Here is a 144,179-nt window from a genome sequence, read left to right as displayed (position 1 = left end):
GCCTGGATGGAGGCTCTCTTTCATCCGATTGGCTTGGCCGGGCCAATCACATTTCTGAGCCACAGAGATGTGCTGCTTCAACTGTCCTTGGCTCCAACCTGAGTGAAAAGCTGGATTTCCCATTCTCCTGATTGGACTAGATAAATGCAGCCCAAACTTGCTGGTGGAGCCACTGTGAGGTCACATGGAGGGCAAGCAGTAACTGAGTCACTGTCACTATCATCCTGTTGTTCATTGATTTGCTTCAGTGGGCACCAGTAACGTCTCTCATTGTGAGACTTGTTACTGGTTTTCACATATCGAATACACGACGGGTAGCTTGCCAGGCTCTGCCATGAGGGCGAGCTACCCTCTCGGTAGCTTGCTGGGCTCTCCAAGAGGGATGGAGGAATTGAACCTGGGTCGGCTACGTGCAAGGCCCCACCCACTGTGCTATCACTCCAGCCACAATTTAAATGAAAGACAAAATTTAATTTGGGGGTCACACCCAACAGTGCTCAAAGATCACTCCTGGCAGGGCACCATACTGGGGTGGGGACCAAACTCAAGTCAGCCACAGGCCAGCCAAGCACCTTACTCTTTTACTACCTCTCTAGCTCTAAATCAAAATATATACAAGTGGTGAAATGCCGAGAGTAGACTGATGAGGGATATATTGGGAGATCCTTTCATACCATCAGAGCCTTCAGCCCAACTGCACAAGAATCACCTGTGGAGCGTGGGTAAAGTGCAAGTTTCTGGGGCCTCTTCTGACTCTACTGAGGGAGGAATGAGCCGCATTCAGTGGTGTCCAGGGCTTATTCCTGTCTCTGTGTTGGCGGGGAACCAGGGCCCATATGCCATGTCAGGGCTCAAATCGGGGTTAACCGCATGCCAGGCAAGCACCTTCATGCCTGTCGTCTCTCCAGCCCCCTAGTCAGCATTTTAATCAGACGTCCTCGTGGCTTGGAACTACACGGTTTATACAGGGCACCCGGGACGGTTATCAGCAGTCTCCCTCTACTCTCAAAGGAACCTGGATCGGAGTCTCTCCTTCCTTGCAGATTGACGCTGCAGACCAGACGGGAGAAGGGGTGGGCCGAGACTCCCTGTGGACCCCCCATGCCTGTACCTCCCTTGGCCGCACAGTCGGGGCTAGTGGGGGGTTCACGGCACCCGCACAGTGTCTGGGGGATTTGGATCCTGTTCTGCTCTGAGGCTCGCTCAGGGGCCCCTGGTACACGTCAGTCCTGCCCCCTTCTTGTTCCCAGGCTCTGTGGGCTGAACCCCAACGTCCTGTCACTGGGGCCCCGTTGGCGAAGGCGGCACCAGTCAGGCCGTGGGAGCTTCACAGCTTCTGTCAGAGTGGCATAATAAAGCGCCCAAGGTCTGCTCTTTGCAAACAGGGTGGCAGATCGATTGTGGCATAAACAAAATAGCAGGCTGGGTGCGAACCTGTGGACCCATCACGCCTCTGCGAGGGCGGCTGGAGGAGCGGGTTCTTGGGTGACAGTTTGCCTTTCTCCAGCTGAAGCTTCAAGGCCCCACGCCAGGGCCAGCTCAACTCCCCCCAGCTTGGCAGTGCCTGTGGCAATTGGTCCATCATTCTTCTCTTTCCCTCTCTCTCTCTTTTTTTTTTTCTAGTAAAACAGATTTTATTTGGAGGTTTTTGAAGGGGAGGAGGAACAGAAAGTGGGAGAGTGGAGAGTAACTTGCTCAAGAGAGAGCCGGGCTTCTCCAAGGGCGGAGAGAGCCCTGCACACCCCAGCATCAGGAAAGCATGAAAGTCCACGTCTCAAGAGGGGAGATGCAGCAGCCCATGTGCTCGGCCACGAGGACACAGGCAGCACATGGGCTCGGGTAACTGGCCCGTCATTCTTGGGAGCAAGGGATGAGGCAACAGGCTGCATACACCCCCCCGACATGCCTCACCCTGGGGCCCGTGGGGAGGACTATCCCCTTGCCATCTCTCCTGGGCTGGTCCTGAAGCGGACGGCTCCATTGTCCACTTCGTGCTGTCAGACCCTCCTGACCTGACAGGCCCCATCATCCTGGCCAGGGAACGCGGCAGCATTCTGAGTCAGGGCCAGACAGATGGTCCAGTGGGGAGGGTGATGGCCTTGCTCACCCAGGTTGGGTCCCCAGCACCCTAGATGGTCACCTGAGCACAGCCAAGAGTAATCCCTGAGCACTGCTGAGGGCCTGCCCCACCCCCATGTCACCAAACATTGTGTCTTATTTTGGACCCGAAGTCCCCATTCTGATGGGCCCTGATGGGTCTCCCAGGGGAGGCAGTGCCTGAGCCCCCGGAAATGGAGTGTGGAGAGGCGGCAGAGGGAACAGCACTGCTGGACATGGGGGCCATGGCCAGACTGGCCATGCCGGGGGTCGTGCTCTGGCCACCAGGCCTGCGGGCTGCAGGGAGGTTTGGGGCAGGGAACCCAGGTTGGGCTGCTCTGAGATGTCTGGGGTGGAGAGAACAGTCTCCTGACACCCACAGATCGGGGCCCTGTCTCAGCTTTCCCGGCTCTGAGCTGTGGGCTTCAGGCACCACTTAACCTCTCGGCCTGCAGCTTCCTCTTCCACAGTCCCCCTTGAGCGGGGCTTTGGGGGGAGGTGTGAGTCTTCCTCACAGGCTGCTGGGGAGATGAAGAGAGACTCGACATGCCAGGCTGGCACTATTGATGGGGACAAATCTACATGAACCTGTGGCTACAGGCGCCCACACAGCAAACAGCTCCATCTTCCTCACAGTGCTTTGTGGGGGGGAGTCTTGATGACAACACTGAGTCTTACAGGGTGTGGCACCCAAACCCGCCCACCAAACAAATAAACCCTCCCCTTGGGGTTAGGGAAACAACCCGGCATGGTGGGACTCGCGCCTCACTTTTTTGAGGCCCCAAGCAGAACCCCCGCTAGGGATAATTGCCCCGGCCTGCTCCAGCACTGCTGGGTTCTGGGGCGGTGAGCACTACTGGGCTTTGTATTGCTGGGGGGGCCGCAGACCTCCAAGCACCCCTGGGGAGACTCCCTTCTCCCCAAAACCGTACTTTTGAGTTCTTTACTATCTCGAATAGCTGTTGGAGTTTTCCAACAACAACTTTCCTTTTCAATCAATATCAGCACCTGTAGGGGCTGGAGAGCTTGCCTCGCACACGGCTGACTTAAATGGGATCCCCAGCACCCTAGGTGGTGCCCCAGACCTCGAAGTAGTGAGCCCTGAGCACAGAGCCAGGAGTAATCCCTGAGCACCTCCAGGAATGGCCCCCCCAAAATCAAAAAGTCAAAGCCAAAACAACTGCCGTAGGGGTCGGGGAGAGTCTTGCTGGGAATACCTGACTACGGCTGGGGATGGCCCCAAACCAAAAAACAGAAAAATAAGAGAAATCAGTGCCACGAGATGGTGTATTGGGAAGAGTTTGCCTTGTACTTAGCCAGCCTGGGCGTGATCCTGGCTCCCTGTATGACTCTCCGAGCACCACCAGGAGTGATCCCTGAGTGAGGAGCCAGGAGTCATCCCTGAGTACTTCCAGGTGTGGCTCAAAAACAAACAAAATTGGGCTGGAGCTGTTGTGCAGCAGGTAGGGCACATGCCTTGCACCTGTCTGGGTTTGATCCTCAGCACGCCAACGGGTCCCATGAGCCACACAAGAGTAAGCCCTGGGCACTGCCAGGTGTGGCCCCAAGAAACAGAAATAAATAAGATCCACTGTCTATGAGTTTCTTAAAGGTCCATCATGAGTACAAAGGCAAGCTGTCACAAAGCACATTACTTGAGAGATGATACAGTGAATAGTCACGGGGTCAGTGCAACATTTCTAGCATCACTGAGCCCCCCGGGTTCCAACCACAGCTTCCTGCCACTCCCAGAGGAAACTCCATTTCTGGTGTGTGTGTGTGTGTGTGTGTGTGTGTGTGTGTGTGTGTGTGTGTGTGTGTGATGTGGCTGATCAAACCTGGAGCTGCCCACATACACGGCATAGGTTTTATAAGCCACATCACTGGCCCCTATTTTTTAAAAAATTGAGATACACAGTTACAACGTTGCTCAGGATTGGGTTTTAGTCATGCAGTATTCCAGTATTCATCCCTTCACCAGTCTACATTTCCCAGCACCAGTGTCCCCCCAGTTCCCTCCCTCCTGACACTCTCCCCACCTGCCTACACCCAGCCTGCCCCTATGGCAGGCAGGACCCGCCGCCCCTCTGACTCTCTCTCTCTCTCTCTCTCTCTCTGTTTCTTTCTGGCCATTATACATTATAGTTTGCAATATAGGTACTGAACTGAGAGGTTATCATATATATCTCTTTCTTTTTCTTTTTTGAAGTAAAACAGATTTTATTTGGAGGTATTTTTTTTGGGGGGGGGTCACACCCGGCAACGCTCAGGAGTTACTCCTGGCTCTGCACTCATGAATCACTCCTGGCAGTGCTTGGGGACCATATGAGATACTGAGGATCGAACCCAGGTCAGCTGCATGCAACACAAGCTCCCTTCCTGCTATACTCTCCCTTTCTTCTAACATCCTTTTGAGAGAGTCATCCTTGATTTTGCAAGTAGGGGTGATTTAGGCTATTTTAATTTCGTATAGCATTCTCTTGTATAAATAGGCTATGAATTAGGATGCAGCCACTGGATTCTCAATCTAGGACATTTTACCAATTACCCCAACCCCCACACGCTTTTGCTGATAGCCATGTAGATTTAAAGGTCATTTCCTTATAAATTTAAGATCTTGAGCCTGCCTTTCCAATGTAGCAAAATTTATGACAGGGAGATAACTCATCAGGCTAGAATACATGCAGAAAATGCAGTTAGATCCTGAGGTGCATAGGGAACAACTCCTGAGCACTGAGCCAAGAGAAAGGCCCAAACACTGCCAGCTGTGCTGTTCCCCAAGCAATAAAGTCGACCAAAACTTTCCCACTGAGTGCCCGAGCATACTGCCAGTTCAGATTTCTCTCCCATTGAGCCAAATTCTGAATCTTTTCCCACACCCACTAAGGTCATGAGAGTTTCTCCTAACCTGAGTCATTTAATGTAAGATGAAGATGATATCAGAAGCTCCTTCAGGGGATCTGACAACCATTAGCCTGTAAGTTTAAAGACTGACCCGTGAGGGGGAAATACTCTCTGGCCGTTTGTGAAATTGCAAGCCAAGGGAAACAAAACTTTTCTCCCCAAGCCCCTTTCCCAGCGCTGGCCCTTCTGATGCTCGGACACAGGCAGCCCCCTGACCTTGTAAGCGAGGTGCCTGGAGCGCTCTGCAGACGCCTCTGCTCAGACTTGATGGTCCATTTCAGCTCAGACTCTCCCGAAAGGCTCAGCCGCTCAGAACCAGATGCAGGCAGCCATGGGACCCACAAAAAATGGCCAGAGTCGGTGGCAGGTAGAGAGCAGGTTCAGAGGCAGCACCACTACATAGGCTCAGACGCACACACAGAGCATGCTACTAAGAAGCCATGCCTGCTGCACAGATGAAGAATCTCCCTTGAGGTCCAGAAAGATAGCTCAAGGGGTAGCGCTATCTCTAGCATGGGTGAGGTCCCAAGTTTGATCTCCAATAGTGTGTGTCCCCTCCCCCACAAGTCCTGGTGGTCCAACAATTCCAGATCAGAGTGCTAAACTGAACACAAACAAACAAACAAACACCAGGACAGTAGCGATAGGACAGTGGGTAGGGCGTTTGCCTTGCATGTGGCCAACCCAGATTCAATCCCCAGCACCCCATATGGTCTTCCAAGCACTTCCAGGAGTAATTCCTGAGTGCAGAGACAGGAGCATCACTAGGTGTGACCCTGAGCATCACTGGGTGTGACCCGAAAAGCCAAAAAAAAAAAAAAAAAAAACCCAAAACCAAAAAAAAGCCCTCCCCTCAAAGATCATTCTTTGAACAAATGGTAAGTTAAGAATGTTTTGAGAGACCAGAGAGGTAATGCAGTGAGTAGGGCACTTGCCTTGTACACAGCTGGCCCAGTTTGATGGTTTGATCTCCAGCATCCCATGTAGTCCCCTGAGCTCTACAACGAGCAACTCCTGAGTGCAGAGCGAGTAGTAACCCCTGAGCATCACCTGGTGTGACACAGAAACCAAAAAGAAAAAAAATGGACTGTTCAAATTCAGAACAATAATGGGCCCGACAGGGCCAAAACCTTCTGTCACAAGTGTGAGCATCGATCCTTGGGCGACAAGGAGCTGACTCCAAGATGAGCTCACCCACTCTAGGCTGTGGGCACATCCCCATCTCCTCAGTTCATTCACTCATTTCTCCCCCTCCCCCCTCCCTGGATGCTGCTGGGTTGGGTTCACTCACTCTTGCCCATGGTGCTCCCACACTGGGCTGCAGTGCTCCTGGGCTGCTCCTTTTTTCGTGCCCTCAGGTGCTCCTGGGGGTCACACTCCTTCCCTCAAGGTGCTCAAACAGGTTGCACCCTGGGGCCTGGTACCAGCAGGGCAGCATTGTGGAACCAGCAATTCTTTTCTTTTCTTTTTTCTTGGTGGGAGAGTTTGAGGGGGACAAGTAGGGCCATGCTCAAGGCTTACTCGAGGGTCTGAGCTCGGAGGTCACTCCTGGCGGGGCTCAAGGACCATGTGGAGTGCCGGGGTAGGACCCAGGTCAGTCCGACACGCTGTCAGCACCTGCGGACATTTTTTTCTTCTTTTGTTTTTTTCTTTCTGGTTTTTGGAGCACATGTGACGGTTCTCGAGGGTCCCTGAAAGTCAGGGATCACTCCTGGCTCAGGAGGCCTGCGGGGTGCCAGGAATCGAACCCAGGTTGGCTGTATGCAAGGCAAATGCCTCCAGGCTGTCCTCTCTCTCCAGCCCCAAAATAATCCTTTCCAGCGACAGTTAGAAAACATGGACTGGAAAGCCGGCAGGGTCCCTGCTGTGCCAGCCCTGGCCCAACCCTGGCAGGCTGGCTGCCCACCTGTGCCCTGGGTGCTGAGGAAGCCTATTTACCGGGTAGGAGAACTGGTGCCTCATGGTGGCACCTAGGCATCGGTTTCTGCGCCTGGGTCCCTCCCGAACCACCCCACACCCACCCCGTCTCATTCATGCGACCAAGCTGAGGCGCGCATCCGGACAGGGAGGTTAGCACTAGGGATGCCAAGACCAGGAGCCAGGGAGGCCGATGCGGGGGAGGACGGGGGTGGCGGAGCCGTCCAGCCCGCGCCGCGCTGACCCTGCCCTGTCCCCACAGGCTTCGGCATGACCACCCCAGCCACGGTGGGCGGCAAGGCCTTCCTCATCGCCTACGGGCTGTTCGGCTGCGCGGGGACCATCCTGTTCTTCAACCTCTTTCTGGAGCGCATCATCTCGCTGCTGGCTTTCATCATGCGCGCGTGCCGCGAGCGCCAGCTGCGCCGCAGCGGCCTCCTGCCCTCCACGCTGCGCCGCGGCTCGGCGCTGTCCGAGGCGGACGGGCTGGCCGGCTGGAAGCCCTCGGTCTACCACGTGCTGCTCATCCTGGGCCTCTTCGCCGTGCTGCTGTCCTGCGGCGCCTCGGCCATGTACACCAGCGTGGAGGGCTGGGACTACGTGGACTCGCTCTACTTCTGCTTCGTCACCTTCAGCACCATCGGCTTCGGGGACCTGGTGAGCAGCCAGCAGGCCGCCTACCGGAACCAGGGGCTCTACCGCCTGGGCAACTTCCTCTTCATCCTGCTGGGCGTCTGCTGCATCTACTCGCTCTTCAATGTCGTCTCCATCCTCATCAAGCAGGTGCTCAACTGGATGCTGCGCAAGCTGAGCTGCCGCTGCTGCGCGCGCTGCTGCCCGGCGCCCGGCGCGCCCCTGGCCCGGCGCAACGCGCTGCCCCGCGGAGCCCGGCTGCGCCGCCGCCTGGCCGCGCTGGGCCCCGCGCTGGGCCCCGTGCCCGCCGACACCGACGGCCGCCGCCTGTCCGGCGAGCTCATCTCCATGCGCGACCTCACGGCCTCCAGCAAGGTGTCCCTGGCGCTGCTGCAGAAGCAGCTGTCCGAGACGGCCAACGGCCACCCGCGCGGCGCCTGCGTGGACGCGCGCCAGAACGGCTTCTCGGGCGGCGTGGGCGCGCTGGGCATCATGAACAACCGCCTGGCCGAGACCAGTGCGTCGCGGTAGACGCCGGGCCCCCGCCCGCGGGGCGCGCCGGGCTTTGCCTTCCCTCTCTCTGACCCGCGCTTTCTTTCTCGATCTTCACGTGGTGAAGAAAGCTGGCGCTTTACCCAATAAAATGTAACCAAAAAGAGAGTGAAGAAAAAACCAAAACCAGTTTTAAAAAAAAAATACTGTTTGGCCAGGCCTGGTGTTATCCAAGGTAGCTTGCAGGGAGGCGGGAGTAGCCTGTTTTCCCGTTTGTGTCCTCTGTTTGGAAAACTCTGGTCCCCAGAGCATTTTTCCCGGAGAGACAGAGTGGCACTCAGGAGCGCCACCCGGCATGAGGATTTGGCAGACTGGCGCTCAGCCCTGTCCTCCAGCCTGTAGGCAGCTGGCAACCCCAGAGCATATGGGGCCCCTTCGCCATGTCGAGAATTACCTCTGCAGCATTTCGAGTCCTGGCCCAGCCTCCCCTGCCTTCTGGTGTCAGAGTGCTGTAGTCACAGTTTTGACAGGTGGGGGTGGGGACGGCCATATGTCGCCTCCCAGATATTTATAGAACAGCCCTACACACGAGCGGGTGATTATGCAACAGCCAGCCCCTAGGGTGCCATTTCCCCCGAGATCTGGAGTGGCGAGGGGCCCCAGCGGCCCTTCTCAGCCTGCAGCCCATGCCATGAACCACAAGCAAGCAGCCGTTGGAACGAGAGAGAGTCGGGGTGGCCTCTGGGCAGGAGACCCCTGTCTCTGCTCCGGGCTGATGGCTGGTACCCCTAACACGCCTGCCCTGCACAAGCATCGTCCCCGGGAAGACTGCCCTAGGTGGGGAGGCCTGTCGCACGGTCGCAGTGTTTGCTGTTGTTCGGTTCGCTTCTGCTCCTTTCAGAGACTGCCGCCGCCTCCTGGCAGACTTGCCTCTTCTCCAAACCAGGCTCCACCCTCAGGACCCCCACGCCACCATCCCGCGCATGGCAGAGAATTTGGCTCCAGCCCCCACTGTGTTCAGGACCCGGCTCATTCTAAGCCTGCCTGGGCCTGCTGAGTTTCAGGCCCTTCTCCCCTCAGTCCGTGGGGAGGCAGAGGCGGCCACGGGGCGGGAGCTGGTAGGCAGCTGGAGCAAAGGTGTCCGGGGGCCAGAGTTTGGCCTTGGATGGCCATCAAGCAACGCGACAGGTTCTCCACAGCCCTCCCTGTCACCAGAGCCATGGACCTGGTAGGGAAGCCAGAAACTGCCTCACTGGGGCTTGGACTCTTGGGGCTCATTTCTCTCATCTAAAAAGATGACAATCCCAAGGACGAATGCCTGAGTTTAGTCAGACACAGTGTGACCCACCAACTGACTCTGACAAAAGGTCTCAGAAAAGCACCCAACACCTGTGCCTGGGACACACACACACACACACACACACACACACACACACACACACATTCACAAGCTCACACTTATAGTAACACGCTCACACATATTCACACATACATAGTCACATGCTCACACATTCACACACTCATACATTCACATGCTCATACATACTCACTCAAACACTCATGCTCATACGCACATACACTCACATACTCATACATATTCACATGCTCATACATTCACATGCTCATACACATACACATGCTCACACACACATAAACATACTTCTGTACACTCATGCATATTCACATGCTCATATAGACACATTCACATACTCAGACACAGTCATATACTCACACACAGTCTCACATGGTCACTTATGCAGACACACAGACACATTTACATACATGCAATCTCACACATTCACACGCTCACATAGACACACAGTCGTAAACAGACATGTTCTAAGACACCCCTGCAGGTGTGTGTCACCTCCCCTTTCACTGTCCAGTTTGCAGCAGGAAGGCGGAAGCCCTTCTGAGTGCCCCCCGACCCCGTTCCTGTTGGGGGTTCTGATGGGCCGGGGCTGTGTTTGAGCCCAGGCCCAGAGTGGCCCAGGAAGCTGCAAGGCCGAGAAACCCCACAGGACACACTTGCAGAGGGCCAGCTAGGAGGGTTTTTTTTTTTTTCTTTTTGGGCCACACCCAGAGATGCTCAGGGATTACTCCTGGCTCTGCACTCAGGAATTACTCCTGGTGGTGCTCGGGGGACCATATGGGATGGTGGGGATCGAACTAGGGTCGGCCACGTGCAAGGCAAACACCCCACCCAATGTGCTGTCGCTCCGGCCCATGGGAGGTTTTCTGTGCCCGACCACCGAGCCGGCCTGTGGGCTGAGGAGTGGACAGGCTCGTGGGTGTGCCCTTGGCCCAGCTCCAGAGACAGAGCCTGTACCCATGAAGGAAACTCATCTCCAAGACGCCGCGGTCACAGCGGCCCCAGTCATAGCTGGCTGCTGCCCTGGCCTGGCCTGGCTTTGGCCAATCGCCAGAGGTCAGGGAGGACCTGGGACCGGGACCGTGGTCTGGAGGTGGGGGAGGGAGCCTCTTCCCTACCCCGGAGGCAGCTCTGACTCAGGCCAGAGCTGCCAGGCCTGATAGAGAAGTCAAAAGTACTTATGGAAATGCAGATGGTAACTGAGCATTCGAGCATCACACCACAGCACCACATACACACACACACACACACACACACACACACACACACACACACACACACACACACACACACTCATACAGGGCCAGGCCTCCAAGGAGCCCGTGAGCCCTGCCCCTGCCCACCCATGGGTCTCAGTCCACCTTTCCTTGCCTTTGGGCCGGAGGGCCCACACCTCAGCAGCCGCACCTGCTGGACCGCGAAAGCTGGGCTCCTGTGCCCACACCCCACAGGGCTCGGCTGGCAGCTGCTGCAAGGAGTGCGCTGGCCCTTTGCTCTGTGGACTACGGGCCCTTCTGAGCCCCGGATTGTTTGCCCCCTCCCAGCCCTCCTGGGGGTCTCCAGTCTGAGGAGCAGTTGGTAGCTGAGGCAGACCCCAGCGTCGGGTCCGTAGGAAATGCCTCCGAGCCTCAGGCCCCCCTCAGGAGCCACAACGGGAAGGTCTCGGCAGGCGTCTGGAGTGCACAGGAAGGATATCCCCTTCTTGCTCCTGCTGGCCCAGGCCAGGGGTCCACTCCTGGGCCCCTGACTCAGGCCAGAGCTGCCAGGCCTGATGGAGAAGTCAAAAGTACTTATGGAAATGCAGACGGTAACTGAGCATTCGAGCATCACACCACAGCACCACATACACACACACACACACACTCATACACACACATCCATACACATATCTATACATGCACACATGCACACACATGTACACACACATACACAGACTCCCATACACATACACACATGCACACACATGTGCACATATGCATGCACACATGCACATACACATACACACACACATGCACACACATGAGCACACACGCACATACACACATGAGCACATGCATGCACATGCATACACACATGCACACCCACACATGCATACACGTATATCCACACACAAACACACATGTACACATGAGCATATCCACACATGCACACACATGTGCATACACACATGCACATATACATACACACACACGGAACCTTTCAAAGACTTACCAACCCCTTTCTTTGAGGAGAACTGAGTCTGAGCACACGGGAAAGAGCGATTTCATTGGTACCATAGCTCAGGGGTGGAGCTCAGGTTTTGCGTGTATGAGGCCCTGGGTTACATGCAACACATGCACCAAACTTCCTTTTGTTCTTTTTTGTAGGGGTGTCTTCCCAGCAGTGCTGAGGGACAGCTGGCCCTCCCAGTGGCGTTTGTTCCGGCAATCATAGGCTCAGGGCTGGGTGCTCAGGCCCGCCCTCTGTGCCAGGGGGCAGGAGGATCACGTTGAGGCCTTGAGCATGTCGCTATGTCCCCACCCCAGTTTTCCTGGTTTCTTTCTAGGTATATTTTCCACTGTGGCTTCCTGGCTGGCTATCTAGAAGGGCCTGGAGAGTTCTCTCGGTCCTGGGGCGTCTGCGCACACCCTGAATGTCTGTGTGTTTGACACTGAAGCCAGAGACGGCGGCAAAGCCAAACCCCAGGAAACAGCTGCTAAAGCCCCTGAACACCGTCTTTCCTCAGTCTGTCCCTGAGCACGGGCTCAGGGAGCAGGAGAAGCGTCCGAGGGAAGCGGAGCGGGCGGATGGTGGCCACACGCTTCTGTTTTCCTGCGCCTTTCACATCTCAACCAACCAAAAGCACAATTCCACACGACCTTCTCTGGGACCAAGGCCTCGGCAGCTGCGTCGGGGACACCAGGAGTTGTTTCCAGCCATAGGGCGTGCTCTGAGGAGCAGCCGAAGGCTCCACATCTGGTAGGTGGGGGAAGGAGAGACAGAGCCGCTGAGGCCAACGGTGACCCCCACGACGGGCCCGTCCACGTGGACATGGGGCTGGACTCTTCTCTGAGCAGCCCCGGAAACTTCAGGGCCCTGCCACGCCCCCCACCAGGCGGGGTCCCCCAGGGGTCTTGCCCAGAGAACAGCGGAGGGCTCTGCCCTGACTGGCCCTCCCTGGGGAGGCGCCTCTGGCCCGACCAACCGTCTTCTACCCGCTGTGTTCTCTCAGGAGGCGCGGGAGCACGTGGACAAGCCTGCAGGGTTTCTTAAACAATACATTTATTTTTCTGAGCAACGGACATGAAGAGTGTTTAAATCAACCATGAATAAAACGCAGCCTGCCACCATCTGAGCCGTTTGCTTTCTGCCCGCCAGAGCTGCCGCGTGCCCCGCTCCTCGCTCACCCTCCTCCCAAGAGGCCTCGGGAGAGTTCTGCTTCAGGGTTGGGGCCGGGCGGCAGCTGCAGGGGCAGAGTGCGGAGCAGTGCTCCCATCCACGCCCGCCCCCGCAGCTCTGTGCACCGGGGTCTGTGGGGATGGGTCGTGTCTGACAACCAGGGCCATGGGAGGAGGGCAAGGAAGGTGGGGAAAGGGGAGATGGGACTGAGGGCCTGGGAGGGGGTCCCAGCCTGGCTGTGCCCAGGTTCTCCAAAGGGAGAAGTCAGCCTTGGATTTGTCTTGGTGTGGTTTGGTGTAGGGGCCATATCCTCAGTGCTCAGGATCAATCCTGGCTCAGGGGCACTCTTGGCGGTGCTAGGGCTCCATATGCAGTGCTGAGGAAGGAACTAGGGTCAGCTGCGTGCAAGGTAAGGAACTTAACCCCTGTCCTATCTCTCTGCTCCCCAAAAGGAGCATTTTAAATGCTGCTGAGGGGGCGGGGTGAGGTTCAGGTGACAGCATCTGCTTTGTACGTGAGAGGTTCTGCATTTTGTCCAGAGTACTGCAGCCTCGCAAGTACTTCTGGGGCTGAGTCAAGGCCCAGTCATTGCTCAGTGTAGAAGAGGGAGAGGAGAGAGGGAGACAATAAAAGAGATAGGGGAAGAGAGAAGGAAAGGAGGTAGATAGGAAGAGAGAAGAGAGGGAAGGAAAGGGGATAGGGAGGGAGGAAGGAAGAGAAAGAGGGAGGAAAGGGGAGGGAGGGAAAGGGAGGGGGAGGGAGAAAAAGAAGGGAAGAAGAAAGGGAGAGAGGGATGGAGGGACGATAAAGAAGAAAAGGAAGGAGGAGATACATGCAATTACAGGAATTTTTATCAACAAAATACCTCAGCGAGCATCAGCAAAGCAGCCAGCCCAGTTTGATCAATCAGTCCAGATCTTCTTCCTCTGTAGACATGACTGGGTGGAGCTGCCCCTGGGGGGCTCTCCCTGCACTCCCCACACTCACCTAGGGCTGTGAGAACAGGCCTGGCTCCAGGCCTTTGTTTGGCTGCTTCCGCTTCCCCTTTGACAAAGCACCACTCTGTTCTGCTCTGGGTTTGGGTTGGTTGGCTGGCTGGGGGCTACCCCGGTGGTGCGGGACCTACTCCCAGCTCCTGCTCAGGAGGCCCCAGCAGGCAAGCCTGTGCCCAGCCCACTGTGCCCCGAGTGGGCCAGTGCAGCGGAGCCCAGAGCTGGTCACGGGGAGCTCAGCTCTGGAGACGCACTAACCACATCCCAAGTGCCTGGAATTATTTTTCTAAACAAAGTGTGCGGATGCTATTTATTTGGTCCATAGTATAGCTATATGGGAACCTTAGAAACACAGTGGCATCAGAAGGGTTCAGCCCGGGTCGTCAGGAGGGGCCGGGGTGGGTGAGCAAGAGGCAGCCCTTCCCCAAAGCCCTAGCCCCGACACGGTCTCTCCCAACTCCCCGTGCCTCTTCTCTCTCCATTCCATGTGCCCGTTCCTCCCTCAGGCCCAGGGCAGAGCACATGGCACCCTGTTGGACTTCCCTGGGGTCTGGACATAAGTATGGGTCAAGTTCACGTCTCTGTAATGAGGACGCACCCCCTCAGGGCCAGAGAGATATCACAGCACGTGGGGTTTTTGTCTTGCATGTGGCCGACCCAGTTCAACCCCCAGCACCACATATGGTCCCCAAGTACCACCAGGAATGACTGCTGAGCACAGAGCCAGGAGTAAGCCCTGAGCACCACTGGCTATGGTTCCCACTCCCTACTCATACGTATAAATACATAAAATGGGGGCCCCCTCTTAGCCCAAGATCACATATCTCAGGGTTCTGGGGAGGTTTATGTGGGAAGGGTCCAAACAGGTGTGTGTGTGACCCAGGAGATACACACCAAACTGTACTTCCAAAGCTGTACTCATTCCCAGAACTGCTCGATGCTACTAAGCAAAGTTTCTGACAACTGCTCCCTTCAATGCAAGACATTAGTTGTAGAATGTTCTAGAAGAGGGTGAACTAGAAAAGGAGCATTTGACTCAGCAGCTGATGGCAAAGAGACTCAACAAGGGGAAGGTGACCCAGCATGTCACAAGTCAAAGCACAGCCCAGCCCCTCGCTCAGGGCTGCCCATGTGGGTGTTCATTCACCCCACACACACACGGTGACCTCCTGCTGTGGCATGTTCTGTGCTGAGCCCTCAAGAGGGGACAGTCAGCTGATCCCTGCCCTGTGGAGCCATCCACCGTCCACGAAAGCATACATTCATTCATCCTTCCATCCCTAGACCCACCACACATGATCCCATGCATCATCCATCACCCACACACGTATACATTCATCCCTCTATCCATCAACCCATTGATACATGTGTCCATGCAGGCATGCGTCCATCCGTAAATACACACACACACACACACACACACACACGTTCATCCTTTCATCCATCCACCCATCTAACTCTCTTCCCCTCACCTATTCACCCATTCCAGGATCTGCATTGCGTGGCTTATTGAGCACTTTCTATGCACAATCCACTGGAAGCTCTTCACAGAAGCAGATATAGGAACACACACACCAGAAACAAAAATGAAATATCAAGACCAGGATATAAATAACTTGGCAGAAAGTGAAAAGTGCCATAAGGGAGGCACGGAGAAAGTGGTGGGAGATTCAACACTGCAGGGTCTCTGGCAGCGAGTGAGGGCGACTGCCAGGATTACACTCTATTTGGTACAACATCTCTCTTCTCATGGAGAAAGCAGGACATTTCCTTCCCTTTTCACACAAGGAAGAAGCAAGCCTCCAACACGAATGTTCTAACCTTGGCAATGATGTAGCTTCGCCTTTCATTCACGGTGTTCATCTCTTAGCTGTGCTGGGCCCAAATCCCTTCCAAGACTTTCACTGGACCTTCCATGAGAGAATTTGAAACCAATAAAATGAGCCAAATGAGGAGCACCAAAGCCTGCTGGCCCGGCAGACTGTCAAACGGGTGTGTGGGGCAGGTGTGTGCCCGGTAACAGCCACGGGGAAGAGTGGGGGGCGTCAGGAGGAGGATCTCTCCCCAGGGAAAGGCCCAAGCATTTCTCACAGAGGGAGGATGAGCTGACACATTCGGTCTCCCCTGAGAAACAAGGAGCCTCCCCATGGTGAACCAACAGGCCCGCACCAGCCCCTGGGCGGCGTTTGCTGCCAGACGCCGGCCAGCACGTCACAGAGAAGACTTGCCGCTGGCGCTGCTGCTTGAGGCAGAGACCAAGGGCAGCCCGGCCTTGCCCGGTGCCTCGTCTGGGTCCGGGTGAGACCTGGTGTTTCCGAGCGGCAGGAGAGCCCGCCCTGCCCACTGCCTGGGGAGAGCAGGAGACGCCTTCACATTAGTCTGGACGGACCGGACGGCGGGTGTGAGTGACACGTGAGGCAAGTAGGTGCTGGGTGGGTGTTTGCCGCCCACCCTCAGCTGAGCTCCACCCAGGCCTAGCGCAGAGACTCCGGCCAACACAGCATCAAGTGCTGGGCCAGCAGCTGGAGGCTCAGTCAGCTTGGGCGGCTACAAATAATTTCCCAGCTCTTCCCTGAGCACCTCACCACCAGCCTCAAACCCCACCCGACTGGGCTCACCGCCCAGACCTCCCCAGGGGCATCTCTGCACGTTCCTCCAGGGCACCAGGCTTCACGCAGGGGTGGGGGGGTGGGGGGACATGCATCTCCCCCTGAGCCACGTTCCCGCTCTTCTAGACTTCAATTGTTTCCCTGCTCACATCTCTGCTCCTTCTCTCTCCGTTTCCCCCTCCTCCCCTTGCCCCCAACTCCCCTCTGAGCAGCAGCTGGCCCTCCTGGGGGTCTCCCGAGGGCCCACATAGCATGTTTGACTCCCCCGAAACCCTTTCTCTTCTCCTCTGTCCCCCAAGAGCCCAGCTTCTTAAACTGTGAGTCACAATCCCACGGGCCATGTGACTTCTGGGGAGTGGTTGTTCCGCACCAGGGATGTTTGGGGGTCACTTGTGGCTTAGAGCTTGGAGGTCATTCGGTGTTTCTGGGCGTGGGTCCCCCAAGCCATATATACCTGGAGAGACCCCCCAAGTGCAGAGTCAGGACTGAACCAATTTTAGGATGCGTTTATCACCCCCAAAGAAACTTTCCGTTAGCAGTTTCTCCCCTTCTCCCTGCTCCCAGCCCCTGGCATGCTTTCCGCCAAGAAACAGTCGATTCTTTCCTTCAGGGCCAGCCTGCCTTCCTTCCCTTTATGCTCCACCCACTTTATTTTTCCAGTTACTTCTGTCTCTACACTCAGGGATCACTCCTGGTGGGGTCCAATAAATCCTGGTTAAACCAGAGTTGGCCGTGTGCAAGGCAAATGCCTTTCCCAGTATCCTACCGTCCCAGCCTCAGTTCTCTTTCAAGGAAATGAGATTTGAAGATGTTTTGGGATAGTACAGAGCGTCAGATGTTGCTGATGGACTCATTTTTTCCTGTCAACTGGTATCGTCCACAGATAATTTAGTTGGGGGTGCAAGTTTGACATTACACTGTGGGCTGTTTGTTTAGCTGTCAACATGCTAAGTGAGTAACAGCACGATTTTCTGTTCCTAACTCATTTTGCAGCTAATACTGATTTTTATCAAAGTGATCTATATTATTTTCCAAAGTCAAATTGAGCAGCCCGCGGCCTATAATGGATACAGATTCCCAGACCATCAATTTAGGGCTCGGAATCTCCCAGTACTGATTCCATCCACATCTTCATAGAACATGTTTATGCTGTTCGGTTACTCTCCAGACCGGACATTATCTCACAAAAACATGGCAGCTTCACTGTTCTACACCCTTCCCTATCCGCAGGTCGCTCTTTCCTACCATTTCTCTCAAACACTTATTTATTTAATTGACTCACTGTGAGATAGACCCTTATAAATCATGATTGGATTTCAGTCACACAGTGTTCCAACACCCGTCCCTCTACCAGTGCACATTTCTCAGCACCAGTGTCCCCGGGTTCCCTCCCATCTCTCCCACCCCCTGCTGTCTCTGTCTGTCTCAGGCTGTCTGTCTGTCTCTCTCAACCTCTCTTTTTGGGCATTGTAGTTTGCAATATTGGTACTGAAAGGTTAACAAGAATATCCCTTTACCTATTTTTAACCTTCAGGTCTTGTCCAGCGTGATCATTCCCAGATATTATTGTCATACTGGTCTCTTCTCCACCTTACCTACCCTCAGCCCCCCACACACTTGTGGTCAGTTTCAACCACTGACAAGTCCTCCTAACCCCCGTTTTCCCTGGCCATGGATATTATTTTTCTACTATATATGTATATGTATATATATATTCATATACCACAAACTAATGCAGTCATTCTGTATCTGTCCCTCTCCTTCTGACTCATTTCACTCAGCACGACACTTTCCATGTCCATCCATTTATAGACAAATTTCATGACTTCATTTTTCCTGACAGCTTCATGGTATCCCATTGTGTAGATGTGCCATAGTTTCTTTATCCATTCATCTATTCTTGGGCACTTAGGTTGTTTCCAGATTCTGGCCATCGTGAATAGTGCTGCAATGAACATATAAGTGCAGATGGTGTTTCTGCTATGTGTTTTGGGGCCCACAGGGCATATCCCCAGAAGTGGTATTGCTGGGTCAAATGAGAGCTCAATTTCTAATTTTTTGAGAAGCATCCACACTCTTTTCCAAAAGGCTGAATCAGTCGGCATTCCCACCAGCAGTGAAGGAGAGTCCCTTTCTCCCCACATCCACACCAACACCGGTTTCTTTTGTTCTTTTGGATGTGTGCCAGTCTCTGTGGTGTGAGATAATAGCTCATTGTTGTTTTGATCTGCATCTCCCTGATGACTAGTGATGAAGAGCATTTTTTCATGTGCCTTTTGGCCACTCAAATTTCTTCTTTGAGAAAGTTCCTGGTGGTATTGGATATTTTCTTCTTGTAGAATTCAACCAGTCAAGCACTAATTAATGTCTTAATTATTATAATGGGGCTTGGGAGACAGTACAGGGGTCTGTGCACTTGCCTTGCATGCTGCCGACCCGGGTCCAATCCCAGGCATCATATCAGGTCCCCTGAGTACCGTCAGGAGTGATTCCTGAGTACAGAGTCAGCAGTAAGTCCTAAGCACAGCCAGAAGTGGCCCAACCCTTCTCTTCCCAAACCCCAAGTTATGATATGGTCAGTAAAATTATAACAAAATCATTGAGTGAGATGGGCAATATATCATCATGATACTTTATTTTGTTGTGTTTGGGGGCTTTACTTTGTGGTGCTCAGGCCATACTCCTGGCTCTGCGCTCCAGGATCACTCCTGGCAGGACTCAGAGGACCACATGGGGTGCCGGGGATCGAGCCCAGATCAGTGTTTGCTGAAGCAAGCAGCTCAGCCACCAGGCTGCCTCTCCGGCTCTCCGGTCCTAGATACTCACTTTTTAAATATAGCGTTATGCTGTGCCTAGAGCCCATCTCACCCTTTCTTCCCAGTTGCTCTTTATCTTTTTTTTTTTGACAGAAGGCGGGGGGCACACCCAGCAGTGCTCAGCGGCCATGCCAGCGCTGTGCTCAGGGTCACTTTTGGCTGTGCCCTGGGAACCCTGGCCCCATTTTTAAACATCTGGTTGCATTTAGCTTTACTTATTTTTGAGTGGGAGGGATCCATACCCAGCCATGCCCAGTCAGGGCTAACTCCTAGCTCTGTGCTCAGTCACCCCTTGTGGTAGGGCTCAGCACACCCTCTGGGGTGCCAAGGGACTGACACGTAGGCCATGTGCAAAGCAAACCCCCTCCTGCCGTCGTACCGCTCCAGCCCATAGTCATTTTTAGTCTTTAACTTGCCCCCTGCATTCTCTGCACCCAGCACCTTCTGCCCCTGCAGGTGGGACATGCAAAGACCCTCCGCCCCCGCCCCCTGAAAGGACAGAGGAGAAACATCCAACCAAACTGGGTAGCCAGGCACAGGGAGGCGAGGGCTGACAATGCCCATGGCTGGCCCTCGCCCATCCCTGCCCAGCCTGCTGCCGCCGGGCCTGGCTAGGAGCCTGACCCACCGACTGCCACGGCAGCAGAGTCCGACCTGCAGTGACGCCTCTGTCTGGACTCGATGCCCCCAACTCCAGCACCATACAGACGCCCCACACGACAGCGAGGGCTCGAGAGGCCGTGGCAGCACCTTGCGCAAACACGTGCTTTTCCTTCTAGTTTCTTCATTTTTTGACTCTTGGATTTCGGGTGGGGAGACATCCCAGGGGGCACGCAAGGGCTTGGTGCTCGGGGCTGACTCCTGGGATGCGAGGTCAGGGATCAAGCCCAGGACTCCTGTATGCAACACAGTGCTCCAGCCCTTTGAGTTATCTCCCCTGCCCTACTTTATTATTATTATTGTTGTTGTTGTTATCAGTATTATTTGGTGTGGGGGGCTTACCTGCTAATGCTTGGGGTTGACTCCTGACTCTGCACTGAGGAATCATTCCTGGTGCTCAGGGGACCATATGGGATGGCAGGGACTGACCTCCCTGCTGTACTGTCACTCCAGCCCCTTGTCATTTCATTTCCTTCCCCTTGTGCTTCCCTTGGTGCTTGCTTCTGTGACAGGGCCCCACTCTGAGTTGTTATTCTCCCGAGGGGTGCAGGAATCAGCTACGGGGCGCACGCACTTGGTTGCAGAGTGCCCAAGACCACACACCTCCTCGAGGCACCAAGTCTCCCACACAGAGGAACCATAGTCAGACATGGGTGGTGCCAGGGAGCAACTGGCCAGCTTCACACTTGCAAGGCAGGTGCTTGACCACTGGGCCATCCACCGGCCGACGTTTAATTCAGATCCCCATTCCATTCTTTAAAGCACCATTATTTCCATAAAATGAGACCAACACCCAAGGACAGTAGAGACAAGGGCCAGGAGAATCACTCTGCAGTTGGCAGCCTGCCTCATGAGCCGGGGGAGAAGGCTGCTAGGGTAGAGAAGGGGTTACTAAGTCAGGATGGGAGATGTGTGCTGAAAGTAGATAAAGGACCAGCTGTGATGGTCTCTCAGTATCTACTGCAAACCGTAATGCCCAAAAGTAGAGAGAGAGTATGAGGGAATTTGTCTGCCATAGAGGTAGGGGGTGGGCTGGGTTGGGGGTGGCAGGAGGGATACTGGGAACACTGGTAGTGGGAAATGTGCACTGGTGGAGGGATGGATGTTTCATCACTGTATGACTGAAACTCAATCATGAAACCTTTGTAACTATCTCACGGTGATTCAATAAAAATAAATAAAGCACCGTTATTTTAATACTAAGTATCTGCACATATTTAAACGTGACCCAAGAAGGGCTGTCAGAATTTGGCAACTGATGAATGTCAGCAACTAGGCAGAGTCGGAAAGCAAACGGGAAAGCTGCCTTGGACACCGGGGGTCCGCTGAGCCCTGGGACCACTAGTTGCGTCCATCTGTCCATCCTTGGCAGCCCAGGAGAAGCTTCCTCCCGAGTGTCCGCCTCCACCGCAGAATTAGAAACACTTAACATCTGTAGCATACTTCCCTCTTTATTTTGCTCGACTCCTGTTACATTGCTCATTTGATATGCCAAATAATATTTAGAAAGATTAAATTTATCATGCGTGTACATCTGAGAATCCTAACTATATTTTAAACCTCAAAATGGAAAGGAAAAAGCGGTCTATTCTGGAGATGTAGCACTGGGCTTCAGACCCGAGCATAGCAACCTACTGGCCATGTGACCTGGGCAGGGGCTGGCCGGTGAGCCTGTGGCCTCCTCTCCTGCAGGCAGACAAGGCCTTGCTCTGATTTATTTAGAAAGCAGAGTCCGTTAATGACGCAGGGGAGGTGCATGACAGGCTGTGAGGTGCCAGGGACCAAACCCAGGGCCTTGGGCGTGCCACAGAAGCATCTCTGCCCTTCCAGCTCTCTCCCCGACCCAAGAAAACAGTATTTTAAGGCACCTAGGACAGTCCCGTGGCCTTCGCAGATTCAAAGTAATGCTGCAGAATCACAGCCCACCTCTGCCATGAGGCGGCAGCGGGGATGGGGCTGACCAGAGTACCACCAGCATGGCGCCTGCCTTGCACGTGGCCACCCCGTGCCCCAGCACCCCATATGGTCCTTGTCAGGAGAAATCCTGAGTGCTGAGCCGGGAGAAAGCCTGAGCACTGCCAAGTGTGGCCCCAAAACAGAACAAAACAAAGGGTTGATGTAGACGCCCAGATGGCACTGTGGCAGAGCACAGCACGCTGGCAAGAGCCCGTGAGTTCCATCCTGGCACCACCTGATGTGCTCTGACCTGGCAGTGCTGCTACTGGGAATGCTGATGCCACAGTGTAATGTGCATACCTCCAGGCACTGACACAGGCTGTGTGAGTGAAGTGTGCCATTCCCAGCCAGCACCCCAAGAACCGCACGCGCACACACAGACACACAGACACAGACACACAGACACACAGACACACAGACACAAACACACACACACACACACACACACACACACACACACACACACACACACACACACACCTGCCATGGCCCAGGCCACAAAGGGAAGCAGAGGATCCAATGTGGGAAGTCCTTTTTATGGCTGATGCTGAGCCCGGCAACGGTGAGCACTGAGGCATCGTTGGAAATCATTAGCGTGATGTCCCCATCACGATGTGAGGAGAGATCCAGCATTTCACTGGAGGAGCATGTCTGTGACTTCTGAGTCGTTGGCTGAACTGAACACGTTTGCATCGACTGCATTATATTTAACCAGACTTGATGAGGTTTTAAACTATTTCAAGATTATTCAACTCTTGGGGCTGGAGCGGTAGCACAGCGGGTAGGGCATTTGCCTTGCATGCAGCCAACCCTGGTTTGAATCCCAGCATCCCATATGGTCCCCTGAGCACTGTCAGGAGTGATTCCTGAGTGCAGAGCCAGGAGTAACTCCTGTGCCTCGCCAGGTGTGACCCAAAAAGCAAAAAAAAAAAAAAAAAAAAAAAGATTATTCAACTCCCTTAGTCATAACTGGTGTCAACAAAATTCCAGAGAATCAATGTGTTGGAGTTTGAGGCAGAATTTCCTTGCTGTTTCTGGCTGACTCAGAACACCAAAAGAATCACTGTCATTGCCCAAATGAATCACGGCCATTGCTCCTCCGTTAAGCCAAGGAATGAACTCACTACTTCTTCCAAACTTGGCTATTTCAAGGAATTTTTGACTTGTTGAGGTGAACCAAAGTCAAGAGCAAGATGGTCTTTTTCGGGGGAAGAAGCAGAGGGCTAACCCAGCAATGCTCAGGGCTCACAAGTCCTGACTCTGCACTCAGAAACTACACCTTGTGGTGCTCGAAAGACCAGGTGGGGTGCTGGAGATGGAACCTGGGTGGACTGAGCACACGGCAAACGCCCTCCCGCTGTGCTATTGGTCAGGCCCGGCAAGATGCTCTTCACTCCTCTGAGTCAGAAATAAGACCTCGTGGCAGTGAGCAACCCTCGGATCTGCCACGTCGCATGCCACTGCGGAACTCCCCGCAGCTGGATGGCAGCACTGCGTGGGCACCTGCTTGGACAGAGCTCGAGCCAAGGCAAGAGTCTGAGAATGCTGAATTTGGAGCCTGTGCATAACGTTGTCTGACGCCGAGCAACAGCGCTCCCAGGGAAGTGGCTGCCTCGGAGACCAACCAGGGGCCTCGCCTGTGCCTTCTGAGGAGACGGGCCAAAGACATCTTCCCAGGGCCACGAGCACTGTCCGCTGAGCACTGCCACCTTGCTCAGAGACACGGGAAAAACAACCACTTGGGTAAAGGCAGTAGAGTAGGAGAAAGCAAAGCCGGCGTTACCTGGTTGGATACAGCAGAGGATGTGGGGGGCGGAGACCTCCAGGCAGAGGCTCTGACAGCGGCTCCGGCACACTAACCTGGCACAGTTCTGGGGGGTCTTTACTCATAAACTGATAAACATGGTCTCATTTGTTTCAGACCATGGACTGTCTTTCCTTTGGACTTTTCTAAAAACCACTTTCATCAACAGAATCAAACTAGCAAATTGGAAGAGCCACCCAGTACTGAATCAGCAGCTCCTACCATATGCTGTGGGTAAAAACATACTTCCCCGAAAAAGCTAAATGGAGAAAGACCAAGGATAGAAGATGCATTTCATACTCAAGAAGACGCCTAACAGGATGTGCCTAGTGTGTGGAACACTGAGATTTCTGAGGGGGGAAAGATATTGTGTGTGTGTGTGTGTGTGTATATATATATATATATATATATACATATACATATATACATATGTATGTATATATATATACACACATATATATATACACGTATCTTAAAGCATCTTCAATTTTGTTTCAAACTTAACTCTTAGTATGGGAATGGAGAAAAATCAAATTACAAAGACGACTGCATCTTAGATGTATCTTGGATGGGGACTTGAAAATAGGTTATCTTCTCAGAAATGTGGTTATGCGGCCAACAAAGTTTACAATACAGGGGTGGAGGATAGGACAGCGGGGAGGGCATTTGCACATGGCTGAAAGACCCGGGTTCGATCCCCAGCATCCCATATGGCCCCCTGAGCACCACCAGGAGTAATTCTTGAGTGCAGAGCCAGGAGTAAGCCCTGAGCATCACTCAAAATCAAACTCCAAAATGTCTACAATACAATGACCATGTTCTAAACCTCAGGTGATGCTAATATAATTTCTCAAGCATTATCCAAGTTCACATCTGAGTGAAAAGGAAAAAGAAACATCACTACAAGAAAAATTTTAAATGTACCTTTTTCCCAGATCAGAAGTGAGTTTACAGCTTGCACTGCACCTACCATTCCAGAAGGAAGGAGCCACTGGGGGTCGGAGCGAGAGTGCAGCAGGGAGGGGACTTGCTTCATCAGTGGCCAACCCAGGTTTGATCCCTGGCATCCCTTATGGTCCCCCGAGTATCTCCAGGTCTAATTCCTGAATATCTGTGCGTGTGGCCCAAAAACCAATAAAAATAAAGGAGACTAGTGAAGGTGTGCCTTCCTCACTGACATACTCACAAGGAGCACAGCTTCCATCTCTCTGAAACACCGTCAACAGATTGTGATTTTTCATTTTATTTTTTGTGTTATTTTGGGGTCATACCCAGCAATGCTCAGGGCTTATTCCTGGCTCTGCACACAGGTCGGCCACATGCAAGGCAAACACCTAACCGGCTGTGCTAACATTCCAGCCCTAATTTTTTATTTTGCAAAACATCTTAGAAGTAAACACTGGGGGGGGCTGGAGGGATAGCACAGCAGGTAGGGCATTTGCCTTGCACGCAGCCGACCCGGATTCGACTCCCAGCATCCCATACGGTACCCTGAGCACCGCTAGGGGCAATTCCTGAGTGCAGAGCCAGGAGTAACCCCTGTGTATTGCTGGGTGTGACCCAAGAAGAAGAAGAAGAAAAAAGAAGTGAACACTGCGTATCTCAGAGAACTGAAAGCTGTTCATGTAACGGAGCCACTTAAATACACGTTACCTTGGAATCAACCGCTCCTGCACAATCACAACAGAAACTGATTTCCATTTTAATATGTGCTTTTGGGGAGATCACGAATCACGAAATCCCATTGATCGTCGATTTCTTGAGCAGGCTCAGTAACCTCTCCATTCGTCCTATCCCTGAGACTTTAGAAGCCTCTCTCTACTCGGCCTTCCCAATGATGCCACATTGGAGGCTCTTTCAGGGTCAGGGGAATGAGATCCAGCTTGTTACTGGCTTTAGCATATGGATACACCATGGGAAGCTTTCGAGGCTGTCCCATATGGGCAGGAAACTCTCAGTAGCTTGCTAGTTTCTCCCAGAGGGAGAAGTAGGTTATAAAATATCTTCTGGGAGCTTGCTTTTAAGTCTCTGGATGTTGGCTGTTGATGGGATTACACACACCTGGGTTCCTTTGCCAGTACCTTCATGCGTGAAGCTTGTCCGAACATGTGGAGAGGGGCCTTGAGCATGGCTGTGGCTAGGTTCTGGTGGTCTTCGGCCGCCGGGAGCTCTGCTCGGGGTGGGGAGGGAAGTGGAGCCCATCCCCTCCGAGGGGCCCCGGGGAAGACAGCCAGGTGTGCAGGCAAGACTCTGCAACGCTCTCTTCTGGGGAGATAGAAATACAAAATTCAGGGAGGTATTTTATTATAATTTAAAAAATTGCTTTTTGGGAACTGGAGTGATAGTACAGCAGGTAGGGCATTTGCCTTGCACGCAGCTGACCTGGGTTCGATCCCCAGTATTCCCTATGGTGCCCTGAACACTGGCCAGGAGTAATTCCTGAGTGCAGAGCCAGGAGTGTGCCCTAAACAACCCCCCCCAAAAAAAAAAAATTGCTTTTGAATGCTAAGTCTTTCCCTTAGAATTAAATGAGTCTGTGAACAACAAAATTCCACATTTATTTTCCTCTGTAAGTTTCCTATCTTTTGACACTTTCATTTGTTCTCACTCTGTGGTGTAAGAACATACATGTAATTGCAGTTCCGGGAACACTGGGAAGGAAGCGCCCGAATAGCCACCAGCCAGTTGATGCCTACAGACTGTAGGCTCCGGAAGCGTCTGTCAGACCTCCTGGGCGACCCCACACCCCAGACAGGCCCTCCATTTTTTTTTTTTTTTTGCTTTTTGGGTCACACCTGGCGATACACAGGGGTTACTCATGGCTCTGCACTCAGGAATTACCCCTGACGGTGCTCAGGGGACCATATGGGATGCTGGGATTTGAACTCGGATCGGCCGCGTGCAAGGCAAACGCCCTACCCACTGTGCTATCGCTTCAGCCCCCAGACAGGCCCTCCTTGAGCCCCTGTTCCTGCTCTCCTGTGTAGTCTCATCACAAATACGCCCCTGAGCGACTTTCTTCCTTCTTCCAGAGAAAACACAACTCTCCGTTGGTTATAATTTCATAATTATAATTGGTTATTGGTTATAATTTTACTTGGATGTTTTTTTAAAGTTTTGTTAATTTTATTATTATTATTTAGGCTTTTGGGCTGGAGCGATAGGACAGTGGCAGGGCGTTTGCCTTGCACGCGGCCGACCCAGGTTCGATTCCTCTGGCCTCTCAGAGAGCCTGGCAAGCTATGTGTGGCATATTCCATATGCCAAAAACAGTAACAAGAAGTCTCACAATAGAGATATTACTGGTGCCTGCTCGAGCAAATAAATGAGCAACAGGATGACAGTGATACAGTGACAGTGATTTAGGCTTTTAAATAATAATAATGATGGGTCAATGATAAATAGTAACAATGATAAATATTAACAATGCTGGGTCTCATTCCCCTGACCCTGAAAGAGCCTGCAATGCGGCACGGTTGGGAAGGACGAGTAAAGAGAGGCTGCTAAAATCTCAGGGCTAGGACGAATGGAGACGTTACTGAGACTGCTCGAGAAATTCAACGATCAATGGGATGATGATGATGATGATTTAGGCTTTTGGACCATACTGGCAGTGCTCAGAGCTTACTCCTGGCTCTGTGCTCAGAACTTACTCCCAGGCAGGGCTCAGAGTGCCAGGGACTGAATCTGGGTCTGTTCACTGCAAGGGAAGCACCTTCCCTGCTGTACTAGTCCCCCAAGCCCCTGTTTATTTAATTTTTTTTTTTTTTTTTGCTTTTTTGGGTCACACCCGGCGATGCACAGGGGTTACTCCTGGCTCATACACTCAGGAATCACTCCTGGTGATTCCCAGCCACTGTACTATCTCTCTGGCCCCTTTCCTCCCCTTTAAGGCCCAATATGCCACTGCAGACATACCAGTGTTTGCATAGCCACTCACCCTTCTTTGATGGACACCTCAGTCTTTCCAAGCTTCCAGCTGTTAGGAATAATTCTGTGAAGTTGGCTCAAGAGTACACCCTTGCTGGAAGAACTTGCATGCCTTGCCACGCACGCAGCCAACACAGGTTCCATCCCCGGCGCCCCTCAGTCCCCGGGGCCCCTCTACACCCTTGCCAATACTTGCTTACCTGACTCTTGATCTGGGGTCAGAGTGCCTCTGGTCTGGGGCAGCAGGGGGTCAGAGGCTAGGGTGTAGAAATAGAAACCCATCTTCTTGATAGTCCCCAGCGGGTGACTAGGTCACTGGGGTGACTGCGTACTCTGCACGCCTGCCTCCAGGCGCCATCTCAAGGCATCAACGGCTCGACCCAGACTCCCAAATGAATCTCAAGATGGATCAGCTCCCTAAGAAATGTCTCTGGACCCCAACCATTTACAATTTTACAATCCACAAGTGCGTGACCCCTCATGATATTCATAATAAGCAATAGTAAATAAATTATGAAGCTGGCATGCTTGAATTGAGAGAAAATTCATACTAATGGTGGTGGGAAGGTTTAATGGTGGGATTGGTGTTGAAATATTCGATGTAATCAACTAATGTGAACAACCTTATGAAAAAAATTGTCCTTTTTATTTTATTTTTGCTTTTTTGGGTCACACCTGGCGATGCACAGGGGTTACTCCTGGCTCTGCACTCAGGAATTACTCCTGGTGGTGCTCAGGGAACCATATGGGATGCTGGGAATCAAACCCGGTTCAGCCGCATGCAAGGCAAACACCCTACCCACTGTTCTATTATTGCTCAAACCCCCAAAATTATCCTTTATAATTGTGTTATCTTTGTGGAAGTTAATTTTAATAAGACTCCTAATTGGTTTTTCTAAGACTTTTATGGCAGTTCTTTATATATTCTGGATATATATCCCTTAATATGGTACCAATATATTTTCCAAGAATGGATCTATTGCTTTTACCCTCTAATTTAAAATATTTTAAACTTCAGTATCACCTGACCATATCAAACCTTATGAAGAGTATTTGTGACTTAAGAAATCATGCAGGGGGACTGGAGCGATAGCACAGTGGGGGTAGGGCGTTTGCTTTGCATGAGGCCACACCGGGTTCGAGCCCCAGCATCCCATATGGTCCTCCGAGCACTGCCTGGAATAATTCCTGAGTGCAGAGCCAGAAGTAACCCTGAGCATCCATGGGTGTGACCCAAAAAAACCAAAACAAAAAAAGAAAGAAATCATGCCAGAGGGCTCTGGAGTAACAGTCTGGGGGGGAAGGGCGCTGCCGAGTTTGTCTCCTGGCACCCTAGATGACCCCAAGTCCCGCTAAGAGTGACCCCTGAGCACAGAGTCACGAGCTGAGCACGAGGTGTGGCCCCAAACCAAAAAACATAAATAAATCATTCCTGGGGCCAGAGATAGTACAGGTGCCTGAAGCCAAGGTGGTCAGTCCCTAGCACCTGTGAGAATGAGCAGAGCTGGTGCGTTCCCGAAACCTCAGGGCGCAGGCGGTGGAGCCGCCCAGCCTGCACGGCCCTAAGCCAGAGGCGGAAAACAAAGCATGCCAAGAAACCTCTCCCGGCCTTAGAGCACTGTATGATCAGACCCTCAGCACGCCAGGGGTGACTCAGCACCAAGTACGACCCCAAGAGCAACAACCAAAAACCTTCCTTAACGCTAATGTCACAAAATTATTTTCCTACATTATCTTCCACAGAATTCTAGAACGAGGCCCTAAAAAGCTCTCATTTAGCCTTAGACAGTTAAGCTTGAGACTCACTCGAGCTGAGCCGAGGAGACAGTCAAGTGGGGAGCGCGGCCAGGCCAGGGTCGAGGGCTGGTAACCTCGACGGTCCCCTCAGCAGGGCCAGGAGTAAACACACTGCCGCTGTTTCTATACCTGGCATGAGGTGGGATTCCATCCCCAGTCAATCCCACTTACTGGCCCCTCTACTCTTAAGCCCTGACCCTTAGCCCCCAGCTCACAGACTCTCTCTCTCTGGACTAAAATAAGTATTTAAAGCTCCAAGCTCAGCACGAGTGCTGGGAAGTCAAGCTGACAGGGCAGCTACACAGGGCCCTGTGTTTTGTATGCTTTGTTTGTAAGCCACACCCGACGATGCTCAGGGGATACTCCTGGCTTTGCACTCAGGAATCACTCCTGGTAGTGCTCATCAGGGACAATATGGGATGCCAGGGATCAAACCAAGGTCAGCCGCGTGCAAGGCAAATGGCCCACCCCCTACCCACCTGGGACCCCAGATTCTGGATTTACAGGCTGATACACCCCGAGCCGGGCCGAGTCACAGCGCCGTTGGACACAGAGCCATGGCAGCAGTGTGCACAGTGGCTCACCCACTTTGGGGTGCTCTCAGCCAATCACAGAGTGACCTGGGACTCGGTGCACAGATGTTCGACCTGGCACAGACCCTCCGAGATATGCTCCTGCTCTGCCAGCTGCTCAATAACCTCCGGGTGCACCATCAACCTCAAGGAGATCAACCTGAGGCCACAGATGTCCCAGGTGCTGCCCAGAGACGCAAGCAGGTGCGTGTTTGTCAGTGTGCAGATCGTTACAACATGCCAGTGGACCAAAAACTTAGATTCGGTAGACTGGAAACACCTGTAAAGGTGATTAGAAGCCTCCCCAAAAGCCTCTGTCCCTCTCGGAGAGCCCAGCAAGCTACTGAGAGTATCCCGCCTGCACAGCAGAGCCTGTGCAAGCTACCCGTGACCTACTTGATATGCCAAAAACAGTAATAACGATGGCCCTAATTCCCCTCATCCTGAAAGAGCCCCCAGTATGCCATCGGGCTACACTAGCATGAAACAGGAACGAATGGAGACGTTACTGGCGCCTGCTCGAGCAAACTGATGAACAACGGGATGACAGTGAAACAGTGATACACCCCCACCCTGCCTGTGGCCCCAGACTCTGGATTTACATCTGATACACAGAAACCAACCTCACTCCTGCCGGCAGATGGACACCCGAGAAAAATCACTGGGAGCAGTTTCCAGGGCTAATTTTAGCTTTAAGATCCTTTAAGAGACTGCCTGCTTCCTCCTTACCATGTGGGAATAAACACATAGGGGTTCCATTACAAAGTAATACAACACCAATTACAAACCCCACAAACTACACGATTCTATTTCTGAAGCTCAACATATTGTCTGCATCTATTTGAGTATTTCTCAGTTACAACCATCACATTTCAAAATGAAGATCTTTAAAGACATAATATTCGGGTTGAGCAAAGTACTCTGAAATATTTTATTAAAACGATACCCCCAAGCACCAATTGACAGAACTATGGGAAAGGGTAAATATAAAAGAATACAAAAGCAGCAGAGACCACCAGCTCATCCACTTTCTCTTCTTTCTTCTCATGAAGTGACCTTTATCCGCTTGATGAGTTCATTCACAAAACTATTATTCTGTGCTACCACCTCAGCCTTCAGCTGTTTGAGCCTCTTCATGATGTTTTCTTCTGACATCTCAGTAAACGGCACTTGCTTCACCTTGTATAGAAACTCTTGGATAATTTTTTCACCTTGCTGGAAAACATACGAACATCTCCATTAGTCTCTACAATGCTTCCCTAAAGGTCACATTATGCGGCAATGAGTGTTTCACGACATTTTAATCCAAACACACCCCCTAATATTAAAGATCATCCTTATGAGTATACAAACATGCGCTGTATAGAATACAAAGTAGTCTCTTTAGTTGGCCATATTTCTCTTTATTCACTGCATTTCACTTGGAAAGGTGTTTACAGGGCCGAAGAGATAATGCAGTGGGTAGGATGCTGGCCTTGCACATGGTCAACCCGGGTTCGATTTCTTGCACCCCGTGTCTCCTAACCACTGGGAGGAACCCCTGAGCATCACCAGGTGTGGGCGTCCAACCAAACAGAGAAATACAAGTATTTACAGGCCCTGGGGGGTGGCTCCAGCAGCCTGAGGCCATGAGTTTGAGCCCTGGCACCTTCCCGTGTGCCAGCTCAGCTCCCGGCAGCTCCGCCGTTGGGACACCCCTCCCACCCACCTAGGGCCACAGCAGGTGAGTGACCTCAGAGCCCAGCCACACTGTGCAAACACTGCACTGAAACAACAGCCACCAGAAAAGGGGAAGGGCAGGGCTGGAGAGACAGCACAGCCGAGAGGGCGCTTGCCTTGCCCTAGGCTGACCCAGGTTCCACCCCCCACATCCCGCCAAGAGCAATTCGTGAGCGCCAAGAACCTGGAGTAAGCCCTGGGCCTGGGTGGGACTCCAAAACAAATGAATTTTCAAATACACTTTGAGCAGTTGATGACAAAAGGGCTAATTACTCTGGAAGTCCCCAAATCTGTGAACACTCATCACTGATCCACAAATGTAGGAATTTGCCCCCAAGGATGAGATACGTATGCCCCAGGTAAAGCAGTCTGGGTCTTAGAACATGGAGGCCGTCAGCCAAGCAGGCATAGCGTGACACTCCTGCAGGGTCTTTCTGATGTAGGGTGACGGGAGAGCAGCAGGGAACAGCCTTACACTCGTAAGGGTGCCCGCCGAGGAGCCTCTGGAGAGCAGCCTCTCGTCCTCCTGTACCTACTGCATGTTAATGTCACTGGTGGGCAACCCCAAGGCTTGGTCAGTACTGCACTGTCTCATTCCCAGCCTCCAACCCCCAATGGATGGAGGTCCAAAATGCACTGGACACACAACTTCATCTTTTAGAGAGAAGAGAAATTGAGGTTTTTTAATACTGTAAGGCACAGAAGCACTCAAAACTCAACACTGAGGGTGAGGAAATTGGTCTGGGTCACACCCGGCGATGCTCAGGGCTTACTCCTGGCTCTGCACTCAGGAATTACCCCTGGCGGTGCTAAGGGGACCATATGGGATGCTGGGAATTGAACCCAGGTCAGCTGTGTCCGAGGCAAACGCCCTACCTGCGTGCTATCGCTCCAGCACCTAGACAGGATTTTAAAAGAGAAATTTTTCTCTGTGAAATAACAAGGGCACTTTTTTTCAAGTAAAGAAAAAAAATCTAGATGGAATTATAAAGATTTAGTTCTCTCCTTAAGTACTAGAAAAATCTTTCAGCAAAGTCATCTGCAATTATTATTATCGAAAATAACCCAAATTCTGTTCTGACAGGGGCTGAGATCACACCCAGGAACCCAGAGCACAGAGCAGAGACGCAGGAGGGAGCATCTCCCCCCTCCCCCCCACCCCCGCGCTGACCACAAGCCACTCAGGCCCCACAGGTGACACCCACCTGTTCAAGGGCAAAGCCATATCCAGCACTGCTCGGGGGTCACTCCTGGCTGTGCACCAGGAATCACCCCTGGAGGAACCTTATGGGGTGCTGGGGACTGACACCGGGTCGGCCACTTGCAGGGCCAACACCCTCCCACTGCCCTGTCTGTCCAGCCCAGCTGTCACCTATTTGACCCGTCAGCTTTCCCCCACCCGCAGCAAAGCTCTCGAGGGAGAACAGGCCAGGAAGAAGCAGTGCTGACACCCACGGAGCCCAGAGGGGAGGGAGACGCCCTCAGTGCCAGGAAGCAGGGCCGTGCTCACCACCACCCAGGATGCCCGCCTGAACTGCTGCTGCTCCCCCGGCTACGAGACTCCTCCACGTGTTGGGTGCTGGGTGCTCCATGACTGTCACTGTTCTTGTCTTTTGGGGGAAACTGGGGTATGAGGGGGATGGATTGGGGGCCATACCAAGTGGTGCTCAGGGGCTTACTAGCAACTCCAGACAGGCTCTGTTTGAGGGACCAAGTGTGCCAGGGATCCACTGGGAGACATTTCAGAGCAGGAATCCACCCAGGGAATCTCACAGCAGGAATCCACTCAGGGACATCTCACGCCAGGGATCCACTCAGGGATGTCTCACAGAAGATCCACTCAGGGACATCTCAAAAAGGATCTGCACAGGGACATCTCACAGCAGGGATCCACTCAGGAATATCTCAGAGAGGACCCACCCAGGGACATCTCAGGCAGGGATCCAGCCAGGGACACCTCAAGCCAGGGATCCACCCAAGGACATCTCGAGCAAGGTCATCAAGCACTTTAACTCCCATTCTTCTTAGCTGAGTCCAAACAACAAGGCAAGGGGAGGCGCTAGAGCCATTTACCCTTTTGGGAGCAGCTAAACTGAGCACTGAGGAAACAGGCAAGACCACTGGATTCGTTCCGGAAGGAAGCAAAGATGTACGTGGACATCACAGCTTCCCGAATCACTGATCTCAACCGAGACCAGCTCGCCTTCCCCACACCAAGAGCTGGCACTGAAGGTGTCCTCTCTTTCCAAACGACACGGTATGCTCCACTACCCAAAGACATGTCAGGTCAAAGCCTATAGCAAACACAGGACCTCAGGCAGACCCTAGCACCTCGGAGACACTGAGCAGGGACCCTTCAGAGGCAGCTGCCACACCTCTCTCTCCAGGTAGCATCTCTTCGCTGCGGGTTCCAGGTCGTCGTACTGTGGTTCTCCGATATTCTGAAACTCCTCAAGTTCAAGGGCCTTCTGCTTGGCGCACTCTATCACATGCCTCGGGAAATTAGCGAGCTCGGCCACGTGAATCCCAAAACTCTGATCACAGACACCTAGAAAAAATTGGAGGGGAGGGCAAGGTAGGAAGAAAGCAGTTTATGTAAATGAAACATCCTCTCAGAGTTGCCAGGAAACTTAATTTTGTGTTCTTTCAAATACATTAGCCAAATAATTCAAAGTAACTCAGATAAAGGAATTTTAATTAAGCCTCCAATGTAAAGTGATCATGCCTTGGCACACAGTGCCATATTTTATCCTTGACAAATGTAGGGAAAATAAAAATAGAGGAAAAACTTAATAACTAACTTCTCAAAGGCCTAAAGATCTGAACTGGAAAAAAATTATTCAACTCAGTATCTTTGAGGTTTTCTCATTGCATAACAGAAGTAGTAAATAAATTCCTAGGGAGTGAGGGTAGAAAAATGTACTGTTAGTTGGGAGAAGTTTTTAATATCATATTATATAGCCATTTTCCAGAAATGCTGAATCCAGAAAACTGTGAGATAAATTCTGAGAAAAGTTATCTGCTTCTACATAATCTCATTCTGATTCTAGGCTACCACAAATAAATTTGAAAGAAAATTTTTTTTTATTCTATTACTAACAAATTTAGAGATCAGGTAGCTTAATTTCATAAATCATTTATAGAAAATAAACTGGTTAAAGACATTCATCCATACACTCAATATACAGATTTTCAAAAATACATATATCTGAAAAATATTTGTTTTGACATTCTAGGGCTAGATATTTCACGTCTAAGAAGAAAAAGAACTATAGAAAAGAAGCAATGGACGATACACATCCACAACGAAGAATGAACTCATTTTTATGTTCTTTGTTCTTCAGCTGCACTTTTTTTATATTTTAAACCCATTTCTATATCACACAAAACACGGCAATCTAAAAGCAAAACCTGAATTTCACGCTAAAAGTTGGCATGAACATTCATCTAAAAGTACATATAGTCTGTGTCAATAAATACAGTAGCTCAAAATGATTTCCACTGAAACGTAACAAGCTAAAAGGACCAAAAATAGCTCCTTTTATGTACAATCAATTGATGCATGAAAACAGTCATGGAAAAATCAAAAAGCCAAAAATCAGAATAATCTGAAAAAGGTATTCTGATGGCTATTAAAAATTAACAAAATGCTACATTCTTCAATCCAATCATCTTTAATGCCAACAAACAAACACTTCCATATGTGATTACAACTAACCAGAAACCCTTTAAGGATATAACAATCCTTAAAAATCCAATCAAGCGGGCTGGGCAATAGCACAGCGGGTAGGGAGTTTGCCTTGCACGCAGCTGGCCCAAGTTTGATTCCCAGCATCTCATATGGTTCCCTGAGAACCACAGGAGTAATTCCTCAGTGCAGAGCCAAGAGTAACCCCTGAGCATCACCGGGTGTGACCCAAAAAGGGAAAAAATATATATATAATTAAGGGCCGGGAACCCTAGCTTTAAGTGATCCTCTTCATATAACAATCCTTAAAAATCCAATCAAGGAAAAAAAAATCCAATCAAGGGGGAGCCGATAGCACAGCGGGTAGGGCGTTCGCCTTGCACGCAGCCGACCTTGCAACGCAGCCGACCTGGGTTCGATCCCCGGCATCCCATATGATCCCCTGAGCATCCCATTGGGTCCCCCAAGCACGCCAGGAGTAATTCCTGAGTGCAAAGCCAGGAATAACCACTGAGCATCGCTGGGTGTGACCCCCCCCCAAAAAAAATCAAGTGCTATTTGCCCAGTGGGTAGGGCTTTTTTGCCTTGCACACAACCAACCCGGGTTCCATCCATGGCATCCCATATGGTCCCCAAATACCACCAGGTGTGATTCCTGAGTGCAGAGCCAGGAGTAAGGAGTAACCCCTGAGCATCACTGGGTGTGACCCAAAAAGCAAAAAAAAAAAAAAAATCTCCAATCAAAATAGTTAGATAGTACAGCAGGTAGGGCGTTTGCCCTGCACTCGTCCGACCTAGATTCAATGCCCAGAACTCCTTATAGTCCCCCATCCCTGCCCGGAGAGATCCCTAACAAATCCTGGGCACAGCTGGGAGGAGTCCCCAAACCAGTAACACTAACAATAATACAATCAAATAAGTCTTGAAAATCTGTATTACCTAGTAACTCCTCTGACAAAGACACAGGACCTTGAAAGGCAGCACACAGCCTCCCTGGAGGAGGCTCCAAGTGCAGACCCTCCCTCCCGGGGCTGTGACAGCATGCGGATTCCATCACTGGCCACAGAAATACAAATAACGCACTATACGCCTGGCTCCATGCTGGCCTGGTAAAATACCCTGTAAACCCCAGTGACCCGCGGGCACGGGAGCAAGCGCATGGGTGGGGCGGCGGGGCGGGGCAGGCCCGAGGTCACACCCACCTTTCTTCACCTGGTACAGCATGATCAGCGTCTCCTCGGAGGTGAGTGCCGTGACGTGGAGGTTGCTCACCGTGGGCACCTGGCTGGCCAAGGCCGTGAGCTCATGGAAGTGGGTCGCGAACATGCAGAATGCGCCGATCTTGGTCGCGATGTACTCGGAGATGGCCCAGGCAAGCCCGAATCCATCGTAGGTCGAGGTTCCCCTTCCCAACTCGTCTATGATTATCAGAGAGTCTTTGGTTGCAGACCTGAAAAAAGACGGCATGAGCAATTCTCCCACAACACGGCAGGCAGCGAGGCTAAAGCCATAGCCAAGGGATCAAATACCCCAGAGTGAAGAGATCAGAGAAGAGGTGCCACAGCACAGACAGGTCATCTTCATATACAAGACTCAACCAGGTAAAAACAAAATACAAAAAACAAACAAACAAACAAAAAAAAAACAGTGAAAAAAGACACATGAATATCAACAATCGACGAAAGAGGAAAACACTGAACTATTATTTCTGAAAGTACCCATCTCAGGCCAGGGAGATGGCTCAGAGGCACAAGCTTCTCATGTGGGAACCCAGGGTTCAAACCCTGGCCACACACAGTCCTCTGAAAACTAACTTACTAACCTCACCAGTAGTCATGAAAGAATTTCCAAGTAAAGCAGCTAATAGTCATTTCTAGCCAAGTGAATTGAGGAGAAAACCTTGGGGTTTGGGAGGCGGATGTTTTAGGGCCACATTCAGCGATGCTCAGGGTTTACTCCTGGCTCTGTGCTCGGGGACCACTCTTGGCAGGCTCCAGGGACCAGATACGGTACCAAGATCGGGTTGGCAGCATGCAAGGGCCCTGCCCACTGTCCTACTGCTCTGCCCTGAATCAGTCAAAAATTTAAAAAAATATCTCCCAAGTGAGGCTAGGACAAGGTGTAAGGAAAGGACACTTGTGCCGCTGCTGGACAGGCCCGGGGCGCATCCTCCTCTCAGCTTTAGCCACATATGAAAAGGGGGCTTTCAATTCTTTGTTTAAGCAAACCTGCTTTAGGGTGGACGGAGTAGAGGTTAGCAACAAGCAAAGCAAGTCTTTATCTTACTGCTCGTCTATTTCTTTTCCTGTCAATTCCCACGAACAACTTTTATTTCTTTGCTCTTTTACTCTTTTAAGCTAGGAATATTAACTTGACTATTATACAGAATTTTTTTTTTTTGCTTTTTGGGTCACACCCAGCAATGCACACGGGTCACTCCTGGCTCATGCACTCAGGAATCACCCCTGGCAGTGCTCAGGGGACCATATGGGATGCTGGGATTTGAACCCGGGTCAGCCGCGTGCAAGGCAAACACCCTACCCGCTGTGCTATCACTCCAGCCCCCCAGAAAATTATTTTTATGACTCCCCGTACACCCCAGTTACATAATGTACACCAAGGATCCGCTGTATTTAAAAGTAGTTTTAAAGTCAAAAGATTTTGGTAACAGTAAAAAACAAGGGGCTGGAGACGTAGCACGGGGAATAAGGTATTCGCCTCGCCTCGCACGCTCTTAGGAAAACTATGAAACATTAGTCCAAGGGGTGTGTCCAAGGACGGACATTCGTGTCCATTCTCAAGAGATGGACTCTCAAGCCTCACCTGAGAATGGAAGCAGTCTCCAGCATTTCAGCCATGAAGGTGGACACTCCTTTGAGCTGACTGTCACCAGCCCCCACCCGGGCCAGGATGCAGTCCACGATGGACACCTCTGCGAAGGCACAAGGCACAAAACATCCAATCTGGGCCATGAGCACGATCAGCCCGGTCTGCCGAATATATGTGGACTTGCCTCCCATGTTGGGGCCTGCAAAAAGAGACGGCGCCAAAGGGCAAATTAGTCTTATCTCCTAGCCTCCACTCTGCAGTGAAGACCGGGGTCACCAGGCATGGCAGATGCAGCACAGCTACCTCTCACGCTGCCCCTGGGCAAAGCCCCTTTTCTACTCTGACAATCTACGGTGGGTCCTGCAGGAGGGCACCTTCCCTCCCACTTAACCTTGACCCAAGCTCAGAGCCGCTGCACTGACTTCACGCCCCCCCAAAAGCAGCAAAGACCATGCCCAGGAGCCCCGAGGGAGCGCCCCTACTCTGGGGTCAGCGGCAGCCACTGTCAGGGCTCGTGTCTGCCAAGGACTCGGAAACCCGGCCGGGCAACAGAGCAGAAACATCCTTTGTTCCCTAAATACACTGCTCAGAGACTCCTCCCCGCCCCCAACTTGTCTTTTCTTTTTTTTTTTTACTTCATCAACTCATAATTTAATATTCATAAATAAGAAACATAAAGAACAGCTTAACAAGTCCCCTAAACTAGTATTTAACTACACACATCATAAAACTTTACGTCCTTCAAGTCTCTTTCCTTTTTCACACATTGTTATAACTTTAATGTTTACTAATAAAGTGTCACCACAAATGCATTAAATTTTATTTAAATGAAAGCACAAAATATTTTATGTAAATTTCTCTAATATCCTTATACTCATCTGTCTTGACTACAGTGGTTTCATATACTTTGGCACAGTATTACACTTCATGGATGTAGAAACAGTTTATTTTTGCAACTGATATATATTTATTTAAGCTATAGTGTTGTCATTTCAAAATAGATACACGACAATTTACTGTATACCTTATGTAGTGTTATAATACCTCAAACATTAGGCGGAAAACTGAAAATGCTTAGATCACCACCAATTTTTGTTTTCTTGAACTTGCTTAAGATCTCTCAAAAAGTAAAAAATAAATAAATAAATAGATAAATAAATAAATATCTCTCAAAACACTTTAGATGCATCCACACCCTCTGCTCTACTTTAATGCCACTCGGCCCCCAGCCGGGCCTCAGGGAGCCCCAAGCGGCCAGCCCGAAGCTGTTCCAGCCGGAAGTCAGAGCCCCGTGGCCCGAAGGTCTGCCTCCAGGTGAGTTATGCGGGTTAAGAAGTATTTTATTTTTAAGTGCACTGAACTGAAACAGACATTCACATGAGTACTGGAGCTTCTCCCAAGGTTCTCTCCGTTCTAAATTGCCCTCTAAGTTGGGCCAGAGGGACTGTATAGCAGATGGACGCTGGCCTTGAACCAAGCCAGGTTCCATCCCCAGCATTCCCCATGGTCCTCCAAGTGATCACTGAGTGCAGAGCCAGGGGTAAGCCCTGGGTACTGCGGGTATGGCCAAAAAAGCCAAAGAAATAAACAAACACAACAATACCCCTCTGACCGGAGGAATGTGAGCACACAGTACAAACTCAGAATGAGTAACATATTCTCTTTCCAACAGCAAAGCTGAGGACTCTCTGCGTTAATCCTAGACCTCCTCTTTGATACACATTTTTTTTATTTATACATATAAAATATGACTGCAAATCCCTGGGAGCCAGGGTTTGCTTTTTCACCTGTGATGATGTGGAACGTCTGTTTCTCTTTGTCAAACTCAACGTCATTAGGAATGAAGGCGACGTCATCTTGCACTTCAACACAAGCGTGTCTGGACGCTTTCAGTGTCACCCTGCCCTGTCCCTTCTCCAAAATCATGGGCCGGACGTAGGGGACGGGCGCTCCATTAGACACGTGGGCGAAGCTGACAACTGCATCGAGCTGTGCCAGCACGTCATTGAAGATCTGCATTGGTTCCACATAGCCTGACCGAGACAAAGGGAATCACGCCAACAGTGAAGCCTGGCTCCAGACGGGTTTGCTTTTAGAAAATCAGCAGAACTTTGCTCTGAACACCTGGAACTCCTGAGGTTAGCGGCCCCTGAACAAGATTTCTTCAAAACTACAAAGCACAGGGTGTTGGGGGGTGGGGGCAGTACAGGAGTAAGGAGTGTGCTGGGCAAACAGCCAACCCGGGCTTGCCCCCAGCACTGCCAACAGTGCTCCCTGAGCACAGAGCCCGGTGTGAGCCCTGAGCACTGTCGGCTGCAGCCCCCCCACTCCCTAGTAAAGGGTGGTGCATGTACACAGCTTTAAACCTGACAGAGGGCAAACTGTCTCATACTACATGTTTCCTAATTGTCCTAATAGTGTCCACAGTTATTACCATCTCCAGCCCCTCTTAATCCGACTGTCCTCTTTAAGTTCCTCTTTGAATCTAGAAGATTCTGCTTATCCCATTTTTTGCTACCACAATCCAACATTTTTTAAAGAATTCAGGGCTTGGGGCTGGAGGGAGAGTGCAGTAGGAGGGCGTCTGCCTTACACATGCCAACCCGGGTTCGATCCCCGGCATCCCATATAGTCCCCCAGCACCGCCAGGAGTGATTCCTGAGTGCAGAGCCAGGGGTAACCCCCGAGCGTGGCCATGGTGTTGCTCAGAGGAACCACATGGTGATAGTATAAAACCTGGGTCACCCTTCTGCAAAGCATGCTCCAGCCTCAACTTAGAGAGTTTCGTCAGACACCACACAGGTGGGAACCAGAGAGGAAGGGGTGAAAGCACTCGCCATGCCCCAGCTGACCCCAGCTCGGTCCCTGGCACCACAGATGGTTCCCAAGCACCTGAGAGTGGCCCAACCCTTCCCCTGGGGGGGCGGGGAACAACACAAAAACACTAAAATGCAAACAGACACTGCCCAGGTAACAGTGGGTCACACCCTAGAAATTAATCTGATCCGTCCTATTGTCAAGGGGGCGAGCTTGAACCAGATGGTGACTTTCCAAAGGTACAATGACAGTGACAGAGTCACCTTCCTGCTCCCCAGAATCACACACCCTGTGACGTCACCTGACAAAAGGGCATAGGGACCTCCTGCTTCTCCCCTGCTGTCAGCGCCAGGACCCCGAGTCATGGTCAATGGCTGTGGCTCTTCGTGCCCTTTGTTTGCTAGTGTCATAAGCCTGGTGTGTGAGGGTGTGTCCTGCCCTCAGCCTGGCCTCAGTTATCTCTGTGAGACTCTTCCTACCACGAAACAGCTTCTGCTCAATTCCAGGGAGCCTGGAGGAAACAGTCTCGTGTGTCACGAGGAAAAACCGCTCCAAACATTCTCATACTTTTTTTTGCTAACGAAATTCCAAACACTTAATGCTAATTTTACCTGAAGAAATATTGACAATTTCTTTAACGATTGCATCCTGGGCGTCCTCATACTCGGTTTTATTTTTTGTATACTCTTCATTGAGAGAGGTCAATTTACTGAAAAATCAAGAAAAAGCTATTATGAAAAATACTGGCACTGGAGATAATGTGTACCACATGAAACACAGCCAGAGTATCAAATAAAGTATCCAAACAATTACAATGGAAATAGCAGTGCTCGCTTCAGCAGCACATATACAATGGAAGTATCAGTGGAAAATGGTTCACTAATCAGGAGCAGATGTCTAGAAAATTCAGTGTAGTAATGTTTATTCTGGCATAATTCTTGCTGCAACTATTACAGCCTTGAGTAAAATTCTGATCCACAACCTAAACAACATTCGTAACATCTCAAGTTTCCCTCATTACTGTAGGGTAACTGCATGGGACTGAAGGGTGTGATGGGTGGGGCTTGGGGGCCACCACTAGCAGTGCTCAGCACTTACTCCTGGCTCTGCACTCAGGGATCATACCTGGCCTCTGATCATAAGGGATTATCAGGCCAGAGAGAGAGAGAGAGGACAGTGGGTCGTCCACATGACCCCTGGCACCCCACATGGTCCCCTCAGCACTGCCAGGTGTGACCCAACTCTATCCCTCCCCACCCATCGCCCTGAACAGTGGGGGGGAGGGGAGATAATGAAAATCAGGCTTGAGGGGACAGAGCAACCACAGCACAGCAGGAAGGTGTTTGCCTGCATGTGACCAACCTGGCTTTCATCCCCAGCATCCCATATGATCACCCGAGCACCACCAGGAGTGATTCCTGAGCCTGGAGCCAGGAGTAACCCCTGTGGATCACCAGGTGCGGCCCAAAATCTAACAAACAAGCAAAAGAAACTCGGGTGTGCCAGGGACAGTGGTAGAAAGTGATGCCACTTGGCGGGTGGGTGCAGAGACTTTTTACACCCAGCCTATAAACTAACACCATTGCAACCATTGCAGAAACCACATATGAAACATTTGCTTGAAGGAAAGAAAGCTCGGGAACCAGGGCCCAAGTCGGGGTTGGGCACGTCCCCCCATGAGGAAAGCCCTGCTCCACCCCCAGCCCCAGGAAAAACCGTTTTTGGTTACCTCTATTCCACTGTCACAAACCTGTTAGTAAATTTAACACCATTCTTCTGGATATCTACAGTACTGAAGTTTTTATTGTTACGAAGAACTTTTTCTTCCTTACAGGTTACACGAAAATAATATCCTAACTGGGCACTGGAATCCAGTTTAATCTGTTTGCCAGGATCCAGGCCTTCATGGCCAGGGAGGAGGCGGGGAGGAAAGAAAAGAAAGTATGTCAGAGACGCAGATGGGCATTTTTCAACGTCAACGTTTAAAACAACAGAATCTATACAGGAAATCTCACAATGGTCTGAGTCGAGATTCCAAGCCAGCTTACTCCCCTCAAAATCAACAAGCACCACAACCCCCAGACTTTTTCATTCACGTCAACTTCTAAAGTGGACACACTACAGGGCTTCAAGCAGGAGGGGAGCTCCGGAAACGGTGGGCAGACACAACGTAACTACAGCCAGCACACAGACCTGGCAAACAAAATCCTGAGATTGACCACGAGGAATCTCTAGGAAAACTAGGATGTATATTTTCTGTATGTGCAGGAAACAGCTCAAAGCAAGCAATGGCCATCAGACAGATGGACACACCCAAGATCTGGTGGGCGTTTCTCTCTCATCATCTCACACAGCAAAGAGACCTCTAGCCCACAGACCAGGACAAAGAACATGTACAAGCTTATTTGCTAAAGCATAACTCCCGAATGTGTAGGTCTCACTTGACCAGGAGAGAGAATGGGTAGACAGACCCAAGCAGAAATAAAACCAGCACGCAGCTGACCTGGGATTGATCCTAAACATCTCTGGAGCCTACTAGGAGTAATTCCTGAGCACAGAGCCAGGAGTAACCCCTGAGCATCACCAAGTGTGGCCCAAAAACCAAACAAAATAAAATAAAATCAGAGTGTAAATAAAGGCATCCCTCAACACCTTCAGAGGAAAAGGGCATTTCAAGGCCAGGAAACGGTGACCAATGATCCAAATCGCAAAGCACAGCACCACTGTCATGAGCAGCTAACACGGTGTCTGCATGTTTCAGTAGAGCATCAAGAGCTTCATCCTTATCCACAAAAGACAACGGTATTCGGAGGACAAATATTAGATTTACTTTGAGTTCACACACTTATGACTGTATAATGAGGTTCAACACGTCACAAAATATTTGACATATGCAGGCTTAAGGGCCAATGCACCAAATCCAACCTATAAATTTTACAAACAGGGGCTAAAGCGCTTGCCTTCCACACAGCCAACCCAGGTTCAGGTTCAATCCTTACAGCCCCCAGTAGCAGAGCTGGTAGTAAACCACTGGGTGTAACCCAAAACAGAAAGGGGAAAAAAAAAAAGAAAAGGATGCAGTCACCCACATTGAGAACATACCGAAGGGCATGGCTCAGTCTAGCCTTTGACGGGCTCGGCACTCACAAATCAACAAAGCGCCGGGCAGAAGTACCCACCCCAGACCTGTTCTATGTATAACAGCACTATAATTTTCTACACTGTGGAGAACCTATCGTTTTTAGCCTCATGATAATCGAGATCCTCAACAATGCAGCAACCCTCAGTTGGACAGCAGGGAATATCGCCAGCCCAGGGAAAGACCCCGGGCACCATCTGAGTCTGGTTTCTGCAGGACGCAGACTGCCCTCGCACTCTCAGAGTCCAGAACAGCTGAGGTGAGGGACCACGTGTATCTACCATCTGAAGAACCCATCTTACCTAGCTCTCGAGCTGCACTTACTAATGTGGACTGCATCTTCCTTTCCAAGTCATCCATTATTTCTCTTAACTCGCTCAGATTAGGATCAAATGAAGGTTTCACAAGGAATTCATGGTTTTCCACCTAGAGGCAGAACAAATAGGCAAAGTTTATAAATTATGGGTAAAATGAAAATTATACAGCAGGGCAAAAACAAGAGTACAGCCACCAGGGCGTCTGCCTTGCATGCAGCTGACCCAAGTTTTGGTACAATCCCTGGCAATCCATATGGACCCCCAAGCACTGCCACGAGTAATTCCTGAGTGCAGAGTCAAGAATAACCTCTGAGTGGGAGACTAACACCCAAGAACTGTAGAAATAAGTACCAGGAGGTTGACTCCATGGCTTCGAGGCTGGCCTCACGTTCCGGGGAAAGGTCAACTCAGAGAAGCGATCACCAACTACATTGTAGTCGAAGGCCATGTGGGGGAAGGGAGTTGCGGGCTGAATGAGGGCTAGAGACTGAGCACAGCGGCCACTCAACACCTTTATTGCAAACCACAACAGCTAATTAGAGAGAAAACAGAAGGGAATGCCTTGCCACAGTGGCAGGGTGGGGTGGGGGGGAGATGGGATTGGGGAGGGTGGGAGGGACACTGGGTTTACGGGTGGTGGAGAATGGGCACTGGTGAAGGGATGGGTTCCCAAACTTTGTATGAGGGAAGTATAAGCACAATAGTGTATAAATCTGTAACTGTACCCTCACGGTGATTCTCTAATTAAAAATAAATAAATTTAAAAAAAAAATAAAAAAAAAATTAAAAAAAAAAAAAAAGAATAACCTCTGAGCATCACCAGGTGTGACAGAAAAAGCAAAAAAACAAAAACAAAAACAAAAAACAAAAAAACAAAGTCATAAAGCAAGTACTTAACGGAATTCGCCTAATTTGAATTAAATCATTTGCTTTCTTCAGCACAGTCAAGGGGCTGGAGAGAACACGGGGGTTAAGGTGCTCGTCTGGCACCCTGACCACCCCTGTTCAAATTACCAATAGAGGTCACTCAAACAGAACTGGGAAGAGGCCCTGGGCACAGCAGGGTGTGGCCCCTCAAAACCAAACCAAAGCCAAAACTAAAAATTCCATCTTGGGCCAGACAGATAGCGCACGTGCTAAGGTGTCTGTCTTACTCTGCCAGGAGTGGGGTCCCTGCCCCCATGCCACAAATCATAAAAATTCTGTGAAAAAAAAAAAGTTTAACACAATGGAATACTATGCAGCTGTTAGGAAAGATGAAGTCATGAAATCTGCTTATAAATGAATAGACTTGGAGAGTACTATGCTGAGTTAAATGAGTCAGAAAGAGAAGGACAGACATAGAGGGACTGCACTCATTTGTGGAGTATAAAACAACATGAGACTGGGGCTGGAGTGATAGCACAGAGGGTAGGGCGTTTGCCTTGGATGCAGCCGACCCGGGTTCGGTTCCCAGCATCCCATATGGTCCCCTGAGCAACGCCAGGGGTGATTCCTGAGTGCAAAGCCAGGAGTAACCTCGTGCATCGCCGGGTGTGACCCAAAAAAGCAAAAAAAAACAAAAAAACATGAGACTGACACCCAAGGGCAGTAGAGACAAGGGCCAGGAAGATTGCTCCATGGTTGGAAACCGCCTCATGAGCTGGGGGCGAAGCTGGGATAGAGAAGGGATCACTAAGTCAATGATGGTCGGAGGGATTATTTGGGATGGGAGATGTGTGCTGAAAGTAGATAAAGGACCAAACACGATAGCCTCTCAGTATCTGTACTGCAAACCATAATGCCCCAAAGTAGAGAGAGTATGGGGGAATTGTCTGCCATGGAGGCAGGGGGAGGGTGGGATGGGAGTCGGGAGGGATACTGGGGACACTGGTGGAAAGCATACACTAGTAGAGGGATGGGTGCTTGATCATTGCATGACTGAAACTCAAGCATGAAAGCTTTGTAATGGTATCTCATGATGATTCAGTAAAAAAAACTAATTAAAAAAATAAGTCTCATGCTTCCGGCAGACGACGGACACACTGAGAGTATGACAGCAAGTCTTCCTGAATGACAGGCAGGCTCCAGGGCCCCAATGTCAAGGAAAGCAACATTTAAATGTAGCGAAAGCACGCCTTCCATGAAGCTGGATGAGTCTTTTCCTCATCGATGTTATGATAAATCAACAGTAAATGAAGATGTCACGAGGAACTGCTATATTTCCCTTTAACTATTTCACTAAACAATATTTGAAACATTTTTCTTAAACAGAACTAAAAGTGTTCTACACTCAGTATCTTTAACAAACGTACACACTTGCTCAAACAAAAGATTTTATTTCAAAATAGTATTAGTTCTAATGAAAAAGACAATTTTCAGGGGGCCAGAGCGAGTATGACCATAGTATGGGGTGTGACTGCCTTCCACGTGGCTGACCCGGCTCCAACCCCCGGCATCCCGTATCATCCCCTAAATACCGCCAGGCGTAATTTGGAGTGTAGAATCAGGAGTAAGACCCGATGCATTGCTGGATGTGGCCCCCAAACCAAATTAAGTAAGCATATAATACACAATATTCTTGTTTTCTTTCCACCGCCTCCCCTGGGGCCAAGCCCAGCAGGGGGCTCAGAAATGCAAGACCAGGCGAGAAGTGTGCTCAGGTTTGGCACTTTTAAGCCCGGAGTAGAGTGTAAAGGCAGGAGTAAGCCCTAAGTACCATCAGGTGTGCCCCCACAACCCAAAAAAATGTAGCTAAACAAGGTACTTGGAGTATGCCTTTAAATTATGAACTTTAGGGACCCTCTGCTCCTAAAGACTATGATCCGAGAGGTCTTCTAACCCATTTTGGCACCCAAAGTGGCTTCATACAGAAATGCATCTAGACTGTTAACTGAGCTAAAATATCAGAAATCCAAAACCACGCGGCTGTGAGCACATAGTCTTCATTCTCAGCAATGAAAAGAAATTATTAAATGATGCCTTTGCAGCAGACCTGATTGTTGGGGGAAAATTCCAAACAATAATACTGAGTTCTCTATTGAAATATTGAATGTATTCAAAGTATAGAGAGAATAAAGTGAAGATCATTAGCTACCTAGGCGGGGGGTGGGAGGGGGGTACATTGGGGTACTTGGTGGTGGTACATGTGCACTGGTGAAGGGATAGGGGTTTAATTATTATATGACTGAGACTTAAACCTGAAAGCTTTGTATTTTTTTCCACGGTGATTCAATAAAATAAAAATAAAAAATGATTTCCCATAAAAAAATTATGAACTTTACTTTCTGGCTTTTGCAGTTGTTTTTGTTTTGGGGTCTCATTCAGCAGTGCTCAGGGGTTACTCCTGGCTCTGCACTCAGAAATTACCTGTGGCGGTGCTCCGGGGACCATATGGGATGCCAGGGATTGAACTCGAGCTGGCAGCGTGCAGGCAAATGCCTGACCCACTGTGCCATCACTCCAACCCCATTTAGCTAAATTCTTACCAATAATGAGCAGAAATCATAATATAAATTCATCTCATTTACAATGCCAAAAACGTACACAAAAATATGCACAATCCAAGTCTTGGTTCCAAAGGATTTCCCATGCAAGGGTCCTCTCTCTGCCTCACACTCCACAGAGGCAACTGCAACAGCCTTCCCGGAGCACACAGCCAGCGGCACCCCAAAACAAAACAAAGTGATGATGAGAGATTAACTACTTACTGGAAGATGTCAAAAAACTGCAAAGAAGCAGCTGAAAGAAGCTGCACTTGAAGACAATGCCTTCCGGGAGCCTGTGACAGGGGTGAGTCACCTGGAGCCAGAACTAAGCCCGCAGACTATGTAAGTCACTATTGTTTGTCTTTTTTCTAATCTTCCTTCTGTGGCTGTAAAATCTTTGCCCTCGGTTGGAATCTGGAAGGCTCCAGGCAGATGACATTTTGGCTCAGGGTAGGGTGTGTGCCCTGAACGGACAAGGGCCCAGCCCTCTGTCTAGGGGACAACACTCATTTAAGGAGGAAAGCACAGATAAGGACAAGGTCCTGAGAGCTCGGTGACAGTGAGGCCACTGCAAGGAAACAACAGTTCCTTGGCCCAAGAAGCACCATGCAAGTGCACTCACGTCCCTCAAGAATTCCATGTTTCTCTCATGGATCAAAAATCACTAAGCACACTGGGGCTGGAGCTGTAGCACGGTGGGTAATTGCATGCAGCCAACCCAGGTTCGATTCCCAGCATCTCATATGGTCCCCTGAGCACCCACAGGGATAATTCCTGAGTGCAGAGCCAGGAGTGACCCCTGTGCATCGACAGGTGTGACCCAAAAAGCAAAAAAAAAAAAAAAAAAAATCACTAAGCACTGTAGGATGACATTACTTTGTCCTCTCCCCTTTACCATAAGTAGCTTGTCCAGGTTTTTCCTGGAGTTTAGGCTTACCCCAGTCACACCCATCAAGGTGTTCCCAAATCTATCCCATCCCTTTGTTTAGCTATAATCACTTCTCCATGCTCTCTTCCCCAAAAGTTAATCCGCGGCTTTCCCTTAATCTGACTCTGCTAATTTGTAAGGTCAGACCTTCCTAGGATACTGAATTTATATTACCTAAGTTAATATTGCCTTTCTCCTCTTCTTGTGCCTTTTGAATAATTTACTTTAAAGCAATGTCCTTTTTGTATGGACACGAGAAGACAATATTATGCTTTTGTAACTTGGGATTTAATTGGCCTCGAATATTATTCCCTCCCTGGCATCTGCTTTCTCCACTTAAGCCTCAGTTGCCCTCAGTTCCTAGCACCCTAAAAGCAGGGTCCCGACTAGGGACAGGATGGATCCAGGGCAAGCGGTGAGTTATGTGCTACCCTGGCATCAAGATGGGCCTGGCCAAAGTACCTAATTCTTAACTATAAGTTAAGAGCTTGATCATAGACAAATGCTGTCATGATCCAAAAGTAATGATGAGACTAAAAACCTGCTAGGGATAGGAAAGACTGATCTGGCCTGAGCACTGTAGTCTGAGATTGAGATGGCCCCAGGAGAGCAATTCTATAAGCTTTAATGCATCTCTTATTGCATCCATACAAAATGATTAATATTATGAATTCTTATATGTTTGCTGGCTGAGGAGAAGAGAAACACACTCATGGGACTCCGCCCTTGGGTGGATCCTCCTGCTGTAAGAGAATTAAGTCCTAGGAGAAGCATCCCCTAAGGGAAAGGACCTTACCCTATTGATGGTGACCACACCTAGGTGTAGACCCCAACCCCCTCATGCTGGGGAGATTTAACTAGGCTGTAAGAGTGGGTTGGGGGGCCAGATCCACGGGGGCTAGATCCAGAGATCCAGAGCCGGGAGAGAAGCAGAGAGAGAGAATGAAATAAACTGATTGAGCAACCAGTCTGGCCTTCTTCCTTCCGTCGCCTGCCCTTGACCGACAGCACACACAGTGGTTCCGGGGCACCGAACTCGGGCAGTGAGACAGAGCCGCCCGGAGAGCCCTCGAGTGTGCGCGCCCCTCAGCGAGCTTTAGTTTTTTACAAAGCACAGACAACATGGACGCAACAATATAAGCTTTATGGGATGCACACGTGGAGAACTTTGCAACTAGAAATGGGGGGGTCGCACACACAACCTCAAGTACATGAAGGACTCTCACAAAACACACAGCAACTGAGAATCAGTAAGACACATGCCTCACACAGGGCCGACCCGAGTTTGATCCCCGACACCCCTGTGGTCCCCTGCATCCAGCCAGGAATGGTTCCTGAGCCAGGAGCCAACCTTGAGAACAGCTGGGACTGGCCCAACAACCAACAATTAAAAACGTAGACAAGTGACAAGCCTAAGAACAAATCATAACGGGAGTCAAATGCTTCCAACTGAGTAAGAAATGACGCCTCCTACCACCCAGGGCGGGGACTGGGCAAGTGCAGCAAGAAGGCACTTGCCTGCACATGGCCGCTGCCAACCAGGGTTCGGTGCCCGGCTGGGCATGATCCCCCAAACACTGCCAAGACAAATTCCTGAGTGCAGAGCCAGGAGGAACCCCTGGCATCACTCCGTGTGGCCCTCCAAAAACCAAAAAGAACAAACAAAAAACCCACAAAAAAAATCTTATGGAGATATGCAACTGAGCAGCACAGGAGGAAAAGCGTGTTTCTCAATGCCTGGACCAGAGAGACAGGACAGGAAGGTACTTGCCGCAAGCATGGTGACCCTAGTTCTATTCCCAACACATTCATCGTCCCCCCAGCACCACCACGGGTGACTCCTGAGTGCAGGAGGAAGCCCTGAGCAATGGCCAGGTGTGGCTCCAAAACAAACAAAAATAAAAATAATTTTAAAAATTAAATATTTTTTTGTGACTGAATCGTTCTTGGGGCTGGGGTGGGCTACCTCCCCCCACCTCCCTGCACTTCCGGAAGTCTCACCAGTCACATCCACACCCAAAGCAGCCACCCAACTGAAAAGCTACTCCAACCTCACCATCCCGATAATACCAAATGCCCTGAACAAACACCATGACCTCTTCTGTATTGCCAACCATAATGCACAAAAGGAAAAGGACAGAGAGAGAGCAAGAAGGAGTGTCTCCCATAGAGGGAGGCTGGGGGTGAGGCGGGAGTGGGGTTGGGGTAGGGGGATGGTGGAAGGGAAACGAGGGGCATTGGTGGTGGGAAATATACACTGGTGGAGAGATGGGTGCTGGATCATTGTATGACTGAAACCCAATCATGAACAGCTTTGCAATGGTCTATCTCACGGATATCCACTGTCACTGTCATCCCGTTGTTCACTGATTTGCTCGAGTGGGCACCAGTAACGTCTCCATCATGAGACTTGTTGTTACTGTTTTTGGCATATTGAATACGTCACAGGTAGCTTGCCAGGCTCTGCCATGCGGGCGAGATACTCTCGATAACTTGCTGGGCTCTCAGAGAGGGGTGGAGAAATCGAACCCGGGTCGGCCGCGTGCAAGGTGAACGCCCTACCCGCTGTGCTATTGCACAAGCCCATGGATATCCAATTAAAAAAAATGTTTTAAAGAGTAATGTGAAGTTCATGCCCAATTCAATCAGCTTAATCAATGGCTGAATAAACAGCAGTACAGGAAGGAAGGAAGGAAGGGAGGGAGGAAGGAAGAAGGAAGGAGAAAATGACCAATGAAGAACTAAAGAAGGGCCTGGGATGAAGTTTGTGCCTTCCCGGGTCAGTCCAGTTCAGGGCCAGGCAAAGCACGGAAGGCACACCCCTACATCAACGGGGGGTCCTTAAAAAAAGAAGAAGATATACAAAAAAGGATTGAAAACCAAGAACTGAGCCATGGTAGGGGAAAGGTAGGGAGGAAGGGAGGGATAGAGAGAAAGAGAAGCAACTGATTCTTTTAAAAAAATATATGAAAAGAAGGAAGTATGAGGTGGTACACAAATTATTTTAAAATAGAATCTAAAAATACAGTAGTGCTTTCAAAAGTAATAAGCAATCGCTAAGAACAACTTTTGGCAACAGAAAAACTCAAGAAGAAATATTTCCCAGGAAAGGGGCCCAGAGCCCAGCACACGGAACTCTTACCAACTCACCCCAAAGACCAAGGGGCCAATTCAAACACTGGCAGCTCTCAGCTCGAATTTTCTTAGATGATGGGCAAAAAAGGCAAACAAATGTGGCAAATGTAAGGACATCAAGACCCAGCAGAGAAACACAAATTCAGACCACAATGAAAATGTCACTTTGTAACACGGTGATCTACAGCAAACACAAATTCCCTCATTTCAAAGACCAGATGCCCAGATGCCTTCTCACAGGTGTCTGATCCCTGTCACAGCTCCTTTCCCTGAGAAGAGACAAAGATTACTTGGAGGTGACTAAATGAAGCCAAGGCTGCCCCATGAGGCCTCAACAAGCTAGTGAGGACAAGGAAATGGAACCCCCACAAACACACCCCGAGGGGGCCTGGCCCTGGGCCCCAGAACACCTGGTCCATCCACAGCATCACCTGGTGAGGCCCTGAGCTCTCAAACAGTCTGAAGGGTTTCCAGGGTGGTGGACACAGGAAGTGCTACCCTAGTGGGCCGTCTGCAGGGATAAAACAGACATACAGGAGCTGGAGCGACAACACAGCAGGTAGGGCGTTTGCAGCATCCCATATGGTCCCCCGGGTACCACCAGGAGTAATTCCTGAGTGCATGAACCAGGAGCAACCCCTGAGCATCGCTGGGTGTGACCCAAAAAGTAAAAAAAAAACCCAGACTGACACACACACACACCCATGGCCACCCAAAAAGCCAAAAAAAACCCAGACTCACACCCCCCCCCCCAATGGCCACCCATTTCACCCTAGACTAGCACCCAGGGCTGCTCCTGAGTTATATTCTTTTGGTCGAGGGGTGGGGGTGAGGGACACACCCTGTGATGGTCAGGCTTTACTCCAGCAGTGCTTGGGGGATAAGGGATGCTGGAGACTGAACCCAGGTCAGCCACGTGCAAGACAAAGGCCCACCCCACGGGACAATCATGCCAAACCTGTGGGGATCTAGCCCAGGACAGACCACAGGAATCTATTTAGCTTTCTTAAGACTCTTTTTACAGGAGCCCGCATTCTAGAATAACTTGATTTTCTGCCCCTGAGCAAGGAATTCAGATACAGGCACCCCGGTACGCAAGAAGGGTGGTGGTCAGACCAGATAACCAGACCCATATCACATGACCCGTATCACAAGACCCAGGACTGCCCCCAGAACCGGGACATTTCTGAATATTGGCGCGAATACTGATCTCTAAAACCATAGGCTAAGGAGTGATGTCCTTTTAAATGGATTGGTTAAGAAAGTTTGCAATATTACAAATCTATTGGCTATGAAATGCGCGGGCTCTGTTGTAACGGCCGGGGAAGGCCTATATAAGATCTCCTTTGGAGAAGCTCGGGGTCTTTTGCCCAACCTGCTGGACCTGCGTGTCCGTGTAGGCGGCTGGACCCTGGCTAGCCAGTCTTACAATAAACCCTGCTTGCTGTTTGCAGTCTCTGGAGTCTCTTTGTCGTTATAGGGAGATCTCGATCCGCGCCCTAACAAAACCGAGTCATGTTCTTTTATAAAAGTGACTGGGGGGGAGGGGGGAAGGGAGGAGGGGGAGGGGAAAAGTTAACTAGAGTCTACAAAATAAAAGGTTCCCCTGATTCCACGAGCTGTTCCAGAACTTCTCTGACTGACAGCCACTCAGTCGCAAGAACAGGCGATACTAAAATATATATAAAAGGAAAGAATTGCAGCCTTGAAAATGTACCCAGAGGGCAGAACTGTGCAGGTCAGAGAAGCAGAGTTCAGCTCAGCGTGCTCTTGACCTGGCTACTTCACGCACAGGATTCTGTTTTCCACAAGTGCTAACAGTACTATTATTTCAGAAAATCCCCAAACCTCCCATCCCCGTGCCGAGAGAAAGAAACCACAACCGCCTCTGCCTGTGCACCTAGCACCACACACCACCCCGGCCCGGCCCCAGTCAGCCCATACACAAACTCTTCGTTATGACCGTCACGGTGATCCGCTGGTTTTACTTTGGCTTATTCTGCACTTTTTGTTAATGTCTGACGGAACATCCCAGGTTGGGGAGGAGGGGATTAGCTCTCAGTGACCCCTCAGTCTGTCAGCCCCACCCCCCAAAAAATGATCTATGAAATTATCCACAAAACGTACTTGAAGTATCATATACCACCAAGCTATGCCTAGGTGGGGGAAAGAAGGAATCCAGCTCACGCTAATACGCGTTCCCTTGCTCACAGCTGGGGAAGGAGCAGTTTCTCAAGATGGTTCTGAGTCATGCAATTTAAATGCCTGAACTCATGACAAATACCTATGATGACAGTGAAGAACTGAATGCACCCTGTCACCTGATGGAAGATGGAAAGTTTGGAAAAGAACAAGGGCTACATTATGCAAGGTCGGCTACCTAGGGAACCTAACAGGTTAGGGTTAGGAATCTGGTTTACCTAAAGACTCACTGTATCACTGTCACTGTCATCCCGTTGTTCATCAATTTGCTTGAGTGGGCACCAGTAACATCTCCACTGTGAAACTTGTTGTTACTGTTTTTGGCATATCAAATACGCCACACGTAGCTTGCCAGGCTCTGCTGTGCGGGCGGGATACTCTCGGTAGCTTGCCGGGCTCTCCGAGAGGGACGACGAATCAAACCTGGGTCAGCTGTGTGCAAGGCAAACGCCCTGCTGCTGTGCTATTGCTCCACCCTGATAAACAACTGTTTTGATGAGCAAAACCAGATGTCAAAATGTGTAGTGTTCAACACAAACACATAGACATATGAGATATATGGCTTAGTGAACAAAGCCACTAAAACTTAGAGCTTAGAATTGCCATTACTAATCCAATCAAATAACCTGAGTGAAATAACTTATGTTTCAAAAGATTCTCTCCTCTCCCTGTTTCACAATGAGAATCAAACCTATGTCCCCTACTTACAAAGCACCTGCTCTACCACTGAACTGCGTTCACTGGCCTACTTCAAGATTCCTTTCAGGAAACAGGAATCATTACAGGGATTATGACATCCCATCCTCTTTTCAGGAGCTCTCTCTCTCTTTCTCTCTCTCTCTCTCTCTCATGCTATAAAATAATCTAGAAATAGTTAGGCACTGATAAAAAAGAGATTCTATTGAACAATACCATATCACATCTGTATAACACTTTATTTGAAAGCTTTTATGTGCTATGTGCTTGACATTTATCAATTCTAATTCAACAAATCTACTAGAATCAGCTCTGAAGGCTGTAGCTATAGAATAGTGGATAGGGCATTTGCCTTGCATGCAGCCAACCTGGGTTCAATTCCTGGCATCCCACATGGTCCCCAGAGCACTGCCAAGAGTAATTCCTGAGTGCAGAGCCATCAGTAACCCCTGAGCTTTACCCGGTGTGACCCAAAAAGCAAAAAAAAAAAAAAAAAAAGACTTCATTTCTACCTAATCCTTAAAATTTAAGATACAGACCATCATATTCATGCATATATATGAATCCTTTATTTAATTCATCAGTTCTATTCACAAATATTTACTGAATGCCCACCATATATAATAGCAGATTATTCTTTCTGGAATATTGCAAGAATTAAGAGCTCTGGATAGGTCCAAAGCATCTAGATTTGCTTCTAACTTGGTTTCTAACCTTGGGCAACCTTCCTAATCTCTTTAAGAACTGAAATCTGAGCAAAAAGATTAAGGTGATTTCCTTGCATGTGACCAACCCCAGTCTGGTCCTCCTGTCCAGAGGACCTAAAGACTCGTACTATCAAATATGGGAAGTGAGAGTAACAAGTGCCTCAGCAGAGGCTGCCGGCCAGACCCTCCTTCCCTCTCCTGATGTGTTCTGAGTGTCCCTCCGGCCGAAGGTGACCCCCTGGCCATCAGCTTTCACCTTCCCTGGCCAAGATCACTGTGTCAATTGTCCCATCAAGCAAAACTGCAGGAATGCAGAAGTGTTCCGAGACCAAAAGAGGAGGGACACGCCTGAGGTTGAAATTAAAATTCCCAAAGGGGACCAGAGCAAGAGCACAGAGGGCAGGACGCTTGCCAACCCAAAGATTCTGGACACCACATAAGGTTTCCAAGCCCCTGAAGGAGTAACCCCCGAGCGCAAGCACACCCAGAGTGAGCCCTGCGCATAGCCAGTGTAGGCCCCCCAAAACACAAAAATCTAACGGTGAAGGCATCCTGGGCAATGAAATGAAAACGAATGGTCCGGCCCCGTCTCACATCTGGATCTGTCTAACTAAGCTGCTTACATCCTAAGCCCACACTCCTACAGATCACTTCTACAACGTACAAGGAGCTGGAGTTCAGTCCAGGGCTCGCCCTGCACTCAGCTGACCCAGGCTTGACCGCCCACGCCCCACAGTCCCCTGAGCCGGCCACCAGCAGTGAGCCAGGAGTAAGCCCTGAGCATCACTTGGTGAGGCTCCAAAACAGAATTTAAAAATAAAATAGAATAAAATGACACAACACCCCATCCAACACCAGGATTGAACACCATATTTCAGATAACTAACCTCCTTTAAGGAACGAGAGAGCTGGGGGAGCACCCAGTGAACTAGCCGGGCGGGCACCCTGGCCTCGACGGGATTCGCATCACTTGCTCTCATAGTATGAGCTAATATTTCCAAGGAGAGGAGCATCAAGAAAAACACTTTAAAAATTCATATTCTGGCATTATAAATATCATTCTGAAAAATGACCCCCACACGCTAACTGAAATCTATAAATAGGAGCCCATTAGCTCACTAATGGTGGTGCTGCATTTGGGGGAAAAAATGCTTCAGCTGACTTGTCAGGCAGACAGACATCCCGAGGGCTAAATCTACACTGTCAAAAAATGTTGCATGAGAGGGAAGGGAGGCAGAGAGGGAAGATGGGAGGAACGAAGGGAAAGAAAGGGCTTGATCTGGGTCAGAGAAGTCTGCTGGTAGTACAGGGGTGCGTGCGTGTGCTGCAGGCCACACTGCGTGTGGGGAAGTGCCCCCAGGTACCAGGGCTGGCCTCAAGCAGAAAGCCAGGAGTGGCCCTGGGACAAAGAACACAAAAGAATCTACCAAATTACCTCAGTATAAGAACCATGAGCAGTTATTTCCTATATTAACGAAAAGCTTCAATTCATTTTCACTCGAGGCTATTTCCAACCACTTCAGAAATGGTCCATATTCACTATGTGGGTTGGGGGTCATACCCCGTGGCACGCTGGAACCACATGTGTGCTGGAGATGGAACGCAGGCTGCCCACATTCAAGGCAAACGCCCACCCTGCCGGACTATTGCTCTGGCCCCAGCACATGCTTTGCATGTGGGAGCCCCAGATTTGATCTCTGGCACCACACATTCTCCTGAGCACTGTCTGCCACCCTTGAGCACCACTGAAACAACACAAATACTAAGGAAAGTTGTTTTCTTTTGTGATCCACATTTACTGCCAGTCTCTTTCTTCCCTGTGACTGCAATTTTCCTTCAGCTGCAGCATGCGAAATCTTCTATGCACAAGATTTGTTTTGTTTTGGGGCCCTATCCAGCAGTGCTGAGGGGTTACTCCTGGCTCTGCACTCAGGAATCACTCCCCACAGTGCTTGGAGGACCCTATGGGAGGCTGGGGATGGAACCAGGATCCACTGCATGCAAGCTAAGCACCCTGCCTGCTCTACTATCACTCTAACTTCCCATGAGATTACTTTACCCATATCCAGTTAAGTCAGATACTCCTTTTCCTCTATTACATCTTTTTAACTTCTACTGAAATGGCATATCCCTAAATAAAACTGAAAAATAGAAAACTTTCCCATTGCTTAATCTTACATCTACTCTTTCAAAGGTGCCGTGCAAAATGTCAAAATGACAAAATGAGGGGCTGGAGCGATAGCACAGCGGGTAGGGCGTTTGCCTTGCACGTGGCCGACCCGGGTTCGAATCCCAGCATCCCATATGGTCCCCTGAGCACCACCAGTAGTAATTCCTGAGTGAAGAGCCAGGAGTAACCCCTGTGCATTGCCGGGTGTGATCCAAAAAGAAAAAAAAAAAAATGACAAAATGAAACACAAAAAGCAAAACTCAGGAAAGCTTTCCAAGTGCCCTGAATGTTCTGCTCCTTGAGGAAAGAGCATATTATATGTACCTGATCCATATCTAACGTTGTTTCTATCATTTCCTGGAATTTGGAGAAATCAGAACGAAGATCACTCAGAGGGGTCACAAAAACAGCCAACAACAATGTCTGGTGTTTGCCTAAAGGAAAGCAAAAGAGGAAAATACATCAGCAAAAGGTTCTATTTTTTCTTTTTAAAATAGTGAATCATAAAAATTCCAGAGATAATTAGCACAGCACAAATAACACAACAGGTCTCCAATGTTACTCATTTTCAGAAGTGTTTTAAAGCACAATTTGATTTGTGTGTGCGGGTGGGTGGTGGGGGCTTGGGGACACAAGGGCTATGCCAGGAATCAGGAATTGAGCTGGGGTCAGACGTGTGCAAAGTGCCTTAACCCCTGCACTATCTTACCAGGCCTAGAGTTTAATTTTATAAATGGGTTTAATGTCTACAAATGATCTGACACTCTGAACTCCCTACTAATAAAACGCTACCTCCCCCATCTAAAAATCACCCTTATTAAATACTAGAGATGCAGACACGAGAAACAAATTACGGCTAAATAAACCCTATTTTACGGACTTAATAACCCAGCATCAACCATCAAAATAAAGTATCTCAAAATTGACCTTTATAACCCTAATTTCCATTAATAATGCAGTGTTCAAACAGGGACTAAATCAAACCACATATCTCCACACTGGAAATCTGCTGAATTTTATTTAGAGTGGGGAATCATGTAGGGCGAGTGGAGAGGCTTGAGGCACAGAAGGTTCAGGGGGAGCCGTGGGTGCTCACGCCAGCCCCGGAGCCACTGAGCCCGCATCTGAATGCCAGCAAGTCCCAAGGTGAGCGAGTGGACGCTCAGGCAGGGCTGGACAGAGAGGAGGCCAGGTCAGTGCAGGTCACTCCTCATTCCGGGGGGGCCCCCTTCTGGGCTCCAGCCAATTCCCGAGAGAGTCTGAAGCAACCTCTCCCCCAAGGAAACCCCAGTTCCCGGACTTCCTCAGAAACATCACCAACATTGAGGAAACGATGCAAAGTCATTCTGAAGTCAGCCAAGTCGCTCCGAGACTATTAATCACCACAGTCCTCCACATATTCAGAAACAGTCCATACGTGGGAAGCCTCACCGACAGTCTGTAAACACTTGGCCACGGCATGGTGCTTTATCCCCAGGAGTTCACACGCTGTGGGAAGCGGGAAGGACAGCAGCGAGGCGGAGGCGCCCAGCTCACTAATGATTTCTCCCCTGGTCCGTTAACATTTCGAAGCAACCCCAAGCGCAAGCTCTGATCCTGTTCAGGACAGTGAGCACTGCGTGAGGCCTCAGAGAGGCTGGCTAAGGACACTGCGATCACACCACAGATGGATGGGGAAAGGCACAACAACATTTGCGATGCTAAAAAGGGTCCCCCTTTTCCTGAATTCCTACCCTAATACAGGCTTCGGGTGGGTGGGTGAGGGCTGTCGGGGGCTGGGGCCACACCCAGCTGTGCTTGGGGGCTCTGCGCTGGGGACTATGCGGTGCCAGGGACCGAACCCGAGTCTCCTGCATACGGAGCTTGGGCTCCAGCCCTTTGCGCCATCGCCCCAGCGCGGAAGATGCTTCTCAACATGTCGTCTGGGCCCGGGACTGACAGGACCAGGTCTCCACTGCACTCCATCTCAACTAAACTGGCTTCCAGAGAAGAGTGTCCGTAGGAGGAACCAGTGTCCTGATCCCAAGGGGACAGAGGGGCCTGATGCGGATCCTGGAGCAGCACGAAGAGCTGTGCCAACCACTCTGGTTAAAAGCTGCTAATGCTTTACTTAGAAATCATTCTTTTTTTTTTTTTTTTTTTGCTTTTTGGGTCACACCTGGCGATGCACAGGGGTTACTCCTGGCTCTGCACTCAGGAATCACTCCTGGCGGTGCTCAGGGGACCATATGGGATGCTGGGAATCGAATCCGGGTCGGCCGCATGCAAGGCAAACGCCCTACCCGCTGTGCTATTGCTCCAGCCCCAGAAATCATTCTTTTGAAGTGGAGGAGTCCTCCCGAGTGGGGCAGGAGCAGAGCGGCCCTGGGCAGACAGCCACGAGGCCCACAGTTGGCACTAACTCTCCAACCCTCATTATTTTTTAATGCTGTGTGTGTGTGTGTGTGTGTGTGTGTGTGTGTGTGTGTGTGTACACACAGATAGATACGGGGGTCTACTTAACCTTTGTTTTTCTATAAGCATGTGATCTGAAGTGTCTTCCAAGCTGCATCTGTGGCGTGAGTGTGGAAACCACTTTCTGTACATACCAGGGCTTGTCAGCCCCGACACATCTCCCCCCGCCCCCCCCCCCCCACCACAAGCTCACCTCCACAGTTCTTCCCAGGTGCAGGGAGGCGCAAGATCCAGTGGAATCTGCTCTCCCATTCATGGTCTGAGACCCGCACATGAATGATGGGTCACTCCCAAGCACAGAGCCAGGAATAAAGCCCCTAAACACCACCCACCACCCCACAAATACACAAGGAATAAAGATAGTTGTTCATAACTTTCAAATCGCAATTCCTTACAGAAGAATTTTTTTTCCTTTTTGGGTCACACCTGGCAATGCACAAGGGTTATTCCTGGCTCTGCACTCAGGAATTACTCCTGGCAGTGCTCAGGGGACCATATGGGATGCTGGGAATCAAACCTGGGTCAGCTACATGAAAAGCAAACACCCTCCCCACTGTGCTATCACTCCAGCCCCAGGAAAAGGATTTTTGGAGCAAAGCTTTTCTTACTTAATGCAAATCGACTTTCAATACTATTGCTGCCCTCTGCGTGTCTGAATTTATTTTTCATGTTAGTCAGGAATCACACGTTTAAAAAAGAAAACAAACTAGAGTTTATCAGACCATCAGAAGAGAGCAGAACATACTCAGTTCCTAGTAGGGTACTGAAACACTTTTACTAGGTCATACTTCATGTCAAGATAATACGCTTGGTTTATTTTCCTCAAAATTCAGCCTCACTTTTGCCCCCTCACCCCATCATAAGACCAAGGAGCTATGCTGAACTCTTCAATGACAGTTTGTTGCTTCCTACATTTAAACTCGGGGGGGTGGGGGGGGCGGCTAGGCAGACAGTGGGGGCCAGGGGGGTGGGGACCTGCCTTACCTGCAGAGGCTTTGGTCTGACGCCCAACACCAGCAGTAACATATACACCCCTGGAGGCCCTGAGGGCCCCTCCCAGCACCACCCAACCCCTCCCATCCCTAGGGCCCTCACACTAAACTATTCTCCTAGCTGGAGGAGACTCACCATGAAGGGCCCAGTGCCTCCAGGCTAGAGAAAAACTCCACCTTACACAGGCCTACGGCAGGAAGCTGCCCAGATGCCTCGGTTCCCTACCCCTCCAGACTTCTTTGCTGTGAAGCATCTTCTCACTGCGCTGTGAGCACTGTCACGTTGGGTGTGGAGTCCTTGCCACCAAACCCCAACCGAGCAGCCCTACTAGCCCCCCGGGCCTGGTCAGTAAGCAGAGCAGCCCCGACGGTCCTTTCTCAACAGCAGACAGGGCTGGAGACAGGCACGGGAGTGGAGGCCGTGGGCCCCCATTCACATCCCTGGCACCACATGCGGTTTCCCAAGCACTGCCAGGGGTCACTCCTGAGCCCAGAGCCAGAAAGAGCCCCTAAACACCCCTGGAAATGTGGGCCCCCCAAAACCAAAATGTAAAAGCAAACAGTCTAAGTGCTCTCATGCATCTTGACTTGTGCACTTTGAACTCTAAGCCAAATAAAAACCTGTCAGAAAAACTTACAAAGGAACCAGAGCAATGGTACAGCAGGTGGGGTGCTTGCCTTGCACGCAGCCAACCCAGGTTCCATCCCTGGCATACACTCGGTCCCCCGTGGATGGGGGACCATCCCTGAGTGGGATCCCTAACGGGCATCATCCCTGAGTGCAGAGCCAGGAGTAGCCCCTGAACATCTCCTGGTGTGACTCAGAAAGCAAAAAAGAAAATCTCCAAGCCCAAAAACCCTGAAAAAGAGGTTCCCTGAAGCCAACTTTGTAAGGACAGTACATCTTCCTTTGGTTACCTTCGTATTTCTCCAGAACTCGGATAACATTCGGGAGCTGGTTTATGCCCTGATACAGTCTGTAGCAATCCTGCAAATTTGCTGCTTGCCTTTGAAATTTCTTAGCAAGTCGGTTAAGATCTGGGAATCTTCGAAGTAAATCTTCCTGCAGGCTCTGCCTCAGTTCTGCATCTTCCACAAAAGCTTCCACCAGATCCAACCTGGAAGAAATCACAAAAATAACTTTGGAAAATTTTCTTTTGGGGCCACACCCAGCAATGCTCAGGGTTACCCCTGGTGGTGCTCAGGATCATATTGGATGCCAGGGATCGAACCCAGGTCAGTCAGGGCAACCCTCCCCACAGTACTATCACTCTGGCCTCTGCAATATTTTAGTGTTAAAATTCTTTCTTTTTTTCCCTTTTGGGTCACACCCAGTGATGCTCAGGGGTTACTCCTGGCTCTGTACTAAGGAATTACTCCTGGTGATTGTTTGGGGAACCATGTGGGATGCTAGGGATTGAACCCTGAGTTGGCAGTGTGCAAGGCAAACGCCCTACCCACTGCACTATTGCTCCACCCCCTAAAATCCAAATTTACCAATTAGGCACATAACTCTCAACTAACTGAACTAAAAATTTCATGTGATAAATGCTTTCATGCTGTAATACAGCTTTCTTTTTTTTTTTACAGTCAAAATATCAGTCTTTTTATTTAACTTAGTTAAAATTATATAAAAGTTAATTTATCAGAAGGCAGCACATATTTCAAACTCATAGGGAGCACATTCCATCAGTGGTCACCAAACACTAGACACCATAGATTCGCAGGTAAATCTCCCAGGAGTAACTACAAATCTTTAACGACCAAACAGGGGTTCGATGTGAGGAGAGAGAGAGAGAGAGAGAGAGAGAGAGAGAGAGAGAGAGAGAGAGAGATGCAGTTCCCCAAGATGACCTATAATACAGCTTTCTTAATGTGAAATGCCCAAGGAAACTGGGATCTAGTTTCTTACTGGCTGGCAACCAAATCAATGTTTAATTAAATGACAGAAGGTACTAAACTGTAGACCCTGTTTTGAGTCTCATCAAGTGAACATTTTTCTTAAGCAAAATAATTTCATTATTATTATGTACTTTAGATTCCAGAGCTGAAAACTTATATATGTTAATGAGAATAGGCATTTATTATATTGTATTAAATGCTTTTAATTTTCTTATTTACATAGGTCAAAATCATACAGTAATCACAAATTGGTTTTTCTGATCATTCTATTAGCCATTTCTAAAGTAAATTTGTGATGTGCCTAATGAACAACTTGTAAATCGTGGTTCTTTTAATTAAAATTAATTGAAAAAATAATTTCATTATTGGGACATTGGTGCTAGAGTGACATTATTGCACAAGTAGAAATGATCTTTAACAAAACAATTACAAATCAACAACTGACAAACTCAACTTATTCAATTAAAAGGTCTTTAAATTTTCAGAATGCATTCTCAAATTACTTCAAGGTGGAACAAAGCCAAACTTCCGAATTAAAAACACAGAACTGTAATATTGTCTCTCCAGGTCAATAAAGAGAATCTCAACCTGTTTTAAGAACTCTAAGACAGGAGAAAAAAAAGAGGCAATTATAAAAGAAGCAATTCCTAGTGCTTTTGCCGTTTATGGGATGATAATCATTTTCTACTTCTATCACTGCAATCCACAGCAAGAAATATATTTTGACAGCATGACCCCCACGTGCATGCATATATTTTGCAGGAGCAGAATACGCCCTGCAAAATATGCCAATACAGCTAAAGGAAACGCAGAAGCAGAAGCAAGCCCCGCCCCGCCAGACTCCTCTTTGCATGCAACAGGACAGCAGCGACAGAGGGCCCCTTCCTTTTTGCTTTATGTGGGCCACACCCAGCGGTGCTCAAGAGCACCTCCCAGCTGTGTTCTGGGGATGCTCTGAGGACCATACGGACCTTGGAAATCAGAGTGGGTGTGCCTCAGGCAGGGTAGGCGCCTCACCCCCTGCTCCCTCCTAGGGCCTTTTCTTCCTTCTTCACGGGGAGGCTCAAACCCAGGGCCTCGCACAGGTGCACCGAGTCACATTCACCCTCGCCCCCACGTCACTCCAACGACTTAACCCGGTTCACCTGGAGGCCGCTGGGTCTAAAGAGCCCCCAACCCCTGAATCTGCTTGTCCCCTGCTTCAGAGCCCAAGGTCAGTACTCCTTTGCCAAGGTGCTCTCAAAACGGGTTCTAATCCTCTGGAGGTACAGATCTGAGTGCTCTCACCGGTCCTGTCAGAACTTGTTTTTCAGGGCCGGAATGAAAGACAGCACAGTGGGGAGGGCGCTTGCCCTGCATATGGCAGAATAGGATTTGACCCACAGCACCGATGTGGTTCCCCGGCCCACCAGGAGTGACCCCTGAGCACAGCAGGTATGGCCCCAGAACCGAAAAACAAGTAAAAACTTGTTTTCCAATATAAATGTACCAGGCCCCAGTCAGAGAACCCAGTCAGAGGACAGTAAGGAACAGGAATTCCACTCCTATAAAAGGTGTCACAAAACAATGCTTACTCTACCTAAGTGCCTGTGATACTTTTACCTTTTGACTGTGCCTAAGTTTTAAGACTGTGTGCTGTCACCCACTATACTAACCCCACAACTCGTGAATGACTCATAATCTGAAGTCTGACTTTCTTTGGGGAGAAGAGGTCCGTACTCCAAAGTGCTCAGGAGCTACTTCCAGCTCAGTGCTCGGGGATTATCCCCGTGGTGCTCAGGGACTGACGCCAGGTCCCTGCTCACAAAGCCAGCACTCGGCTGCTCGTCGCTCTCCTCGACCTAAAATTTAAGAGTTTGATTTTTCAGCTTAATCAGTGGCTAAATAAATAGCAGTGCTCCTACATTATTTTAAAAAATAAATAAAAGAGTTCGATTTTTTTGTTGTTGTTTCGTTGTTGTTTGTGGCCACACCCAGCACTGCTCAAGGGTTCCTCCTGGCTCTGCACTCAGGGATCACTCCTGGCATTGCTCAGAGGACTGTATAGGTCTCCGGGGATCAAACAGGGTCACCCACGTGCAAGGCCAGCCCACTGGACAATGGTGCCGGCCTCTAAGGTTTGCGGGACTTTTGTTCTGCTTTTGCTCGTGGCCCTCTCGGTGTGTCTGGGCTCAGGGCTTCATGTAACACTGGCCTCTTTCACCCACAGTCCATGCTCCGGCCCCTGATCTCTCTCTCTCTCTCTCAAAAGCTGTGGGTTCTTCTGAAGTCACAGCTGGGAGGCAGAGCTCCACAGAGGGAGGAAGACGCTGGGACACAGCACTTGAGGGGCCGGGTCCAGGTTACTGGAGAAACAACGATTGGATCTCTAGCTCTCAACTATACGGGCAGTAAACGGACCCTCAAGTGACACGGGGCCAGGGAGGAGGAACGTGCTCCCTTCCTGAACCTCTAGTTACGGTGTTCCCATCAGCACTCACACCCCTGCACCTTCCCTGCGCCCAACCCAAGTGTCGGAATCAGGAGCGAGACATCCCCCTCCCTGGGCACCGCCGAGGAGCAGCTGGCTTCTCTGCAGCAGCTTCTCGGGCCTCAGCGCCTGCCCCCAAGCTGTGAAGGGTGCCGGCGCCACTGGCCAGCCCCCCGGCAGCCCCCAACCCCTTCTCCACTCTCCCCAAAGTGCCTCCACCCCCCACTCTGGCAAGGGGCGGGGGCAGGAGGAGAATGAATGTTCCAGCTTAACCACAGGTTGAAATGTCCTTTCTCCTGCAGGCCCCTCAGGAAGGACCCAGAGACGCCCGGCCCAGTACTGTGCTCCTGCGGCCTCTCCCGCACAGCAGTGCCCAGGGCAGGGCTGGGCCCTCTGCGCCAGAGATCTCCCTGGCCCTGAGAACAGGCAAACAGTGTTGAATATGGAATGAGGGAGGCAGGTGAGAGAGAGTGGTAGAGAGGAGAGAGGGTGAGAAAAAGGGAGGGAGAGCGAGACAGGGGGAGATCGAGGGGGAGCAACATGCTCAAGGGCAGGGGGGAGCCAAGCACACGGGGCTGAGGGAATCCAGATGTGCTGGGCAGACACTGAGGGGATGGAGAGGCAGCAGAGCAGGCAGCCACCCTGAGACACCCCCTGCACCTCGCCAGGTGTGGCCCACCCCCCCACCCCCCACCAAAACAAAAGGATAAGAACTTGTGAGAGATGGAGAGACTCGGCGGCTCCTCAGAGGTAGAGTGTCTCCTGCATGCCCACACGGCCCCTGGGGCCCTGCCAGCACTGCCACCAGGGTGCGAGCCACAGAGGCACCAAGCGAGAGTGTAGACCTGCCATAGCACGAGCACGCGACACCAATTCACAGAGGGGAAGGTGTGGCCGACCCCACCCGCTCCCCACGCGGCGAGATCCGAGAACACAGAGCCAGGAGTCAGCCCTAAGCACCATCAGGGTGGGCCAACCCATCCCCCCACCCCCAAAAAGGGGAATCGGGGGGCTGGAGTGATAGCACAGAGGGTAGGGCGTTTGCCTTGCACGCGGCCGACCCGGGTTCGATCCCCAGCATCCCATATGGTCCCCTGAGCACCACCAGGAGTGATTCCTGAGTGCAGAGCCAGGTGTAACCCCTGTGCATCGCCGGGTGTGACCCAAAAAGCAAAAAAAAAAAAAAAAAAAAGGGAATCGGGGAGGGGGAAAGGATGAAAATAAAAAGAAAACTTAGTAAGATTCCGTAAAACGCCCAGATCTATGCAGGTGGCTAGCAGGCACTGCTTGGGCAAACGGCAGAGCAGTGGGAACGAGCTGCTGCAAACCCCCATCCCCGGCCAGCAGGGGTGAGGCCCGCCCTCTGCATACGGTGGCCCCCAGGCCCAAAGGTCACTGAGAGTGGCCCTATTTTTAAAGAACCCACCGGGCCGGAGCAACAGTACGGTGGGCAGGGCATCTGCTGTGCACACAGCGGGCCCGGGCTCAGTTCCCGGCACCCCACACTGTCTGCGGGAACCCGCCAGGAGCAGGCCCTGAGCATCGCCGAGTGTGGCCAGAACAGAGAGAGGAAGCCTGAGCTGGTTCTCACTGAGGCAGGCAGCGAGCATCTCAGGGGACTCTTCGACACCCATCGCTGAACACACACACTCCAACAGCCCATCTCAGGACAGGGAGAGGGAGGGAAGGACCCTAACTGATCCCATCTCAGGATAGGGAGTCAGGGAAGGACCCTAACTGACCCATCTCAGGACAGGGACAGGAAGACGCAGGGAAGGACGCTAACTGATCCTTTGCCTCCTGCTGCCAAACCCACCCAGACAAGCGGAAAGAACCATAAGGATGATATTTCTTGCCAAAACTCTTCCAACACGTAGGGCCAGTAAGACGGCGCAGGGGCTGGGGTCATGGCTCGGCACACAGGAGGCCTTGCTAGGGTCCCAGCACTAAGCCAAGAGTGGTTTCTGGGCCCTGGCATTTGAGGCCCCCCCAAAAAAAATTAATAATGATTTTAAAGATTCTTCCTACTCTTCTCCCCTGGCTCAGTCTCATACCACTGTGTCTCCTCAAACCAACAAGTGAATGAATCCTAAGTCGTTAACACTTCTTTGTCTCTTTGGCTTTTGGACCACACGTGGCCATGCTCAGGGCTCACCCCTGCACTCAGGGACACACCTGGGGATGCTCGGGGAGGAGATGACAGGCTGTGCCGGAGTTCCGACCAGGCGGGCAGTGTGCAAGGGCAGTGCCTAACTTCCCAAGTTCTCTCTCCAGAGCAGGCAGTTCCACTCAGAGTACTAACAAGGCAAGGGCCAGGGATGCAGCTCAGCGGCTGAGACTTGTTTTGCATGCATGAGGGCCTGGGTTTGATTCCCAGGATCACAGTTAAGAAATAAAGCTTCTCCGGTCAGGCATTCTGGTGAGCAGCGTGGCCTGGAAAATGCTCCAGACCCGAATTGGGGCCAGAAACACCGGGGAGCCGGAAGGAGGAGGTGCAGCCAGCACACCTTCTCCAGATGGAGCCCTGGCGACACTGAATAGCAACTAACACGGCTCCGGGATTCGGGACTGGGACACATCCGAGCCGCGCGGCCACTAACGCGGCCGCGTGACCTTTTCTAAAACCTGAAAACATACAATCTTTTAATGGAAAACTAATTATCAAATGCTTCGTTAGTAGGGCTATCTTGTTTGGGGGTATAAGTCCCACAACAATAGTGAGTTTTGTGTTGAAATATGGAACGTAATCAAGGTAAAGAGAAAATGAAGTGAAATTCATCAGTTATACAGTTGGGGTTGGGGGCGGGGGGTATACTGGGGATTTTGATGGTGGAATATGGGCACTGGTGAAGGGATGGTGTTTGAATACTGTATAACTGAGACATAAACCTGAAAACTTTGTAACTGTCCAACATGGTGACAAAATAAAAATAAATAAATAAATAAATTTAAAAAAAAAAAAGAAATAAAGCTTCTCTCTCTTTTTTTTTTTTAAGAAATAAAAGTCTTGGGGGCTGGACCGATAGCACATCGGGTAGGGCGTTTGCCTTGCACATAGCCGACCCAGGTTCAATTCCCAGCATCCCATATGGTCTCCCGAGCACTGCCAGGGGTAATTCCTGAGTGCATGAGCCAGGAGTGACCCCTGTGTATCGCCGGGTGTGACCCATAAAGCAAGAAAAAGAAAGAGGGGGGGGGGAGAGAGAGAGGAGAGAGAGGGAGAGGGAGAGGGAGAGAGGGGGAGAGGGGGAGAGAGAGAGAGAGAGAGACTTAACCAGCTAACAGCAAGGGCAGGCCGGAGAGCCGGACAGTGGGCAGGGCACCTGCCACCTGCTTACCCACAGCTGACCAGGGCTCAATCCCCAGAACCACACACAGTGCCTCCTGTGCCCCCAGAGCTCTGAGCCAGCGAAAACCTCGCCCTGATAATGCCAGGTGTGGCCCAAGAAACGAAAAAAGGAAAAAGGGAATCTGGGCCAAGCAATACTACTGCAGGGAGGGCACCTGCCTTGCAGGCGGCTGGCCCAGGTTCGAACCCTCGTAGTCCCCTAAACCCAGTAAGAGTGATCACTGAACCAGGAGTAAACCTTGCTGAGCACGGCCGGGTGTTACCCAAAAACAAGAAACAAAACAAAGAAATGAAAAGCCTCCTAAAACCCCAGCCCAAAGCAATACTATGCATAACCCTCAGTCTTGGGTCTGAACGTCATTAAAAGCTTAACAAATTGCTAGTTTCACAAGTCTCCAATATGCCATTTCAGAAATAATTACAGTGTCAGTTCATGTTCTGGCTAACAAATTTCTTTCAAAGACTGCTCTGCTAACTGTTTCCATGACAATGCACTTTAAATTGCAATTTTAGAAGTTCTAAAGTTACTGTTGGCATAATATGGTACACTGTCAACTCTGCTCAATAAAATTACTCAGCTGCATGCGACTGATATGATGATTTACAAAATGACTAGATTATATGATGATGCTGAGGGCGTAGATCTCCAAAATTCCAACCAACTGAACCAGGAAATTCATCATGGAACTGGAGATAGTTAAAAATCAACATGGTATTTTCCAAAATTGACATGTCTGATTTCTCGCCCAAAGAACAGCTGTTAGGGCTCGACAGTAACACTGAGATGGCCGAGCAAAGTTGGCACGTCAGAACGGGAATGATGTCGAGACTCTTTTATCTGGTCTTCACAGTGAGAGTGACTCATCTGATGCTAGAATTGCAAAGATACTGTAAAAGGGAAGGGGGAACCAAGAGGCAGTCCCGTGGTTAGGGTGCATGGTGCGCCCACACCGGGTCTGACTCCTCGAACGCCATCACATCCTCAGACGCATGCATGGAACCACCAGTCTGGCTTGGGAGACTCAAACAAGACAAAACAAAGCATGTGGCAGGATATAGAGGACCATGCTTTGAAGGAATCATCAAGCCAAGGACAGGGACCACCTTACAGTGAGTGCTAAATGCAGCTCCAAATGCAGTAAAATGATGTAAGGGAAAGAAAGCAGGGAAACCCGAAGAGCTGAGAAACTGGACTGGGGGTATTTCACCTGCCTGCAATTTTTAGGGATGACTTTCGGGGAAGAAAACGTGGAGCAGCGGACAGAGCAGAGATCGGAGAGGAAAGCAGAGGCCACGCAGGGGAAAAACTGAGCAAGAAGGAGTGAGAAACGGTCTGGCAACCCAAGGCTTGGCGAAGAAAAGCCCATTACTTCCTCTGAAGAAGAAAATAGCCAATGAACAAAGAGAAATGTCTGGAACAGTGAAGATTAGGAGAGAGGCTGGAGAGCGAGCAGCGGGGAAGGTGCCCTCCTTGCAGGTAGCTGACCCAGGGTGGATACCTGGCACCCCATTATGGCCCCCTGAGCCCCGCCAGTATTGGTTCTTGAGCACAGAGCCAGGAGTAGACCCTGAGCACCACCGGTGTGACCCCAAAACAAATCAAAGGTCACTTTTGTATTTCAACCTTTTCATTTTCAATAAGATATCAACATACTCCCAACTTGGTAATTTCCATCACTTAGGAAGTTACTCTATTCCTCCATGAAACCTACAGAATCAATATAGCTTGGTAACTAGAAGCAGATGTCTTAGGAAATACTGATCAATGTATGCTTGCCTGGCATTTTCCCAAGTACTCACCCGGTCATTGTGCTTTTGTATACCATCAATACTCAGCAACAAATTCTTGAATGATCTGACAACACCAAAGCTATAAATATACTCAATGTCCTTACCCACTTGGCAATGTATCAGAGTGTAGCAAATGGATGACATCCGCATATACCCACTCAGAGAGCTGGAGAGAGCACGCGAAGGCCAGGTGTGTGTCTACTCTGCATGTCCAGCAAAGCATACGGTCCCTGAGCAGGGCCAGAGCCACAACCACTGCTGTTTGGGGCCCGAGAGAGGGGCCAGCAGGGACAGCGCTTATCTTGCAAGAGGCCGAATCGAGTTTGATCCCCAACATCCCAATGTCCCCGAGCACCACCAGGAGTGATCCCTGAGTGCAGAGCACTGAGCATCAATGGGGGAGCCCCCATCCCTGGAAAAAAAACAAAACCACTGCTGGCCACAGCCCAATAAATAAGATAAAAAAGCCCTAACCAGAAGAAATTACCAACCACATGAACTGATGACTTTTCTTGGGTTTTCCTGTTCTGTTTCTGGTGCCAAAGGCTTAACTCCAGGGAGGAGCTAGAGGACACATGGGGGCTGGGGATCACAGCTAGGTGCAAGGGGCCACACCTGGGTGGGTCATGACCAGGGTGGGTCATGATCCAGGCAAATGCCCAGCCCACTGGGCTCTCATTCCAGCCCCAGTTTAATTAGTTTCTTTGGGTTTTTTGGTTCTTGTTTTTTGGGTCACACCTGGTGATGCTCAGGGGTTACTCCTGGCTCTGCACTCAAGAATTACTCCTGGCAGTGCTCGGGGGACCATATGGGATGCCAGGGATAGAACCTGGGTCAGCCGCGTGCAAGGCAAATGCCCTACCCGCTGTACTATCACTCTGGCCCAGTTTAATTAGTTTTAAATCAAACTAGATCATTATTATTGTCATTATATAGGTCTCTGCGCAATTACACGTAAAACTATAAGGGGTGAAAACTGCACATTACAGCGATGTAACGGTATGGAGTAACCGGCAGCTACCAAAAGCTCCCCACAGCCAGCCCAGGAGCGCACCTCTCCTCTATTCTGCTCTTGTCCATGAGAGGCTGCTTGATCCACTGGTTAACCAGTCTCTGTCCTTGAGGGGTTTTGCATTTATTCAGCAACGCGGCCAGGGACTGAGACCCTGAAGTATCTTCAACAGAACCCTGCAGCAAGCAAGAACAGAAGAGGGCATTTATTAACGAAATAACTACTGCCCCGGAAACAATGAAGGAACTTCAGAGACAAGAACACAAGAACATCTCCGGTCAGAGGGGAAGGCTGGGACCATGCTCAGCAGTGCTCAGGGACCACACGGTGCCAGGGAACCACCCAGGTCTCTTGCACACTGCAGCCTTTAAGCCAGCCCAACTGCTGAAATACTAAAGGCCAAACTTGCACAGAAAGTCCTCTTAAAAAACAAAATAAAACAAAACTGTCAACCTATTAAGCTGCATATTTTGCTGTAGATTGTTCCCAAACCAAATCCACTTCAATACCTATGATAGCTCAGGGGCTGGAGTGATAATGTAGGGGACAAGGTACAGCCATGTATGTGACCAACTCGGTCGATCCCCAGGACTGCATACAGTCCCAACACTGCCAGGGGCCACTCCCGAGAGCCAGGAACAAGCCCTGAGCACCACGGGGTATGTTCCTACAAACCCCCCAATAATTACTGCTGTCTAGACATACAACTGATTAGAAGGGGCCGGAACAATAATACAGTGGGGAGGGCACTTGCCTTGAACGCACCAACCCAGGTTCAATCCCCAGCACCCCGTATGGTCCCCCCAGCACCAGCAGGAGTGATCCCCGAGTGCAGGGCCAGCAGTAACCCTTGAGCATCACTAGGTGTGGCCCAAATAGCAAAACAAACAAAAAAAATAATTAGGATGCCATTTTTTGTTGGGTTTAGGTCACACCCAGCTGTGCTCAGGGCTTACTCCAGGCAGTGCTCAGGGGACCCTACGGACCATGGGGAGTGCCGGTATGGAACCCACCAGGCTACGAGCAAGGGACGTGCTCTGCCCTGCCCACTGTTCTCGCTCCAGTCCCTGAGTGTAAATACTCTGTCCTTTAGGTTTCTGGGCCAGACCCAGCTATGCTCAGGGGTCACCACTGGCCATGTGCTCAGGACTCACCCCACGGCAAACACCCACCCGCTGTACTGTCACTCCGGTCCCTGAATATAGCTGTTTCAAACCACTGTTAACAGAGGCTAGAGAGACCCGATGGGTAAATCACCCACCCTGCACGCACCAAGCCCACTGAGACCTGAGCACCACCGGAGCAGCCCCCAGCACTACCAGGTGCGGCAGGAAAACCCAAACCCACCCAGTCCCGCCCCCAAAATTTAAAAACTAAATAAAATTATTGTTAATATACAAAATGTTTAAAGACATGCTATTTCTATCACAGGCAAGCTAGTTTTATTTTAATAAAATATTACTAAATTATAGCAATTCAATACTCTGTCTTTTCTAAATATGTAATTATTTTGTTTTGGAACCACACCCAACTGTGAGCACTCTGCACTCATGAATTACTCCTGGTGGTACTTGGAAGAGCATATGGGACAGAAACCAAGGTAACTGCATACAAGGCAAAGCACCCTGCCCAACATAGCATCTCTCTCTGGCCCTTGAAGTATTTTAAATATTTAAAAATATCTAAGCCCCATAAGGTTCTCACTATCTAGCAAAGGAAATATCATCTTCTAACCATTTGATATTTTCAACGTGTGTGTGTGTGTTACCTGGAAAAGGTTAAGGGCTCTGACTGCTGCAATGTCCAATTTCATATACTGGCCAAAGTCAAAAGTGGTCAGTTCAAACTGCCCGAAGTTTGAGTCATCTGATAGGAGTTCCAAAAACTTGACAACTGCAGACAATGATGAAACTGCAACCTAAAATTAAGAATAAAACAAACGTTAGCCAATTACTAGGACAAATTTTGTTGATAATTATAGATTACATACGCCAAAAAACAGTAACAAGTCTCACAATGGAGACGTTACTGGTGCCCGCTTGAGCAAATCGATGAACAACAGGGCAACAGCACTACAGTGCATTACAGATTATATTCTAGAGAGAGAAACACATTTACAAATAGCAAAGTAAAAGGAACTTTCAGGGACTGGAGTGATAGCACAGTGGGTAGGGTGTTTGCCTTGCACGAGGCGGACCCAAGTTCAATTTCCAGCATCCTATATGGTCCCCCGAGCATCACCAGGAGTGATTCCTAAGTGCATGAGGCAAGAGTAACCCCTGTGCATTGCCAGGTGTGACACGAAAAGAAAAAAAAAAAGGAACTTTCAACACTTTCATTTGTCTTAATTGTTCTTCCCCAGTCTATACCAAGGAAGTCAAACCAAGTTTAAACAAACGCTACAGTTAGAAAATTGGGGCCAGAGCAATAGCACAGCAGACAGGGGTTTGCCTCACACAGGGCCCCTGGCTCCCTCCCCGGCATCCCGTGTGGTCCCCTGAGCACCACTAGGAGTGATTCCCAAGTGCAGAGCCAGGAGTAAGCCTTGAGCACCAACAGGTGTGGTACAAAACAAGCAAAAAAGAAAAAGAGAAAATAGTATTTCAGGGCTGAGGATTTAGAATAGGGTTTGAGTACTCTGTCATCACAAGGCCAAGGACCCAATTGGCTAAATTATCATCTGGAATGGCCCCAGGTGGCAGTTTTCCCCCCACCACTGTAGCACTGTCCTCCCAGTTTGTTCATCAATTTGCTCGAACGGGCACCAATAACGTCTCCACTGTGAGACTTGTTACTGTTTTTGGCTTATTGAATATGCCACAGGTAGCTTGCCAGGCTCTGCCGTGCAGGCGGGATACTCTCGGTAGCTTGCCAGGCTCTCTGAGAGGGACAGAGGAATTGACCCCAGATCGGCCTGTACATGCAAGGTAAATGCCCTACCCGCTGTGCTATCACTCTAGTTCCCCCAACACTATAAAAATATATATATAAAACTAATTCACTGTCACTGTCATCCCATTGCTCATCGATTTGTTCGAGCAGGCACCAATAACATCTCTCATTGAGAGACGTATTGTTACTGTTTTTGGCATGGCTCTGCCATGCGGGCTCCATACTCTCAGTAGCTTGCCAGGCTCTCAGAGAGGGGCGGAGGAACCAAACACGGGTTGGCCTCATGAAAGGTGAAAGCCCAACCGCTGTGCTACCGCTCCAGCCCATAAAACTAATTAAAAATAATTATTTTATTTTGGGGCTGAAGCGATAGCATAGCGGGTAGGGCATCTGCCTTGCACGCAGCTGACCCAGGTTTGATTCCCAGCATCCCATATGGTCCCCTGAACACCGCCAGGAGTAATTCCTGAGTGCAGAGCCAGGAGTGACCCTGGTGCATCGCCGGGTGTAACCCAAAAGAAAATAAATAAATAAATAAACAAGTTATTTTATTTAGAAATTGATCACTTACTATATAATCACTGTATCACTGTTACCCCATTGCTCACTGATTTGCTCAAGCGGGCACCAGTAAGTCTCCATTGTGAGAATTGTTGTTACTGTTTTTAGCATGTCATATACACCACAGGGAGCTTGCCAGGCTCTGCCGTTCAGGCGGGATACTCACGGTAGCTTGCTGGGCTCTCCAGAGGGACAGAGGAATTAAACACGAATTGGCCGCCTACAAGGCAAACGCCCTACCTGCTGTGTTATTGCTCCAGCCCACTATAGAACAGGACTATTACTAGTAAACAGCCAAAAGTAGAAATTACTCAAATGTCCACCAAGAACAAAATGTGTTCTTGGCTTGTCCATGCTATAGGATACCACATGATAATACGGGGCTGGAAGAGAAAGACAATGGGAAGGTGCTGGCCTTGCACACAGCCACCCGGCTTCGACTTCCAGCACCCTGTATGGTCCCGAGACCCCCACGCATTCTGCCTCAGAGTAGAGCCAGGAGTGACCCCTGGCATCACCGAGTGTGCCCTCCCCCCGCAAAAAAAAAAAAAAAAAAAACTCTTAAGCATCTCTAAAAGCTTCTTCAGACTTTCAACAGGTTTGCTGTGATCCATACTGATCTTAGACTTCTGTGGAAGGGAAGGGGGCACCCCCAGTGGTGTAAGGGGACGGAATGCAGAGCAGGAATTAGCTGCACAAAAGGCAAGTGCCTCAACCTCCACATTATCTTCCCAGCCCTACTTGATTTTTTAAATGATTTTTATTAAGTTTCTTAATGCCAGTGTCTGTGACTCCAGGCACCTAAGCAAATACAGAGTAAAAATAAACTGGGGCCGAGAGACCACCAACGGGCAGCACGTGCATGGCACACAGGAAGCCCAGGTTCCATCCACAGCATCAAATATGGCCCTCAGAGCACTTACAGGAATAGCCCCGAGAACTGCTGGGTGTGGCCCCAAATCTCCCCTCACACCCCCAAAAGAGAGGGATCTAAACAGTAAAGCGTACATGAGACCTGGGTTCTATTCCTCGTACCACAGGGGAAAAACTGCAACCACAAAAATCCCACAGGAAGTCAATGTTTAAATGTCCATTTCTGCCTCCGAGCACAGATAACCAACCGATGCCAACTTTTGAGTCACACAATATATTTGTACAATATATATTATACAAATCATAAATATTATACAAATTATATCATATAAATATACGACTGTGTACTGCATATTGCTACATGTGCTTTCACTTTTACTTCTTAATCTAACCATCTTTTAAGTCATGGTACTGCTAACCTTATCTGACAAGGAAAACTGCACCTCCTAAAGGTGAAGCCGTCTAGTTAGGACCTCACAGCTTAGGGGCTGAAATGATAGCAGTGCGGGGACGGCGCCTGCCTTGAACGCAGCTGCCCTACCTGGACCCCCAGCATCCCACAGGGTCCCTATGCCCCCTGGAAGTGATCCCGGAGTGCAGAGCCAGGAGAAAGTCCTGAGCATCACCGGATTTGGTCCAAAGCCCAGGCCCACCCAAAGGAAAAAAGCCCCCACAGGTTGTGCACCATAAACCTTTGATAAACCCCCTATGGCCACTACCCTGTGTACTTGTAGAGATGACAGTAGCCCACCTTTAAAGCCATGAGACTCTCTTTGCCCTGCAGACACACTGACTACATCGAAACAATGTTCTATTATTATACTGTTATATTGTTCTTCATTAATGGCATATTAAAATTTCTCCATTCATTACAAGTTTTCACAAAGTTGCAGCATAGATACAATAAGCTTAATTTCAGTGAGCCATAGTTTTATTTTAGAGATATATGTAAGAGAAGAACTTCTAAGACATGATTTTCATCTAAAAATAAACACACAGGGGCTGGAGTAATAGCACAGCGGGTAGGGTGTTTGCCTTGCACTCGGCCAACCCGGGTTCGATTCCCAGCATCCCATTTGGTCCTCTGAGCACTGCCAGGGGTGATTCCTGAGTGCAGAGCCAGGAGTAACCCCTGTGCATTGCCAGGTGTGACCTAAAAAGCAAAAAATAAAAAATAAAAACAAAAATAAACACACAGTGGCAAACGGCATACCTGATTCTCCATTTCCGGCAGGACAGCACTATTCACCTGCTCTCCTTTCTTGCCTTTCAACAGCCGGTTAAGGTCCTGGTAAATGTCTTTTGTGGAAAAGTCAGTTCTTTTTCTCTCTGTGATCAGAATTCCGCTTCTCTGAATAACCTGTTTTACAAGAACCATTTTAAATTACTGTGGGAGGAGGGGGAATTGAAACTGACAACTACAGAGTGACAGCAGTTTAGTAAGCACTGTAGCACTGTCATCCCGCTGTTCATCAATTTGCTCGAGCGGGCACCAGTAACGTCTCCATTGTGAGACTTGTTAGTTTTTGGCATATCAAATACGCCACAGGGAACTTGCCAGGCTCTGCTGTGCGGGCGGAATACTCTCGGTAGCTTGCCGGACTCTCTGAGAGGGACAAAGGAATCAAACCCAGGTTGGCCGCATGCAAGGCAAACGCCTTACCTGCTGTGCTATTGCTCCACATTAAATTCTTAGACAATGTACAAGACATTTCACCATACGTATAATAAACTCTTAAAATCTACAAGCTAAACTTTTGCATAAATTAAAAATTATGGGGGCTAGGGTGATAACACAGCAGGCATTGCCTTTGCCTTGTATGCGGCTGACCTGGGTTCGAGTCCCAGCATCCCATATGGTCCCCCAAGCACCACCAGGAGTAATTCCTGAGTGCATGAGCCATGAGGAATCCCTGTGCATCGCCAGATGTGACCAAAAAGAAAAAAAATTATCCCTATAGAAAGTCTTTCAAAAATAGCCCCAAGAGCTTAACTCTTAACAGAATACTTCGTTTAAAATTGCTTACACAAGGGGCCGGAGTGATAGTTCAGCGGGTAGAGCGCTTGCCGTGCACGCAGCCCACCTAGGTTAGATCCCCAAGATCCCACCTGGCCCCCTGAGCACCACCAGGAGTGATTTCTAAGTGTCAGAGTGGGTGACCCAAAAACAAAATGAATAAATAAATAGATTAAAATGAAACTGCGTAGGTAGGTGCTAGAGAGGCAGTACAGAGGGTTTGGCGCATGCCTTGCAGGCAGCTGACCCGGGTTCAAGCCCAGGACCCCGCCCATACGTTTTCCAGAGCCCTCCAAGAGTGACTCCTGAGCACAAAATCAGGAAACAGCACTGAGTGAGCACTGTTGGCATGGCCCAAAAACCAAAGTAAAATAAAACTGCGCAGATAATAGCTATGTTAGAAATGTTCACAAGAGCTAGAGAGAGAATTCACCGGGCTGGTACAAGCTTCGCACACCAGAGGCCTGGGATAATGCCAGCATCACATGTCTCTGAGCACTACCTAAGGAGTAGTTCCTGAGCACGCCAGATGGGGCCTAAGACACAAAAACAAAGCATGCCCACCACAGACTTGCTATTCAACTCAGTTTGAGGCCCCACCCCAAAAAGAACCTCTAGGGGATATGCCGTCCCTTAAGAAAAAATAAAGGAGGGCTGGAGAGATAGCACAGCGGGTAGGGAATTTGCCTTGTACATGGCCGACCCAGGTTCAATTCCCAGCATCCCATAAGGTCCCCGAAGCACCGCTGGAAATAATTCCTGAGTGCAGAGCCAGGAGTAACCCCTGAGCATCACTGGGTGTGACCCAAAAACTCAAAAATAAATCAGCATTTTTAAAAATAATTTTTTTAATTAAAAAATATAGGGGGCTGGAGTGATAGCACAGGGGGAAGAACCTTTGCCTTGCACACGGCCGACCCAGGTTCGACTCCCAGCATCCCATGGACCCTAGAGTGCCACAGGGGTAATTCCTGACTGCAGAGCCAGGAATGACCCCTGTGCATCGCCGGGTGTGACCCAAAAGAAAAATTAAAAAAAAAACAAACTACTAATAAATATAGTAAAGGTCCAGGGAGATGGCAGAAGAGCTGGGGGGCATGCCTAACATCCTCCTTACATGCCAGATCCCTGGGTTCAAAACATACTCCTGGGTCTGAGCCAAAATCCAAAAAGAAAATGAGTATTGAATTAACCATACATTCACACAAATGGCGCACTCAGAATTGTGTTACACTATGTGAAATGAGGCTTTGTATATATTCCCAACACTGCCACGGACAAACAAAATAAAAAGAAGAGAGGAAGGGGCCGGAGCATTAATACATCGGTGGGGGGGGTGGGGGAGGGGGACGGTTTGCTGCGGTGCACGGGGCAGACCCGGGTTTGGTCCCCAGCACCCTATATGGTCCTCTGAACCTGTCAGAAGTGATCCCTCAGTGCGGGGGTCATCAGGTGTGGCCCAAAGGGTAAAATAAAATTTACAAACTAAATATAAGGTTCTACTTGAACTATCAAAAATAATTCTGGGGGCTGCGGGGTGGCTGGGAGGGACCCCTCGACAACAGTGGAAGAAAGCGACGTTCGGCAGAGCGCTGGTGTCGGGACACCGTGTTCATGGAGCCCGATCATGAATGGTATTGTCAATCACGGGGCTTCAAACCACAGGAAGTAAATAAAAGCCACCCCAAGAGCCAGAGCCATAGGACAGAGGGAAAGCATTGGCCTTGCACACAGCCAACTTGGGTTTGATCTCCAGCATCCCATATGGCCCCCGAGCACCGCCAGGAGTAAGCCCTGAGTGCAGAGCCAGGAATAACCTCTGAGCATCACTGGGTGTGACCCAAAGGAAAAAAAAAGAAAAAACAAAGTTTCTGTCAGAGACACATACAGAAACTGCTCAGGAAACCCCAAAAGCAGCCTCTCAGGCCTGAGCCCTCAGTGCCACGTCGACCCCTCCCCGCCCCTTACCTGCCGCAGTTTGCCCAGCTCGCCAGCCGCCTCTCCCGAGGGGAGGACGCACTCCTTGGGCCCAATCTGAATCAGCAGTGCCTCCAGGTTGGAGAACTGGTCGTTATCCGAGAACTCGCACAGACCGAGCTTCCTGTCCAGGGCATCCACATAGCCGATCCCCACCTGCCGCTGCCCATCCACAGAGGACATCTTCACACCCACCACGCCGATGGCTGCCGATGGGTCGTTGTTCCCAAACAGGATGTCTTCAAACTGAGAAAGGTTCCCGGGGGACGCCTGAAGAAACAGGGAGTAATATTCAACTGTCTGAGCCGCTCTGAAAGCGGCCTGCAGCGGGACTGCTGGTGGAGAGGAGGTCAGGCTGGCAGTGACGAGACACTGACTGCTTGAGACAACTGCCTGATCAACTTTGTAAACCAGTGTTTTTAATTAAAATTAATTTCTAAGGAAATGTTACCAGCAGACCAGAGTTACCCTCAGCCTTGATGAATTTTTACTGACAAAACACATTCTTCCCCGAAGTGGCTTAGAACATAGATTCCACTGATTATTAACGTTTCTCTAAAATATCTACCCTGCTTCGCTAGTTATTTTCGGGATACTGAGCACATCTGAAAATGACCACATCAGGGCTGGAACAATAATACGGTGGCCAGAGTGCCTGCCTTGCACGCAGCTGATCCGGGTTCGATCTCTGTACCCTAGACAGTCCCCTAGACCTCACCAGGCAGAGCCAGGAGTAAGCACCGTTTGCTGGTGGAAAACCTAATTAAAAATACAGAATAAAAAATAACTTAAAAAAAATATATATATATATATATAAATTGGCCTTATAGAGAAATTAAGACAGTCTCTTAATAAATGAAACAAAGTAACACAATCTCCTGGATTTTTTAGTTTTAGGGCCACACCCAGCAGAGCTTAGGGCTTCCTCCTGGCTCTGTGCACACCCGGTCCTATCTAGGTCTTTGAATACTTGCAGTCAATGAGCCTTTCAAGAGGAAAACACTGGCCACTAAACAACACTCCAGACTGATAAAAACTACAAGCCATTAGAAGGAAGACGGTGCACAACAAATGAGTATAAATGATATACATTTGAGTACTATAAATTTGGGTAACACTCAGAAGCAGTAAAGCCAAACACTTTAATGCTGGCATTCAACTTTATGTAAAAACTACTATTATTTGGTTCAGAAACAGGGGCAGGCTGGAGCGATAGCACAGCGGGTAGGGCATCTTGCACGCAGCTGACCCGGGTTCGATTCCCAGCATCCCATATAGTCCCCTGATGATTCCTGAGTGCAGAGCCAGGAGTAACACCTGTGCATCGCCAGGTGTAACCCAAAAAAGAGAAAGAAAGAAAGAAAGAAAGAAAGAAAGAAAGAAAGAAAGAAAGAAAGAAAGAAAGAAAGAAAGAAAGAAAGAAAGAAAGAAAGAAAGGCAGGCATCTGAGTATAGAAAGAAAGAAAGAAAGAAAGAAAGAAAGAAAGAAAGAAAGAAAGAAAGAAAGAAAGAAAGAAAGGAAAGAAAGAAAGAAAGAAAGAAAGAAAGAAAGAAAGAAAGAAAGAAAGAAAGAAAGAAAGAAAGAAAGAAAGAAAGAAAGAAAGAAAGGCATCTGAGTATTGATACTCAAAATAAAGATCTACTGATCCCAGCTTGGGGGCTTGGTTTGCTTTGCTTTTAGGTCACACCCAGCAGAGCTCAGGGGTTACTCTTGGCTTTATGCTCAGGAATCATTCCTGGAGGTGCTCCGGGGACCATAAGTGATGCTGGGGATTGAACCCAGATCACATGTAAGGCATGCGCCCTCCCTGCCCACGGTACTATCTCTCCAGCCCCACAAGCTAAGAATGATTAAAGTTTCTCAAAGTATTCTACTATCCCAGAATAGACAAAACATTAATATGCAGAATACTCATATTCTTCTACTCTTAAAATTTTATAGAAAGAGGAGCCTGAGCGATAGCACAGCGGGTAGGGTGTTTGCCTTGCATGCGGCCGACCTGGGTTCGATCCCTGACATCCCATATGGTCCCCCAAGCACCGCCAGGAGTAATTCCTGAGTGCAAAGCCAGGAGTAACTCCTGAGCATCGCTGGGTGTGACCCAAAAAGAAAAAAAAAATTTATATAGGGGCTGGAGTGATAGCACAGCGGGTAGGGCGTTTGCCTTGCACGCGGCCGACCCGGGTTCGAATCCCAGCATCCCATATGGTCCCCTGAGCACCGCCAGGGGTGATTCCTGAGTGCATGAGCCAGGAGTGACCCCTGTGCATCGCCGGGTGTGACCCAAAAAGCAAAAAAAAAAAAAAAAAAAAAATTACCTTATACGCCAAATACCAATCATTCTCTTTGGATGCCTTATTTCCAGCTCTATTCTTGAACACTTCAACTCTATACTGACGAACCAGAAGCAGATCCTTCACAAAAGACTCAAAGTTCATCTTACTCAGCACAACACTCTCCAGCGTCTTTGCTCCTAGAGGAAAATATTAAACACGTAAGTTACCAGTTGAGGAGGTGAAGTAGTGAGTGTCCAAGCACCCGACACAGATGCTTCCAAAGTGACGCTGTGCCCTCTGCAATCCACTCAACAGCGCATTCAACAGACAGGTGTGCCAGGCACCTGGTGACTGGGATTCTGGGCAGGGAGACAGTAGGGATTAAAGCACCTGCCTTGAAGGCAGCTGCAGCCACAACACTGGCTTGAATCCAGGCACACTTGCGGTCCAAGCACCACCAGGTGTGGGCCCCTTCCCACCAAAAAAAGGAGCCAAGGAAAATAGTCTAGTGGGTGGGAATATGACGAGCACACAGCCAACCCAGGTTGGATCCCAACACTTCCTATGGTCCACCTTAGGAGTGATCCCTGAGCTCAAGCCAGGGCTGGAATCTCCCCCTCAAAATATGGGAACAATGAGACTGGAGAGATAGTACCAGTACAGTGGGTAGGGTGCTTGCCATGCACACAGCCAACCTGGGTTCAATCCTCAGCATTCCATCAACCCCTACAGTTCCCAGAGCACCACCAGGAGTGATTCCTAAGCACGCAGTCAGGAATAAGTGCTCAGCATGATGGGTGTAGCAAAAAAAAAAAAAAGAAGAAGAAGAAAGAGTGAAGACTGTGTCTGTAAACCCCCTGACACATGCCTTGCTCAACACATCTCTACCTGGTGAAGCAGCATCCTTCGTGGCACCCCATTCCTAAGGGCAGTAGCCCCAGACTTCACAAGGCCCTTCTCCCTGCCCCCAGGAGGTTCTTTCCGTCCCACTCAGCGAACAGGCCTGTACCCATGCCTGGTGAGGCGGCTGCAGCTCTCAGGCAGATGGTGGAGACGGGGTTCGGGAGAACAGAGCTCCCAGCTTACACACTTGACAGTCTGCGAAATTTGCTCCTAAGTGCACGGACACAGAGAGTATCATGCCAAGAGAAATGAGTCAGAAAAGAGGGACAGACAGAATAACTGCACTCATTTGTGGAATATAAAATAACATAATAGGAGACTAACATCCAAGGACAATAGAGACAGGGCCAGGAAGATTGCTCCACGGTGCCTCCTGAGCTGTGGGAGAAGGAAGCTGGGATAGAGAAGGGATCACTAAGTCAATGATGGTTGGAGGGACAGCTTGGGATGGGAGATGTGTGCTGAAAGTAGACCAAGGACCAAACATGATGCCTCCTCAGTATCTGTATTGCAAACCATAATGCCCCAAAGTAAAGAGAGTAAGAAGGAAGGTGCCCACCACAAAGGAAGGGGGTGGGCTGGGGTGGGGGTGGCAGGAGGGCCCCAGGTATTCGATATGCCAGAAACAGTAGCAACAAGTCTCACAATGGAGACGTTACTGGTGCCCGCTCCAGCAAATCGATGAGCAACAGGATGACAGTGACAACGATAGTGATAGTTAAAAAAAAAAAAAGGCATATACAAATGATGTAAGTTTTCAACTGAAAAAGTAAATTTCAAAAAATCAACACTTTATGGGGCTGGAGCAATAGCACAGCGGGTAGGGCATTTGCCTTGCACCCAGCCGACCAGCATTCAATTCCCAGCATCCCATATGGTCCCCCGAGCACCGCCAGTAGTAATTCCTGAGCACAGAGTCAGGAGTAACCCCTGTGCATTGCCGAGTGTGACCCAAAAAGCAAAAAATAAAAAAATCAACACTAACAGTCTATAAACTAGCCCAAGAACACCTTCGGCTAAAAAGTGTGGCTGCTAGGTCTCCAGCTCGCCTCGGAGCCCGAATACAGCAGCCTACATCCGAGTCTGGCTCGCTGAGACGGCCCGGGCTGGTGGGGGGGGGAGGGGACGCGGCGGGGGGCGCGGGGGCGGGCGCGGCGGGACCGCGGAGGCGGCGGGGGCGGTGGGGGCGCTAGCGCAGCGGGGTCGCGGACGTGGCGGCGGCGGGGGCGCGGAAGCGGCGCCCCACGCGGCCCGACCCCGCGGCCCCGGGGCTCCCCGGCAGGCTGCGGCGGTGAGCGGGCCGCCCCCCACCCCTACCTGCCGGGCCCAGGTACTTGAGCACGCCCTGCGTCCTGAACACCTCGCGGGCGGCCAGCAGCGCGTCCTCGCCGTGCGCCGTGTAGAAGTCGCCGCGGTCGAACAGGCGCACCGTGGTGGCGGGCTTCTCGGCCATGCTCTGGAAGAAGCGCACGAAGCCCAGCTCGGCCGCGCCCTCCAGCTGCAGCGTGTCCTTGGGCTGCACTGCCATGGCCGGGGGTCCTCCGGGCGCCGGGCCCGCAACGCAGCGCGACCCGACACCCAGCAGCCGCTTTCCCGCCGCCGCGGCCGCACCCCCGGGCAGCCGCCGACCTCGCAGAAACACCCAATCAGCGCCCGGCTCCGGACCCCGGTGGGCGGGCATCCGCCCCGGCAGCCAATCGGACGCAGACGTGACCCGGCTGCCCGCGCACGCCGCTGGCGCCCCCGACTGCGCATGCTCCAGCCGAGGTCGCAGCGGACCGTGGCGGGGGCCGCCCCTCGGGTCGCGACTCCGGCCACGGCGCGCGCTCGCGTCGCGCGCTGCAGCCGAGGGTTCGGTTCCCCAGCGCAACTCAGCCCAGAGCACCGCCGGGTATGGCCTGAAATTAAGAATTTTAAAAATCAGGGGCTGGAGCGATAGCACAGCGGGTAGGGCGTTTGCCTTGCACGCGGGCGACCCGGGTTCGATCCTCGACATCCCATATGGTCCCCTGAGCACCGCCAGGAGTAATTCCTGAAAGGAATTAGCAGAGCCAGGAGTAACCCCTGTGCATTGCCGGGTGTGTCCCAAAAAGCAAAAAAAAAACAAACTAAAAATTAGTTCAGGGGTTCTTGGGGGCTGCGCCGCGGGGGGAGCCGGGTGGGTGGAAAGCTGCTGCGTTGTTTAGGAACGTTTTCAAACCTGGTCTCTGCATCGTCTCTGCAGATGCACCTTCTCGGACCGAAGTGCGTGCTAGTGTTCTCTGTCTGAGGCCGACTCCCAAGGTGTGGAACTCAGGAGAGGGAGGGGCAACCAGGCGCTTCCTAGAAGTCAGTAGTAAGGAGCGAGGAAAGTCAGCGTGGGTTCAGGTTTTTGTTTGGGGGCCACACGCGGCGATGCTCAGGGGCTCCTCCCGGCTGTGCGCTCAGGAACCACTCCTGGCGGTGCTTGGAGGACCGTGGGGGATGCCGGGGGTCGAGCCCGGGCGGGGTGGCCTTGATTTGGCTTCACGCTGAGTGGCGGAGTTACCCACTTTGCACAGGTGTTGGGGCCGGGCCTTTGCAGCGGCTGGCGCAGCCCACCTGTCCGCCTGCCCGAGCCCCGGGTCCCCGGAACCAGAGGGAAGGAGACGCTCGGCCCGGGGCGCACCCCAGGCTGCGGAGACGGCGTAGGACCGTTCCCGCACCCGTTTTCCGAACCAGCCCTCCTCCGGCGGGGCCGAGGCCGAGTGGTGAGGGCCAGTCTCACCCGCAGCGACCACCGCCTGGGTTTAGGAAACACCGACCCGATTAAAATGCAGTTACAACACGGGAGGATTAGAACTGACTGTCTTAAGAGGCAGAGAAAGTGAGCTAGCTACTGGCTACAGCGTCTTCTATGCCCAACATCTTGTTTTGTTTTGTTTTGTTTTGTTTTTTGGTGTTTTGGGGTCACACCCAGCGATGCTCAGGGCTTACTCCTGGCTCTGTGCTCAGGAGTCACTCCTGGAGAGGCTCCGGAGGGGCTTAAGGGTCTGCCTTGTGCACACCTAGAGTCCTACCCGCCGTCCTCGCGCCTTGCCCCCCTCGCGGGTCCCTGGACGCCTAGAGCATCCTCTGGCCCGTGAGCCAGAATATCTGCAGTTTTGTCAGCTGAGGGCGCGGGAGACAGCGCTGGAGCCCCCAGCCCTGAAAGGGCAGCACCCCAGGGGAGCGGCCAGTGTCCCCGGTCAGCCAGCTTCCTGGACAGGACCGGAGTCAAAGCTCAGGCTTGGTCACCAGCCCTCTGTGAAGGTGGGTCACAGCCAGGGCCCTCGGGGACAGGTCTGTCGGGCAACTCGAAACCAGCCGTTGTCTAATGCAAAACAGCCAGGGGCCTGTGAAGACGGCAGAGTATAATGAGCTCCAGTACTATTTTGTTTATGGACACAGTCCTCTTTCCCCTCCAACCCTTAGAAATGCCAACGCTCTCGACCCCATTAAACAGGTGGGGCCGCCTACGGGCTCTAGCTGACCACCCCTGCCCTAGGGGCAGATTTTCTGCAACTTCCACCAAGCGAGTAAGTCAGTTCAGGTTGGCACCAGATTCCTGCTCAGAGGCCCCAGGTGGGAATTCCCAGCCTCAAGCCTGGGCACCCGCTCTGGCCATTAGCCTCAGGGATCGCACTTGAGCCCTATAAAGTTTTGTAACTCTGGGGACTGGAGAGAGCACAGCTGTAGTGGCAGGCCCTGGGTCAGTCCCCAGCACCCATGTGGTCTCTTGAGACCATGAGGAGTAAGTCTGAGCAGATCAGGGTTTCCCCCCACCACCACCACCCCTCGGGAAAAAAAAAAATCTATAACTTTGGGCCAGAGTGAAAGTACAGAAGTTGAGGTGTCCGCCTTGTATGCTTCACCCCAGCACTTATATAGTCTCTAGCACTGCCAGAAATAGCCCCTGAGCAACTCTGTGTATAACCCCAAACCCTCCAAAAACTAGAATTTTAAAAAATCATGGGGGCTGGAGCGACAGCACAGCGGGTAAGGTGTTTGCCTTGCACGTGGCTGACCCGGGTTTGATTCCCAGCATCCCATTGGGTCCCCCGAGCACCGCCAGGAGTAATTCCTGAGTGCAGAGCCAGGAGGAACCCCTGAGCATCGCCGGATGTGACCCAGAAAGCAAAAAATAAATAAAAATTAAAACATTCTGTAATTTTCTACTAGCTGTAACTGCTAACTACTACTCGCAAAATTATCACAAGCTTACCTTCTCAAGATACCACAAACATACTTACCTGTTTCCATAGGTCAGAAATCAGACTGAGCCTAATTGGGCCGTTTTCTCAGCCTCAGGATGTCTCAGAGTCAGCACGGCTCCAGTTGGAATTGGGCGCCCTTCCAGGCTCCCTGGCTGTGGGCTGAATTCTGTCCTGCAGTTGGGAGAGCCAAGGCCCTGAGACATTCCTTTATGGCTAATAGAGCAACCTGCTCTTTCTGTCATTCTCATATTACCTTTTAAATATTTGCCCAGAGGGTGGGATGGGGTGGGAGTGTCAGGAGGGGTACTGGGAACACTGGTGGTGGAGGGAAGGGTGATGGATGACTAAAACTCAATCATGAAAGCTTTGTAACTATCTCACAGTGATTCAATAAAATAAATAGCACTGTAGCACTGTCATCCCATTGCACATCAATTTGCTTGAGCGGGCACCAGTAACATCTCCATTGTGAGACTTGTTGTTACTGTTTTTGGCATATCAAATACGCCACGGGGAGCTTGCCGGGCTCTCCAAGAGGGACGGAAGAATCAAACCCACTTGCCCACCCAGAATCTCTTTCAGGCAGTGCTTTAAGAACTTTAATTGGGGGCTGAAGCGATAGCACAGCTGGTAGGGCGTTTGCCTTGGACGTGGCCGACCTGGGTTTGATTCTTCCGTCCCTCTTGGAGAGCCCGGTAACCCCTGAGCATCGCCAGGTGTGACCCAAAAAGCAAAGAGAGAGAGAGAGAACTTTAATTGTATCTATAGGATGCTTTCACTCTAGTCACAGTAACATAATCTTGGAGAGACAGTCACAGATCCTACCAAAGGGGAGGGGCTTAAGTAGGTTTTACACAAAAGCCTAAGAAACCTTGGGGACCATCAGCAAAGCATGAGCCATTAAGTCTAGGGGGCCAGGGTGACAGCTCAAATGGCTGAGCACGGGCTTTGCATATAGGAACCCCTAGCTCAATCTCATCAAATTTGGTCTCCTAGCATCTCTGATGTGGGCCCTGGACAAAATAAACTAAAAGTAGTATCTTCACTACTTTAAGGGCTGGGGGCTTTGGAGCAGTGCTCTGGAGTTACTTCCTGACTCTGCTCAAGGATCACTCCTGGGGGTGCTACAGGGATCATACGGGGCTGCCAGGCATCAAACCAGAACCAGATACATGGATAAAAAGGGCCTTACCTGCTGGATTCTCCCCTTCCCCTCTGTCCCTGCTTGCTTAGGCCACACCCAGCAGTGCTCAGGACTTAATCCCTAGCTCTGCAGGCAGGGATCACTCCTGATGGGGCAAAGGGACCAGAGGTGGTACCATACCTGTTATTCTATAGCTCCAACCCCTCGCATTATTTTTTTATAACTGTAACTTCATATAAAATGTGTTAGAACCATAATTATTTCTTCTGTAAGATGCCGCTTCTAATTCAATTAACCATAGAATTCAAGGTTCATTCTCCAATTCTGCTGGTCAAATTCTAATCTTTTTCTAAAACAGAACCTTAGATTCACTCATTGAATCCCCAGCACCCCAGAGGGGCCCCTGGGCACCACCAGGACGATCCCTGAGCACAGAGCAGGAGTAAGCACTGAGCACCACCAGGTGTGGCCCAAAAGCCAAAAATTAAAAATAAATGAAATTGATTCGTATGAAATTACACGTTATTCGGTATATGTTTTTTTGGTTTCAGGGTGGGAGGCACACCCAGCGGCTGCATACATGTCGAGTGTGCTACCTGCTGTACTATCTCTCTGACCCTTACATACATCCCTAGACATATATTGAACACGCTAGTATTCAAACATCTCTTACTGGGGAGTGGGTAACCTAGAGCTTTTTGGTTTGGAGGGGACCACACCCAGCGATGCTCAGGGGTTACTCCTGGCTCTGCACTCAGGGATCACTCCTTGGTGGTGCTCAGGGGACCCTATGGGATGCTGGGGATCAAACCAGGGTGAGCTGCATTCAAGCTCACCCTGTACTCTCTCACCAGCACCTCCCAAGCATTTCCGTTACTCCCCCTTCAGTTTCTGGCCACGCCTAGCAGTGCACAGGACCATTCTTTGCCAGGATGGAACCTGAGCCTCTTGAAGGCAAAGCAGGAGGAAATCCGATTCATCACAACTCAAAGTTAGGAAATTCAGTTTTAAAATGTTTTATTTCATAGTTCATAAAAAAAGTTTATATGTACAAGACTCAAAGTAAATAGAAAGGCAGCTTTCAATCAGAAGTGGATGAGGCAGTAGTTATTTGAAGTCTACATTGTGTGGAAACATAGTTAATGCACACTTCAAAATTATGCTAATTTAAAATACGCAGCCAAGTTCTGGGTTTTACATCAGATCTGATCTGCCTACAGCTATGACACCTGTAAATTTTAAGATTGATAGTCAATTTCAAGCTGCTTATATCTGTGTACACATGTCACTGTTAGAAACGTGCTATGAACTAACGAAGCAGAAGTCCGTGAAGATCTCCTCCAGCTCCCAGAGATCATCTATTTGTAATCCGAATCCATTCACTAAATCTGCTTCCATGCACTCTTGAAAATAGTAGTTTATGACAGTTCCCGACGCATCTCACCCATCTCCTTTATCTGAAATAAAGGGGGGAAGGGGACAATATGTTAAACTTTTCAATCTTTTGTAAACTCTGGAGAAAATTTTAAGAGAAACTATTAAAGAAGAAAGCGAGATGATTCTCTTCTACATTTCTGAGACTTGTAAGTCCGCAATCTAGCTATTTAGAGGTGGCCAAGGAGACGAGCAGTAGATAAGGCAGGCCTTTAACATAGCTAAGGCACTTCTTAAACTTGGGCCTTTTATTTGCTGGGGGGTGGGGGTGGGGGGGCGGGGTCATACTCAGGCATGCTCTGGACTTACTCCTGGCTCGGCACTGAAGAATTACTCCTAGCAGTGCCCCAAGAACCATAAGGGACACTGGATATTGAACCCGGGTCAACTTCTTGCAAAGCAAATGCCCTACCCGCTCCAGCCCCAAACTTGTGCCATTTTAAAAATGTAGGTAGGGGCTGGAGTGATAGCACAGCGGGTAGGGCGTTTGCCTTGCATGCGGCCGACCCAGGTTCGATCCCCAGCATCCCATATGGTCCCCTGAGCACCCCCAGGAGTAATTCCTGAGTGCAGAGCCAGGAGTAACCCCTGTGCATTGCCAGGTGTGACCCAAAAAGCAAAAAAAAATAAAATAAAAATGTAGGTAGAACCAATCCATTTTGTTAGAATATTAATTTGTTGCGTGGTTGTGGGGAACCACATGGAGACCAGAGGGGGTTTGGGACCTGACTAGCGACTCCATCAGAGCTCAGCCAACCATGCAGTGCTGGGACTCAGATTAGGGCTAGCCACGGGCAAGGTCAGTGCCTTGAGCCTGCATTCTCTCTCCGGCACCCCTCAGTCTTTTACATGTGAGGAAATTGATGCTCAGAATAAATGACTTGTCCCAGGTCCCACAATGACAAGCAGGCACAATGAACCAGACGCCAACCACTACCGTTGGCGGCATTTTGCCAAACACGAGACCAACTCGACCGCTGACTCCTTTCACCCTGAAACTGTCTGTTCTGTCCCCCCAGAAGTTTCCTTACTGGACCAGCTAGTGTCTGCACGGCCCCTCACCGTGCATTTGGACCTATTCAGTCCTAGACAGGGTCCTAGACCTGCAGTCACCAAACCAGTCAGCCAGGTGACACGTTCTCTTAGGTTTTTCTCGGTACTTTTACATTTTGAATATGGTTAAATATTAGTAAACAGTACATATAGAATTATAAAAACATAAATGTACCAACCTTGGTGGGCATAAGAGAAATACCAGTCATAGACAAGTATACTCAGATCTGATTCCAAGTGACAATCTCATGCTTTGGTTTCACAATAGGGCATATGACAAGCTAGTATGTGTCATATTTACTAAGATATAAATTCTTTAATTTTTTGGTTTTGGGATCAGACCTAGCAATGTGGGATATGGTACTGGAATCAAACCCTGCACCTTGCATATGTAAAGAAGATACTCTACCAGTGAGGCACATCCCTGGACCTCTTTTTTGTTGTTTGTTTTGAGTCACACCCAATCCATGCTCAGGACTTACTCCTGGCAGTGCTCGGGGGACCACATGGGATGCTGGGGACGAGCCTGGGTCGACCACATGTAAGGCCAGCTCCCTACTCACTGTGCCAAGACTCTGGCCCTGGCCCTCAATTTTCACTGGCACAAACAAATGAGGCAATTAGTCACAGTGGATCTGACGTAAGTTCACAAGAGTACGACTCTCAACACTGAGCATTCAACTGAATTTGATACCCTGTAAGATAAAGTCAGACTTCTAATTCCATGACTGCAGAGACAGAACTCAAGATAAAGTGAGGTGCCACGAAACTCACAGAAAAATTTAGGTACGAGCCCTATTGAGTCCTTGCATCTAGAACTGCACCAGGCAAGGTCTACAGTGTCACCGAGAGTTCCGATTCTGGGGAGATGCAGCGATTATTGGAAATAAGATTAAACAAGCACCTTCTGAATTAAGTCGACCACTTACCTCAGCCTTCTGATACTTTGTGCTCCTGCTCTTTCTGGATATAACCTGAAAGGGAGAACAATCAATTACGACTCTCAGTCTGCTATCCAGATAAAGTTTATATAAAGTGAACGACCCTCTCTCCTTTAACATACATAATGCCGATCTGAACAAATTCAATTTGAAAATAACAGTAAACTATTAATTACTAATTCTAATCAACTTACTAATTCTCTACTGAAGGGGAGAGGAAGAGGGGAAGTTATTACAAGCAGAAAAACCCAAAGGCTGCAAGAAAACAATGAATAATCTGTAACATAGCTTATAGACTGCTATGCAGCCTTCCATATCTTAGTATTTTAGTGTTTGTACCACTATTCCACTCTAACATATACACATATGCATATGTCTTAAGGATGTGACAATGGGGACATCACTGCATTTCTCTGCACAGCCTAGAACAGTATCTCAAAAATCCGTCCAGATCAAAATGGGCTATTACAGAAAGTGTCTTTTTCTTTGTAGCTTTTGCATAACAAGTGGTACACAGCTTGTATATATACTGTGTGTGTGTGTGTGTATATATATATATATAACTTACTCCTTAATTCTCCTACTGACATGGACTCTGTAAGCTTCCAAATTTGCCCATCCTGGCTAATATATAAACTTGAGCAGCATTTTTATGCGATGGGTTCAGTTCATACAGAGGAGATTTCTATGCCCATTGCCTTCAGCCTTTTGGCTATGATCAAGTATAGATTTTGATGCCCAGTTTTTCTCTTTTTTTTGCTTTTTGGGTCACACCCAGCGATGCACAGGGGTTCCTCCTGGCTCTGCACTCAGGAATTACTCCTGGTGGTGCTCAGGGGACCATATGGGATGCTGGGAATCAAACCCGGGTCGGCCTCGTGCAAGGCAAACGCCCTACCAGCTGTGCTATTGCTCCAGCCCCTCGATGCCCAGTTTTTCATGTCTACTTGACATGTCAAACACTTCTAAAAACTGTTGACTCATACTTCTTGCCGCTCTTGTAATTTATACATCAGTTTCTAAGAATTTATTACAAATACCATTTCTTGGTGTGGTTTTTTTTTTTCAACAGTAGTAATGATGCTTTTTTTCTTTTTCGTACTTTGACTATTTCCCCCAGTTTATCATTGGCTTTTGTTTTTGTTTGGGGGCCACAGCTGGTGATGCCCAGGGGTTACTCCTGGCTCTGTGCTCAGGGGACCATGTGGGGTGCTGAGGATGAAAGCCAGGCTGGCTGGATGATAGGCAGACACAGCCCCGCAAGCAGGCAGGCACCCTCACTGGACTAACACAGGGCCTTGCTGACTTCCCGCTTTGTTTGGGGGCCACCCCTTGATGTGCCTGGAGGCCGGAGCCCAGGCCTCCTGCATTCAAGGCATGTTCACGCCCCTCCGCTCTCTAGCCCCCAAGCGCTGGTCTCTCACTGTGCCCTACTTTTGCCATGACAAACACTTTCTCCTTTCTGGGGTGGGTCGTATCCATCAGTGCCCGGGATCAAACCTGGGCATCTGCATGCAAGTTAAGAGTGTTCAAGCCCTCTGAGCTATCCAGCTGCCCTACTCCTCTTTATTAGAGGGGCCACAGCCAGCAGTGTTAGGGGCCACGCGGCAGCGGATGGGATTCAGCCGAGCACTTGTGCATGCACTCGGCCACCCAGTTCTTTCCAGCAACCAGAATGTTTCACGTTGGCATTGTTTTTGTTTTCTATCTTTGTGTGTTTGCGCACCACACCTGGCGGTACTCGGAGCAGTGCCAGGGACTCAGAACGAATCAGCTGCACCCAAGACAAGCGCCTTACCTCCTGCACTATCTCTCCGACCCAGAGCAGAAAACACAAGCTCCTCAAGTTCCTGAATTCTTCAGCTGGTGATGCTGAGGTTGAAGCCTCTTCTAGAACACTGCTTCTCCAATTAATGGTTTTCTGAAGTAGTGCTAGATTAAATTTGCTACTCTATTTAGTATTTGGGGAGGGAGATTTTGGGTCATATTTGACAATGCTCAGTGGCTTACTCCTGGCTCTGAGCTCGGGGGTCACTCCTAACAGTGCTCAGTGGACCATAGGTGGAGGGTGAGCTGTGTGCAAGGGAAACAATTTTGCCTCTCTACTATCTCTCTAGCCCTTCTATTTAGAATTTTTACTTTATGTTTTTCTCTTTTTTTTTGCTTTTTGGGTCACACCCAGCAATGCTCAAGGGTTTCTCCTGGCTCTGCACTCAGGAATTACTCCTTGCAGTGCTTGGGGGACAATATGGGAGGCCGGCTGCTTACAGGGCAAATATCCTACCTACTGTACTATGGCTCCGGCCCTGTTTCTCACTTTTAACTCTTTGTTTATTACTCTTAATTCTTTTATGTGTTAACTGGAATTTGGTGGTGGTTCCATTTCATTGAATGGATTCAGCATCCAAATATTTGATACCAATTCTGGTAGGAGTGTTTGATTGTTCGCTGTGAGTAGAACTGATGGATATTTGCTGTATGAAACAAGCAAAACTGTCCTTTGAGATGTTGAGCTAGTCTCAAATAAGTATCCTTTATAAAATGCCTACTAGATAAAAAGCCACCAGCTCGGGGCTGGAGCGATAGCACAGCAGGTAGGACGTTTGCCTTGCACGCGGCCAACCCGGGTTCGATTCCCAGCATCCCATATGGTCTCCTGAGCACCGCCAGGGGTAATTCCTGAGTGCAGAGCCAGGAGTAACCCCTGTGCATCGCCGGGTGTGACCCAAAAAGCAAAAAAAAAAAAAGCCACCAGCTCATGAATGTAGAGAGTTTTTTAAAAAATATCTGGCTCATTGGGGGCTGGAGTGATAGCACAGCGGGTAGGGCGTTTGCCTTGCACGCGGCCGACCCGGGTTCGATTCCCAGCATCCCATATGGTCCCCTGAGCACCGCCAGGGGTAATTCCTGAGTGCAGAGCCAGGAGTGACCCTTGTGCATCGCCAGGTGTGACCCAAAAAGCAAAAAAAAAAAAAAAATATCTGGCTCATCGCTGTTTTGGAGCACAGATATGGCTCTTTCATTTATCTCCTCTTCTTGGAAAAACACTCCTCTCAGTGAGAATTTACTTGTTCCGTACTCACCAGCACAACAATTCCGGCTATAACTGCTAATGTGACGACCACAATGACAGCAATGATCCCAGCTTGCAGACCCTGCATTGAAAATTCTGGTAGTTTTTCATCAACATAATAAATTAAAGTTCGACCAGGATCCAGTTGCAGTTGTTCTCCGTCTATTGTCAGGTCCATTTTTTTGTTAAGGAACAAGGATTCATCTTTGACCTATAGTGAGGAGAAGAGCAATTTAAAACAAAACCAACCACTCGGGGCTGAGAGATGGTGAGGCAGTTAAGGCACCTGCCTTGCACGAGGCCAACCCTGATCTGATCCCCAGCACCCCATGTGGTCCCCACAGCCCTGCCAGGAATGATCCCTGAACACAGAACCAGAAGCAAGCCCTGAGCACCAGCGGATGTGGCCCAAAGGTCAGAAAAAAGAAAACCGACCATGGACACATAATTACACACCAATTATGTACTAACAGTACTGCCGCCAACAATCTCTCTGGTTTCCTGTGATAATAATCTCATATGGGGGCTGGAGCAATAGTACAGCAGGTAAGGTCCGCATGCAGCCAACCTGGGTTTATCCCTGATATCACATATGGTGTCCTGAGCACCACCAGGAATGATTCCTGAGTGCAGAGCCAAGAGTAACTCCTGGGCATCTGAGTGTGCTCCAAAAACTTAAAAAAAAAAAAAATAGAATGAAACTAATACAGTATGGGCAAATATTGAACACACACAGAAGTATAGCCCACTGTACTATCTCTCTGGTCCCAGGCAAACTATCTTAATCATATTAGTCAGACATTTCTAACATAGTCTCTTTGGTGAGTTGCTTTTTGATTTATTTTTTTGAGCCACACCTGGAGGTATTCAGGGCTACTCCAGTCCGGTGCTCAGGGAACCACACCGTGAGCCAAGGATCAGACTTGTGCCACACGTGCACTCTCCTTCCCACCATGCTGTCTCACGTGGCCTCTCATTCACGGACATAGAATAGGGGAAGACTAAACAACTAAGTAACTGCCAAAGGGTAAGGAGTAATAATTACAAAAACATATTCTAGGTAGAACCATTTGATAAAAGGTATAAATCCACAGTCATGGTAAGAAAGAGGATTGCGGGGCCAGGGAAACAGCCCTAAGAGCTGGAACACGCATGAAGCCTGCAGGAGGCCTGGGTCAGGCCCTGGCACCGCGCGGTCCCCCGGGAACAAGCAAAGAGTAGCCCCCCATATCAGAGGCAAGGACAGACCATCCTACCCCCCCAGGGGAGAGGGGCCAGCTCAGAGGGCTAGGGCTCAAGCTTGACAGGAGGAGGCCAAGGTCAATCCCCAGTAGGCCTGGGCCCTTGGCACCTTCGACATGGGCCCCAGGACCCCGTAAGCACAGCTGCGAACACCCTTTAAAAAGAAGCAAGAAGGCAATAGTAAAAGGCGCAATAGCAAGGACAGAACCAACCACAGCACAAGAGCCATTGGAGAGGAGACAGATATGTGCATCTATCAGGTGGGAGAGGCCTGCAAGGGCCAGGCAGAGGAGGGAGCGATCTGCGCACGCAGCAGAGAGAAGTCAGAGATTTGGAGAGATCCGTACACACATCAGCCAGAAGAAAGATTTCTCTCTAAGAGGAGAAACAGTGAAAAATTTTGAGTCCACTGAGGCATAACAGACATTATTAAACCAACTAACAACAAAAAAACAGGGAACATTATACTCACATCTTTTTCAAGGTAATAAGCCACATCAGCAATATCCACATCACTCTGGGTTTTTTGAGTAGAGTTTTGCATGAGATCAATAGTGATAATATCATTCTTATACTGGGAGGAAAATGGGAAAACACAAATTAATAACATAATCAAAACCACATGAAGGTTTCATTGTCCTAAGTCACAGGTTAACTTTCTGTAACCTGTGTTTTATGTATAATGAGGGTGTTTTTTCCCATTAGTGTGTAACTGGTAACTGAGTTTATCACTCATTTCATTTTTTTAAATCTTTGGGTAAAGCTGCAATGCAATTACAATGAACATTTTCTTTGCAAGAGAATATTCTACTTCAAAGACGATTAAAATGTATTCATATAAAAGATAGCATCTGGTTAGAACCACTTTAGTTAAAACTAAAAGACAGAGCTGGAAAGAATATTGTGGGTAGGGCGTGCCCTGCACACAGCCAACCCAGGGTAGAGTCCCCATAAGGTCCTCTGAGCCCTGCCAGGTATTATTCCAGAGCACAGAGCCAGGAGTAACCCCTGAGCATTGTTGGGTGTGGCCTTCAAAATTTAAAAAAAAAAAAAAAAAAACTAAGCTAAAACACAAAAGAAATGAAACCCAAAATGTAATATGCTATATTATGCTTTCAGGGAACAAAAATATGTAACACTCCCCTCTCATTACAAACCACACCAGTTTTAATCTTGAAGCACTTAGGAATAAAGTGCTATTGCCTTTATTGTTTCCTCAAGAATTCCCTCACACAGGGGCTGGAGAGATAGCACAGCGGGTAGGGCGTTTGCCTTGCACGCGGCCGACCCGGGTTCAAATCCCAGCATCCCATATGGTCCCCTGAGCACGGCCAGGGGTAATTCCTGAGTGCAGAGCCAGGAGTAACCCCTGTGCATCGCCAGGTGTGACCCAAAAAGCAAAAAAAAAAAAAAAAAAAAAAAAAAAGAATTCCCTCACACAATTCAGAGCTCTCACACAGTCTAGAGCTCCCTCACTTTATTCTAGCATTTTCAACCACAGTTGAGAAGTTCGGGGAACCCTCGTTAGGCCTGGCTCCTTGAAGCTGAGAACAGTAAATATGCAACAAAATTAAGAATCCTGAAGATTTCCAGTAAACCATAGTAGCGCATGCAATGATACTGAGACATTACACTTTCTTTAATGGTAAACTAAAGTTTTTCAGAGCTGTAGAAGGGAAACAATCATATGAAATTTGCATTAAATTAAAATCACTAGGGACTTGGGGTTGGAGCAATAGCACAGTGAGTAGGGTGTTTGCCTTGTACATGGTTGACCCCAAAAAATAATAGGAAAATAAAAAATAAAAGTAAACTCTCACCCAAAAAAATAATAAAAATATCTTACCAAAATATTTGTGATAAATTTTGGATCCAGTTGATAACGAGATGATATTACTTGGATGAGTGCTCTGTAAGGAAAAATTTGTTTTTAAAAAATGTCTATACTTTATTTATAACATTACGAATCATATTTGGGAGGCTGGAGCAATAGCACAGTGGGTAGGGTGTTTGCCCTGCACGTGGCCGACCTGGATTTGATTCCCAGCATCCCATATGGTCCCCTGAGCACTACCAGGGATAATTCCTGAGTGCAGAGCCAGGAGTTACCCCTGTGCATTGCTGGCTATAACCCAAAAAGAAAAAAAAAAAATCATATTTGGTACTTTGTTTTCGAAGAATCTGTAGAACCCAGGGAAGGTCTCAGTGGTAAATATGTGAGGCCATAGTCCTAGCACCACAGGGACAGTAAAGAAACCATCTGCCAGGGCCAGAGCAGTAGGGCAGTGGGTAGGGAGCTTGCCTTGCAGGCAGCTGACCCGAGTTTGATCCCCTGTATCCTGTACGGTCCCAAGCACCACCTGAACTGACTCCTGAATGCAGAGCCAGGAGTTACCTCTGAGCATCGCCAGGAGTAGCCCAAAATGCAAAGAGAAACAATTTGTCTATATTCTTCAAAAATATCAGTACAATGAAAAAATAGAGACTAGACATCATTCCAGTAAGAGGCTAAGCAATAACAAACTAAATATAACACATAACCCTAGTCTGGCTCCTGAACAGAGGACAGTAAACAGCTACAAAGAACGACTTGGGAAGACTGAAACAGTGACATATAAAATTACATTTCAGAATTCGGGCAATTTGGGCTGGAACGATCGCTCAGAAAGCGAGTGCAGGCTTCCCAAGGGGGAGACATGGGCTCCGTCACGGCCAGAGTGATCCTGAGCACTGAGCACCTAGCTGGGAGCACGCTCGGGGTACTGGCAGGTTAAGCCCAAGGCCAAAACCAGGACTTTCCCTAAATCTGCTAGGTGCACACTGACTATGTAAGCAAATGCCTTTTGTTCCTAGAAAAACAAACCAGGACCGAAAGGGCATGATGTTGGGCCAGAGAGACAGGGCAGCCCAACCGTACTGGAGCAGAGCCTGGCCCGATTCCTGGGGACAACCAAGTCCCCTGAGCACCACCAGGGGTCGTGCAACAATGATTGTAACCCCCAAAAACCCAACCGAAGAGAGACATAATGTGGGGACCAAAGACAGCACAGGGTTTCTGTGCTTGCCTTGCAAGACGCCAACGGTTTCCTGCACAGCCTCATCCGACTCCCTGAGCACTATTCAGGGGGCCTAAACCTCCCCCACACACAAGGGACATGTCACAACCTGCTCTCACATGGCTCTGGAAAAGTTCCTACAGCATGAGGAATTACACAGCAAACTCACACACATACACATATCCAGGGGAAATGTGGCTTAGCCGTGGAGTGCCAGGTCAGCATGCATGAGGTCTGGGACCAAGCCCAGCACTATGAAAGGGGAACAGGGCGAGATGCTTGCTGAGGACAAGTGAGGGGCACTAAAGGGGCCTGAAGCGATAGCACAGCGGGTAGGGCGTTTGCCTTGCACACGGCTAACCAGGGTTTGATTCCCAGCATCCCATATGGTCCCCCAAGCACCGCCAGGAGTAGTTACAAAGCCAGGAGTAACCCCTGAGCATCACCAGGTGTGACCCAAAAAGCAAAAAAAAAAAAAAAAAAGTGAAGGGTGCTATGGACATTTGTCCCATTCTTACAAATCAATTTTAAAAGGTTAGAAACATTATTTTTAATATCTTCCTTTCAGGAAAATGCAAAAGCACTTGAAGTTGTTATAGTTTCCTAATGGTGAATGGATTTGAATGCCACCTATGCAAACAGTGGATTTCATATTCTTAGCACTTACGTCCTCAAACTTTCAACTTCAAAAGGCTTTTCTCTCTTTTTATGTCTTAGTTCAATGATGATCCAGCTGTAGAGTAAAAGACAACAGTGATTGACAATAACAACTCAGTCTTTTATTAGGGCTGCAGAAGAAGTAACAGAAAGTATTTATGCAATAGATGTGCCTTTTATTTCCTCCCCAGCCGTAAGTCTTTCATAAAGAATTTATCTCAAGGCCAGGGGATAACACAGGGCTGAGACTCCTGCCCTTTGTGCTGCAAATCCTGCTTCTATCCCAAGTCCCACAGGCCACCAGTACTGCCAGGAGCAGCCACCAGGCAGAGTTGGGAATAGCCCCAGGCACAACCTGGGATGGCCCAATGAATTTATCCAGGAGAGGGTGCCATACCCAACACTAATTCTCTGGCCTCTGGCTACCACACTAGGTCACATCAAGTCAAATTTAGTTGTCACGCTGGGCCATGTCCACCTGGTGTCCACCAGGCACCAACAGACAAGTAACCTCGAAGTCCCAGAAGAAGGAAACAGTGCCTGCCTTGACCGCTCTCTGGTTTCCATCCCTTCCAATAAAATCATTTAGGCTAAAACTAGCTTGAGTTTCTGTTTCTTTATGTTACACAATCTGGAAGATAACCACTAATCACTTTTAAACACCATCAATGAGCCAATATTCTAATAGCGTCAATGGTCATATACCAAACACTAACTTGAAAATACTTGAAAATACTGGCTAACGGTGGGCTAGCATTGGTGAGAGACCACTGGCCCTGCCCGTTCAATCTGGGCACTGCCAGCCCAGTAAAATGTTGAAGAGTTTTAATCTAAATTACAAAAGGAAAATTGTTTCATAGGCAAAACAAAAACACTAGAAATACCAGTTCAGTCGGCAAAACAAAAGCCATCCCAAACAGAAAGCGTCAGGAAACTATACTGCTAGTAAACTCGTACACCCTGCCAGGCTGCTGAGCTGGCGACGTCGGTCCTAGGGAGGCAGGTTAGCTGGGGCCCTAGGGACAAGGCTTCTCACTGCACAGCTCTTTGGCAGCTTCTATGCGGCCCCACAACATCTAACTGCGTATTGAAAAAATAAACTCGGCAATGGGGGCCAAAGCCATAGCACAGCGGGGAGGGCGTTTGCCTTGCACGCGGCCAACCCGGGTTCGGTGCCCGGCATCCCGTACCCTGGGCACCGCCAAGAGTAATTCCTGAGTGCAGAACCAGGAGTAACCCTTGAACATTGCCGGGTGTGACCCAAAGAGAAAAAATGAAAGTAAATAAGCATGACAAAAAGCATTGAAAAGAAGCACGAAAAAGCAGGCTGGGCAGCCCCAACTCACTAGGTCCGCACTCTCTCGGAACAGGTCATTTCGGTGGCCTTGTCGGTCCTGCGGACACCAGCAGTGTTCACACACCAGCACGTGGTGGTGCCGTTGCACTGCTTGGCCTTGAAGAGCCCCATGTTGTCACACTCGGGGTCGTAGAGCCCATCATTGTTCTCGATGGCGCCCTCGGGCTTCACTCTTCTCCCAGCCTTGCTGCTACTCATCTCCGCCTTCATCACCAAACATTTGGAAGCCACTGGAAAGAAAACTTAACATCAATCTGAGAAGAATCAACGGTGCAATTTTACACTTAAGGGGGAACGGGTTTTTTTTTATTAAATTTATTTATTTTTAATTAGTGAATCACTGTGAGGGTACAGTTACAGATTTATACATTTTTGTGCTCATGTTTCCCTCATACAAAGTTTGAGAACCCATCCCTTCACCAGTGCCCACTCTCCACCAGTAAACCCAGCATCCCTCCTACCCTCCCCAATCCCATCTCCCACCCCCCCTGCCCCACCCTGCCACTGTGGCAGGGCATTCCCTTTTGTTCTCTCTCTCTAATTAGGTGTTGTGGTTTGCAATAAAGGTGTTGAGCTGCCACTGTGTTCAGTCTCTAGTCTGTATTCGGCCCACATCACCCTTCCCCCGCATGGCGTCCGACCACATTATACTTGGTGATTAAGGGGGAACGTTTTAATCCAAACTCCTAAGGCCAAGGATTATGATAGACTTAGATATTCCCATTCTCACTTTCTAAAGGCAAGAGCTTTGCTAGGAAACAAACTGCTTCACACGTGATCCGATGCCAAAACTTTCCATATCCAGGCATGAAGGAAAGATCCTCAGATGTGAGTGCGCTGGACAGGCCATGAAGACACACTACTTACATTTTGAGCAGACCACAGTATGCTGCGTGCCGAGCGAAGTGCACTGGCATTGGCCATTCGAGTTCAGGGAGCAGTTGGTTGTCAACTTATAGTTTTCACAGACACAGTCTACAGGAAGGGGGGAAAAATACTCATTAAAATGTGAATCTAGGGGCTGGAGCGAAAGCACAGCAGGTAGGGCGTTTGCCTTGCACGCGGCCGACCCAGGATCGATTCCCAGCATCCCATATGGTCCCCTGAGCACCACCAGGAGTGATTCCTAAGTGCAGAGCCAGGAGTAACCCCTGTGCATCGCCGGGTGTGACCCAAAAAGCAAAAAAAAACAAACAAAAAAAAAACCAAAATGTGAATCTAACAACTATCAATTCTGGTGTCGCAGCTAAATTATATTCTCACAATAATGTCCAACTTATAGGAAAATCATCTAAAAAAGCATTCCTGGTGCAGGAGTGATAGCACAGCGGGGAAGGTGTTTGCCTTGCTGGGTTCTATTCCCAGCATCCCTTATGGTCCCCTGAGAACCGTCAGGGGTAATTCCTGAGTGCAGAGCCAGGAGTAACCCCTGAGCATCGCCAGGTGTGACCCAAAAAGAAAAAAAAATTAAAAATTAAAAAGCCTGGGGCTGGGGGATAGATCAGCGGATAGGGTGTTTGCCTCTCGTGCTGCCAACCCAGGTTCAATTGTCCCCCAAGCACTGTACGTCACTGGGTGTAACCCAAAAAGCCAAAAAAAAAAAAAAAGCATTCCTGAGGACTCTAACATTGGATAGTTAATTTTGGTTGCTTTGTTTGTTGGGTTTGGGTTTGGGGGCCACACCCAGGGCACTCAGGGCTCATTCCCGAGAGGAAATGGGAACCTGGGATTCAAACTGGGTCAGCCCTGAGCAAGGCAAAGGCCCTACAGCTGTCCTATCACTCCGTCCTGTTTAACAAAGAATAATCCAGCTCTCCAAATTTCAGCCTTTAAAAGATGCCTGATTTTAGCTTCTTTCCTCCCGCAAGATGAACCACTGGCTGGAGGTCACCAGCTCTTCCTGGGCCCGGACCCCAGGCTCCCTGCATGCCGGAGCCGGGTGGAGCCTAGCACGGCAGGTCAACTACACTGAGCTCAGAGCAGGCCCAGAGCACTGCTGAGAGTTGTCCGAAAAGACAAAATCGCAATTCTAGGATCTGTGAATAATTCACAGCCGCACGACCCCCAAGTCCCCTCCCCACATTTCTTATTATTCTCTCAGCTTTATTTGATTTTGATTTGAGGGTCACCTCCAGAAGTGCTCTGGGCTTATTCCTGGCTCTATACTCAGGGATCACTCCTGGCGGTACTCGAGGAAGCAGACGGGTTGCCGGGGGTCCAACCTGGGTTGGCTGTGTGGAAGGCAAGTGCCTACACTTTTCTTGGCCCCAGCTACACCCAATGTTGAAAGTGACCCCAAGTAGCCCATCTTGAGTATTAATGTTAGTTTAGTAGTTAGAGCTAAGACTCTCAACAATTCATCTTAACTTTCAATTGACAAGTCCATTTAATTCTTTTTGGTTCCTGTATTATCTGGTCCCTAAACCAAAGAATTTTTATACTGAATTCATATTACAAGTTGTCTTTAATTTTTTTCTGTTTAAATTATAATCACTATGAACCACATCTATAATAGCCTATGGAGATCCCAAAAGGAAAGTTGAATCTCTGTCGTCATACCGCACCTTACCACCCTCCTCAAAGCACATTTTTTCAAGCCAAAACACGAAATTTGAAAGGCTCTCAGCACTGGGAGTGGGGCTCAGTAGTCCAGCACTGGCCTTGCTGGTGAGGTCCTAAGTTTGATCCCCAGCACAGTTGGGAGTGAGCCTACAGCCGGGGGACGGAGGCACTGGGTGTAGCCCCAAAACAAAACAAACAAAAAAATTCTTTTGAAATTAAAAGACCTGTCAGATACAATGGTCTGTACATAGTAAGTACTGGCACTTTGGTTTATGTTTCGTATTTTTTCTTAAACAATTAATTATTTGCTTTTTAGGTCACACGGCAATGCTTAGGGGCTACTCCCGGCTTTGCACTCTGGAATCACCCCCCGCGGTGCTTGGGGGACCATGTGGGATGCCAGGAATGGAACCCTGGTCAGCCTTGCAGCACAAAAAGGCCTTGCTTGCCCTCCCCGCCGTCCTACCCCTCCGGCCCCTTTAAGTTCAGTCTTTCCCCTCAAACTGGAGGCAAGAAACACTTTAAGATGATTTTCAAAGTGAAATGAATTCAGGTCTTGGTACAAACGAAGAAAGAAATTAACTTTTCCCAGAACGCCTCGTCAGCTGTCCACTTCACTCCTAGCCACCTATTCACAACAGAGAGCAGTCAAGGTATTTATTCCGGATTAAGAAGAAAAAATACTCAAGCGAACAGCGCCTCGTTTGGACAAGGAGATGTCGCACACTTCTCTCACAGCTTAAACCCTGCAGGCGGGCAGGGCGGTGGGCGCCAAACAATAATCAGAAATCACAATAAATCGTGCTTTGCAGGCTACAAGAAGTGGAAACTTGCCCTTTAGGGAACGGTACACACTGCTGGCACAAAACTGCGTTTAGGATTAACGTGATGTCTAAAAGAGAAATAAACTCATTATTTAACCACGGGACTTCTTCCGAGGGAGGACACTGGTCTTCAAGCTTTTGTCCGACGTCTGCGTTTAGCACGTAACGCTGCCGGTACTGCTGCGCCTCCACCGCGAACGCGGGGGCTCGGCCCAGGGGGTCCTAAGGAAAGCGCCCGCCGCCCGCCCACCCACCACCGGCCAGGAGACCGCGGGCGCAGGTGCACGGCGGCCCGGCAGCTCCGGGCGCCCGTCCCCGTCCCCGAGGCCCCGCCGCCCCGCCGCCCCCGGCCCCAGGCCCCCGGCCCCCGGCCCCTGACCCCGAGGCCCCGCTGTCCCGGCGTGCCCTGTCCCCCGGGCCCCTGTCCCCGAGTCCCAGAAGTCCCCAGCGCTCCCGCTCCCCGAGGCCCCTGTCCCCGACCGAGTCCCAGCGGGCCCCGCTCCCCCGGCCCCCGGCCCCGGCCCCGCGGCAGAGAACGACCCGGCGCCCCCGCTGCCGCCCGGGGACGCGTCAGTGCGCGCGGGCGGGGGCCCCCGGGGGTCCCCGGCCCTTCCCGCCGCGACCGCCCCGCCCGGCCTCACCTGACTGCGCGCCGGCCAGCGTGGCCGCGGCCAGGGCCAGCAGGAGCCCGAGCGCGCCCTGCAGGGGCGCCATGCTGCGACGGCGACGGCGACGGCGACGGCGACGGGCTCCGCGGGGTCCGGCCGGCCGGGGTCGGTGCAGGCGCTTGCGGGCGGGCCGGGGTCGGGGCTCGCCGGCCGGGGTCGGCGCAGGCGCTCGCGGACGGGCCGGGCCGGGGTCGGGGCTCGCGGGCCGGGGGCCGGGGTCGGTGCAGGTGCGCGCGGGCCGGGTCGGGGACGCCGAGTGCGCGCGGCGCGGCCCCACCTGGCGCCTCCACCTGGCGGCCCCGCCCCGCCGCCGCCTCCCGCCGTGAGTCACCAGCCGCCCCTCCCCCGCCGCCAGGTGCGCCGGCTCCACTGGGGGCACCGGGGCTGCTCTCCCCGGGACCTGAGGCGGGTGGCGAGGCCGAGGGGGCGGCCCCTACCGGGGGACAAAGAGGCAGGAGACTGCGCGGGCGCAGCTGGGCAGGCGACCTTGGCGCGCGCCCCTGCCACTGCGGCCGGAGACAGACCCTGCTCTTCCTTGTGACCGGCCTGTCGCCTGTCGCTAAGAAGGCCCTGCCGGGCGGGGGTAGGGGACTCACCGAGTCGGGTGCTGGCAGTGAGACCACTCCGTTTCCGTTAACGTGAAGGAGTGTTGGAGGGCTGCAGAGAGGGCACAGCGCGCAGAGCACTGCGTCGACCCCATCGGATCCCCCATCCCATAGGGTCTCCGAGCACCCTCAGAGGGACCCCTGAGGGTGCTCGGAGTAACTAAGCATAACCCACGGTGACGGAAAAACCTAAAAGAATCATGGTGAGGCCTTGGAAAAAGTATCACTGTAGCACTGTCATCCCATTGCTCATCGATTTGCTCCAGAGGGCACCAGCAACGTCTGCATTTGTGAGACTTGTTACTGTTTTTGGCATATCGAATTCTACAGGGGGAGCTTGCCAGGCCCTGCCTTGGGGGCAGGATACTCTTCTCCGAGAGGGATGGAGGAATCGAACCAGGGTGGGCTGCGTGCAAGGCAAACGCCCTACCGGCTGTGCTATCGTTCCAGTCCAGAAAAAATATAGAGGACAATTTATTTCAGTGTCAAAGGATTTAACAATACGCTATTCTTGCATTCTCAAAAGAACTAATGAAAGACCCCTTAATAACTGTTAAGTTATAAACACTTTTCGGAGTAATTTTTGTTAACTGATACTATAATCTGTTTTTTAAAAGACTTTTCTGCTTAAGAAATCACTAGAGGAGTCCAAAAGAGACAAGGTGACATAGAAACATTAGGATAGAGCAGGGACCAGTATGACAGTAATAGATGGAAATGATAGCTCTGGACAAGAACTGAGTGTTGAAAGTAGGTAAAGGGATATACATGATTACCTTTCAGTATCTGTATTGTAAATTGTAATGCCCAGAGGGAGAAGGAGAGGAAGTCTGCCAGGGGGAGGGGGGGAAGGGGGAGGCTGGAGGGAGATTGGGGACATTGGTGATGGGAAATGTACACTGGTGAAGGGACAGATTTTGGAACATGTTGTAACTAAAATCCAATCATGAACAACTTTGTAACTGTGTATCTCACTACGATTCAATTAAAAAATAAATAATTTTTAAAAACTAAAACTAGGGGGCCGGAGCGATAGCATAGCGGGTAGGGCGTTTGCCTTGCATGCGGCTGACCCGGGTTCGATCCCCGGCATCCCATATGGTCCCCCAAGCACCGCCAGGAGTATTCCTGAGTGCAAAGCCAGGAGTAACCCCTGAGCATCGCTGGGTGTGACCCAAAAAGCAAAAAAAAAACTAAAACTAAAAAGAAAAAATGTTCGTTTGATTAATTTTTATAAATGTGTATATAAATCCAAACATGATTTTACTGAAACAACTGTTTAAGTGTTTTTCTATGGTTTATGTAAATATTCACATAAATATCCACATAAATGTGTTTAATTGGAATTTCACTTGTACATAAATAAGCTATACAGCATCTACATTCCAGTTGCTAGCCTTAATTTTGGAACATTGTCATCAGTTTGAAAAAGAATGTATCAAATCAGAAACAAGTTCTTAACCAGAATGTTGTTTTCTTCTGTATTTGGAATATTTTCATGAAGCTTCACACTCAGGTTCGGCCCCTAGACTACACATACTTACCAGGAACAATCTAACTGGTTGTTGTGGTTTCATTTGCTTAGTGTTCTATTGCCAGATCCACAACCTAACCAAAAAAGCCACATCTTGTAGCGTGACAGCTGTTGATTAAACTGTTCATTGCAATATAGCAAATTGAATAAACATGATTATTAAATAAATGACGATATGCCACACATACTAAACTCTGACTCACAGTGTTTATCATACCAAGATGGCTGGGACACAGATGATGAAGCACTGTGGCACTGTCATCCCACTGTTCATCGATTTGCTCACTCGGGCACCAGTAACGTCTCCATTGTGGGACTTGTTACTGTTTTTGGCGTATCAAATGTGCCACAGGTAGCTTGCCAGGCTCTGCCGTGCAAGCGGGGTACTCTCGGTAGCTTGCCGGACTCTCAGAGAGGGGCAGAGGAATCGAACCGGATCGGCCACATGCAAGGCAAATGCCCTACCACTGTGCTACTGCTCCAGTCCAGAAGTGTATTCCATCACAGTGGATCGTGGAACTCTCACTCTAAGGACAAATGATTCAAAAACTGAGGTTGCATTTATACTCCAAAAGTACATTCCAAAGTGCCATTAAAATGTTGTAAGATTGGAGGTGGGGGGATGTGATGGTGTAGGGGGATGTGGGGGCACTGGTGCTGGGAAATGTGCACTGGTGGAGGGATGGGTACTGGAACTGTATGACTGAAACCCAATCATGAACAGCCTTGTAAGGGTCTACATCACAGTGATTCAATAAAAATTTTTAAAAAATAAGATCTTGTAAGATTAACTACAGTTTTGACTTACATCTAGATCAAAAACAAAGCAATTTTGGGGCTGGAGCGATAGCACAGCGGGTAGGGCTTTTGCCTTGCACGCAGCAGACACGGGTTCGATTCCCAGCATCCCATATGATCCCCTGAGCACTGCCAGGGGTGATTCCTGAGTGCAGAGCCAGGAGTAACCCCTGTGCATTGCCAGGTGTGACCCGAAAAGCAAAAATAAATAAATAAATAAATAAAAGCAATTTCTCCACATCCTGATGAGACATAAGGAAAACAAGATACAGTGACATCCATACATCAAAAGGGAGAGCAAGATACAGCAAATGATGCTTTAGCTACTCAGGGTCAGGGTACATGTCTCCCAATTTTTTTTCCTTTTTTGATCATACCCGGCAATGCACAGGGGTCACTCCTGGCTCATGCACTCAGAAATTACTCCCAGCAGTGCTTGAGGGACCATATGTAATGCTGGGAATTGAACCCAGGTCCACCACGTGTAAGGCAAACACCCTACCCACTGTGCTATCGCTCCAGCCCTGTGTCTCCCAACCTTTATCAGCACAGACTTTTGTCTTCAGTCCCACGGCCAACAGAGCCAAGCCAGGCCCCTCTCCCCAACCCTTACCAGCACAGAGCTCTGCCTCCCAAAGTGGACCCAAAGTGGATGAGGTTTTCTCAGACCTTTCAACACCAGGATGTTGTTATCCTTAATTCAGTGATGTTTTAGAAAATTATAAAATAACTTTAACATGACAAAATAATCTTGGTACATAACAGTGGTATCTGGCACACATCCCAGGTAGCACTGTATGTCGCTCTGTCATCCTGTTGTTCGTAGATTTGCTCGAGCGGGCACCAGTAATGTCTCCATTGTGAGACTTGTGACTGTTTTTGGCATATCGAATGCACCACGGGGAGTTTGCCAGGCTCTGCTGTGGGGGCGGGATACTCTTGGTAGCTTGCCGGGCTCTCTGAGAGGGGCGGAAGAATTGAACTCGGGTCGGCCTCGTGCAAGACAAATGCCCTACTATTGCGCTATTGCTCCAGCCTCACGCATCCCAGGTACTGTTTATTTTTGTAGTTCCTTAACACCTTCTCAATTTGTCACTCACTGTTCAAAAGTGCTCTCACTTTGTACTTTATGGGGCTGGAGAGGCAGTACAGCGGTTAGGGTTTATGTCTGGGGTTCCAGTCCCAGCATCCCATGATGTTCCCCCTAGAACCTCTATGTGTGGCCCAAAAGCAAAACCAAAAACAATCTCTTTATACTTTGTGGCTCTTTTGGACTTCCAGTGTCACTTTTTTTTTTCTCCTTTTTTGGGTCACACCCTGCGATGCTCAGGAGTTATTCCTAGATCTGCACTCAGGAATCACTCCTGGCAGTGCTTGGGAGACCATATGGGGTGCTGGAGATTGAACCCTGGTTGACTGCATGCAAGGCAAACACCCTACCCGCTGTGCTATCGCTCAGGCCCATGCCACATTTTTAAAGATTCTTTAATATTTTTGTATAATTTCAGAGCCAAGCTTATTCCTAAAGAATACGACAAGGGGCTTGTGCAATAGCACAGCGGGTAGGGCATTTGCCTTGCACACAGCCAACCCGGGTTCAATTCCCAGCATCCCATATGGTTCCCTGAGCACCACCAGGAGTAATTCCTGAGTGCAAAGCCAGGAGTAACCCCTGTGCATCGCCGGGTGTGACCCAAAAAGCAATAAAAAAGGAAAAAAGGACAAGATTAAAAGACAACTAAGTGTAGCTGGTAAGGTACTTGCTTTGCCCAACTGTAGCCCAGGTTCAATCCCCAGCACCCCATATGGTCCCTGAGCACAGAGTCTGGAGTAAGTCCTGAGCACCGCTGTTGTGACCCACAAACAAACAAACAGAAAAGTAGTCCTATCTAAACTTTTCTACCGAACCCTGGCAGTCTATTCATTAAAAATTCCAATAAAAGGGGCCAGAGCAATAGTACAGTGGGAAGGTGCTTGCCTTGACGTGAATGGGTTGGACACTCAGCATCCCAGACGATCCCCAAAGCCCCACCAGAAGTGAGCCCTGAGTGCAGAGGCAGGAATAAACCCTGAGCACGCTGGGCGTGACCAAAAAACCCAAAATAAATCAGTAGATCGTTTGATTGATAGGTAGAATGCATGTTAAACTGAGTAAATGACATTCTTGCAAGTGCTTAGAAAAGTAACTGTTTACATATTTTCCATCGTGGGTGACTAGTTCATAAAACTTGTGTTATTTCACGAGTAATACACAAGCAGGAAAGAACTATTTAGAATAAAAGTTATTCCCGTCCACATCACCTAGTAATTTAGTAAATTCGTCCCTCCTCGGTAAAGATTTTTTTTTCTTTTCTTTTTGGGTCACACCCAGTGATACACAGGGGTTACTCCTGGCTCATGCACTCAGAAATTACTCCTCCTGGCAGTGCTCAGGGGACCATATGGGATGCTGGGAATCGAACCCAGGTCGGCCATATGCAAGGCAAACACCCTAGCTGCTGTGCTATTGCTCCAGCCCCTGGATAAACATTTAGTTTAGGACTCCTGTGACTTTTTTTTCATTGAATAACCATGCGATATACAGTTACAAAGTTATTCATGATCAAATTTCAGTCACAAAGTGTTCCAGCATCCATCCCTCCACCAGTGCACATTTCCCAACACCACTGTCCCAAGCTTCCCTCCCTCACACCCCACAACCCGCCTCTGTAGCAGATGCTTTTCTCTCTCTGTCTCTCTCTTTCTCGCTCTGTCTCTGTCTCTCCTCTCTGTCTCTCTGTCTCTGTCTCTGTCTCTCTCTCTCTCTCTCATTCTCCCTTTGGGCACATGGTTTGCAGTATTCTTACTGAAAGTTATCACACATCTCCCTTTCCCTCCTTTCAGCACTCAGTTCTTGTCCAGAGGGATCATTTCCAACTATGACTGTCATAGTGGCCCCTTCTCTGTCCTAACTACACTCCCCCTCCACCTTAGTGGCCAGCTTCCTTCCATGGACCAGTTCTCCTGGCCCTTGTTTCTGCTGCCATGGGTATTATTAACATACTGTGTTGGTTTTAGATTTTTTTTTTTTTTTGCTTTTTGGGTCACACCTGGCAGTGCACAGGGGTTAATCCTGGCTCTGCACTCAGGAATTACTCCTGGCGGTGCTCAGGGGACCATATGGGATACTGGGAATCGAACCCGGGTCAGCCGCGTGCAAAGCAAATGCCCTACCCGCTGTGCTATCGCTCCAGCCCCATGGATTTTTTTTAATATCCTGCAAAGGAGTGCGATCATTCTGTCTGTCCCTCTCCCTCTGACCCATTTCACTCAGCGTGATATGCTCCATGTCCATCCATGTAGAGCAAATTTTATGACTTGATTTTTCCTAACAGTTATGTAGTGTTTATTGTTATATAGATGTACCAGAGTTTCTTTATTCACCCATCTGTTAGAAAATATTTGAAAAAATAAATAAAATAAGTAAATAAATTATTCTGCTGGGTGTAGCCCCCAAATTAAAAAGAAAGAAAGAAAATTAATTTTGTTCCCGAAACTAAATTAAAATAATTTTTTTAAATTTAATCACCGTGAGGTACAGTTACAAAGTTTTCATGATTGAGTTTCAGTCATATAATGATTGAACACCCAACCCTCCACCAGTGTGCATTCTCCACCACCAATGTGCCCAGTATCCCTCCTGCCACCCCCACCTCATCCCACCCCCTGCCTCTATGGCAGGCACCTTCCCTTTCTCTCTCTATCCACTTTGGGGCATCATGGTTTGCAATACAGACACTGAGAGGCCATCATGTTTGGTCCATAATCTACTTTCAGCACACATCTCCCATCCCAAGCAATCTCTCCAACCATCATTGACTTGGTGATCCCTTCTCCATCCCAGCTGCCTTGTCCTCCAGCGCATAAGGCAGACTTCCAAACCATGGAGTGATCCTCCTGGCCCTTGCCTCTACTGTCCTTGGGTGTTAGTCTCATATTATGTTATTTTATGTTCCAGAAATGAGTAAAGTCATTCTATGTCTGTCCCTCTCTTTCTGACTCATTTCACTTAGCACAATACACTCCATGTCCATGCACTTATAAGCAAATTTCATGACCTCGTCTTTCCTAACAGCTGCATAGTATTCCATTGTGTAGATGTTTGTACCAAAGTTTCTTTAACCAGTAATCTGTCCTCGGGCACTCAGGTTGTTTCCAGATTCTGGCTATTGTGAACAGTGCTGCAATAAACACTGTTAACAAACAAGTGCAGATGTCATTTCTACCCAGGATATATTTCCATAAATGGTATTGTTGGGTCATATGGGAACTCAATTTCCCATTTTTGGAGGAATGTCCACATTGTTTTCCAAAAAGGCTGGACCAGTCAGTATTGCCACCAACAATGAAGGAGAGTCTCAAAACTAAAATTTGAACTGAGAAAAAACCCTTTCATATCTCTCTACACTTAAAATTGTTTTGTTTCTTCAGTTCACACCTGGCAGTTGCTCAGAGGTTACTCCTAGTCTGTGCTCAAGGGGGTCCCTCCTGGCCCTGCCTCATATGATGCTGGGAAAAGAACTCAGGCTCAGGTCTTCTTTTTTTTTCTGCTTTTTTGGGGTCACACCCGGCGATGCAAGGGGTTACTCCTGGCTCTGCACTCAGGAATTACTCCTGGCGGTGCTCGGGGGGGGACCATATGAGATGCTGGGAATCGAACCCGGGTCGCCCCCCCCTACTTATTAAGCTCCTTAAAGTTCATGATCCCAGAAACACACAAACAATCTCGAAACCCAGCAGCTCTTGGCAGAAATCTCTTCAGACCTAATTGTTAAAATTTTAGAATTACAAGATTATGCAGATGCTTTTGCGGCCACACAACATCATATGCTCCTCATAACCAGCAATAGAACACAAATTGTCTAATGTTGCCTTTTCAGCAGGTCTGAGTGTTCGTGGGGGGGGGAATTCCAAATAATAATGGTGGAACTAGTGTCGAAATATTGAATGTAATCAAAGAAGAGAGAGAGAGAGTAATGTGGAAATGATCTGCCACACAGGCAGGGTTAGGGGTGGGGTGGGGGTATACTGGGGTTCTTGGTGGTGGAGAATGTGCACTGGTGAAGGGATGGGTGTTTGATCATTGTATGACGACCTAGACTCAAACATGAAAGCTTTGTAACTGTTCTCATGGTGATTCAATTAAAAAAATAAATAAATAAAAAACACTCCCCCACCCCCCCCCAAAAAAAAAAGAAAGAAAAAGCTCTGTAATTCATTTAATTTTTTTGGTATATGGCATAAGTAAGAGGTCGACATTTTGGGGAATTTGTTTATTTTTTATTTTGGGTTTAGAGAGTGTCTGGGTTTGAACCTGATTGAACATGAGCATCCTTCATGCAATGTATACATACTAACTCCTTGGACCAAGCCTAGCCCTAGGTTTGAGTTTTTTCCCTTCCATATCTGACTAGTTGTTCTATCCCCTTGTGGAGAGGGAGAGGGTTGGCAGTGTGGAGCCACATCAATCAGTGCTCAGGGTTTCCTCCAGGCTCAGGGATGAGAGATGCTCAGAGGAACACATTTGAGCCTATTCCGGGGGTGCTCTCAGGAATCATATGTGGTGCTCAGGAGCTAACTGGGGTCAGGCACATGCAGGTAAGTACTATCTCTCCAGCCATGGTTCTAAAACCATGCAATTAAAAGATAGTTTACCAGGGCTGGAGCGATAGCATAGCGGGTAGGGCATTTGCCTTGCACGCAGCCAACCCGGGTTCGAATCCCAGCATCCTATACGGTCCCCTGAGCACCACCAGGAGTAATTCCTGAGTGCAGATCCAGGAGTAACCCCTGTGCATCGCCAAGTGTGACCCAAAAAACAACAAAAAAAAATAGTTTATCTTTTCTTCATTGAATCAACTCCCCACACATAAAAATTAGGTAAACTATATATGCAGGGTTGGCGTGTCTGTTTCTTTTTTTTTTTTTTTTTTGCTTTTTTTTTGGGTCACACCCGGCAATGCTCAGGAGTCATTCCTGGCTCTGCATTCAGGGATCACCCCTGGCGGTGCTCAGGGGACCATATGCGATGCTGGGAATTGAACCCCGGTCGGCCTCTTGCAAGGCAAACGCCCTACCCGCTGTGCTACCGCTCCAGCCCCGGCGTGTGTTTCTAACTTTGATAGTTTCATTGATCTGTCTGTCTGTCTTGTTCCAGTCCTATACTGTCTTGATTACTAGAGTCTTAAAATTAGGTAGTAGAAGTCCTCTAACTTTGACCTTTTTCATGTTGTTTTGGCCTTTTTTTTTTTTTTGAACTTTTGGCCATATTTGGCAGTGCTCAGGGGTTACTCCTGGCTCTGCACCAAGAAATTACTTATAGTGGTGTTCAGGTAACCTATGAGATGCCGGGGATTGAACCCAGGTTTGGGAGCTGAGTCTTTTCTCACCCCTTTCCCCTCCAGGAGAGGAGGCAGGGGAGGATGCGGAAGAGCAGTGGCCACTGAGACAGGATTGAGCAAGGAGACGTGCCACCACATCAAGAGAAAGGATTTGTAGAGGCCAGAAAGATAGCACAGCATGTAAGGCACTTGCCTTGCATGCAAATGACCCAGGTTTGATTCCCGGTACCCATATGTTTCCCCGAGCCACATCTGGAGTGATCCCTGAGCACAGAACCAGGAGTAAGCCCAAAGCACACCCAGGTGTTCCCTCTTCTCCCCCCCCAAAAAAAAGAGAAAGGATTTTTTTCAATGAATGAATGAAAAAAATTAAATGAATGAATGATTCACCTTGCTAGGCATTGCTGAAAAAATCAAGAATGATGGCATCAAGCAGTCTATAGAATTAAGTCATGACAAGCAAGGAGAGAAACTGGTAGAAAATAGCCATCAAGAGGAAGAAAGGAGGGGATGGTACACGGAGTTAAGGCTCTTGCCTTGCATATGACCAGCCTCAATTCAATCCCTGGCACTGCATATGATCCCTGAGTACCACCAGGACTGATCCCTGAGTACAGCCAGGAGTAATGCCTGAGCACCACCAGATGTGACCCAAAGACAAAAAACAAACAAAAGAAAAGAAAGAAGAGGAGCAGAGCAATAGAACAGCAGATAGGTCGTTTGCCTTCCAGGCCACTGACCAGGCTTCAGTTCCCCGCACCACATATGGCTTCGGAGCACTACTTGGGGAATGATCCCTAAGCACAGAGCCTTGTATGTTAGCCTTGTAGCAAGCCTTGGGCACTTCTGGGAGTGGGCCCCCCAAAAAGAAAACAAAAACAGAAGAAGAGTTTGGGGTCTGGGAAGGTAACTTTGGCAGTAGATCACATGCCCAGCATGCATAAGGCTCTGACTTGGACCCATCACACACGTGATTCTCCCACATCGCACAGATCATGGACACTGTGGTCACACCCACCATGCAGGGCTGTTTCACTCAGACTGGCCCTGCTCTCCCATTTAAAAAACAAAATAGAGGTTGCTCGGGCAGGTGGCAGGTCCCAGGCAGATGGCACCATGGACCAACTGTCGAATGCGGCATTTCCTGGGAGAGTTTCTGCATTACACCTCCCTGGGGATCTTAAAATTGGGAGACAATCATGAGAAAGGAAAAAAATGTCCTTGGTGCCAGAGTTATTGGTACAGTGGGTTGGGTGTTTGCCTGGCATGTAGCAGAGTCAGGTTTGATTCCAGCACCCCATATGCCCCCCCAAGCTTACCAGGAGTAATTCCTGAGTGCAGTCAGGAGTAGGTCCTGAGCATCACCAGGTGTGACCCAAAAATCTAAAAAAATACAATGATCTTAGGGTTAATGGGCGAGAGAGAGGAAACAACTGTTGCTCTTGACCCAGCCAGAGGCCATAAACCAGCATCTCACTCCTGTGCACAGGATGAAGACAAGAATAGGACGTTAGTGTCGGCGGTGGGGAGGAGGGTACTGACCAGGTGCAGGCTTAGCTTTAGTGGTCATGATGAAGTCGATAGGAGATGGGGAGGGTCATGATTCACCTGAAACTGAAAGCTAAGATGACTCAGAGTGACTCAGACAGAAAGATGCCCTGCCCCTAGCTAGGTGGTCAGGGATCACTCCCCATGGTGCCCAGGGGACCCTATGTGGTGCTCAGGCTCGAACTAGGGCCAGCCACATACCAGGCCAGTGCCTAACCCCCTGCCCTGCCTCCAGCCTTAGCTCTAGCACCTTCTATCCATTGAATCACCTTGACACACGTCAACAGCGGTCGGTGCACTAGGGCATCCCGGTGAAGCAGAATAGCTTCCAGGGAACAGCAAATGGAGAAAGACAAACTATAAACTGGTGCTTGTTGGACTGAGAGGTAACAGGTGGGGCTCGGGAACCATCTGGCACCCCAGGGATCAAACCTGGCCAGCCACATGCAGGGCAAGCACACGTTCTGCTGAGCTATTTCTCCATCAAAGCTTTCTCACCCAGTTAAATTTGCTTTATAACAAGTTCTGTCGCAGTCTTCCATTGAAGAGGAGGTGCTTCACTTTTCTCTCCGGCTTGGGGGCTCCCTACAGTGATTCTGCTCAATTGAAGAGAGTAGGAAAGAGAAAAGTGACGATATGACAGGGGGAAAGCTGGGGAGCACAGCTTCCACCTACGATGAGTCATGACACAAATCAAGTAGCCATTACAGATCGTGTTGCTCTCATATACGGCCTGATGTAGTTCAGCAGAAGGGCAGACCTCCTCTGCGGCAATTTCCCCCGCAAACCCATGAACTCAAGTTCCTCCTGAGAGAACATCCAGCAAACTCCAACTGACAGATGTTCCACTAAACTGTGACGCACAACATCTCAGCAACACAGAACAGCTAAGGGGCGGGGGGAAAGAAGCCAGCTTGGTGGGTTGAAGAGGACCAAGCAATCGTACCCATCCAGTCGGGCCAGAGCGACGACGGGAACGTACAAACAGCCAACAACCAGGGTTGCCTTGAACACAGCTGACCTTGTTTGCTCCCCAGCTCCCCATCAGGCCCCCAAGCCCAGCCAGGAGTGATCCCTGAGCACTGAGCCAGGAGTGAGCTCCGAGCATTGCTGGGTGTGGCCCAAAACAAAGATAAAAAGTGTTAAGGCTGTGCTCACTTTGGCAGCCCAGAGACTGAAATTGGAATGATAGAGACAAGAGCAACAGAACTCCCGAGCAAAGGTGTTGCACAGATCGCAACAGGCTCCACATGGAAAGAAACACACACATAACTGTTAAAGTGAGGGCCACCAGTGCAAAACGAAACCCATCTAGCCACAAACAGTGCAACGGTCAGGATGCTTGCCTTGCACACAGCCAACCTGGGTTCGATCCCATATGCTCCCCCGAGAACTACTAGGAGTGATCCCCAAATGCAGAGCCAGGAGTAAGTAACCCCTGAGCACTGTCCAGTGTGGTTCAGAAACCAAAATAAAAATGCATATTGTTATTTTCCCAGCTGTGAGGGTTCAGACTCTGAGAGCGCAGGGATGGGGCTGAACTGTAGCAGGACAATCCAGGCCTGTAACAGAAGAGGGGACCAGATGGCTGGGGAAGGTGTTTGTAAGAAGTGAGATGAGAAATAGCCACCATGGCCATGACTGATTGCCACAGGCTTGGACAAGCCTCATCCATGAGTGAATGAGCTGAAAAACCCAGGTATGTGAGACTTGGGGCTGAAATCTCCGGCTCATACGGAGTCCAGAATGGGTGACCTCCCCCCATCTCCCTGTTCTTCCAGGAGCCTGGGAGTCACGCCCACAAACTGCCTCTGGTGCCATCTAAGTTCATTATCAGCCATGATCCAGAGACTCACAAATAGAAAATCCTTCAGAAAAGAGCAACACAAGAGCAACACATCACAGAGATGCTCCAGACCCCAAAGTCACCATCCAGTTAAAAAAAAAAAAAAGTAAATTAATCTCAGCTGTTTCACCGTATTTAAAATTTTAGAATTCCTAAAGCCAAGTCCTGGAGACATCTCATACTCTACAACACTGATGTACCAAGAGTAGCACACCACACTTGATGGGGTGTAAAGTAGAAGGCAACAAATCTTGGGGGGGAATATATATATGCATGCATATATATATACATATATATATATAAAAGCACACAGGTTCAACCCTTAACAACATGTTAATAATCTCTCATACAAGGGTTTAATGACCCCAGCGTGAAATACAACAATCTTCACACACTTTCCTCTAAGGAAACTTTTTTGGATCACTTTTAACAGATTATTCATAACAAGCAATGCAAAACAAATTATTTAGGTCCTTTTCTGGGGGCAGGCTTTTGGGGTTAGGGTGGAAACATTCCAAATATGGTGGTGGGAAGGTGTAATGGTGGCAGGCGTGGCATGGAAATATTAACATATTAAATTAATTGTGGAAAAAAAACTAACAGTGACAGTACATCAGGTAAGTCACTTTACTTTACCGACCCGGGTTTGTTTTTTTTTGCACTTTTTTTTTGGGGGGGTGTCACACCCAGAGGTTCTCAGGGGTTACTCCTGGCTCTGCACTCAGGAATTACTCCTGGTGGTGCTTGGGGGACCATATGGGATGCCGGGGATCCAACCCAGGTAAGCTGCATACAAGGCAAATGCCCTACCCGCTGTATTATCACATCAGCCCGCGATTTGGGTCTGATCCCTGACACCCTACATGGTCCCTGGAGCCCTGCCAGGGGTAAGCCCTGAGCATTGCTAGGTATAATTCTCAAACAAACAAAAACAACAAGACAAAACCAGTGGGATCTGGAGGCTGGACTCAGAGGGTCTGGAAACAGGAAGTATAGACAATATAGGCAAGAGGGAGTGAGTGTGGAACAGGGCTGGGGTCTGGGCCCTTGGGAATGATGAGCAAAGGGGCTGAAGGACAGGCACCCACAGCAGGACCTAAACCGGTTGGAAACAGCAAGCCAACAGCCACTCTTGATGTCTAGCTTCCCCATGAGGGGGCTTCTTGGAGAGAAACTCAGAGCCTCATTTCCGGCCAGGGAGAGGGGGCAGTGTCCACAGAATGGGAGTGTCCACAGCATGGCTGCTGGTGACCGGGCTGGAGCTGCAGAGCAGCCTGGAAGGTTCAGGAGGCAAGAGCGGGTGGATTCGATCAGGTGACAAACTCAGGGCCACAGGACGATCAGACAAGGCTGCTGCCGCAGGCTGACCTACAAGGCTTGTTCTTCTGCCGTCAGCTGGGCAGCTGCGAGCATGCGGCAGGACGGACTAACCTCCGAGGCCCTGGAGGGAGAGGGGAATTGGCCCGGGCCGAGGGGGTCCTGAACATAGTAGGAAGCAGGGCTGGAGAGGTGGAGAGAGACTAGAGGGTCTGCCTTACACATCGTAGCCCACCTGGGTTCGATCCCCAGCATCCTGTATAGTCCCCTGGGCCCCGCCAGGAGTGATCCCTGAGCGCAGAGCCAGGAGTAAGCCCTGAGGATCACCAGGTGTGGCCCAAAGAACAAAAAAACAAATTAAAAGAAAAAAAGAACATAGAAAGAAGTTCAGGGGATGTCGGGATACCGTTCCCCGGCACAGGGAGTGGTGGCAGCCGTCTCTCTAGAGAGGGAACAGGCCTCTTTCTGGGGGATGGGTAAGCAGGGGGCTGAGGGGAGCCCGTCTCTGCTTAAAAATCACCTGAACAATTGGTGATCCTCAGAAGGATGACTGGGCACTTGCTCTGAGAATAGCCCCGAAAAAGAACCTAGAGTTCTCCTGGCTCCCGAGAGGAACAAGTTGGAATCTCAACAGGAGGAAGTAGTGTGGCAAACAACCCCGGACCTTGGCCTTTGCTTTGTCAGGACCGTCAGGATAAGAGAAGGTGGGGACTTTATGAGGGTCATTTATGGTGTGTGCCACAGCCCTGATGAGACCAGAGCGCTTTCCCACAGTTCCCAGTTATCTCGGGAAGGGCCCAGGCAGCTAACAACATGGTGGGCAGGTCTGCTTCCAGCAACTGAGCTGCCCCCGTGGGGTCCCAGTTTGCTGGTTGAAGATGGGTTCACTGAAGACCAGACATCACGGCAAGGAGGAGTACAAGGACGAGTGCTGCACCAAGGAAACACGCACTTAGATCACTTTCCTTTCTGGAAAATTCTGTATGGCTCAATGGAAACTCCTGAAATGAACCCAGAAAATCAGATAAGAATGAAATAAATGACAAACTTAATTTCATTGACACCCCTATTCAGGATGAGTGACTTACCGAGTGTCAGAGTCCAGCTGTGCCACACAGAACACACATCACTGTGGCCTAGACTGAGTCAGAATTTACCTCCCTTGCCAATGTGTGTGTGGAAGTCCGGGCTGTCCCCAGCCTGCTGCTGACAAGGATCAACAGTCATTGGGGACCAAGTAAGAGAGATAATGAGTATTCTGGGGTGGTAGCAGGAAGTGAAAGAAAAGGAAAAAAATGAAAAGAAAGAGAGCAAGAGAAAGAAAGAGAAAAAGGAAGAAAGAAAGAAAGAAAGAAAGAAAGAAAGAAAGAAAGAAAGAAAGAAAGAAAGAAAGAAAGAAAGAAAGAAAGAAAGAAAGAAAGAAAGAAAGAAAGAAGGAAGGAAGGAAGGAAGGAAGGAAGGAAGGAAGGAAGGAAGGAAGGAAGAAAGAAAGAAAGAAAGAAAGAAAGAAAGAAAGAAGAAAGAAAGAAAGAAAGAAGAAAGAAAGAAAGAAAGAAAGAAAGAAAGAAAGAAAGAGAGAGAGAAAGAAAAAGAGGAAGGGAGGGAGGAAATAAGGAAGGAAGGAAGGAAGGAAGGAAGGAAGGAAGGAAGGAAGGAAGGAAGGAAGGAAGGAAGGAAGGAAGGAAGGAAGGAGGGAAGGAAGGAGGAAGGAAGGAGGAAGGAAGGAGGGAAGGCTTCAGAAGTCTGTAGGGAAGTCTTATGAACCTATAAATTAATGATCACATTTCTGTTTCCTTGCAGCTGGTTGAAATACAGCTTGTGAACAGCAAACATTAAAAACTGGTGCTTGTTAATAATGGTGATGACAGTGACAGTGGCCAGTTCTTCAGAGACAGGGGCTGGAGCAATAGCACAGCGGGGAGGGCGTTTGCCTTGCATGCGGCTCACCCGGGTTTGATTCCCAGCATCCTATATGGTTCCCCGAGCACCACCAGGAGTAATTCCTGAGTGCAGAGCCAGGAGAAACCCCTGTACATAGCCGGGTGTGACCCCCCCCACCCCCGGGGAAAAAAAAGCAAAAAAACAAAGAGAAAGAAACAAACCGGCAGTTCTGTTTCCCTGCCAGCAGTGAGCGGGACTTGCTGACAATGTGGTTAGCAGCCTCCAGCTCACACAGTGCAGCACTGCTGAGGTCCAGACCTCTCCTCTGAGCCTAAAAGAAAATCAGAGGGAGCGGGCAGCATGTGGGTCTGCGTGCTACAGAGAGCTCAGGGTATCTTGGCCAGTGAAAGATTTAGAGGCTCCCAAGTCTTCTTGGCCTGGTAGACATCACATTTTCTTCTGTCTTTAGACACGAGAGGCGGTGTAGGAGAAAGCAAGCAGGCCGTCAAATGAGAACTGCTGGAGTCACCACGTGTGGGCAAGGACACGCCAGCCTCGGCCTCACCCCTGCGGAGCTTCTGGCCACAGGCACAGGCAGGGGCCAGGGCGGTGGGTCTGTGGCTGGGCACCCACCCTGCATATCTGAAGTCCTGCATTCATTCCCTGGTGAGCACATGCACGCACACACACACACTCACACACATACTCACGCACACTCACACACTCACACTTACACACTCATATACACTCACACACAAATACACACTCAGACACACTCACACATATACACACATACATACACACATACTCACACTCACATACACATACAAACATACACACATACTCACACACATGCACACACACTCACACACATATACTCACACACACTCACACATAATCACACACAGGCACACATACACTCATACACACACTCAGACACACTCACACACATACATACACACATACATACACACATACTCACACTCAGACACTCATATACACATACAAACATACACACACATACTCACACACATGCACACACACATATAATCACACACACTCACACATATAATCACACACAGGCACACACTCACATACACACACATACTCACACACGTGCACACACTCACACATATATACTCACACTCACACATATAATCACACACAGGCACACACACACATACACTCACACACACACATACACACATACACACTCATACACACTCACACACACATACAAACATACACATATACACACAACGCACACTCACATAGATACTCACACACATGCACACACACATACACACACAGGCACACGCACACACACAGAGCACAAAGCACAAGAAAGCATTTGGTGAATTTTTGAGTTTTTTTCTTTCTTTTTTTCTCTTGTTTTTTGTTTTGGGTCCACACCCAGGAGTGCTCTGGCATTGCTCCTGGTTCTGCGGTCAGGGGTCACTCCTGGCAGTGCTCAGGGGCTCCTAGTGGATGCCAGGGATCATCTCCAGGCCAGCCTGTGCCAGGCACCTTGCCCCCCTCTGAACCTGGTGATTTTACTGAACATGAAGTGCGGGCAGTGTGAAAACGGGCCTCCATGTAAATCTTCAAAGGATACAGAGGCCGGAGATAGTCCAGTGGGCAGGCGCTTGCCTTACGTTGGTCAGCTCAGCAGTCACAGGTCCCCAAAGACTGCCAGAAATAAGCACAGTCAGGTGTGGCCCAAACCAAGTTCAAATGACTCGGGAAGAATGGTATTTCAGAAACAACTCAGCCAGAAAAACAATTCTGCTTTAATCAGACTGTGAAGGTCCATGCCTATGAAGATTCAGGTTCAAAGACGGGGTACTTGTTCATGATGTAGCGCTTCTCCTCCCAAATCTCTAGCTTCACTGGTGGATAACTCCAGTCCATAAAATTGACATAATTCACTCAGCTAACTCTGTAGCTGATTATTGTAACTGCTAATGAAAGAGACAATTAATATCAGTATTCTTCTGTATAGATGATGGCTGGAGGAATCAGTTGGGATGGGAGATGTGTGCCAAAAGCAGATAATGGACCAAACATGATGACCTCTCAGTGTCTGTGTTGCAAGCTATAATGCCCAAAAGTAGAGAGAGATTATGGGAAATATTGTCTGCCTTAGAGGCAGGGGGAGGGTGGGAAAGGGGAGATATACCCAGGATATCGGTGATGGGGAATGTGCACTGGTGGAGGGATGGGTATTTGATCATTGTGTGATTGTAACCAAATCATGAAAGTTTGTAACTATCTCATGGTGATTCAATAAAATTAAAAAATATATACATATATATATTCTTCTGTATTATTTTGACTCATCAGGGCTCTCAGAACCTTATTTGGTACCTGGCTAGAAATCTTTCCTGGTAGGTTAGCTGAGTTTTAATTTTTATTGTTATATTTATTTTTATTTTTCTATTTTTGCTTTTTTTTTTTTTTGCTTTTTGGGTCACACCTGGCAATGCACAGGGCTTACTCCTGGCTCTGCACTCAGGAATCATTCCTGGCAGTGCTCGGGGGACCATATGGGATGCTGGGAATCGAACCTAGGTCGGCCGCGTTCAAGGCAAAAGCCCTACCCGCTGTGCTATCGCTCCAGCCCCTATTTTTGCTTTTTGGGTCAAACCCGGTGATGCACAGGGGTTACTCATGGCTCATGCACTCAGGAATTACCCCTGGTGGTGCTCAGGGGACCATATGGGATGCTGGGATTCGAACCCGGGTCAGCCGCGTGCAAGGCAAATACCCTACCTGCTGTGCTATCACTCCAGCCCCATATATTTATTTATTTATTTATTTATTTTTATATTTTGAGTCTCAACTAATGTCTCAGGGTTTACGCCTGGCTCTGTGTTAGGGATCAGTCTTAGTAATATTCAGGGGACTATATGTGGTGCCAGGAAAAGAACCTGGGTCAGCCACATGCAAAGCAAGTGTTCTAACCATTGTGTTAACTATCTGGCCCCTAGCTAAATTTTCAGAAAGGAAGAGAAGAACTGAAAATAGATAGATAGATAGATAGATAGATAGATAGATAGATAGATAGAGTGTGTGTGTGTGTGTGTGTGTGTGTGTGTGTGTGTGTGTGTGTGTGTGTGTGTGTGTGTGTGGTGAGAGAGAGAGCAGGGAGAAGGAAGAAAGGGAAGGGAAGGGAAGGGAAGGGAAGGGAAGGGAAGGGAAGGGAAGGGAAGGGAAGGGAAGGGAAATGAATATTTCCTAAGTGCATTCTAGGTGCTTTGTTCACATCATCTTAACCGCCACAGTACTGTGAGCTAAGTAACACTATAACCTAGCTTTTTTGTAACATTTTACAAATACACAAAAACTCTGGGAACAAAGCTAAGTCATCCCCAGGAGGCCCTGCCCCTTGGTGGTGCTGGGGATTGACCTTGGATCTGTACAGCCCCCAAACCCACGCTCTGTCCCAGACCCAGGAAAACATCTTCTTGGATACACTCTTGTCCCCAAGTTCTAATGGACTCCCTAAGATCTCACTGTTAGGTATTCTTATTTTGGTGGGGGTCTGGGTAGGCTGGGCCATACCTGGTGGTGCTCAGGACTTACTCCTGGCTCTGTGCCCAGGTATTGCTCCTAGGGAGTCTGGAGGACCACATATGGTGCCCACCAAGAAGCCTCGACCAGCTGGGTGTGAGGCACAGGCCTTCTTTCTGTCCTCGGCTGCCATCCTCATAGAGACGCATTCTCACATGAACGGGACGTCAGACGCACTATCTGAAGGGTGTAAACGTTTCCTACTTTACTGACATCCTGTAAAAGACACCCACGAGAGCAAACACAATAAAGCAGCCAAGCCTGTGTCACCATGGAAACAGCGGCCGCTTCCTGCCGGGGCCTGGGCAGGAGAGTGAGCACCTTGACCTCCAGCTCCCCGGGGGCGCTGCTCACTCACCAGTCCTCCCCATTCCCATCCCCCTGGCGAAGGCACCTCAACCCGGGTATGCCAGGCCAGGCACAGGAATCTCCTCTGCACATTACTGGGAATTCAGAGGCCAGATTGCTAGTGGATCAAGGGCCACCCCGCGTTAACCCTTCCTCACATGGCCCTGCAGGCCAGCTCCTGATAAAATCCTCAGGCTGGAGAGGGCCCAAAGGGCTGGAGTGCGTGCCTCACCTGCCAGCGCCAAGATCCAACCCCAGTTTCCATGCCCAGACCCACCGAGAAGAGACAGGTATTGTATCACTGTATGACTGAAACCCAATCATCAACAGCTTTGTAGCTGTGTGTCTCACAGTGACTCAACCTTAAAATATAAAAATTAGGGGCTGGAGCGATAGCACAGTGGGGAGGGCATTTGCCTTCCATGTGACTAATCTGGGTTTGATTCCCAACATCCCATATGGTCCTCTGAGCACTACCAGGAGTAATTTCTGAGTGCAGAGCCAGGAGTAACCCCTGTGCATCACCGGATGTGACCCAAAAAGCAAAAATAAATTAATTAATTGAAATTTAAACTGAAAAAGAGAGAGAGAACCACTGAGAGACCATGAGGGCAGGGAGCAAACTGAGCACTGAGCTGGGAGAGGCCTTGAGCATCACTGGGTGAGGTCCTGCTAACTGCACCGGGAAGGCCAAGACCCACCCCCGCTCCCAGGCACCGCTCAGCCTCCGCCGAGAGCCCTGGCACCTGGCATCAGTCTGGCTGCTCCGATGAGAATTCCAGCTCCAGGACTTGCCAAAGGCCCCAGGTTCATGGGGAAGGCACAGGGCTCCAGATCATCTCTGGCTGTGTCCCCTGGCACTTGAACCCCCTGACTCATTCTCCTGCCTCACCCACAGGTGCCAGCCCAGCGGACTCAGGCCCCATGCCCCACACCTGCTCGCCACCTCGCCCCTAGAGAGCACCTGAGGCTTTCTGCTGTCTTCAACACAAGCCTAGGTCCAAGTTCTCCTCTAAGAAACTGCTGCACACAATGCTAGCTGACAGCCCTCAATTTAGATAACGTTTTATTGGGGGGGTAGAAGGGCTAAGGTCACACCCAGGGGTGCTTAGGGCTTGCTTCTGGCTCTGTGCTCAGGGATCGCTCCTGGCTGGGGGGACCTGCTGGGGTGCCGGGATCCAACCAGGCTCGGCTGCTGGCAAGGCAAGTGCCTTAAGCCCTGTACTATGCCTCTGGCCCCCAAGAGATGACGGAGTGAAAAGAGGCAGGTCTAGGAGGGAGCACTGCAGAGTGAGGGTGCTTCACTCCATGGAGGCACACGGCTGCCTCGTTTGCTCAAGCACAGGCTGTAACTTCTCAACCAAACGCAGGTTTAATAAACCTGCATGTTACTTAGTTTATGTAGCTCTGCACTAGGTCAGTGCTGCCCGTGGCTGCGGGAAGTCTCTGCTCTCAGGACAGCGAGAGGCCAGCTACTCTCACGAGTCCAAGCAGGGAACTGCACATACACTCACACAGAGCAGGGGACTGCATGGAGACTCGCACGGAGCAGGGAACTGCACAGACACTCGCACGGAGCAGGGCATTGCACAGACACTCACACAGTCCTCCTAGGGCACAGTGAGGGCTGTACATGGACAGTGCTGGGAGAGCGCAGTGGGCTGGCCCCCCAAGCCTGGAGCTGAGAGCCAGCTCTCGCCCCCACAATGAAGATGCTGGCACACCTCGTTCAAGTCTCCTCCTGGGCGAGCGGGTAGGGTATAAACGCCGACTGTGCATTCTATTCTTTCCAGTAACTTCTGTGCTTTGGCTTGGGACACTCAGAATTATGGGCAGGGGCCAGAGCGGTAGCACAGAGGGTAGGGCATTTGCCTTGCATGCGGCTGACCCAGGTTCGATCCCTGACACCCCATATGGTCCCCTGAGCACCGCCAGGAGTAATTCCTGAGTGCAGAGCCAGGAGTGATCCCTGAGCATTGCTGGGTGTGACCTAAACAGCAAAGGCTAAAAAAAAAAGAAAGAAAAAGAAATCCCTGTCATCCTATATGGTGTCCCCAAATCCCTCACCGTATTAAACATCAGGAGTAAATTCTGAGTGCAGAGCCAGGAGTGGCTTCTGAGCATCATTCAGTGTGACCCAAAAACTTAAAAATAATAAATAACATTATTTATTATTTTTTTTTCTTTCTTTAAACGTTTTTATTAAAAGATGATTTAAACAACACATAAAAAAGCTGTGCCTATTTCATAACTATAACTTGCCAAAGTTGGAAATACATTTTAGAATACCCATTGTTTTTTAATAGCATATTAGTGTGCCTCCTGCAAAGAAATGTCTATATATTTCTTTGTCTATTTTTAAAAGTTTCAATAAGGCTTTTTTTTCTATTTTTCCTTTGATAATTACTTGTAGGTGTTCACAATATATTGTCGATATTAAACAGACATATGGCTTGCAAGCAAGCTTTTCCATCTTCTATGACCTTTACATTCTGTATTTTCTTTTCTTTGCAGAAGCTTTTTAGTTTGATGCTATACCATTTGCCTATTTTTGCTTTTTTTTTTTAATAATTTATTTATTTTTAATTAGAGAATCACCGTGAGGGTACAGTTACAGATTTATACACTTTTGTGCTTATACTTCCCTCATACAAAGTTCGGAAACCCATTCCTTCACCAGTGCCCATTCTCCACCACCCGTAAACCCAGCGTCCCTCCCACCCTCCCCAATCCCATCTCCCCCCCAACCCACCCTGCCACTGTGGCAGGGCATTCCCTTCTGTTCTCTCTCTCTAATTAGCTGTTGTGGTTTGCAATAAAGGTGTTGAGTGGCCGCTGTGCTCAGTCTCTAGCCCTCATTCAGCCCGCAACTCCCTTCCCCCACATGGCCTTCGACTACAATGTAGTTGGTGATCGCTTCTCTGAGTTGCCCTTTCCCCGGAACGTGAGGCCAGCCTCGAAGCCATGGGGTCAACCTCCTGGTACGTATTTCTACAGTTCTTGGGTGTTAGTCTCCCACTCTGATATTCTATATACCACAGAAGAGTGCAATCTTTCTATGTCTGTCTCTCTCTTTCTGACTCATTTCACTCAGCATGAAACTTTTCATGCCCATCCACTTAACTACAAAATTCTTGACTTCCTTTTTTCTAACAGCTGCATAGTATTCCATTGTATAGATGTACCAAAGTTTCCTCAACCAGTCATCCGTTTTGGGGCATTCGGGTTTTTTCCAGATTCTGGCTATTGTAAACAGTGCTGCAATGAAAATACATGTGCAGATGTTGTTTCGATTGTACTTTTTTGCCTCTCTGGGATATATTCCCAGCAGTGGTATTGCTGGGTCAAATGGGAATTCAATATCTAATTTTTTGAGAATCGTCCAAATTGTTTTCCAGAAGGGCTGAACCAGTCGGCATTCCCACCAGCAGTGAAGAAGGGTCCCTTTCTCCCCACATCCTCTCCAACAGCGGTTGCTTTTGTTCTTTTGGATGTGTGCTAATCTCTGTGGTGTGAGGTGGTATCTCATGGTTGTTTTGATCTGCATCTCTCTGATGATTAGTGATGCAGAGCACTTTTTCATGTGCCTTTTGGCCATTCGTATTTCTTCCTTGGTAAAGTTTCTGTTCATTTCTTCGCCCCATTTTTTGATGGGGTTGGATGTTTTCTTCTTGTAGAGTTCAACCAGTGCTTTATATACCATTGATATCAACCCCTTATCTGATGGGTATTGTGTAAATATCCTTTCCCATTCTGTGGATAGTCTTTGTATTCTGGTCACTGTATCTCTTGCGGTGCAGAAGCTTTTTAGTTTAATGTAGTCCCATTTGTTGATCTCTGTTTTTACTAGATTGCTTAGTTCCGTGTCACCTTTGAAGATACGTTTATCTTCAATATCGTGGAGGGTTTTGCCGACCTTGTCTTCAATGTACCTTATGGTTTGTGGTCTAATGTTGAGGTCTTTAATCCATTTTGATCTGACTTTTGTGCATGGTGTCAGGTCAAGGTCTAAACCCATTTTTTTGCATGTGGTTTATTTATTATTTTTAAATAATAAAGTTGAAAAAAAGAAAAAGAATTGGGCGCAGAAGCAGGCAAGGTCTTTGCTTGAGCCCTCGGTGCCAGCCACCAGGCCAGGAAGCATCTTTGGGGGAGAATGAACTGCTTTTCTCTCAGGGCTACCAAACCCTGTCTGGTTACTGATCTTTCCCCGAACGCCAAGGGCAATGATTATTATTTGAACACATTCACAGCGGACTAAAGAATAAACATTTCCACTGAGAGAGCACTTTGGTCAATGATTAAGCTTTGCTATTACTATATTTTAATTTCTCAAGCAGCTATTACAAATCTCAACCACTTGGTCATAAAACACATTCCTATAAAACCATGTAGTATATGGTTCCGTGTCATTGTTTCTTTTAATCAAACCACAGAGGGTCTCACATGTGCAAAGCAAATTTTTTACCACTCAGCAATATCCCCAGCTGACTTCAGGTGTGTATACAATGTGTGTGTGTGTGTGTGTGTGTGTGTATGTGTGTGTGTGTGTTGCCAGCCATCAAACATGGGTCACCTGCAGCAAGGCAAGCTCTCTACCCACTGTGCTATCACTCAGGTCCCACAAGACTCATTCTTTAAATGGAATCAAGAGGTAAGAAGATATGAATATTTTTAGCCTCTTAGTACTTATTTTCACAGTGTTTTCCTAAAGTTCTACTTAAATTTTTCACTGCTGGACAGGGGTATATGGCTCACTAGGCCACATTTCCACGGACTGTTGTCATCTTTCAGATCTGTATCAATCTGGCAGCACGGGGTGAGGGTCACACCTGGCGATGCTCAGGGGTTCCTCCTGGCTCTGCACTCAGGAATCACTCCTGGTGGTGCTCGGGGGACCATATGGGATGCCGGGGATCAAACCTGGATGGGCCGTGTGTAAGGCAAAAGCCCTCCCTGCTGTACTGTTGCTCCGGCCCCCTGGATCTGTATCGATTTCTGAGTTGCATTGTGTCCTTGGCTCTTGCATTGAACCACCTGGTTGGCTGAGAATCTCCAGGAGGGCCTCAAGGCCCCAAAGCCATGTGTGGGGTGTTCTTCCTAGTCTCCTCAAAATCTTTATCAATTTGATAGATCAAGAAGTTGTGCCCGGGGCTGGAGTGATAGCATAGCAGGTAGGGCATTTGCCTTGCACACGGCCGAATTGGGTTTGATTTTAAGCATCCCATATGGTCCCCTGAGCACCGCCAGGAGTAGTTCCTGAGTGCAGAGCCAGGAGTAACCCCTGTGCATCCCCGGGTGTGACCCAAAAAGAAAAAAAAAAAGGAGTCGTACCCAACCATTGCTTCCATGTGCAGTTTGTTGATGATTAATGATATTGGTTGGTTTGGGCGTCTGGTGCTGTTCAGGACAACACTGGTTCTGTGTTCAGGGATCACTACTGGGGGTTTCCAGGGATTCACAGGTAGTGCAGGGGTGAAATGTGGGTTGGTCACGTACAAAACAAATGACCTGCTCACCAGACTGTCTCTCCAGCTCCTTAATTTGTCTATTAACCACATACTTTCCTTTATGTGAATAATGTCCTTTATTTCCTATTCAAATCTTTGTCCTTTCTGGTGGGGTCACATCTGGCAGTGCTGGAACAGCAACTGGAGATTGAACCTAGAACTTCAAACATGCAAGGCTCCGTCTCTGAGCCATATCCCAAATCTTAGGTAGGTGTTGAGCAGCCTGGGTCTTAAAGCAATACTTTCCTTCCCACACCCCCATCGCTCAACTATTTGTCTCTTTCCAGTAGGCTCATGATGTTTGTCTTTTTTTTTTTTTTGGTTTTTGGGTCACACCTGGCTATGCACAGGGGTTACTCCTGGCTCTGCACTCAGGAATTATTCCTGGAGGTACTCAGGGGACCATATGGGATGCTGGGAATCAGACCTGGGTTGGCCGCATGCAAGACAAACGCCCTACCTGCTGCGCTATCGCTATCGCTCCAGCCCCTCATGATGTTTGTCTTATCAGCAAATTCTTGCTTTGTTTTGGTTTTCGGGTCACACCCAGAGTGCTCAGGACTTACTCCTGGCTCTGTGCTCTGGAGTCAATCCTGGAGGACTCAGAAGTCCGTATGGGATGCAGGGTATTGAACCTGGGTTGGCCACATGCAAGGCAAGTGCCCTACTCACTGTACTATACTCCTACCTTATTTTCAGCAAATTATTATCTTTATCTAATTGTCTTTTATTTAATTTGCATTGATTTTTTTTTTTTTTTTTGCTTTTTGGGTCACACCTGGCGATGCAGAGGGGTTACTCCTGGCTCTGCACTCAGGAATCACCACTGACCGTGCTCAGGAGACCATATGGGATGCTGGGATTCGAACCCAGGTCGGCCGCGTGCAAGGCAAACGCCCTACCCGCTGTGCTATCGCTCCAGCCCCTAATTTGCATTGATTTTTTAAATAATTATACCTTCCTTTTCCATTTTAATTTATATATTAGTTTTACTTAACCATTTTTGGGGGAGGAGGGAGACACACTCAGCAGTGCTCAGAGGTTATGTTAGGGTCCAATATCTGAAAGACCACAGAAAGCAATGAGCTTTGCAGTATAAAGGTTTGTTTGGCATGAATCAAGCAAGCGTTGAGTTCAGAAAGCTGAGAAAGCTGAGGTCGGGGCCATCCCCTCTAGCAGGAGAGCGACCTTCCTCCTTTGTTCTCTCACCCTTTTTATCCCTGATTTCTGCAAGTTGCCCATTTCTCAGTGGTCTACCTAACTTCCTGGTGACCTTTGACTTGATCCGCCCCCTCCAGCTGGTTCGTGCTGGTTTGACACTGTTTGTGCCATGTCAAACTCCTACTGGTCATTACCACCTGGGGGTTCAGTCCCATCCTCTCTGAGGACTGACCACAGGCTTCCACGTCCTGCTATGCACCGGGGTTTCCAGCTAACTCCTAATCCTGAGATATGCTTCAAGGCCACGGTCATGGCATACAGATTTTACACTGCAAGCTTTGGGCACAGAATAGCTGCCACTTCAAGACGGTGGTGCTTATGCTATGCTGAATAACACCTGTTTTCTCTGTCAGTGGTGGGCAGTGCCCCTCAGTTACTCCTTACTCTTCTCTCAGGAATTCCTCCTGGCAGTGCTCGGAGGACCACATGGGATGTCAGGGATTGAACCAGGTTCACCGCGTGTAAGATAAGAGCCCTGCCCTTGTACACAGCTCCAGTCTCTCAACAATAAATTCATTCCATATAATCGTCGGCCTTCCCAGTCATTGCTACTCAGATTGCGAGGCACGGGGGATCTCAACATCAATAAAACAGACTCACTCTGCTCCAGAGAGTTCATAGTCCAGAACTCAGGCTGGGTCAAAATGACCACAGGGCAGGTAAGTGGCACACAGTGGAAAGGCCAGCTGTTGGAGAACATGGAGGGGCAGCTGAGAAAGTCTTCAAGACGCCAGGAAGTTGGGCCAACAGGCAAGGGAAAGACATTTGGAACCAAGGAACAACTTATCCCGAGGCTGAAAGATATAACTAACAATTCTGGGCAACTGCAAATAGCCGCATCTGCCCAGGTGATAAGGCGTCTGCCAAGGGAAGAGGCTGAAGCTACAGGCCCGGAGCGCAGGAGCTTGGATTCTGTCTGAGTGATGATTAATCCAGGAAGTGAAGCAGTCGTGTAGATGGAAAACTCCTTTGGCAGTGACAGAACTGAGTGGAGGGACAGAGGCCTGGAGCGATGTGGCTTTGGGAGAGGAGAGTGAACAAGGGCTGAGATGAGACCCTGGAGAGGACAGGGATGACCACAGGGCAACCTTGGACAGGAGAAGCGGTCACCCGCGGCATCTTGTACAGAGGCCAGGGAGGAGGGCTGGGAGCGGGTCCAGCTGAAGGTTCAAAGGAGAGCAGAATTGGGCTGGAGCGATAGCACAGCGGGTAGGGTGTTCACCTTGCACGTGGCTGATCGGGTTCAATTCCCAGCCTATATGGCCCCCTGAGCACCACCAGGAGTAATTCCTGAGCGCAGAGCCAGGAGTAACCCCCGTGCATTGCCGGGGTGTGATCCCAAAAGCAAAAAAAAAAAAACAAACAAAAAAAGAAAACAAAGACGGGAGAGTTTGTCTTGCAGCTTGAAGTGTCCGGGGTGCCTCCAATTGTCATGTCTCTGTTGAAAACCGATGTGAGGGGCTGGAGAGAGAGTACAGAGGGTGCTTGCCTTGCACACGGCCAATTCTGCACCACACAGAACCCCTGAAGCAGCACTAGTGATGCTACCTGAGCCCAGAGCCAGCGGGAAGAAGCCCTGAGAATCGCCGGGTGTGACACCCCCCAAAAACAAACAAAACTTTAAAATCTCACAATTTTATGCAGGACCCCAAACAAAAATAGATAAATAAATAAAAGCACAATTCTAATATAAATAGAAATTGCATGCATATCAAAAATTCATCCACCAATGAGTGAAATTGTAAGATAGTAAAATTAGTCTAAGAGCATCAAGAAACCAGTTATTGGGGCCGGAGTGATAGCACAGCGGGTAGGGCGTTTGCCTTGCACGCGGCCGACCCGGGTTTGATCCCCGGCATCCCATATGGTCCCCCAAGCACCGCCAGGAGTAGTTCCTGAGTGCAAAGCCAGGAGTAACCCCTGAGCATCGCTGGGTGTGACCCAAAAAGCAAAAAAAAAAAAAAAAAAAAAGAAACCAGTTATTATGGTGCGAGGGAAGGGAAGGTCGGGGAAGGGATGGTAGAATGTTTGTTATGTTACACACTAGCTTATGCTCCACAGGGAATGAAGCCAGAGCTGATCTTTCCCACCAGAAGGAGACATTTGCATCTTTATTGGACAAAAATCTGCAAGTTGCTAGGAAACATGACAGTGTGGGGTTAGAAACGACAAGAAGCAGCAAACTCAAACTTCATTCATTCTTTGAGGCAGCTAAGCCTGTTGGACAAACCATTGCAGGGCGCTGGTCATTGAGGCCACGTGCCACCACTGCACCCAGACTGGGTTGACACTGAACGGACAGAGTCTGCCTCTCGCTTGGCTTCTAGGCTGGGGCGGTTTGGGCCTAACCGAGCGGCTGGCCAGGAAGTGGTGCAAGTAATTACCTGTGAGGTGTTGGCTGGAGGAGAGATAAGGGGATCAAAGGGAACCCCGTGGGTCAAGCGGCCAAGACCAGGCCCCGGAGCAGGAGGTGGGAGCGTGCGGGGGTGCGAAAGTGGAGGGACAGTTTGTGCTGGGCGAGAGGGAGGCGCTCGGAGTCCAGCCAGGGCAGGGCAGGGAGGGCAGTGGGCAGCAGCCTCTGCAGCGAAGGAACTGGAGCGCCTGGCGATGGGGAATCAGATGACTCCTCTGGGGGTCCCAGCCTACCCCAAGGGAGCTAAGGGTGAAAGTCACGTACATGGGCGGGGGCATGGCCCGAGACTGGGGGCCAGCCTGTACGGTGGGTGCATCCAAGGAAAGAAGCAAGGTCTGAAGGGTACCACCTGGGAGAAAGGCCGGGACAAGAACTGAGGGTTGTGTCTGTTGGATCCATTGCCCGTGTGGACATTGGCTTCTCCCCCTCCCCCGATCAGTCAGGGTCTGACCAGAGATGCAGGAAGAGCATGAAGGACAGAATACTGGGAGTTACATAGAATCATACAACTCTGGAACCGGAAACAGCCAGCAAGGCCACCGCACCTACTCAGCCTTCAGTTACTACAGCTGACCCTGCAAGCAGCGTGGGCCTCGGGAGGACGTGCGAAACCCAGGCCTGCTTCTCTTTCTTGTCTTTTTGTTTTTCCTTATAGTTTGTTTTGGGACCTCACCTGGCAGTGCTCAGGCACAAACCTGGGATCAAACCCAGGACTCATGCATACAGGCCAGTTCCTCTTCTTCCTCCTCCTCCTCCTCCTCCTCCTCCTCCTCCTTTTCTACTCCTCTTCATTCGTTAATAAGGTGCCGGATCTAACTGGGATCTGCGTGTAAGGTAAATGTCTTAACCCCCGCGCCCCCCCCCCCCCCCCCGCCACACACACATTTCTCCAGTGCCCACAGGCTATCTGGGAGGTGGATTACACCCCAGGGTGCTCAAGACTTCCTACTTGCTTTGCACTCAGGGATCCTGGTAACCTTCAAGGAACCATATGGGATGCCAGGGATCAAAACCAGGTTAGCTGAGTGCAAGGCAAGGTCTTAACCCCTGTATTATCTTTCCTGCTATGGGCTATTCTTAATAGAGAAAACTTTTACATTAATCATTAGAATTAGAAGTAGCAAAGCTACTTATTATATAATATATATTATATATTATAATATATTATATATTCTGAAAATATATAATATCCCTAATATCCTGGCTGAACAAGAAAGTGCATATTTTAATGCAACAGAATGCTATTTCTCAGACTGCAATCATTTGAGGTATGAAGAAATACAAATTAAGGATACAAGATTTTTATCAAACTAGAAGCTGGACCCAAGTCTTCCCAGCTGCTATGATTAGTCACAGATGGGGCTGGAAGAGGGGTGATCTTCACAGACACAGAGAAAGCCTCAGTTTACCTCCCTTACCAAGTTTGACTTAAAACGTTTGCACATTCATCTTTGTGCCCCAGACTGCAAACTTTCATCCACAGATATCTGCAACAATCTAGATGAATCTCAAGAACATAATGCCAAGCAATAAAAGCCAGATAAAGGATTATTCACACAGTATGAGTCCACTCACGGGAGCATTTAGAACAGACAAAAGTACAAAAAGCAAAAAAAAAAAGATAAAGTCACACACCTGGGGCTGGAGCCATAGCACAGCAGGTAGGACGTTTGCCTTGCATTTGGCCGACCGATTCCCAGCATCCCATATGGTCCCTCAAGCACCGCCAGGAGTAATTCCTGAGTGCATAAGGCAGGATGAACTTCTGTGCCTCGCCGGATGTGACCCAAAAAGAAAGAAAAAATAGACAAAATAGACAAAAGTAATTCAATGTGATAAAGTTGAAACAAAACTGCAGGGCCCAGACGAGGCCTGGGAGAGCACAGCTAGGAAAGGACCCGAGGAGGCTGGGGGCGAGATGGAAAGGCACCGTCAGACATACATCTAGGCTTGTTCTCACAGGGAGAGAGCTCACACTGGGCTCTGCTGTACCATCTCTCTGGCTCCCGCAAATGTCGTTATCTGCTTGTTTCTTTAGGACCCACAGCCGGGGGTGCTCAGAGCTTACCCCCAGCTCTGCACTCTCGGGTCACTCCTGGCAGGGCACAGAGGACCACAGGGGTGTCCAGATTCAAAGCCCGCAAGGCCAGCGCCCTCTGCCCTGCACTGCTCCCGGCTCCAGCCGCACACTCCCAGGACCTTCCATCCAATAGACATGAATGATTGTAAGGTCGAACCAAAAGGCAAGACAAGACAGAGCGCTACTGGAGCTGAGGGCTACTAAGCGGCCCCATGCTCTCCTCCCTACACCCGCCTGCGGGGCCACTGGATGGACTGACCCTGCAGGGGCTGCCCACTAAGGCTAGCACAGCTCCGGGGATGGAGTCTCCTCCTGCAGGAGAGAGATGCTCCTTGGGCCCGAGCTTCTCGTGATGGCTTAGCTGCCAACCGTGGGAAACAGGCGCAGTCCCCAGAGGAGTCAGCTTTCAGTGGGCACCAAAGGGTGTGTGTGTGTGTGTCTGTGTGTCTGTGTGTGTGTCTGTGTGTGTGTGTGTCTGTGTGTGGTCTGTGTCTGTGTCTGTCTGTGTGTGTGTGTCTGTGTGTGTGTCTGAGTGTGTCTGTGTGTGTCTGCGTCTGAGAGAGGGGGTAGGGCAGGGAGAGGGAGGGAGGGAGTCAAAGAATGGGAAAGGAGGGGGGGGGCGATGGAAAGGGACAGAGAGAGGGAGAGGGGAAGGGAGAGTGCAGAGGGCAGGAGGGAGGAGGGAGAGGGAGGGGGGTAAGGGAAGGGGAGAGGCAGGAGGAGGGTGAGTCCATCGGCTAAGGTGTTTGCCTTGCAGCGGACCTGGGTTCCATCCCCTACCCGGGCATCCCACATGGGCCCCAGGGTAGCCAGTGGTAACCCTGAGAGTACTGCGTGGGACACAAAAGAAAGAGAAAGAAGGTGGGGTAGCTCCTCAACAGTAGAGCCCTGGGGCCTGGGGGAGCTGGGTTCTCACAGTGCCCAGCCTCACCCCCTCCTCCCAGCTGATCCACACCAAGACAAAGGAGAGCAGCTGCCTGCCCCTCTCCCTACCTGGCTGCCCTAGGGGACCCGGAGACTCCAGGAGCCCCCCTCCCTCCTGCAGTCGGGGAGGACTGGGGGCGGCTGGAGGGTCTGTCCACCCCCGGGGGTCTGCAGGGGGCTGGAGGGTCCTTCCCAGGGGAGGTCTGCAGGGGGTGGGAGGGAGGGTCCATCCCCGGGGGTCTGCAGGCCACTCCCGGTCCCTTCCAGCGGGCTAACCTCTCTGTCCCGTGAGGAGGGTCACGTGGCCTGGCCGTCCCATTAGCAGCCATTCCGGCCCTCGGGGCCCTCGGCCCGGGGTGACACTGTCTATCCGCAGCCCGGGATCCCTTACCTCCCCAGGAACAATCCCATTTCTTAGGTTTCAAAGTTTTTAAGGTCACTGGAAACTTTTTTTTTTTTTTGCCTGAAGCAGCATTAAGCTCATCTGTTCTTATTGCAGAAAGGATGTTTTGTTCTATTTCTTCCCCTAAAGGACTGCTCTGCAGGCGTCCCAGATCTTGAGAGATGCACCTCCCAGGTGCCTAGGAAACCAGAAGATCTGGTTGAAACCACCAGAACCCCAGAGCCCTTCACTTCCCGTTTCTCTACTTCTACAGGCACCTGTATGTACCCCCCCAAACAACCAAAGCGAAAAAAGTGAAAGATTTCCCAGGGGTTTCAGCCTTAAGGAAATGTGCAGCAAATATTCCCTCAGCATTTCCCGCCCTTTCTCGTTTGGAGCGTTTAATCTTGGGTCAGGACCCAGCTGGAAGCAAACGAAGATGAAAGCACTTGCCTTGTATGTACCCTCCCCACCCCATTTGGTTCCTGCCCCAAGGAAAGTCCCCAGAAAAATGCCAGGGAACCTTCCCAAGCTTAGGGCCTTCACCGCCTCCTGGGGGGGGCCCAAACCAAACTTAAATAAATAAGCAAATAAACAAAATCTTGTCATAAAAAAACTCTCAGAGGGGCTGGAGAGAGAATTCAGTGGGCAAGGCCCTGGCCTTACTGCCACTGACCAGGTTCCGTCCCCAGCACCACCTACAGGAGCCCCAGCAGGACTCTGCAGAGCACAGAACCAGGAGTAACCCCTGGGCACCCCTGGGTATGGTCCAAAAGCAAAAACCAGTCTTGGAATCCATCGTTGCGCGAAGTGGCTGGGAATTAGGGGGTCACTCAGGTACAGATGGAGAGGGGAAACCTCCCCGGCCCCTTGCCCAGGGCCAAGGCAGGCCCCACTTTCAGCAATGCCATTTTGCCCTGAAGCCACTCAGGCCCCTTCGCAGACCAGCCAGGGAATTATGCCCTGGGTCTGCTCTGAGTGCAGGATAAAGAGTGAGTGTAGACTGAGCGAAGATGCTAACTTAGTGAAACAGGCACGCAACATTTGCTGCCTGCTCAGATCGATAGCCTCATGCAGAGGCCCCAGCTGGCCACAGTACCTGAGGAGGCAAGTCTGGTTAATTCCTTGTGCCAAGCAGCCAGGACTGAGAGCAGGACAAGATGTGAGGTGCTGGAATTCAGAAGAAAAGTTTATTTGGAAAGAGAACGCAACTGTGGAAGCTGGGGTGTGGGGTCTCCTTAAACGGACACCTGGGAAAGGTGAAAAACCTCTTTTTGTTTTTTATTTGGCCTTGGGCCCCAGCCAGCTGTGCTCAGGGCTTACTCCTGGCTCAGGGATCCCTGGATGGAGTTTGAGTGATATCTAGGGTCCCAGGGATTAAATCCTGGTATGTTGCCTGCAAACCTACCTTACCTGCCTCTTCGATCCCCACCCAAAATTTAAAAACTATCTTTTAAGGGGGTCTGAGCCATAGTACAGCAGACAGGGCGTTTGTCTTGTACATGTTCAGCTGTGTTTGGTCCCTGGCACCCCATATGGTCCCCTGAGCCCGCCCCCCAGGAGTGACTCCTGAGTGCAGAGCCAAGAGTAAGTCCGAGAGCCACTGGGTGTGGACCAAAAAATAAATAATAGTAAAAAAAATACTTTAAATTAGGAGGCTCTATCTGTGAGCACTGCACATTGGGTTTAAGGTACGCATGTGGCAGGACTAAAGGCAGGACTAAATGTGCACATTCTGTGGACATTTACTGAGCCCATTCTCAGGACATTCCATACAGGGAAATCTTTGCTTTCCTTTTTTTTTTCTTTTTGGTGTTTGGGTCACTCCTGGCTCTGCACTCAGGGATTACTCCTGGCAGTGCTCAGGGGACTGTATTAAACAATGGGGATCAAATGGGGTGGGGTGTGTGGGGCACACACCTTACCCAGTGTACTATCTCTCCAGCCTGGGAAGTTTTCCTTTGGGTCTATCTTTTTTTTTATTTTCTCAAATCTCATCTTCCCTATTTCTCTCCTGTCCCTGTAACGCCACACCATTGCTCCTCTGGCGGGGGCACAACTTTGTCGGGGCTTATGGAGACAAGCCCTTTGGCTGCTTCCTGCTGAGACGGTCAGGGGAGCAGGTGGCAGGGGGAGCTCCCCGTAAAAAGGGCCTCTGGGGAGCCACAGAGAGTACAGCAGGTAAAGCTCTAGCCTTGCATTCTCCTGCCAGGTTCCATCCCTCACACCCCATATGGTCCCTGAGCCCACCTGGAGCGATTCCGGAACACAGGGCCGGGTGTGGCCTGAAACCCTCCCGGTGAAAAAGGGTCTGTCCAGGGGCCTGTGTAGAAACCCGATGGATTGTCCATCTGACCTGGATCTCATCTGGAACTGTAACATAAACATCTTTAGATGAGAAGAGATGTTTTATTAACATATTTAGGAGACATAGGCCAAATATTAAGACTAGGAGTTGGAGCTGGAGTGATAGCCCAGCGGGTAGGGCGTTTGCCTTGCACACAGCCGACCCGGGTTCGATTCTCAGCATCCCATATGGACCCCTGAGCACCGCCAGGAGTAATTCCTGAGTGCAGAGCCAGGAGGAACCTCTGTGCATCTCCAGGTGTGACCCCCCCCCCCAAAAAAAAAGACTAGGAGTGAAAGTATGATGGAGATGAGAAGTGAGAAAATCCAAAGCCTGGTTGAATGGGCATCCCCAGTCGTGAAGCCACTGAAGCCAGTCTGGGTACACAGTCACTGGGGGGGACAGGAGCTCAGCCTTGGGGCGTAGGGAACGGGATGAGACAGGGGTCTTAGAGGAGAACGACGAGAGAGACAGGAGAGATCAGAGGTTATTTCTGTCCATTAGAAGCGGGGTACTTGGGGTTGGAGCAGCAGTACAATGGGGATAGCACAATGGTACAAGGGTCTTGCACGTGACTGGCCCGGGTTCCATCCCTGGCATTCCATATTGCTCCCGGAACACTGCCAGGAGTAATGAGTGCAGAGCCAGGAGTAATCTCTTAGCATTGCCGTGTGGCCTAAAAACTAAATCAAACTGTGAGGAAACCAAATCAATAAAATCAAACCTTAACCGAAACCTGGGTACCTAAAACCGTCATCGTGCATGTTAAAAGGTTAGAGCTAGGGGTGGGGGTGGTGGGAGGGATACTGGGAACATTGGTGGAGGAGAATGGGCACTGGTGGAGGGATGTAAACGAAATGCAAACATGATAGTCCATAAGTTTGTAACTGTACCTCACGGTTTTTCACTAAAAGAAATTTTTTAAAAATAAAATAAAATAAAAGCATGCTTATTGAAACACACACACACACATATACACACACAAGGTTGGAACTAGTGTTGTTTTGGGAAGGTACAGTCATGTTCCTGAAGTAAAATGGGATTTTTCTCTCCACCCTTACAATTAGAGGGGCGGATTAAGTTTGTTTTCAGTAAACCTAGCGTTATTTTGCATAGGTACAGTGAGAACTGAGGTAATAATTTTAAACTTTATATTTAGATTTGTCTTGTTTGCTTTTCTGAGCATCTTGCTTCCTGTGCCCAGTGAGCCTGTTGATGCCCGCCCTGCTGCCCACCGAGGACTGACCACTCGACCAGGTATCCCCCGGTTTTCTTCTCCCACCTCAGGAGCCTACGGTTTGAGCTTGAGCCCCTGCCTCCCCGCCCTTCTTCGTGGCTCGATTCTCTAAAGCGAAAACTGTGAGGAAAAGGGTCTGAGCTGGACCGGGAACACCAAACCTGGAAAATTCTCCTTGGCTGTTTTTTTCCTGACACATTGTTGCTCGGGTCCTGACTTGAGTCGCTGTTTTGGTTCCCTTTGCTGGGTTTGCTGTTGGAAGTCAAAGAGCCCAGCATAGCCCTTAGGCCTTTGGCAGGTGGCGACATCCTCAGAAACTGAAACCCATCCAATTGCAGGTGGATCTGCTGCCACTTGGTGACTTCTGTAAGTATCTCTCCTTCCCGTTCTTGCTCTGTATCTGAATGGCTCCTTTCCCCACAGAACTGCCCTCACACCAGTCAGTTTCTTGAGTAGACCTGGCTTCCTAAAATATCAGAACTGGTACATGTCTAGAGTTTGGAAATTGGGACATTTTTCTCTATTGTGGGTTCTATATGCTTATTCTCAGTGAGATTTTGAATGGTACAACAGATGAATGCATAATTTTTTTACACGTACTTTGTTTTTTTATATTAAATTCCCAACAATAGTGAAGTGGCCATTTTTTTTTATAGTCAATGTTTTCAGTGAATCATAAGGAGGGTAGATGTTACTGAATTGGATAATCTGTATACATATATAAAATATACGTATAGAAATTATCTATTGGGGGCTGGAGCGATAGCACAGTGGGGAGGGCATTTGCCTTGCATGCAGCCTACCCGGGTTCTATTCCCAGCATCCCATATGGTCCCCTGAGCACTACCAGGGTTAATTCCTGAGTGCAGAGCCAGGAGTAACCCCTGTGCATCGCTGGGTGTGACCCAAAAAGCCAAAAAAAACCCAGAAATTATCTATTATATAAAATATATCACCAGAGCCTGGCAAGCTACCTGTGGCGTATTCAATATGTCAAAAACAGTAACAACAAGTCTCACAAAGGAGACGTTACTGGTTCTCGCTCAAGCAAATCGATGAACAATGGGATGACAGTGCTACAGTGCTATTTAGTTAAATTAGTGCAATATGGCTCTATTTCAGTGAGTATTTGGTCATATTTATGACCAAATAGTACAGTCCTCGGGTCAGTATTTTAATTTGCTTATTCCTGGAGTGTCCTTCTAGTTCTTGGAAGTCAAAGAATCACCATTCCTTTTGGTTAGAGGCGTCTCTTTAAGACATTTCTCTTCTGCCAATATACTTTTTTTTTTAATTAAAAAAAAAAAGATTTTGAGCCAGACCCAGCAGTGCTTGGATTCTGTGCTCAGGGATCACTCCTGGAGGGGTTTTGGGGACCACATGTGGTGCTGGGGATCAAACCTGGGTCAGCTGTGTGTTCAGGGGTCACTCCTGGCTCTGCGCTTCTGACGGTGACCTGGGACTGTGTGGGAACTGAACCCAGGTCTGCCACCTGGAAGGCCAGTGCCCTCTTTACCCTACACCCATGACCTGAGTGCCTTGATGTCTTCCCAACTGACTGCTCTGCTCTGGACTTCAGCACCCGACCAAGCAACATGGCCGAGTGTCGCCTGTCTGCCTGACCTCGGGGGTGGGGGCCTTCCCGCTCTGCTCCACTGAGGCCAGTGTTTGCCAGGGGCTTGTCCAGTGACCAGACTTACAGGGAGTGAATCTAAGGTGTCCAGCAACCCCCAGCCACGGTGGGCTGGGGCTGAGAGTGGAGGCGCCCAAGAAACGCCCCTGATGCCAGGTGGGGAGAGCTGGGGGCAGGGCTCGAGCTCTTCGGGCTGGGGACCCAGGGGCAATGCCTGGCACTGTGTGACCCCGAGCACAGATTCAGGAGTAAGTCCCCATACTGCTGGGTCTCAATCTTCCCCCACCCCCGCCACACACACACACACACACACACACACACGAAAAAGAGAAGCGTCCCGGGCTAGGCGCAGCCCCCACATCAGTGTGGCCTGGTGAAGCCCAGAGCCTGTACACACCACACACATATATACATGCAAAACCACACACATATGCACCACACACACTCACAACCACATACATACATACACCCACACACAACCACACACACATACACGCCACCATCCACTCACAACCACACACATACACACAACACATACACTTACAACCACACACACATACACTTACAGACCCACACACATCCATACACCCCCTCACACATACACACCACACTTATACTCACACAACCACACACATACACACCACACATACACTCACAACCACACACATACACACCACACATATACTCACAAACACACACATACATACACTCACAGACCCACACACAACCACACACACATACATTCACATAACCACACACATACATACACTCACACACCCACACACAACCACACACATACTCACCACTCATACACTCAGACAAGCACACATATACAACCACACACAACCACATATATACACACCACATATACAACCACACACCCACACAGACCCACACACTCATATATATAACCACATACACCACACCACACACACACTCACATACATAGCCACGTACAAACATACACCCCATACACTATTTTTTTTTATCAATGAAAACAGTTCTCTATTATTTCCTGTTTATAGAGCTCTAGGCATTTTTGGTCTGTTACTACATTATCCCTGGGCTGGATTGATAGTACAGTGGTAGGGCATTTGCCTTTCACGCGGCTGACCCGGGTTCAATTCCTCCGCCCCTCTCGGAGAGAGCCCGGCAAGCTACCAA

General features: G+C 49.5%; 3 protein-coding genes across 3 annotated transcripts in view; 1 reads left to right on the top strand and 2 right to left on the bottom strand.

The window, feature by feature from the left end:
- The window catches only part of KCNK12 (potassium two pore domain channel subfamily K member 12), a 48,515-nt gene extending 35,771 nt beyond the window's left edge, over nt 1-12,744 (top strand). Inside the window, exon 2 of the mRNA XM_055120282.1 lies at nt 7,181-12,744. Coding sequence (XP_054976257.1) covers nt 7,181-8,082 — 902 coding nt within the window. The 3' untranslated portion in view covers nt 8,083-12,744. The remainder of the gene's footprint in view (nt 1-7,180) is intronic.
- An 18,092-nt stretch (nt 12,745-30,836) lies between these two features.
- On the bottom strand, nt 30,837-84,833 carry MSH2 (mutS homolog 2). The gene is made up of 16 exons (XM_004618597.2): nt 84,531-84,833; nt 82,353-82,507; nt 80,025-80,303; nt 77,253-77,399; nt 73,482-73,631; nt 71,756-71,889; nt 62,108-62,307; nt 58,068-58,177; nt 44,424-44,547; nt 42,733-42,883; nt 41,594-41,691; nt 39,953-40,198; nt 38,160-38,364; nt 36,539-36,786; nt 34,024-34,196; nt 30,837-31,144 (listed from the first exon to the last, which is right to left on the bottom strand). The coding sequence occupies exons 1-16, from the start codon at nt 84,739-84,741 to the stop codon at nt 30,974-30,976; spliced, it is 2,802 nt and encodes a 933-aa protein (XP_004618654.2). The 5' UTR covers nt 84,742-84,833; the 3' UTR covers nt 30,837-30,973.
- Nucleotides 84,834-86,294: 1,461 nt separating this feature from the next.
- EPCAM (epithelial cell adhesion molecule) lies at nt 86,295-105,620 on the bottom strand. The gene is made up of 9 exons (XM_055121297.1): nt 105,412-105,620; nt 102,252-102,359; nt 101,374-101,614; nt 100,038-100,103; nt 98,161-98,224; nt 96,787-96,888; nt 95,083-95,283; nt 91,988-92,032; nt 86,295-86,378 (listed from the first exon to the last, which is right to left on the bottom strand). Exons 1-9 carry the CDS (start codon nt 105,482-105,484, stop codon nt 86,295-86,297), a joined length of 984 nt encoding a protein of 327 aa, XP_054977272.1. The 5' UTR covers nt 105,485-105,620.
- Between the last annotated feature and the right edge of the window lie 38,559 nt (nt 105,621-144,179).

Source organism: Sorex araneus, chromosome X (assembly GCF_027595985.1).
Source record: "Sorex araneus isolate mSorAra2 chromosome X, mSorAra2.pri, whole genome shotgun sequence".
In the NCBI taxonomy this organism is placed as follows: Eukaryota; Metazoa; Chordata; class Mammalia; order Eulipotyphla; family Soricidae; genus Sorex; species Sorex araneus.
Note: the sequence above shows the minus strand (reverse complement) of the source record. Positions and strands in the feature narration are given on the sequence as shown.

What these genes read in the sequence shown, in the direction of transcription:
- MSH2 (XM_004618597.2), bottom strand. Translation starts at nt 84,741, where the DNA reads ATGGCAGTGCAGCCCAAGGACACGCTGCAGCTGGAGGGCGCGGCCGAG. An exon ending in CAAGTACCTGGGCCCGGCAG is followed by an intron (nt 82,508 to 84,530) that starts GTAGGGGTGGGG and finishes ATTTTCCTCTAG; the next exon opens with GAGCAAAGACGCTGGAGAGT. An exon ending in AATTGTCAATATTTCTTCAG is followed by an intron (nt 40,199 to 41,593) that starts GTAAAATTAGCA and finishes TGTCTCGGTCAG; the next exon opens with GCTATGTGGAACCAATGCAG.
- EPCAM (XM_055121297.1), bottom strand. Translation starts at nt 105,484, where the DNA reads ATGGCGCCCCTGCAGGGCGCGCTCGGGCTCCTGCTGGCCCTGGCCGCG. An exon ending in TACTGTGGTCTGCTCAAAAT is followed by an intron (nt 101,615 to 102,251) that starts GTAAGTAGTGTG and finishes TTTTCTTTCCAG; the next exon opens with TGGCTTCCAAATGTTTGGTG. An exon ending in TAGCCGGAATTGTTGTGCTG is followed by an intron (nt 92,033 to 95,082) that starts GTGAGTACGGAA and finishes TCTCCCTTTCAG; the next exon opens with GTTATATCCAGAAAGAGCAG.